The 144,179-nt window shown below is 37.3% G+C and overlaps 7 protein-coding genes, 3 long non-coding RNA genes, 1 other non-coding gene and 1 pseudogene across 13 annotated transcripts; 9 read left to right on the top strand and 3 right to left on the bottom strand.

The window, feature by feature from the left end:
* Positions 1-17,064: 17,064 nt before the first annotated feature.
* LOC147481547 (uncharacterized) lies at positions 17,065-18,350 on the bottom strand. Its single transcript, XR_015206623.1, has 3 exons — positions 18,262-18,350; positions 18,016-18,099; positions 17,065-17,476 (listed from the first exon to the last, which is right to left on the bottom strand). It is a non-coding gene; the product is annotated as an uncharacterized LOC147481547 (long non-coding RNA).
* A 1,917-nt stretch (positions 18,351-20,267) lies between these two features.
* On the top strand, positions 20,268-29,268 carry LOC147481545 (uncharacterized). The gene is made up of 9 exons (XM_086578971.1): positions 20,268-20,338; positions 20,965-21,056; positions 25,708-26,016; positions 26,115-26,327; positions 26,446-26,538; positions 27,679-27,798; positions 28,338-28,397; positions 28,475-28,591; positions 29,131-29,268. The coding sequence occupies exons 3-9, from the start codon at positions 25,714-25,716 to the stop codon at positions 29,266-29,268; spliced, it is 1,044 nt and encodes a 347-aa protein (XP_086435097.1). The 5' UTR covers positions 20,268-20,338; positions 20,965-21,056; positions 25,708-25,713.
* On the top strand, positions 22,498-24,314 carry LOC147481546 (uncharacterized; annotated as a pseudogene).
* A 536-nt stretch (positions 29,269-29,804) lies between the features above and the next one.
* On the top strand, positions 29,805-30,168 carry LOC147481544 (uncharacterized). Its single transcript, XR_015204919.1, has 3 exons — positions 29,805-29,882; positions 29,961-30,020; positions 30,102-30,168. It is a non-coding gene; the product is annotated as an uncharacterized LOC147481544 (long non-coding RNA).
* Positions 30,169-36,320: 6,152 nt separating this feature from the next.
* LOC147481543 (uncharacterized) lies at positions 36,321-36,917 on the bottom strand. The gene has a single exon (XM_086578970.1). It carries the CDS (start codon positions 36,915-36,917, stop codon positions 36,321-36,323), a length of 597 nt encoding a protein of 198 aa, XP_086435096.1.
* Positions 36,918-58,106: 21,189 nt separating this feature from the next.
* LOC147481542 (uncharacterized) lies at positions 58,107-58,975 on the top strand. Its single transcript, XR_015206923.1, has 3 exons — positions 58,107-58,261; positions 58,621-58,669; positions 58,755-58,975. It is a non-coding gene; the product is annotated as an uncharacterized LOC147481542 (long non-coding RNA).
* A 7,890-nt stretch (positions 58,976-66,865) lies between these two features.
* On the top strand, positions 66,866-72,132 carry LOC147481541 (nuclear transport factor 2-like). The gene is made up of 9 exons (XM_086577911.1): positions 66,866-67,042; positions 68,330-68,433; positions 68,782-68,860; positions 69,646-69,851; positions 70,294-70,603; positions 70,690-70,906; positions 70,998-71,684; positions 71,787-71,898; positions 72,023-72,132. Exons 4-7 carry the CDS (start codon positions 69,828-69,830, stop codon positions 71,047-71,049), a joined length of 603 nt encoding a protein of 200 aa, XP_086434037.1. The 5' UTR covers positions 66,866-67,042; positions 68,330-68,433; positions 68,782-68,860; positions 69,646-69,827; the 3' UTR covers positions 71,050-71,684; positions 71,787-71,898; positions 72,023-72,132.
* A 2,803-nt stretch (positions 72,133-74,935) lies between these two features.
* Positions 74,936-81,872, top strand: LOC147481540 (uncharacterized). 2 transcript variants are annotated; one of them, XM_086577288.1, is made up of 6 exons: positions 74,936-75,501; positions 76,437-76,628; positions 76,726-76,965; positions 78,931-79,148; positions 80,387-80,641; positions 81,190-81,872. In XM_086577288.1, exons 1-6 carry the CDS (start codon positions 75,087-75,089, stop codon positions 81,439-81,441), a joined length of 1,572 nt encoding a protein of 523 aa, XP_086433414.1. In that variant the 5' UTR covers positions 74,936-75,086; the 3' UTR covers positions 81,442-81,872. The 2 variants fall into 2 exon arrangements, with proteins under 2 accessions (XP_086433414.1, XP_086433413.1); XM_086577287.1 differs by having other exon boundaries at positions 74,945-75,501; positions 76,428-76,628.
* A 2,513-nt stretch (positions 81,873-84,385) lies between these two features.
* Positions 84,386-94,194, top strand: LOC147481539 (exonuclease V, chloroplastic-like). The gene is made up of 7 exons (XM_086578138.1): positions 84,386-84,633; positions 84,770-84,874; positions 85,391-85,512; positions 86,181-86,330; positions 86,431-86,581; positions 93,032-93,108; positions 93,689-94,194. The coding sequence occupies exons 1-7, from the start codon at positions 84,424-84,426 to the stop codon at positions 93,903-93,905; spliced, it is 1,032 nt and encodes a 343-aa protein (XP_086434264.1). The 5' UTR covers positions 84,386-84,423; the 3' UTR covers positions 93,906-94,194.
* Positions 94,195-94,689: 495 nt separating this feature from the next.
* LOC147481538 (protein IQ-DOMAIN 2-like) lies at positions 94,690-99,235 on the bottom strand. Of its 2 annotated transcripts, none has more exons than XM_086576678.1 (6): positions 98,921-99,235; positions 98,554-98,651; positions 98,100-98,447; positions 97,447-97,665; positions 96,148-96,267; positions 94,690-95,699 (listed from the first exon to the last, which is right to left on the bottom strand). In XM_086576678.1, the coding sequence occupies exons 2-6, from the start codon at positions 98,620-98,622 to the stop codon at positions 95,004-95,006; spliced, it is 1,452 nt and encodes a 483-aa protein (XP_086432804.1). In that variant the 5' UTR covers positions 98,623-98,651; positions 98,921-99,235; the 3' UTR covers positions 94,690-95,003. The 2 variants fall into 2 exon arrangements, with proteins under 2 accessions (XP_086432804.1, XP_086432805.1); XM_086576679.1 differs by having other exon boundaries at positions 94,690-95,696; positions 98,921-99,123.
* Positions 99,236-99,791: 556 nt separating this feature from the next.
* On the top strand, positions 99,792-103,196 carry LOC147481537 (vicilin-like seed storage protein At2g28490). The gene is made up of 5 exons (XM_086576680.1): positions 99,792-100,539; positions 101,048-101,229; positions 101,500-101,580; positions 101,683-102,057; positions 102,595-103,196. Exons 1-5 carry the CDS (start codon positions 100,206-100,208, stop codon positions 103,069-103,071), a joined length of 1,449 nt encoding a protein of 482 aa, XP_086432806.1. The 5' UTR covers positions 99,792-100,205; the 3' UTR covers positions 103,072-103,196.
* Positions 103,197-137,613: 34,417 nt separating this feature from the next.
* Positions 137,614-137,720, top strand: LOC147481536 (small nucleolar RNA R71). Its single transcript, XR_015207097.1, has one exon. It is a non-coding gene; the product is annotated as a small nucleolar RNA R71 (small nucleolar RNA).
* The last annotated feature ends 6,459 nt before the right edge of the window (positions 137,721-144,179 follow it).

Here is a 144,179-nt window from a genome sequence, read left to right as displayed (position 1 = left end):
AAACAAGATATGAAAAACTAATTAATTAACTAATTGAAATTCTAAAACTAAGTTCTAAAACTAATTAATGGAGGCTAACTAATCCAATTCTTAATCTAGGTCTAACTATCTACCATTAACAAAGAGCTAAGCTTTTGTTTTTATATGTTCAGATCCAAAAATCGTGCATGGGCTTGGAGCCATAGTTTTGGGCCAGAGAATCAGGCCCAAAACCCAATTCTTTCAGTCCAAAAAGGCCTCTTCATCTGCAGTTGTCTTTGACAAACTTTTTTGTCCACTTCTACTCCTCTGATTGGGTCAAGGCTTAGACCATTGGAGAGCTCTTTTCGAGCCGGTCGTTTTGACATAAGGTAGGCCCAATTCCGAGGTCTGAGTCCAAAGATACGGCCTTCGGAAGTTCTCACGACTTTGTGTCTTTTTTACGCCCGTGTCGACTTTTCAGCTTTTGACCGGGCTTTACAAAGGCTTTGTCTTCTTGAATCTTGTCCTTTAATCACGGAACTCCTTAGCAACCGACCTTTGCTCCTTTATCTCGCTAAAGTGGCACATTTCTGCACATTATGGACTTTGAAGCCTGAAATGCATAAAAACACGTAATCAGTATTAACTCTTAATTATTACTCACATAATTGGTCTAAAAGTATGATGGTTAAGGGGTTAAAACTACAGTTTTGGGCTCTTATCAAGTCCCCCAGCCAAAAAGGCTAGGACCGCGGCTCTAGCCTTCACTGAAACCGTTTCTTTACCGGCGCGGCCTATTGCTCCCACGCGCCATCCTGGAAAAGACCCTTACCCATTTGGGCCCTTGTCCTCTGGTGCAATTGACATATGGTGCCCTCAATTTAGGGCCAGAGATCGTGATATAAAGATTCGCGACTCGGCCCTAGATAACACTGCTGTCGCGACCTCTCTTTTCTTCAGCTTGCATCTTCCCAAAGATCAAGCATATGGAGACTCTGGCACGTTCGCCTCGCATAGAGCATCCATTTACCACGGTTGGGAAAAGGTTTAAATTTTTCCCCTTATATCCTATCTTTTTCTTTGGATAGTTTGGCAATCAATCATTCTTTTCAGTTGAGTTTAGACATCGGCTATGTGGTGCGCGGCTTAACCAACACGCTGGAATCGTTGGAGACCATGAAGCAAGAGAATGAAGGTCCTGATGGTTGGAAAGCTAAATATGCCATGGTGGATAAGGACCGTGATGATCTTTGAATTGTAGCCGTGAAGGCTCAAAAGGCGCTCCAGCTGGCTGAAGACAAGCATCGCGATTATGTTGCAGGTGTGACATCCAAACTGGAGGGCCAAAAAGAGGCGGGTAAGATCGCCACTTAAGCCGCTGTAGATAAAGCCGTGAAGGAGGCCGCGGAGCATTTTTGTAGTCTAGCTGAGAAGAAGATTGGCCGCGAACTTAAACAACAGCTCAAAGAACTTGCTGCGGCTGGCCACCTTCTTCCCGTTCCCCCTCCAGTAATAGATACTCCAACCTCTGCTCCAATTTCCGCTCCCTCTCCGGTCACCTCCCCAACTGAAGCTGCTACTCAAGTGATGCCTCTACCCACACCTAGTGTGGTCGCCTGTCCCATTGACTTGGATAATGATCCTCCTTCCTCTGGTGAAGGGGAGTTGGCGTCCTCTCAGAAGGACGCGACCGAAGGGCAGCATTAACTCAATGGAATTTGTGTCTTTGTCTACGTGAAACTTGTGTTTTCGTACTTTTGTGTGTTTGTAATTCACATACTTTGATTGATTGCACTTTTTGTATTATATCTTTTGCCTGGTTTTCTGGGTATGCCCAGCAGGTCTTCAATGTCAATTGTTTTGCATTCTAGAGTTCTTTATTAGCAAGCCTAATTCCCATTGAATGTATTTATGATATCCATCTTTAGCTTTGGAGTTTGTTTCTGTCTCAACTAATTTTGCTTCCTAGTTGATTTGGACGTTTAGTCCGCGAAGGCTCATCCCCCCCGCTTTCTTTGATCAGCTGTGAAGTCTGATAGGGGCACCTCATTTTGCCCCCAGTTTGATTTGGACCCTTAGTCCGCGAAGGGCTCATCCCCCCCTCTGTCTTTGATCGGCTGTGAAGCCTGATGGGGGCAGCTTATTTTGCCCCCCAATTTGATTTGGACCTTAGTTCGCAAAGGGCTCATCCCCCCCGCTGTCTTTGATCAGCTGTGAAGCTTGATGGGGGCAGCTCATTTTGCCCTCAGTTTGATTCGGACATGTAGTCCGCGAAGGGCTCATCCCTCCCACTGTCTTTGGACGGCTGTGAAGCCTGAAGGGGGCAGCTCATTTGCCCCAGTTTGATTCGGACGTATAGTCCGCGAAGGGCTCATCCCCCCCGCTGTCTTTGGAAAGATGTGAAGCCTGATGGGGGCAGCTCATTTTGCCCCCAGTTTGATTCGGACGTGTAGTCCGCGAAGGGCTTATCCCCCCCGCTGTCTTTGATCAGCTATGAAGCCTGATGGGGGCAGTTCATTTGCCCCCAGTTTGATTTGGACGTATAGTCCGTGAAGGGCTCATCCCCCCCGTTGTCTTTGGATGGCTGTGAAGCCTGATGGGGGCAGCTCATTTTGCCCCCAGTTTGATTCGGACGTGTAGTCCGCGAAGGGCTCATCCCCCACTGTCTTTGATCAGCTGTGAAGCCTGATAGGGGAAGCTCATTTTGCCCCCAGTTTGATTTGGACCTTTAGTCCGCAAAGGGCTAATCCCCCCAATCGTCTTTGATCAACCAGTATTCATGCCATGTTTGGAAGAAATGCATTCTTTATTTCATTGACTTAGAATTCGAAACACAATACATTTTCTGATCACTCTATATATATAAAGACTTTTCTTATCCCACTGGAAAGTTAAACAATGCTTCTCTCATGGAATTTCTTCAACATTCTGATGTTCCATGGTTTCTCAATCTTTGCCCCTGCTGGCGTATCAATCTTGTATGTTCCAGAAGTTCCCTTCTCTATCACGACATACGGTCCTTCCCAGTTGGGTCCCAGTTTGCCGTCATTCTCTTTCTTGGTGGCTGGGGTAACCCTTCGCAGCACCAAATCCCCAACCATGAATGCTTTCGGCGGCTTTTCGCCTATCATCATCTCTCAGAAAGCCTTCGATGGTATTCCTCTCGCGATGCGAGCTATATCTCTTTTTTTCCTCACCGACATTCAACTCAATGGCTAATATCTTCTCATTTAGTCCCATTTCCACGATACCACGGTTCTTGCGTTTTTCTCTATCATTTCCCGTGGTAAGCGCCTCTACCCTATATGCCATTGCGAATGGTGATTCATTTGTGGAGGTTCGCAGTGTGGTACGATAAGCCCATAAAACATGATTCAATTCATCGGCCCACGCTCCTTTCCGGTCCTCCAACTTTCTCTTTAAATTGTCCATGATGATTTTGTTTGATGATTCCGCTTGACCATTCCCCTCCGGATTGTATGGCGCCGAGAACCCTTGTTTCACTTTGTAGGCTTGAAGGAATTGGCGCACCTTTCCCCCAGTAAATTGTGTTCCATTATTTGCGATGATTGTATATGGCAATCCGAATCCGCATATGATGTTCTCCCAAAGGAACTTCTTCACATTCTCTTCGTTGACTTGCTGTAGTGCCACTCCTTCCACCCACTTGGTCAAATAATCAGTGGCGGCTAGCATAAATCTTCTTTTGCCGCTTGCCATGGGAAAGGGCCCAACTATATCCAGTGCCCACATGGCGAATGGCCATGGACTAAACACATTATGCAGTGGTTCAGCTGGGGAATGTATGAGTTGTGCAAACCTCTGGCATTTCTCATATGTTGTTGCATACTCTGTCGCATCCCTCTTCATATGGGGCCAAAAATACCCCTGAGATATCAATTTGTGGGTTGTTGTTCGCCCAGCTGAGTGACTTCCGCAATCACCTTCGTGTACCTCAGCTAGGACTTCTTGCACCTGTTGAGGCCCTATGCACCTTAACAGTGGTCCGCTAAAACTTTTCCTATACAAATCCCCATCTAATATAACGTATCTCTGACTTACTTGCTCCATCCTTCGTCTCTCCTGTTTATTCTCTATCTCCACTCCCATCAGAAAAGTTTTTATAGGCGTCACCCAACCTGACTCCCTCTCAATGGTGAGCCATACCCCTTCCTCTTCTGATGTACTTGGTTTGCTCAACACCCTCACTTTAATCGAACGACCCTCTGTTCCTGGAAGCACAGCAGCAATATATGCTAAAGCGTCAGCATGTCTATTTTCACCGCGGCCCAAATGGGCGAACTGAATCTTTTAGAACTTGCTTGCTTTTCTTTGTAGAACCTCCAGATATCGCGCCATCCTTTGGCAGCGCGCCACAAACCCCCCATTCATCTGACAAATAACCAAGTTAGAGTCAGAGTACACCGATAACTCGCTTACTCCCAGATCTTGTGCCAAATCTAAACCTGCTATCACTGCTTCATATTCAGACTCATTATTAGAAGCCGTGAACCTTAGTTTCATTGACAACTCCAGCCTTGTGTTCTCAAGAGTCACCAAAACAATGCCAATTCCATTCCCCGTATCTGTAGCAGATCCATCCATTCCGCATATCCTAAGGATCTAAGGGATCACGGTTAGATTCTCCCTCCTGGTCCATGACCATTTCCTCTCCCCAAGTTGGATCCTCGGCTGGGAATTCTGCAAGGAACTCCGTCATGGCTTGCGCCTTTTCCGCCGTTCTGATCTGATATTGGATTTCGTAACAACTAAGCATCACTGCCCATTTTAGCATTCTGACTGACTTTTTTGCCTTCAACGCTTGCTTGAGGGGCAGATTTGTTATCACCACCACTGAATGAGCCTCGAAATAGGGTTTCAACTTTAACTCAGAGAATATCAAAGCCAACGCGCATTTCAATTCTCATCAGTATCCGTCTCCAAGATCTAGCATGGTTTTACTCTGAAAGTAAACTGGCTTCTCTACTTTTTCTACAATTCACACCAGGACTGAGCTTATTGCATACTCTGAAACCCCCAAATAAAGATACAATTTCTCTCCTTGTTTTGGTCGTGACAGTAAAGGTGCTTATCCTAAATAAACCTTCAACTCCTGAAAGGCTTCTTCACACTCAGCGTTCCATTAGAAATCTGGCGTTTTCCTCAACAAACGATACAGCGGTCTGCATTTGTCCGATGATTTACAAATAAATCTATTCAATGTCGCGACTCTTCCCGCCAACCGCTGCACCTCTTTCACACTCTGAGGGGACAACATCTCAACCAATGATCTAATCTACTCAGGATTCGCCTCTATTCCATGGTAAGTGACTATTTAACCCAAGAACTTTCCTAAAGTTACCCCGAAGGTGCATTTCTCGAGGTTGAGTTTCAGCTTATGTCTTCGTAGTATGTGAAAAGTTTCTTGGAGACCCCTCAAGTGTTCCTCCTCTGACATGCTTTTCTCCACCATATCATCAATATATATCTCCATGCCCTTCCTAATCTTATCTTCAAACATTTTTTCCCCTAACCGCTGAAATGTAGCCCCTGCATTTTTTAAACCAAAAGGCATTCTTGTATAACAGTAAGTACCTCCTTCCACCACGAAGGTTGTCTTTTCCTGATCTGGGCCGAACATCGCGACCTGATTATATCCCATGGACGCATCCATGAAAGAAAACACCTTGAAACCAGCAATTCTGTCTACTAACTCATCCACTCGCGGCATAGGATAACAGTCTTTTGGACACTCTTTATTCACGTCTGTAAAGTCAACACACATTCTGACCTTGCCGTTCTTTTTTGGAATAGTGACAACGTTTGATAGCCATTCCGTGCATTCCACATCCCTGATTATCCCCGCACCCTTAAGCCGTATAACGTCCTCGTGAATCCCCTCCACGTATTTGGGTCTTACGCTTATCATCTTTTGTCTTACAGGTTTCGCATTTTCCTTCATATGCAAGTGATGACAAGCAAACTCTGGGTTTATCCCTGTGATATCTTCAATCGCCCATGCAAATATATCCGCATTCTTTGTCAACAATTGTACTAGCTTGATTTTCCATTCCTCCGGCAAGTCCGACCCAACCGATGTAAACTTCTTTTCCTCTCCCACCCCCAGGTTCACGACCTCAATCTCATCCAAAGTTTTTGGTCCCTGAGGAGGTTTGTATCCTTCAGTCGAATCCGCCTCCTGTAATTGCTATGTTTCTCCTTTCTCGTGTGTCAACTTTTCCCCTCCTGTTTCGTGGACCATATTTTTTACAGTCACCTGATGTATGTTCTGCGCGGCCACTTGATCCCCCCTTATTTCGTACATCCCCCCCTTCATGGGGAAGCGAATCATCTGATAATATGTTGACGGAATGGCCTTCATTTCATGAATCCATCTTCTCCCCAGAATGGCATTATATTGGGACCTAGTATCTACCACCATAAACCTTGTGAATACCGTCGTCGGACCGGCTATTACTGGTAGTGTTAACTCCCCCATGGGCTCTGTCATGCTACAATTGAAGCCATACAAATTGGTCTGAGAAGTCTTTAACTGATCTCTATCTATGTTCATATCTTCCATGGCCCTTTTAAATAACAGATCCACCGAACTTCCACAATCTATCAACACCCGCTTCACTAGATAATTACCCATTACTATGGTAATCACCAAAGCATCCTCATATGGTGAAATCACTGATTCCAAGTCTTTCGGGGTAAACATTATGTTTCCCTCACCCATCGCGGTTCCCAACACTAACCGCGGCGTGCTTGCCACCTCATTTACCTGCTGTAAGCTCGCTGTCTTTCTTATCTTGTCTCGGTGTGCATTTCTTCTAAGTGTCTCTCCACTGTAAATGACATTTATAGTTCTTAAGATCCTAGTAGGAGCCTGCATTCTCTCAGCATGACGAACCTCCGCGACAAATTCTCTGAGCATCCCCTTCTCAATCATTCTTTCCACCAACCACTTCAAAGCATAACACTCGTTAGTGGCATGGTTCCTAATCTGATGATAGGCACAAAAGGGTTTCCCCTCTATCTCTCCAGGTGTATTCCGAGGTCCTTCATAATGCTGCAACCCCTTGATCAGTAGCAAGATTTCCTTTAATGGCCTGTTAAGAGGTGTCTGTTCTATCTCGCGGTATGGCTTTCTTTCGCGAATATCTCTCCTACCCCGATCTCCAGTTCTTTCAGGTCCACGATTCTCCCCTCTATAGGATCCCCCCCTCTCTTTCTTCTCTCTTGCCTTTATCTTTTCGATCATCCTTATCCATAGCTTGTACTGCCTTCCCGGATCTCTTTTGTTCCCTCGCATTTCTTTGTATTATGTCCTCGTACCGAATATATTTTTCTACCTTTGGGTATAGAGCGTGCAAAGTGGTGATTTCTATTTTAGACACTGACTCGTGGACTCTAGTTCCCTGTCTCAAGCCCGTCTTTGAGAGGCAATGACATTTGTATGTTCATCCGATTCTCCACTCGGGGTCTCTTCTTTGAATCTACACAGAAATTCCCTTAACGATTCCGCTGACCTCTGCTTGATGTTGAATAGGGCTGCGATATCCACAACCCTCCTTTTCTGGTGGATGAAATGGTCCACAAAGGTGTGCTCTAGCTCTTCAAATCTACTGATGCTCCGCGAAGACAAGCGGTAATACCAATCCAAGGCTCCCCCCTTAAGGCTGGCAGGGAACATCATGCAACGCAGTCCATCATACTTACTTTCCTGCCACAACGACATCTGTTGCCTAAAGTGATGCAAATGATCTGTTAGGTTGCCCTTCCCATCATACCTTTCAAATCTTGGTTGACTGAATCTCTTAGGCACGCCTCCGAAATTCCATATCGAATCTGCCAGCGGATTCTTATTGAGGTTAGCAACTTTCTTTTGAGCGGCACTTTGGTTCACTTTTTCAGCCGCACGGTTCACTTCTCTATCTTTCTCAATCATCGCCTGTACTACCTCCAGCATGATGCCCTCTATTGGATCTACTCCCCGGGGCTGGTACTCTTCATTTTCCCCTTCCACCTCACTACCTCGATGATCCCCACGCTCCATGTCCTCCTGTGCGGTCTCCCTTTCCTTTCTCAACTCGACATTCTCGTTCCTCAACCTAACTATTTCCACTTGCATAAATCTGGTGCCGTCTACCGCCACATTAGATATCTCTTCCTCTCCGCCCACCTCCCTTTCTTCGCTCACAACCTCCTTTACTGCCTCTCGAACAACTTCTTTCCTAGGTCTTCCTACTCCCTTTTTTGTTACGGTGGCCATTTTATTTCGCTCTCCCCACAGATGGCGCCAAAATGTATACTCAAATATTACAACCTATGACCTCTCTTGTATTAGGGTATCTCTCTCTCTCTCTCTTTCTCCTCTTCTTTTTCTCTCTCTATTCTTTATATACTGTCTCTTTTTTCTAACTTCTCTTTTCATCAGGTTCGTTCATCTCTCCCCCATCTCGCGCTCCTCATCTCCCCACCTGTCCCACTCTCTATATGGCATTTCTCGGCAGTTAGGTTACCGCGGACCTGATCCGCTGCATCATGTCTCTTCTTCGCTACTCTGCATACGACCCCTTTGCCACCTATGACTCCAGATGTCATGAATATGTCCTATACATACTCCTTGTTTATACTCTCAGTTATGGACAATCCAACCGTAGAACAAGCCCTCCATGTGGTGAAGACTGAAGAACATACTCCAAAAAACTAGGTCCAACCCGAAACTTCTAACATATTGAAAATTTCATTTAAAAATGAAAAATCTAGAGCATTGAATTTTACTTGGTTTCATGTTTTATAGGGTTATAAGTTTCCAATTAGTTTAATGAGATAGAGAACTTATTCTACGGTTGGAGTGATGAATATAATTTGAATGCGGTTCCAACAAGCGGGAGTAAGAAGGAGCAAGCTAGAATATGAAGAATGTTTAGAGGGACTCAATATTGATTTTAGGGAAATAAGTAAAAGAAGAAGGCACGGCTTCATGCTCACAGAAAGTGTTGTGTTGTCTCCTAAGATAACTTTGTCTATGAATTGTCGATCAATGCTGCTAGCTACCACGGTTAGCATCCATGGAGCATTGCTTCCAATTGATGCTAGAGAAGGACCCCAGTTTCCAGCAGAATTTATGGTGAGAATGCCTTTCTGCATGGCATGAATGGCTATGGGTTGTATGAAGTACTCCAAAGCTATTTTAGACCCTAGTGAAACGGAGAGAATATCAACACCATCACTAATAGCGTCATCGAAAGCAGCCAAGACGTCTGCGTCTTTGCAAGCCCTCACGCATGCTTTATAAACAGCAATCCTTGCCGAGGGGACAGCTCCTCTAGCGTTGCCTTATGCCAAACCATAAAAGCTGACATTCCGCACTAGATTTCCTGCAGCGGTAGATGCTGTATGTGTCCCATGCCCTCCTAGGTCCATTGCAGAATCTACCTTGGTTGGGTAGAACCGCGCACCAATAACTTTGCTGTGAAAATTTTAAAGAGAAATTAAACCCAATGAAGCGCAAAAGAATAGTGTGCAATTTCCTATAGTAATGATATTTGGAAAGCCCCAAACAATTACAATTACAAGACTGAACCTCCTAGTGACTCCTCAACTTAATAATGTTTCTTTCTTATTTGTTCCATCCAAGTGATAATTCGAAGACCGGACATGTGAAAAAAGTTAATTAAACTATAACTACTGCCTTTAACCTTACGCACTGAGAATACTTTGCCTTCATAGTTTTGAACGATCCACTATCCAAATTATCGATTAACTTGATATAAAAGGTCAACAAATTGATAATACTTTACTTGATAATTTAAAAGGTAAACAAATTTATAACGATCAACTTGATATAAAAGGTAAACAATGTTTAATTAAAATAATATGCATGATTTATTTGGTTTAGAATCTATATCTTTTGCCGATTCCCTTTACAATAGCTGTCCTAAATAAATCATTTGTGATTTCCTTTACAAGAGTTATGCTGTCCCAAAGTTTGCTGTCCAGCTATCTAACCGGACTCTGATCCATATAAGTAAATAATGAAATCAGTTATGACTAATGAGATATAGTTACAAATTTGGAAAGGATGAAATCGTTAATTGGTACAAATTCGTTAAAAAAATCAGAAAAAATTGAGAAAACCATAAATAATTAAAACATAAAACAGTGTGTGATTGTGCATCATATCAGGATTACTTTAAACATATATCAAATTCAAAATTTGCAAATATATATATGTAAAGCCTTATTATATCTTACAATATCCTACAATTATTTGCAATTCAAAAAATAAAATATTAAAATAAATGAATAGAAAGTTGTCCATCATAAAAAAAAATTGGAAAAAATCGCTAAAGAGAATTAAGAGACTTTTACTAATTTTACTGTTTATTCGTTTAGAAATTCAATAACTAGCCAATTTGAAGACTTTTTACGTTTTGAAGATTTTTGTGGCTACATTCTATTTTGAGTAATCTGCCAACACGGCAGGTTCCAAAGGCACTCCAAAGCCAGAATTGGAGTACGTTGGGAGTTCCCCTAACATAATTGTGTGTATCCAACGCGCCTGCACGCCTCCATGCATTTACCATTGTGCCACGAGAAATTAAGTAATACCGAACTGCAGGACTGCAGTGATATTCAACTTTCGCTGCTGTTACAAGATTACGCGTTAAGTTGTAGTTTTCACGATATCTAACCAACCTTAAAAAATCCAAAATTCGTTTGGCTAGAGGGAAGACGTTTGCATTGGTGCTTATGCAGTTTTCATCAGAAAAGAAAAGAATACAGAGGGTTGTACATTGTCCATCACCATGGCGGGCTATTGAAATAATCTTACTCGTGATTTATGATGGTTATATGATATAGAAACAAACAAGAAGAATTAAGATTTAAAGGAAATATACACAAGTTCTAATTGCTAAAACCTTCTGTTTGTTTTAGAATAAATTTGTTTGATCGTTATAAATACACAAAACAAATAAATCAATTGATTGTTGAACCTTTTAGCAAGAACCACACTGCACCTTGAGACCTTGAAATAAAAGCATGCGGATCATCGTCAATCTGCATCATCTCCTTTGATGACTTATGTGGTCAAAACAAACTAACTCTTAAGAGCATTCCCAATGCAGGTGGATTTTTTTCCCCTCTTATCACCTCCACGTAGGCAGTATTTTCCCTGTTTATCAAGCATTGTTGTTTGGGATTGTTGAGCGGTGGTGAAAATCTACCCACACATTCCATTTCCCATGGGGCGAGCTTGGGATTACCCTTCTTGATTTCACAATGCTCACGGGTATCTCAATTGGTTATGGAGATGTCGTTCCTTTTGATGAAAATGTAGAGGTTTTTACTACAGCAATGAGTTTCTTTGAATGTTTTGATTTGGTAGAAGATGATGAGGAAGATGGATTTTTGAGATTATCGGCTGAGCAGTTTAAGGGAGAAGCTATAAATATGAGTTGGTTTACTTCGAGATACTTGAATAGGCTAAAGGAGAAGCCAAAAGACTATCATATTAGTGAGGAGTCGATCCAAGGATATGTACGTGCCTTCCTCTTCTACTTTGTTGCTGTGGTATTATTCAGATACTCTAATAGTTACTTACGTATCGGGTGGATGGCCGTTGTCTCAAACGTAGAGAGGATGTGGGATTATGGCTGGAGTCAATCCATCTTGGCGTACCTTTACCGTTGGCTAGACCTCGCAGTTGAGACGAAAGCCACTAAAGGCAGTTTGTGCGGCTTTGTTTGGATTATACCGGTAAGTCTTATTTATTAAGTTATTGTTTCATCTCATTTATTTATCTATTTATTAATGTTGACATGTTTATATATATATATATATATATATATATATATATATATATTGATATTGTATTTTATCTATTGATTTAGTATTGGTGGTACGAATATTTTCGTGTAATGCATCCTGTGTTGAAGACATTAGAAGAGAATGAGACTCATGACCTGATTCCACGTATTCAAGTATGGGGGCTTCATCGTAGGCAGAAGGGGTATGAGGATCTATCACATAATATTCATAACACTCGTCAACAGATTGAGCTTTTAGGAGCTACCCGAATTCTGTGGCAACCCTGGGCCTCTTTCTTCATATTTCAGACCCTTTATGCGGATATTCCAGATGTTCGAAAGAATACTGAGTACCGTAGACTATCCTATATGTGTCATAGAGCAAATTTTCTTTCTCAGTGGCGAGTGATACTTGTAGGGTCAGTAACTGCATGGTACCTTGGGGACAGATGTTGGCATCAAGTATCTGGAGAGATTGTTATACCTTACCCACCACCTATAAATATGACAGCCTCTAATATTCTTCCTGCAACTCTTGCACACTATAGAGCAAACCCAAATGATTGGCCAGACGCAGCAGCGTTCATTTTTACAGGAGACTATGACTTGTATTGGAAGAGGGTTGGTCGAGGTCTCTTGTTAGGTGCGTTATACCGGGGCACCAATTTTGAAGGGGTTACTTCTGAAGCATTGAGGCCTGACATTCATTTCCCAAAAGGAGTGGAGTTGCCACAGTCACAGCCCAGGGTGTTTCATGATATGCAGATGCAGCAAAGAACTCTATAGATATTTGATGAGTCTGACCTTTGGCACTGGAGCATGATTAATTCTCAGGAGCAAGAGATGAGCATACCTATTCCACCAGCAAATGCCGCATTGGTAGCAGATTTGTCAGTATAGTTTGAGCAGTTAGCCGAGGTTAGTATGATTTAAATTTATTCATGATTTGTTACTATTATTCACTATAACATGTAACATGCATTTGTTTTGTTAAACAGGATGAAGTAAGGTCGGAGCTCCTTAACTACAACTGTCTCAGTTATGCCATGCGTGCGTCGTTCATGGAGTCCTCTCGTCGCAGTTTTGAGTACTTACATACAAGAAGAGCGAAATCGAACTTTGCAGCTTCAGAGACGTGTGCAAGAGTTGGAGAATGTTGGAAGTGCCACACCTCAAGCTCAACCTCAACCAGAGAGGCGACAAAAATCCATGGCTCTGCGCCTTCCTTCATTCCATACATTGGAATTATTGATGGTGGACCATACATACACATTATTGAGGATACGTTTTGATAACAATTGTACATTTGGATAGAATGTGTTATCACTTTGAGAGTGAACAAAAATCTGATAAAATGTGTTGTCAATTGAAGATTGGACCAAAATCTAACTATCATATGTGATCCTACCTTATATATTTCGTTTTACTTTTCTTTCTTTTCGATCAAACAAACAAACATCCATCTTCTTCCCCACAACCAAGCTAAAAATTGAAAAAATTTTTCTAGAGAAGATAGAATTGCATTCAACCAAAGTTATGGGGAGGAGCTAGTAGTAATAGTTTGTATTCTGGTTTTACCGGGTCGTCTTCTAGTACTTCCGCTGAAGATGACTACATGGAAAAAGTAAGAGATGAGCATAATAATATGATGAGGCGAAGGAGGCAGCAGTTATTATATACTACTGGGGCATTAATGACTCAAGCAGCCATTGAAGATGTGGATACAGACAAACGCGGTGGATCTGTGATGGGCAGAGAATATACGTTTAGAGATGGTAGTGATTTAAATAAACAAAAGATACTAAGGGATTACTTCACAACGCCTTCTAGGTGGCCTCCTCATAAGTTTAGGCGAAGGTACATGATGACAAGAGAGTTTTTTACTTATATGTTGAAAACTGTTGCAGGATTCGACGACTACTTCCAAGACTGGGTGAATGGATTGGGTCAGCAAACAACTTCTGGGTTGTAGAAGGGATTAGTTGCAGTTGAACAATTAGCAACTGGTTGTTTATTTAATTCAACGGATCAGTATTTTCAAATTGGAGATTCCACAGCAGCTGTATCTATGAAGCATTGGTGTAAGGCAATAATCATGGCGTTTGAGGAAGAGTACTTGAGACGACCAACTAAGGTAGACACAACTAGGATATTAGCTGAAAATGCGGAAAGGGGTTTTCCAGGAATGCTTGGATCAATTGACTGTATGCACTGGGTGTGGAAGAATTGTCCAACTAGATGGGCTGGACAACATGTAGGGTACAAGAAGGAACCAACTTTGGTACTTGAAGCCGTTGCAGACAAACACTGTTGGATCTGGCATTGCTTCTTCGACTTACCAGGTTCGCATAATGACATTAACGTGCTTCATCGTTCTCATAGTTTTTGAATCATTAGAGCAAGGTGAGGCTCCTACTGTTAATTTTAATGTGAATGGTAATGACTACGATATGGGATATTATCTTGTTGATGGTATTTACCCAAAATGGGGCACATTTGTTCAATCCATTTGTTATCCAAGAAATAAGTATGAAAAGATCTTTAGTCAACGTCAAGAAGTTGTAAGAAAAGATATTGAAATGACGTTTGGAGTTTTGCAGGCACGATGACATATTATTAAGGCTTCTGCTCGTTGTCATAGTGTTGTTGTTCTTGGAGACATAATGAAGTCATGCATTATAATGCATAATATGATTGTTGAGAATGAACGTGCAAGTGGAGTGTGGAATTGGAAAGGTCAAAGAAAATAAACAATACCTGCTCTTTTCAGGAAGATGATGGTTATCATTTTGTCTATCAGATGATTCAAGCAAGAAATAAAATCAGAAATGAAGTTACACATACTAATCTTTAGAAGGACTTAATTGAACATGTTTTTAATTAGTCTGGTATTGAAGAAACGGCAGTACCAATTTATGATCCAAATTGGTCGGATCCAGAGCCAGAGGAGGGAGAAGGAGGGGAAAATTAAAATGGAAATGAAAGTGAGTGAAGTATGATGTATTTCCTAATGTGAACTATGAAGTTCCAAAGTATTTCCTATGTATTTCCTAATGTGAACTATGAAGTTCCAAAATATTTCCTATGTATTTTCTAATGTGAACTATGAAGTTCCAAAATATTTTCTATGTATTTCATAATGTATTTCTTATGTATTTTATGAGTTGTGTTTTAATGAACTATATTACAATGTATTTTAATTTTATTAGTAATTGTATTTCTATGAAAATAATTATATTGGAAAGAACATACATAGTGCATTAATTAAAAAAAAACAGTGAAATTAAAATACATAGTTCATTAATTAAAAAGACAGTGAAATTAAAATACATAATGCATTAATTAAAAAGTCAGTAAAATTAAAATACATAATACATTAATTAAAATAAAATACTATATATTACATAAACTTAGTTAGACCTAGAAACACCTCTAGTCCTTGCCCATTCAACACGTATTTCAGCTTGTTGTTGCTCGATTATAAAAGTAGTATCGGGATAGAGGACACTTGTATCGGTCGCTAAAATCTTAGCTTCATATTGCATCTTTTGAACCCGATTTTTTTCTTCTCTTGCCATCATAGTTCTTTGACCATATGCAAGCTCCATTTCTGTAAGTTCTAAACACTTTTGTGTTTCATTTGCATCATTTACAAATGTATCCTCTAAACGTATAAAGTAATCATCTAACATGCCAACTGATTTTTCTTGGTTCCTCTTGGACTTGGCTTTCTTCGATCCAAGAGGACGCTCCATATCTTTAGAACCCTCCAATTCAACTCCACCAACACTTGGTAAATTAGAAATTGAATCTTCACCATCACTTTTGCAACCTTTTCCCTTTGTAGGGCAGCTTGACTTTGTCTCAAAAACGCTACTCCACTTTGGATTATCCTTGAATATAACGTAACAATGATTAAGTGAAAAAGACGATTTTTCTTGTTGTTGGTACGTCATCCTTGCCTCGGACAACTAAAAAATAAAATGAAAATAATTAGACTAAAATAATTAGACTAAAATAATAATTAGACTAAGATAATAATTAGACTAAGACTAAGATGGAAATAATAATTAGAGTAAGATAATAATTAGACTAAGACTAAGATGGAAATAATAATTAGACTACGATGGAAATAATTAGACTAAGACTCAGATAATCAATAATTGACAAATTGACAAAGTTGTAATTACCCGGCTTTGTATTGTTGTGCCACTTGCATGTCTAGCCTCCACCGCAGTCACAATTGCAACAAATTTGTTCATCATTTTGAAATATATTTTCATCTACCGCTAATTGAATTGGAAGACCTATCCGACCCACGTGCTTGATTGAACTCATTTGTTATACGATTCCAAAATCCTTTTGTATTTTGGAAAACACCAACAATGGAGTCTTCACTAATTTTTATCCAAGCAAGACATAAAACTTGATCTTCGGACATGCTAAAGTGAGTTTTTGCTTTTGCTTGAGTACTACCACTTACTTAAGTTGTTTGAGATGCTTGAGATGATGCCATTTGATATTTTGTTTTTTTGAAGAACTGATTTTGAAGAAGAAGAAATATGATATATGATTGTAGGAAGTGTGAGTTGAAATGGAACAAATGTTGTATATATACCAAAATTTTTATTTTTGACCGTTTTTTACCGTTCTGACTTTCTGACCGTTGGTGAACTAGCCGTTAGGACTTTGGACAGGATGTTTGATTCCGTTTGGAAAAAAAGAAATATAGCGAGACGGAATTTGGATTCCGTCTGATGAGTTTTGTAATCCAGACGGAATCCAACATCTCGTCCGAAGTTAACAAGTCAGCCACTATCTCGGTTGACGGTTTCACCTTGGGAAAATAGTCACCAGTTATTCACCTGTGCATTGGGCACTGGTTTTCCACAAAACAGAGATGACTATTTTCACAAAACCCTCATATTGACCTACATTGGGAATGCTCTGAATGCTCTAATGATTCAATAATCCATTTGGAGGTGTCTATGTTGAGCCTGACTCTCCTGCAGTCTGCATTGAAGTTCACAAATTGTAATAAAGGGTGTAACTCAGAGCATTTGACCGAATTCACATTTAAGCGTTAATATAGCAGCTTACCACCATTTCATGGTCCCCCATAATTTCTTCGATCAACTCCTGTAACAACTTATCTGCATTGTTAGGTACAAGTGTGGCAAATACAACAAGTTCTAAACCTATATCAAGAACGTTGATTTAAATCTTACATTGGTCATGGCGCATCATAATTCTATCTGAATCTATGATATTGTTCCTTCTACTACCTTCTTGTCTTTATTCATACATTTTGTTTCAACATTCACTAAAGTAAAGATCTTAAAGCAAATATAGCTTTCAGGGAATGCCCATTCCACAAAGCATCCAAAGTTCAGGCCACTTCAATAAAACTAAAGAAAGAGGGAAGTTCCAATGTGCAAGATAACAGAGAAAGGATTTGAGAAGAGGATTTCAAAAGCGAAAAAAGCTTAGACTAGGCCATGAATGGATTGGAGCATCTCAGTAGTAAGTTCATAACAATGCTCAATAGAATTACTTATCATATTATAAGTACTTAAAAGTAAATAGAAAGGTGTATATTCTTTACCAGTTTCGGGAAATGCATCAATGAACATCATCATCTCCTCCCCAGTCAGACCAGATAAGAAGCAAATTCTAGGAGGCGATTTTGCAATCTGCAAAGAGGTGGATACTATATACTTTTAAAACAAATGAAGCATTCAAAAGTTCATATATAGTGTACATTCTTCTTGCTTTTAATTACGGAACCATTATTAGGATGTGTCTCACACTAAAGTCACTGCTCAAATGTTCTAACAAATTTTAGTATGTGAATAAATAAGAAAGCAGAAGTCAATAACTATTAAATTATTAATGTGGAAATAAATAATAACGATTTCTGGTCGAGATGAATTCTTAATTTACAGCCAAAAGGTAACTGCATAGGTGTGCTTCTTTAAAAGAAATGGAAAGGGTATACATGAAGAAGATATATTAATTTGGAAATGGTTAAATATATAGATAATTAGCCATTAAAAATAGTTGAGCAATAACGATCTGTTGTCGAGATGAAATCTTAATTTGCAACCAAAAGGTAACTGCATAGGTGTGCTTTTCTGGAGGAAATGAAAATGGTAGACATGAAGAAGATAAATATGTAATTTGAAAATACTTAGTTAGATAAATAGCCTCTAAAATTATCAAAAAGTTTTACCTTCTCTATGTCCAACTCCGATTGTTGAGCATGCATTGCTTCCTAAAGTGAACGAGTAATCATGTCTTCAGTACAATGAATAATCTGGAGCAAATGGTATATTAAACTCAACCAGAAAGCAGGAAACCAAGCCTAACTAATAAATCTAAATATACATGTACATGTGAAATTCTGGTCTAATTGGGAAAAAATAAAGTATGGAAGGATCAAGGATGAACATCCCCTAAACATACTCTTCAAAATTACCTTTAAAAACTCTCCATCTAGCTGTTTCAATAGTTCTTGTATCTGCATCAGTAAAACTGTCGATTTAGCTACACTAAGTTTTTATAAAACCATTTTAATCCTCCAAAAAGAATATCAACTACACTTTTCGTCACTACTATCTTCCTCCACGACAACATCTATATTACCAACTGGTTAAAGAGTACCGACACTGTTCGGAGATAAGTAGAAGTATTCTGGCGTACTGTCTTTATTTTTTCATACATCTATACAAGCACAGACAACCTCATCAACAAAGACGCTAATTGTGTGCATGATTGATGAAAGATTAATTGCTGCGGTAAAATTTTTGTAAAATAAAACCAACTTCACACTACTAAAAAAAAGGGTTTTTATCTCGGTTCTAAAATTAGCCTTATCTCGGTTCTGCTGATAAGAGAGATAATATGTCCTGTAAATGAGATAATATGTCCTGTAATTTAGGTACTAACTTTGAGTATAAATCTGTTATCTCGCCTCTTACTTAATCGAGATAAAATATATGGATTTTACCACTGGTGGATAGGAACTGATATAATAGGAAATTTCATTTATCTCACCATTGTGGAATGGATATAATAGGAAATTTCATTTATCTCACCATTCTAAAACTGATATAATAGGAAATTTAATTTATCTCACATTGAACTGATATAATTGATATTAAACCAAATATCTCGGCACTCAAATGATATAATAGCTATTATACCAAATATCTTGGCACTAAAATGATATAATAGCTATTATACCAAATATCTCGGAATAAATTAAAGAAAACAGAAATCCCAACAAAAATAGAAGTCCAAACAAAATTGAACTCCCGCTCTACAGTACTCTCTATCTCGATCGTGAATATCATTCACGAATTCACGATAATGGCAACTGCCATTCTAATCCCAAGTATCTCGCTCTTTGCTATCTGTTCGTTTATTTTTAATCCCAACTATCTCGCTAAAAATCTTGCTCGATCTCCACTATATATCTCTTCGTGTATTTTTAATCCAGCTATCTCGCTCTCCACTATCCGTGTATTTTGCCCTCTTCACCTCTCGCACGACTCAGAAATAATTCAAGTTGTCCACTACCCATTTCAACTCAGCAGTTTAACAACTCTTCTGAGTTTTCAGGTACTAAAATGATCTTAGATTAAGCTAGGAGATTATATAGTGTTCAAAACTAGTGAGATTTTTGAAAATTCATGTATAAATAAGTTAGTGCCTAACCTTTATAAACTGATTTGCAGTTTTTCCATCAGCTATTCATTCCTTGTTAAAACAAATTGGATCTGAGGAGGTTCCGTCGCCTCAACTTGATTTGCTTTTGAAAGGGTATTACTCTTATCTTTTTTCAGATAAGGCCTTCTTGTACATAACGAGCTTTTTTCTTGTATCTATGACTATATCAAGCTAGTGTTATTATTTAAGGTAACGTGATTGCACACAAATAGCTGATGAGAGTATGAGACCAAACAGATTCTTCCGATTAGCCAGAATTGAACTTATTCCATTTTGGATTGTCTTCATTATTTAAAATAAGAATCATTCATTCTATTTCCGGTTAAATGCGTGCCTTTTCCTTGGTATTTGAACTTCAGTTTCAGAACACCCACTAGAGTTAAGAATAGATCCGTGCCTATAGTATTAGAACAAATAGCTTATTGATAAGCTTGTTAACGAGTTGCCCTCCATAAGACAAAACGAACTTTGTGTCTAATAACATGATTAACATAAACATTGGCTGCTAGTGGAAGCAATGAGGCATTGATGTACAAATGGTCGGTCACCTGAGAATTTAGAGTTCTGGCCACCCAAAGTCAAATACTACTTTTAAATGTCGAAAGCTACCTTTTGCACAACCCCCTAGTCTTCTTATGTGGTCTTGGATTTCAGACCACACAATGAGGCTATGGTTCTTTTTTGGCAAGTATCAGACCCCCTTCATTTGATATTCAGTACAACTCTAATGTCTCTGATTATACTTTTATATATAGGCTCAGACAAAGTGGGGAAGCAGATCCTGGAACTTGACTCTAAACTACTTGTAGGACTTGTCATTTCGGGTAACAGTTTTACATTTGATTTTTTTCAGAATAGTTTTATTGTAGCATCAATGATGAATTTCGAAACATAAAAATCTTCATTATATGGTAGTAATCAGTTTAAGTACTTCCAAGAAATTAATGTTTGAATCTGTAAATTGAAAACTTATATTTGAGATGGAAATTGGACTTATGAGATCATCCCCAATGGTAAATCTTAAGCATAATTCCAGTGGTTCATACTTGCTAGTCCTTATGTTTCCTACATCTTATTTGGGAGCAAAGAAGATTACCATTTCTGTAATATGTTTGCTTTCATTAATCTTCTCATTGGAATATCAGTAGTTTACCTCATTTTGCTTGGTAATTCATAGCTTTGCAATCTATGTTACTTTATTGCAATCTGTTAAAATTGCAAGCCTCATAAGTTTAGCTTTCAGGGTAAACTTCTGCCCTTGCAACTTGATTTTACGTAAGTTGAGAATGCAAGGTTTTCGTCATGAAATTTTGTATTTGGGTAGTAGAACCATTTGATATCCTTTCTCAATTGTAAATAGGTTCACTCTTGTTTTTTCAGCTTGTTTATTGCCATTGTTATATCCTGAGTAGTGAATTAGTGGCTAAACATTTTATTTATTTATTTGCAGATCTTTTATCACTTCCCAGTCCTTGTTAGAATCGAATTGGACAAGAGAAGGTCCTGATTGCTTTGCTCCAACTTGGGTTGCTTTTAGAGTTGGTACACTTCTATCTTCTTTATCTGATTAAGTTTAATCTTTTTCGGTTAACCTTTGTTCATGTGTATATGACTTTATCAATTTTGTTTTGTATACATGAGTGTGAGGAAACATGTTTTCTGTTATGCACCTTTGTTTTTGGATAGTACAACCATTTTTTTATTGGTCAATAGTCCATACATTTATAGTTTTAGTTGTTACTCGCTTAAAATGTTGCACTATTGAATTCAAGTATTGTTACTTTACTGTGTATATGCATGAATATCTATTAATTCAGTAAGTTAACTTTGATTCTCATAGCATAGGTTTTACTTTCAATGATGTTGATATATAGTTTTACCTTAAAAAGAGGAAAACCTGTTTTTGTAACGCCTAGTTAAGCTATAAAATGAAGAAGTAACATGGTTACGCATGAATTCTAGTTTGTTCACCTTGTTATTTGTCCTTTATGTATTAAATAGCTAGTATCGAAAGCAACCCCCGACCATATAATAACATTAGCATTATTAATGTTTTATTAGAAATAAAGACTGGTCATGTAGTGTTCTTGTTAGATTTCATATCTGGCATATTCGTGGGGGATTAAAAAATGCCTTTTGATTACTTTGTTAACTGAACAATACTGTTTACATTCAGATTACTCTTTGACACATTCAAAATGGATAAGGGTTGGATGTCCAAGGATAAGTTATCTATTGAATTCCAAGTAGGGGTTCAGAATTTTCTACAGTTTGCACGGGGCCATGCTGGTGAGGGAAATCCTATACGATTTCCATGCAAACTATGCGGGAATGTCAAGAAATTGATGGAACTCGACGTTAAAAATCATTTGTATTTCAATGGCATGTGCCAAAGTTATACTACATGGACATGGCATGGGAAAGAACAACAAGTGCAGCTCCTCAGATATGGATACTGAGATGAGCCTTCCCATCATCATTTTGAGTGGGAGCCTGTAGAGGATCACCTGAAACAACAAAATTGGTTCAGCCGCGACGAGATCGAAGATCGCGGGTAACCCCGAAATGATTAAGAAGTTGCTTGAAGATCTTTGAGGAACCTTTGTATAGAGGATGTTCAAAGTATACGAAGTTATATCGCCATTTGTTAACTTGTTCAATCTGAAAGCCGAAGAGTGGGTGGTCCGACAAAAGCTTCACAAAGATGTTACAAATGATGAGAGACATGCAACCAAGCGAAGAGAATATCGCCAAAAAATATGCGTGAGGTTAAAAAGACATTGGCAGTGTATGGAATGAAATATGAGAAGATAGATCGTGTCCTAATGATTGCATACTATATCGGAAGGGGTTTAGTGGCAGAAAGACATGCCCTACATGTGGACTTTCAAGATATAAGTTGAAGGATAATATGATTGAGCAAAGTAATGGTTTGCCTGCAAAAGTTTTGTGGTATTTTCCACCGATCCCTAGATTCGAAAAGATGTTCCAATCAGCAGAGACAGCGAAAAATTTAACATGGCATGCCAATGAGAGAGAAGTTGATGGGCAACTACGTCACCCAGCAGACTCACCCGCATGGAAGCTAGTGGATGATAAGTGGCCAGAGTTCGGAGCAGAACCAAGAAACCTTCGCTTAGCACTTTCGGCAGATGGAATCAACCCACATAGCTCTCTTAGTAGTAAATATAGTTGTTGGCCTTTTGTGTTGGTCACTTATAATCTTCCTCCATGGTTGTGCATGAAAAGGAAGTTTATGATGTTGACAATGTTGATTTCGGGTCCACATCAACCTGGAAATGACATTGACATATACTTAGCACCTTTGATCGAGGACTTGAAAAAATTGTGGAAGAAAGGGGTTAAGATTTATGATGCTTTCCAACGACAAAAATTTACACTAAAGGCTATTCTCTTATGGACAATTAACGATTTTCCTGCATTTAGTAATTTGTCCGGTGCTTGTGTTAAAGGCTATTACGCTTGTCCGATATGTGGTGAACACACAGATTCTTGCAGATTGAAGCATTGCATGAAGAATGTGTACATGGCTCACAGAAGATATCTTCCAGAAGAGCATCCGTATCGAAAGCAAAAAAAGGCGTTTAATGGTAAATGTGAGTTTCGATCCGCACCAACACCACTCACGGTGCGATAATCACGGAAGAAGGTTAAAACATTTGTAACTTTTTGGGGCAAAAGTGACGAGTCAAAAAGGTTAAGAGCAAATATTGTTCATGATGATGTTACACGTTGTTGGAGGAAGAGGTTGATTTTTTTCAGGCTTGTGTATTGGAGACATTTACTTCTCCGACACAACTTGGATGTCATGCATATTGAGAAAAATGTTTGTGATAGCATTATTGGGACCTTGCTTAACATTAAGGGGAAAACAAAGGATGGGGTTGCTTCTCGTCGTGATCTTAAGGAGATGGGTTTGAGAAAGGAATTGGCACCAGAAAGAAAAGGATTGAGAACATACCTGCCACCAGCTTGTTACACATTATCCAAAGAGGAGAAATTACGAGTTTGCAAAACCTTGCATGAGCTAAAAGTTCCTGAAGGTTACTCATCTAATTTCAGGCCACTTGTTTCAATGGAAGATTTAAAATTAGGTGGTCTGAAATCCCACGATTGTCATGTGCTGATGCAACAATTGCTTCCAGTGGCAATAAGATCTGTGTTGCCAAAGCATGTGAGATATGTAATTATTAGATTCTACTTCTTCTTCAATGCCATTTGTGCGAAAAGTAGTCGATTTTGCGAAATTACATTGAAACTCGAAAGAATTGGTAATCACATTATGTCTTACGGAGAAATACTTTCCACCATCTTTCTTCGACATTATGGTTCATTTAACCGTACATCTTGTGAGAGAAGTCCAACTTTGTGGTCCGATTTTTCTTTTCGATGGATGTACCCATTTGAGAGGTAAGTTTGTGAATATCATTTATAGTTCAAATTATACCAAGTTAAATATAGGAAATTCCATCAATATTCCTTTTCTTTTTGTTAAGGTACATGAAGGTTTTAAAAGGCTATGTAAGAAATTGAAATCGTCCAGAAGGTTGCATTGCTGAATGTTATATTGCAGAAGAAGCAGTTGAGTTTTGTAGTGAGTTTTTATCTGATTTGGGTGCTGTTGGTACTCCACATGTTGAAAGCAACACAGCCAAGGAGATTATTTCTGGAAAGCCTCCATCAGGTGGTGATTTGGTAGTTGTCGACCGGAAGTCCTTAGAGGAAGCACATGGTTATGTGTTGCACAATACAAATGTTGTTGAACCTTATATCGAGTAATGACATTTCAAATACATTTGAGGAGTTCAATTTTTTTTCTAATTTTTCTGTCATATCTAACCAGAGTTGGTGTTCATAATTTGTAGGGAGCATATGAACTACTTAAGGCAAAACCATCCCGCTTAATCAAAAAGCCAAAAGTGGTTACATGATGCACATATTAGCACTTTTAGTGATTGGTTAAGAAAAAGGGTGAGTTACTAAACAACTTGAATTTTTTATTTACTACTCTAATAAGCGTAACTAATTTTATAAAGAACACAAGTTTCAGATGAAAGGAGCATCCTTGGTAACAATGTCTCGAAAACCTTACGTTGGATAGCTCAAGGTCCTCATATACATGTATTGAAATATCACAATTATGTGATTAATGGTTGCCGTTTCTCCACAAAGGATCGGGATGCGTCACGAGTCAATCAGAATAGTGGAGTGAGTTTAGTTGCCAGTGGAATGCAGATAACAAGTGCAAGAGATAAAAATTCACTCTTTTTAGAAAGTTGCTACTATGGTGTTATTACCGAAATATGGTTGCTTGATTACACTAAGTTCAAACTCCCAGTATTCAAGTGTGATTGGGTTGAGAATCGGAATGGTATCAAGGTAGATGACTTGGGTTTTATACTGGTTGATCTTGGTAGAATTGGGTACAAATCTGATTCTTTCGTCTTTGCCTCTCAAGTGAAGCAAGTTTTCTATGTACCGGATCCGATCGATCCTAAATGGTCAGTTGCCCTAGCAACTCCTCAGAGATATTATGATCATGATAATGAGAATGAAGATGATGACTTCATTGATGATGGTATTGGAGACAACATTCGCAATGAAGTATTTCCAGATATGGAATCTCTGGATGTGAATGACGATGAACAATCAATGTATGGACGTGAAGATTATGAGGGGATCTGGATTGCTCACAAGCCTTCAAAGAAAAGAAAAGCCCATAAATGAAACATTTCAGCTCTATTTATTTGATTATTGTATCTTTTATTTTCTTTTTCTTTTATGTTAGTTCTAATAGTGTAGCTTGAATTTTCGTATTTAGGAGAATCTTGAGATGATCTGAATAAAACTAATAAAGCTTTCAGGCCTTTGTTTATATTCAATTGTCTTGTTTATCTTGTTATTTTCATGTCATTGCTTGGTCATAATTCAAGCGAGTTTTTATTTTTAATTTTGCACTTATCTGCCTTTTCTTTTTTTTTTGGTAAAGATAGTCTCTGCCTTTGCTATTGGAAATGCTTATGGGATGCATTAGTTTCCTATATTTTTGTTTAGATTGTTGATTCACTGTCCATTATCTTCCGAAATTAGAAAATTGACCGTTAATCTGTCATACCCTAAAATTTCTACATAGATTTAACATGTGTTGTGCATTTTTATTTTTGCCATGTAGGTTATCATGGGTACAGAAGAAGATGGCCAATCAAATGACAACCGAAAAAGGAACGATGCAACCGAAAAATCGAAAAAGGGAAACACAAAAAGAGGAACAACAATAATGATTGAGCTTAACAAGAAATGGGATGGAAATAAAATTAGAGTTGTCTATGATGAAAAAGGAAGGCCAAATAATCGGGTAGTACGGAGAAAACTTGTTGGTATGGAAGGTGCATTGGCAAGGTCCAAGGTACCATTGAGTGAATTTGAAACTTGGCATGATTTACCAGAACCTTTGAGAGATGATTTATGGGAAGCAATGCAGGTACATAATCGTATAATTCTATGTACTTTATATTATGAACAATTTGTTTTTTGCTCTTCTTCCTAAAGCTGATGTCTTACATGCTTTTTTATGTCTAGCAAATATTTGATATTGATCCAAATTGTATGGATAAAGTCATATCATCCATTGGGGAAAGATGGAGGACTTTCAAGACCAATTTGACTAGGAAATATATTACTCCTTACATAAATGACCGCAGCCTACTAGAGAAACCACCAAAAATTTATGATTTTATTCGTCAAAATGACTGGGAACAGTTTGTGAAGTCAAGATTGACGGATGAGTTTCAGGTATGTATAGTAATTGTTTAAACTTGGGATGAATGAAATTCAAATTGCATAGTGATAGCTAGTTATGTATGTTCATCCCCTACTATACTTAGTTATTGTTGTCTTTTTGAATTCAAAGGAGTATAGCAAGCTGCAATCTGAGAGGAGAAAGAAGAATGTGTATAACCACCGACTCAGTAGATCAGGCTATGTTGGTCTCGAAGAAGAGATGGTAATCATTTAGTTTTCTAAATTTTCTGTTATTAATTTGGTTTTTTTTTTGGTGTTTGCGAGGTTTTACTTTCTCTATATACATGGTTGATCTTTGAATTGCTCCATCTCTTCTTTCATATTTTGAATTTTTAGGATCATCTTCTCTGCTGCCCATGGGTACTTGGTTTTCTTTTTTCAGCCACGCTTATAATATTTGTTGAGAGTGCTGTTTTTGTACCGCTCTCTTACTTACTCCTTGTGTTAATGCCATCCTCATTCCTTGCTCTACGACCTGTAGCTCTATCAAAGCAATATTCTGCATGTTTTACTTGCCTTGGCTTGCTGCAAGTACTTCTCCTCTATCATTACGTAGTATTGCTGCCCATTCTCCCTCTGTTCCTTGTAGAGTCCCGTCAGTATTTAGATTGTGTATCTCCTTCTCTGCTCTCATCCACTTACAGTACTCATACTTTTTCTGTTTTACTCCAACCTCTATCTCCCACATTTCCATGAAGTTCTGTGCTTCCGGTCCTTGCTCCATTCTTATGTTAAGAGTCAGTAGTCGTCTTCTTACATCTCCGATCACTGAGTTTACTAACCGGTTCAAGGTCAACTTGCTTATTCTGAAAAATCTTGTCATTTAGCGTTTTCCATATCCGTGATACAAAAGCATTCCATGTAAACTGTGACTATCTTGTATGACGACCTTTACCTCGTGTAATTTTTTCAGCCCATTGTACCTCTTCTTGCCACATATGGGCCATGGGCCTCTTGAATCCTATCTTCAAGCAAGATATACTACATAATGTTTAGAATCGCATATGTACATGTATGAAAGAGATGATCTAGAGTTTCAGTTTCCCGCCAACACAGCACACAAACATCAGTTGCTACTTTCTTCCACTCTTTTAGTTTTTGCAACGTCTTGAGCCCTCCTTTCAATGCTATCCAGCTGATGAAGGAATTTTCTGTTATTAATTGGCTTCACGAGTTTAGGTGGCTGTCTGGTTTAGGTGTCTGGTTATGTCCGATTAGGTGGCTGTAGGTCCAAGGTTTATCACCTCACCTCTTGTCCAATACTCTAGGTCCTATTATATGTTACTGTTTGTAGCAATGAATATAATCTAGTCTAATACAATTTTTTGTTTATGTTTAATAGAAAGAAGAGTTCGGTTCCTCAGTAGAACATGATGATCGGAGTGTCAAATGGCTAAGGGCTCGTCAAAAGAAGAATGGTGAATTTGTGAATGATGCTACTATGGAAATTGCAGAAAGAATTGTGAGTTTTCTTGAAGTTTTTGTTAATTTCTTTTTTACTTTTATATATAAAATATTGAAATGTATTAACATAATTCGTCATGTAGGCTCAATTGAAACCTGAAGGAGAAGGAGGGAATTTAGTAACTAAAGGGAAAGAATGATATACTTACTCGGGCTTTAGGAACCCCAGAGCATAGTGGTAGAGTTAGGGGGAGGGAGGTTTGTAACTCCAACAACATACTTTAAACTTCCTAGACGCGTGCTTGGAAGAGAAATAGAGAGGAGCTTGAGACCCAACTACATGAAGAAAAAGCAAGAAGGATGGAAGCGAGGTAAGAAAGGGTGAGGTTTCTAGAAAAGGAAAGTGCATTAAGGAAGAAAGAGATGCATAAATTAAGCCACCACGAGAATGTTGGATCTAATAGTGCTAGAAGTGATAATAGAGTAAACCAATAGGTATCAACTTAGTTATGCATCTGATTATGACTTGTTTGTGTTACGCATTCGATTTCTTTCTTTTTTCTTTGTGGGACTTAATTAGATCTGTCAAACATACAGGTAGAAGATGGGGATACACTTAGCAAGATGTTGCCCAATCTTGAAATCAGTACACCTAAGGTACTTATCCTTTAAATTGATATGATTCTTATCACGATATATGCATAAGCTCTAACTCATATCCATGTTTCTTATAGGCTATTAAGTGTTCTCTGGCTTTGAGATCCAAAGGCAACATTGTTGCTAAAGGTTTACTTTTCAAGAAGACTGGACCAGAAGAAAAAGTCCACAACATTCCTTTGGGAGAACACAATGTACGAAAGTCTGATTGACTTAATAATGAAACCCCGATCTCCCCCCTCCCAATACCAGCATTACCAAGTGGTGACTTGGCGTTATTAGCGATGCATGGCACTGACTTTGTGGCATGGCCAAAAGAATTTGTCATAGTCGGTGATGTGGTAAAGAATCATAGAAAGATTAATGGCGTATTTGGTTGATTTACACTTGTTCATTCATTTGATTCATTATGTTGTTTTCCCTACTCATTTATGTAGGAAGGAGATGGTGATTTTGATGCATCCGAGAAGGCTAGAAACTATAAAAATCAAGGAAACAGTCAACATTTTATGTTTTTCACCGATATCTTCTTAACACTTAGCACTTAGTACTTTTTAGTGTACATATATTGATTTATTTTTATTAAACAAGGTGAAAGATTTGGTATCCCAAAAATGAAGAAGACTCCGACCAATCATGAATTCAGTACACCCAAGGTACTTATCCTTTAAATTGATATAATTCTTATCACGATATATGCATAAGCTCTAACTCATATCCATGTTTCTTATAGGCTATTAAGTGTTCTCTGGCTTTGAGATCCGAGGCAAACATTGTTGCTAAAGGTTTACTTTTCAAGAATTTGGACCAGAAGAAAAAGTCCACAACATTCCTTTGGGAGAACACAATGTACGAGTACAGATTGACTTAATAATGAAACCTGATCTCCCCCTCCCAATACCAGTACCAAGTGGTGACTTGAGCGTTATTAGCGATGCATGGCACAACTTTGTGGCATGGCCAAAAGAATTTGTCATAGTCGTGATGTGGTAAAGAATCATAGAAAGATTAATGACGTATTTGGTTGATTTACACTTGTTCATTCATTTGATTCATTATGTTGTTTTCCCTACTTATTTATGTAGGAAGGAGATGGTGATTTTGATGCACCCGAGAAGGCTAGCAATGATAAAAAATCAAATAAACAGGTCAACATTTTTATCTTCTTAACACTTCGTACTTTTAGTGTACATATATTGATATATTGATTTACTATTTTTTTTTTTGTAGGGTGTGAAGTGTAGTTTGGCTTTGACTTTGAAAAGCAACATCATTGCTAAAGGCTCGGATTTTCAAAAATACTTTCGACCTCAAGAAAATATTAATGATATTCCCTTAGGAGAAGCCAATTTTCGAAAGTACAAATTGACTTTGTAATCAAACCGACCTCCCTCTCCCGGTGCGGTTGGTGACTTGAGATTTGTTAAGGATGCATGGCATAGTTTTGTGGCGTGGCCAAAAGAATTTGTGATAATCGGCAATGTGGTAAACTATTAGACAAAAAGTAATGATTATTGGTGTTGACATGCATACACTATTTTTTTTTTCTCCTTATTCATGTAGGAAGAAAAACATGATTTACTTGGATCAGAGAAGGCTAGAAAGGATAACAAAGGCAAACAGGTCAAAGTTTACATTATTGTATTTTTATATGCATTTTGTACTTTTAATATATGACTTAGATTTATTACTATCCTCATGCAGATAAAAGATTTTGGTGTTGTGGCTAAAAGTAAGAAGGCATTGCCTAACTTTGAAATTAGTACTCCACAGGTATTTAGCTTATTTCATATGATCATAATCCCATATATTTGCTAATTGTTATTTATAGACTTTTGCATAAAGAAGAATTGGTTTTTCTAGGAACAATCTCATTTCTAGCATTCCCCAGTACAAAGAGTAAATTTACATAGAGGAAGGTACCAATGAAAGGCAGGGAAATGTTCACTGCACTTTCATAGCATTAGATAGGTTAATCTAGTAAATAAGTAAAACTAGTACATTGGTAATCAAACACTATGTGTCGTTAATTATTATTAGAGTTTGGTGAACAATCTAAATTGGTTCTAGGACGACTAGGAGGAAAAGTTATTTCATTTTGTATAAACTCGGGTTGTTGTGCCTCCTGGGTAGTAAATGATAGCATGTTGTTATTTAGGTCTTGCTCTAAGTGCAATATTCTAGTTTTCCACAAATCCTGTTGTGACTCCCATACTGTTTATAAGTTGAATGATACTTGACAAGTTTCCAACCACTTTTAACATTTTCATTTGTGTCAATTGTATTAGTGTTTTGCATTGTAAACTTCTTTTTTTGAAGATCTTAACTTAACTTAAGTTTCATCCTCATAACCTAATGGTTTCAAGAGATGCAACTAGTTTTGGCGGGGACTTTATATTATTTAAACTTCAATAGATTTGAAAGTATGAGTTGATTTTTTTCTTTCTAGATTTAGCGATGATGTTTATAATAATAAGTTGTGAAGTTCTATCCATGTGAAGTAGCTTATTCAAGTTAAATTTGTGCCCTTGTCCTTTTATTCTCTTCAATTTCTTTGGGTTTTCAATTTCAATTTCTTTTGTATAGTTTAGTGCTTTTTATTATTTTTTCTAGTAGCGTCAGTGATATAAGTCCATATCTATGTTATGCCCGTCAATATTTTGATTATTTCACATAGGAAACACTTGATGAGATGGAACGTAGTATCAGAGAATATGGCGATATACTTGACAACACGATGGAATCGTCTGATAATATTGTCATCCCTATAGAAAGGGAGCTTTTCGGGGAAGAGATTGAGCTAGGCCATTTTTCCATTGAAAAATCTGATTTGTTGGATATTTGCAGCATGGATTGGCTAAGTGTCAGCTGCATGACTACATACATGAAGTGAGCTAAAGTTGCATGCTGCTTTAAGCATTTGTATTTGATTAGTAGATGCAATTATCGTAACATTTTTTATTTTTAATTTTTTTAGATATCTTTATGGGAGTTTCATGAGTTCTCAAGAAAGATACACATTTGCTAATCCTTCTAACTTCACAAACTATGGGAATGATGATGGGGAGAAAGTTCAGCATTTGCAATACTGAGATTAGGTTATGTAAGGCGGAATCAAATTCTATTGATTCCTTACAATTTGGGGTAAGTGTTTTGTTTGTCTCTTAATCATATTTATTACTTAAATGACTATACCCTATACATTACGGATTAATTATTATCTATTTATTTTATTGTAGTAGGCATTGGGTATTGATTGTTATTGATATATCATCACAACAAGTTTACTGGTTGGATTCTTCCCGAATCGACTCAATATTGAGAATAAAAGTTCTTGTTGACAAGTAAGTTATGTGTTTCATGTATTTTCTTGTATGATTATAATCTTTTTCCTTTAAAATACCAACCCTTTAAGTTCTCGACTTTATTAGAAACATATTCAAACTCGTATTGTCTTACATGATGCTTCTCGCTAGCATCCTCCTTTAGTATATGTTGTGTTAATGCGTGTGCCCCTCGCCGAAGTGAATGCAATGTGAGCTTGGATCTCAAAATGTTTGCAGCAAGGTCTTATATGAATATGTGTATACCCAATTTAATTTCTTTTTATGTAGTGCTATTAGAGCTTTCACTTATGCTGGAGGGAAAAGAATGATGGCAGGACCAAATTGGCAAGTGGTCAAGGTAAACAAAGCCAAATTCATATATTTTTATTACTTTTTCCTTCCAAGTAAGTATGACTAATCTTATTATTTGTCTTGTGTAGTGCCCAAAACAACCATGAGGTGTAGAATGTGCCTACTACGTTATGATGTTTATGAGACACTTTCTTAGGGATCCTTCTCAATCTTTAACAAATAAGGTAAACACATATATACTTCTTTGTCATATAATTAAATTAGAATATTAATGCCTTATAATATATTAGTTACGTTTTCTTTCCTTCTCTAATTTAGATCCAAGAGTTGGGGAAGATAGCAGCATATACCAAAGATGAAATAAGAGACCTTCGTTCGGTTCTACTTGACTTTATTCAACAATTCTCATTGAGTACAACTTGAAGTGGTTAAAGGCATTTGGGGAGAGACTTTTGGTGCATGGTGAGTATTTTCTTACATTGTTTTTCTTTTTAGAAATTATTTGCTAAATAGTATGCATTTGTTTTTTCGACAATCAAACCTATTATGGAAAAATGATAAAGTCAAACTCTTTAAGGTGTTCATTTTGGCTTTGTAGGTTTTGGATCATCACTTTCGGTTAGAAGATTTCTGGAGATAGCTAGCTTTCAAGGATTTGGAGATTCTATTAGTTTTCTTAGGTTAAATGTTATTGAAATCACCTTTTGGCTAGTGATTACTTTTATTACTTGACATAGTTATTACTTTTATTAGAGTATTGACATATAAGACTTTTTCTTAGTAAATAAATTCTTGTAAGGAATTTATGTATGCCGTATTGCTTGTATTAATTGTTTTGATGATCAATGTGATCTTTGGTAAGGAAATCCTATACTATGTCCATGCAAACTATGCGGGAATGTCAAGAAATTGTTGGACGTTATACTACATGGACATGGCATGTTTATACAGCTCAGTTTCTTCTCTCTTTTGTTTCCTTGGAGGAAGACTGCAAAAAAGCACAAGAAAGCTATGCCAGGCGTGAAGGAAGACTGAAAAAGCTTTGCGCACCCCATATGGCTTCTACTCCCCAAACTTCATGGAGCCCTACACGAACTATACTACCAAAGCGGAGGCAAGGTCTTAGCCTCTTAGGTATGTTGTTGTAGTCCTAGCATCCTCCTAATCTAATAATTTACTCTTTGCTTCACAAAGACTAGTATTAGAAGCAGTATACTAATGCATAACTTTTCAGGTGTTGCCTATCTGCATGGTTCAAGGCGATATTGGAGCTGGAAGTCTATCAATTTAACCTCGATCTCGCCTTGCATGAGATGTGGCCTGTATATTGATAGGATTTGAAGTCGTGTCTTGGGTCCATGAGAATTTTTGGCTTAGGTACATCGAGGTATTTACGTTCTCGAGATTACCTATTGTTGGAAAATGGCGGTTTAAAAAGAAAGAGTCGAGTCAAAGACTTCTTATATTTTCAATAATCTTCAGACCCGCATTACACCATTGCAATGTGGGAGGTACCTACTTTTGTCGCTTGGAAGCTTCGGACTAGCTCATTAGTTGATCTATTATCATCATCGAGTATGAAAGTTCTCTTCAATCATCATTTTTTCATTAAACACTTATCTTTGGGCAGTGAAGGTGAAGTGATGTTTAAAGGGTAAGAGAGGCGATGACAGGATAGAAAACCTAAGCGACCAAGCTTTACGGTTAGGCAACACGAAAGCTTCTTTGTAATACAATACATTGGCGTTTCTAGTAGAATGATTCTTACGTTTTAAAAGAAGTATCGAGTTCTCTTTGAAGTTGTTCACAACCATTTACGGTTGAGGATTCTTCGTTCAAAGACAAAATATAGTTTTGTAGCACTCTGAACTAACCATCTACAGACTAACGGTTTCGGATTAAATGAGAAATCACTTGTGTGAGTAACATATCAGAAACCTCATCTTCTTTTCTGTCCACCACACATACATTATGAACTTGACTTGGAGATATATGCATTTTATAGCATTCTCAAGGAGTTCCTCAAGCTTGAGCATTTTAAGAGGGGCCGGACTTCAAGATTCTTGTCCGAATTAAAAAAGCTTTTGCAAGAAGTCAAAGAAAGAGAGTAAAAGACAAGTTGTGGTGTGCATATATATAGAACTAACGATACTCGTAGAGAGGCTGATGGTATCGGTAGGGTTTTGTAGACTTCGGTTTCTTTGTTCAAACTTCTAATTTCAATTTATTCAATACATATGCTTCAAAGGACAGGTCTACTTATACATAAAAAAATTCGGTGTGGCCTATCTTTACATGGTTCAAGCTCACCTTTGGAACCTCAAAGCTCCTTTGATTTAACCTCGATCTTAGTCTTACATGAGGTGTGCACCTGCACACAATACTTGGAGCGATGAAGTTGATAACAATGAGCATCTCTTCATTCAAGTAACCAATGCTTAGCGCAATAAAGTGCAGCTGGTAGGCCCGGGACCATCATACAATAAGTTACACAACATTTAGTATTTACATTTGTCGGAATATCGAAGTTGGAAATGATCAAGGTTTAGGCAATAGAAGTTGAAGGCCTTTTATTTCTTCAATGACCTTCCGATTCGGCACACCCTTGCGGTGGAGTCATGCTAGTTTGATTTCACTCTTTTGAAAGCTTCTTGACAAGCCCATTATTCGATGTTGGTACCCCGTGTTTGAGATTAAGTAATAGTTCATTTGATCACTTCAAACTATATTTTATTTGTTAGGCAGGAGAATGAATAAAGCGGCATAATCTGTATTTCTGAGGGCAACTAGTCATGGGTGATTAAACATCAACCCCATGCATGGACAAATAAAGGTTGACCAGACTCGATTTCACTGCCCAAGTACAGCCGCATACTTCTTTTCCCCTAATTCTTTAGTGATATCTCTATATATACTATATTACGATCACATGATGTTTGATTTTCCCAGTCCGTGTTAAGTATCGAGGAAGCAATGCAAGTCCTTGTCGAGGAGGACGGTACAAAAAGGTCCTAGAGAAAAACTACATGGATGAAAATTTGCTTTCAGTGGACTACTAAAGTTTTATAATTTATGTTGTGGTTGGAACAATTAGACTCTTGGTAGTAAGTTTGGATGGATTCCTTATATTAGTTAATTTTTTATCTTGTAGTCCTTTGGAAAAATTGCAATAGTATAATGGGGAGACTACTAGGCTAGTGTGCTATTATAGTTCTTATCGTCTTACATTAATGCAATCTCTACGCCATATTGTTACTTTAGATTCTTTATGCTATTATGCTAGTAAGATGGATGGGGTGATATGTGCACGGTCATATTGGTGAAGTCGAGTTGAAAAAGAACTTTTTAATAATATTTTTTAGACAGAACATATTTACTTGTAATAACTTCTACCGAAAAGGAGGTTGGCACTTATCTTGGTTTCCCGTTTTTCCGAGTAATGTCTATGAAGTTTATGGCCCTGATGGGATTTTGAGGCTTTCATCTTGTCCAAAAGAAGTAAGAACTTTTGTATTTGTGGAAAAAGGCCTCCTTACTTCCAACTTCATACTTCATGGTTTAATTCCTTTCGGAAAGGGGAGACAAAGTCTAGGGTTTTTATATCGTATTACATTGTGCATTTTAAATTCAATGGATTCCTGTGGTTTGATTGGACAATTATTTGAATTCACTCGTGGAAAGAAGAGAAATAATCAATGACCCGACTTAACAGCCAAAATATAGCCCACCTCCCCTTTACAAAAAGTTGCACATCATCGTAAGGAAAACTCAAGTGAGTTATTGCAAGTCTTTACATCCGAATGAGGTCAATGCTTTTCATTAAGAGACCTTGACTTCCAGCAGACCACCTAACAGTTCCATTACGGCCGCGAGCAGATACGGAGACAAAGGGTCACCTTGCCTTAACCCTCGTTTCAAAGAAGCCGGACTACCATCGAACAAGGATTGAATAACAAGGAGAAGAGAAACACATAGCCAATCAATAAACTTTGTCGGGAACTCAATCTCTTGAGCACCATGGTAGAGAGAGTCCCAAATTGACAGTGTCATAAGCTTTTGGATATCAACTTTGATAGTACATCTCTGTAGGCCCATGCTTTTCTGTCAGATTTATCGAAAGCAATTCATGAGCGATAGAAGATTGTCATGTATACATCTTCCGAAATGAATGTTGATTAGTTAAGAGCATCAACTGGTCCATGTAAGGTTTCATCCTAGTACTTAGAATCTTGGCTATACATTTGTAAGTAATATATAGCAAAGCAATCGGACGAAATTCATCAACCTAGGACACAACAGGCTTTTTAGGAACTAGGCATAGAAATGTTGCATTAGTACCTTTATGAATTTTGTTTTGATAGAAAACTTCCTTTACAGCTCTTAGGAAATCATCACCGACAATATCCCATGAATTTTTGAAGAAGATTTGTATAATAGCCATCGCCCAGGGATTTAAAATCATCCATAGCAAACAATGCTTGTGTAATTTCCCCATTTGTAACCTCTTCTGACAGTTTACTGCTAGTTCAGAATCCACAACACCCCTAACTGATATCTCCTCTAACAACAACTCAGTGCTCATTGTCTGAGACTCAACTCCCAGAAGCTCCTGAAAGAAACTGATGAAAGCGTTGGACACTTGTGTTACACCTTCATGTTTTACCCCATTCATATCTGATACAGACCACACAAAGTTACGGTTCCTCCTTTCTTTTATTGCTTGATGAAAGAATGCATTTCCTTTGTCGCTGTAGTCAAGCCAATCATTTTCAGCTTTGGCCTTTAGTTCCATAAACTCTATCTCGATGTCCGTTTCTGGAAGTGAGAGTTTTTCTTTTTTTTTCATATAACTTGGAAATCTGTAGGAAACTTTGTAGCTCATTATGCAGTAATCTATGAAGATCCTCCCTAGCTGCCTTCCAGTTTTTATATGGATATCAGACATATGCCCTTGCCCAACCTCTCAGTTTAGACTTAGAAACTTTTAATTTTGGACCATAATATATAGACAACTGCCTCATCACCTCAGTAGCCCACACTTGTTGAACCAACTCTTTGAAACTATCATTGAAGTGGCCCATAAGTTACAAAACCGATTGAACTCTCCCTTTTTTCAGCATCGACCCAAGCAAACTATCATGGGAGAATGGTCCAAAATTCCTAAGCGGAAGGAATTCAGCAGAAGCATGAACAAACAAAGATGACCGGAGGATATTGATAAGAACCCTATCAATCTTTGACCATTTCCTGTTAGCTCCTACCCATAATTTGTCCACGTAAAATAACACCCTGAAGCTTTCAAATCAAACAACCTTCAGATCGACTCAGGCAGCCACTAAAAGGAATTGTTTCTCAAGGATAGACCAACTCCCATATCCTCTCATGAGAATAAAGAACATTATTGAAGTCTCCATGCACACACCATGGTCACAGAAAACTATTTTGTGAAGTTGCCTTAAGTCCTGCCACAACCCTAATCTCTCACGGCTATTATTACTTACATAGATAAGCATTGATAGAAAACTAGCTGAGTTAAGAAGAATTGTCACCCTGTAGTGTACAAACTGAGCTGTTTCTTGAATCTTACTCACATCCACAAAATTTGGGTTCCAAAGGATCCATATTCTACACCTAGGATTACTACTATAATTACTCTCAAAATTCCAATTCGGAGCACATATATCACTAATGTTTTTCCTCTTATCCTCCTTAACTTTCATTTCCAGAAGACCCAGCAAACAAAGATTATTCTTAAAAATGAATTTATTAACTTCATTCACTTTTTTTTATATCATTTAGCCCCCGATGTTCCATGTACCAATCTTAATCATTATGCTTAATGTTTCTTACTACGACCTACCTTTCTTCTTCCTCTCGAGAGACTGATCTTGCTTACTGAATGTTGTACTTCCAACCTCATTGTTTATCTCATTGATTTACGCTCTTTTTGTGCCCTTGTTTTAGCTTTCACCACCACTTCCTTAAGCGGCTCATGATGCGTGAAGAATTCTGAGATTTCCTTGAAATATCATCCTCAATCTCTTCTTCTTCGCTGTCACAAAACACTGGAAACACATTTTGTTCCTTCAAAAATTGTTCCTTGTAGCTTATTTCCATTAAACTCCATCTTTTCTTTGTTGTGATGCCTCCTTAGTTGTTCATTCAAATTGTGTATGTATTTTGAGAAGGCCAAACTGACTTAAGATTCCATTTATATTCTTCAAATTTGCACATAATTTGATAAAACTAAAACTCTTTGTAGGATCCACAAATACACATATAAACAGTTATTATGCTTTACACGATTTGTAGATCAAACCGCTTGACCAAGTAACTTATATTTTGTTGCATTTGTTCCCGATCCTTGATAGCTATAATGCTAGCAATATAGGTACAGTTAATAAATTGATATATGTTACACCTTTGACTTCTACTTAGTCTATATATTGTTTTCATCTAATGGTCTAAAATTATGCATTTATTGTGTATGTTTAGGAGTCGCCTCTGTTTTAATTTTGGTGGTTATTTGGTTCGACTTACGTACTTTAGCATACTATTATCAAATATATTATTCGACTGTTACACCTCTCACATTGCCATTGGCGATGGAGGTATTGGAATTGGCATTGGAAGTAATGTTAGTGTTGGGCTGGTATTGCCGTTTGCTACGAGAATCTGCTTCCTCTTTTGAAATTGATTTATAGAGTAATCTATACAGATACTGCTAGCACAATCTTAATAGTAAAACTGTGAGTTAGTGAGTGAAATCAAATGTAATTTGTGCTCAACATAATCTATAATCTGTGATGTTTTTTTCGGTGAGATTTGAATGTATGCATAGCGTGGAGATGTATGTATGTTAGTTGCACTATATAAGTAGTGTATTAGGGTTTTCTACGGGATGTTTGTATATTTATAGTTTTCTTTCTTATTCGAGGATTGGTTACTTGACTTAACTGGCATTGGTCGAGATGGTTAAGTAGCTGGCTCTACGAATCAGTATATCTTTTAGTAGTTGAATTTACGACTAAGGCATGAGGTTTTATATTTGGTTTGGATGTATTATTATTAAATTTTTAGGTTATGACAGGTTTATATTTATGAAATGTCGAATATACAAATGAGACTCATTTAAATTTTACTAGAAAAGTCACATATCTTAGGTATGTAATTGCATGAGATTTGGGGCGTTACAAAGTGGTATCATTATACTAATATTGCATATACATTCCTATTGAATTGAAATATTCTCCAACTACCTATGTCGATCACTTTGTTCTCTTTTAGCTTTTGATACCTTCCCCTCCTAAAAAAGAAATTCATAAATCCATGTTGTTCCCTGGACTCTGTAATAAACTTAATTTCTTATTACATAATCATGTGTGTTAAGATTTATACCAATTTGGTCAATATTTTTGTTTGGCTTTCAGGTATGTCATTGAGGTAAACATTGATTACACTTGAAGTATTATACCTTTATGTAATCCCTTTAAAATTTATACAGGATTAACGAATTGTACCCTCATTTTAGGCCACTTAGGTGAATATGATTTCATTGCCAATTGCAGAACTTTGAAGTCACATCTCTTTCATTTGGGTCAACTGCGCCAAGGTAATATCTTTTTCATGCTATTAACGCTCCAGTACCTTTCTTTTAACTTTGCACTTTGTTTATCTTAGCCTTGCACTTTGTTTCTTCATCTCTATTTTTAGACTGTAATAGTTTTACATTGTAGGTTTATTATCTGTTTTGTTTATTTCATTTAGTTACATCCGGATTGTGTAACTTCTTTAGTTATCATACATTGTACCGGGCATTTACTAAGAGGTTACATTTGACATAAACAAAACAAACATGTTTACAACATTCAGACATTTGCATTCAAAGGCTTTCGGAGGTAGGAAAGGGCACATTCAGATTTCAGCATTCAGAAGCTAAAAAAACCAAACTAGTCCCTAACTCTAAATTTCAGAGGCTAAAAAACCAAACGGCCTCTAACTCTAATTTTCTGACACCCCCATAGATAAATGAGACGGTATTCACAACAACATACCCTTCCAAGTTACTAGAGAATAATATCACAACTACAATTACATTCACATGGCAAACATTTGTGTGGTGCAAATGTGACTTATCTTAGCCCAACCCGGTCTCGAAAATAACTGCCTCAAGGACAAGCTCTTAAAGTTGCATCTACTTCGAAAGACTATAGAATTCAGCTGTCATGTATAACAGTTTCCTGAAGTAGTCCTAAGTACAAGGAATTGATGGAGAAAATGTCAATCTCCAAAGCAGGTAACCTAAATGATCAAATTGACTTGGGAATCTAAAGAAATTACATTTTTATTGTGATAACTATTATTTGTCTCAATACTTCAATATTGCACATGGTGCAATATGGTGTACAAACAAATATTCATTATCACCTATATATCATGATATTGATCTAGATTTGAAATTGACATCGATTTATCTTTTCGCTACTCTTGATGCATCAGCCGGGAAAAAAAATGTACACATTACACTTACTAGGTCAAGGTTTGAGAGCTTGCAATCTCTTTAAAAAAATAAAAATAAAAATCCTTCAAACAAAGTATGCAATGAATCATTAGCTATCAATATACATATATTATTTATTCAAGTGGACTTTAGGCTTTTGAGTCTTTTGCTAGTATATATATATGGGGAAGGATATGGCCACAGGTATTGTAGCCACATTATAGCAACAGTCTATCCTAGCTCTCCATCTATTTTAATCTAATGGTCATGACGAAAAGTGTAATCTCCAGTTTTCACTTAGAAATAAAAGGAGGGTATTTTTGGAAAGCAAAATTTACCAAAGCCCAAAACCCATTTTCTCCCAAAATCAGTTCGACCTTCTTCTCCCCAAAATTTGGTTCGATCTATTTCTCAAAAACCCTTCTTCACTGAAACGTCGACTCCTCTCTCTCCAAAATCAGACGCCTCATGTAGGTAACTGTCAAGCTCCCACCTCTCTCTCTCTTAATTTCTATGTCTCTGTTAAATCGATTAGTTTATTTCGAGTTTGTTAGGTTGATTAAATCGATAGGATTTGTTGGAATTATTTTCAAACGGAGATGAGTTTGGTTGGTTTTTTGTATTTTTTGTAATTGTTGCAACGGTTTGCCTACATTTGTTTAGTTGGTTTTTAATATCGACTGTTTGCTTTCAAACCAACGTTGGATTTTGGAAGTTGGATTTGTGAAAACACTATCTAGAGACCTAATGTCAGTTTTTCAGCATATAGGATTTTGATTGTAATGTTCTAGTTTTCATACGACCCATCTGTAGATATTGTTCATCTTCGAAATTTCAGTTATTTAGGCATAAATTTTGTCAAACCGCTTTGAGTGAGGAAGATATTACCTAAAAAGCAAGACAACACAAGGAAACAAGGTCCAAAAAAACTAGTCTTGCAACTGCTTTCCTCACAACTTGCTCTAGATACTAAAATATTTATTGTTATACTAGTTGGTTATATCTATTTTTATATTTGTTTCATATGAAAAATGTATGCGTGTTGGCATTTATGCCAACTCAATTTTTTTTTTCAAATTTAACAAGGCATGTTTATAGAAATGCAAGAGCTGTATTGTTTACAATCTGTATGATCACTGCTACTTGAGCTAGTTATATCTATATTGGCGGTTTCTATTGAACTTGGCTATATAGGGATATGATGTAACTCTAAATCTTTTCCCTGCTATTGCTATGTTCTACTTTTATTTATCTGCTGCTATGCTGCACATTATACTTTGTAAACAACTTTAAAGTAATTCAATGATACAAGTATCAACTCAAAAAGGGCATGAAATTACATCCATGTATTAAACTCTCTTTTGATTTCATATACGCCAGGTGGTCCTTGCTGGAAAGTATATATTTGCAAAGCCTCAAAGCTTCACTTGAAGCCTAGGAGGTTCAAATTTTTCATTGAGGCTTTGGTTAGTTATTGATTTCTCTGTTATTCCATCTTATTGGTAGTCGTTTTGCATCAAATTTTCCAATATATTCTACCATTCTGTAGAAGCACCAACTTTTGAAAGATCACAAAAAGAACACAAGGAACCACCTTCGAGAATGAAAATTCTGCTTCTTGATCTCTATCAACTCCGCAGGTGAGAGTAAAACCATCAGGACATGATATTCGCCGCGTTAAACAGTCCTTGTTGATAGCCAAAACATCCGAAAAGTAGCTTTAGTAAAGGACCTTTACTAAAACGCATCTGTGAATAATAGCACTAATCGCAAGAGGGGCAAAAAGGTGACTTGTCGAGCATGAAAACAACACAAAATGAATTTAAAAGCAGTAATAATGCGTATGTTTGTTTAAAGGTTGAAACAATAGCATTATCAATGTTGTAAAGAGCTTTGTAAAGATCATCAATTTTTAAGTATTACATGCCTAGTGCCCTTGTATTCATATTCCAAAGTGCTCATTCCCCTTAATGGTAAGAAATGGCATCCTCTTACAAAAACAATCTCTATATAAATTATAAAGGAGGTTACCTTTGAGGCATTCCTACCTCCAAATCCCGGGTCATTGGGAAATTATATTGCCCACACAGGAGACCATTCACACTTTAAGCTTCCATGAGAGCATGGAACATTTTGTAGATTAACGTTTGGTTGGATTTTATAAGTGTTATGTATATTCTTGTAGATGGAAGGACGAATGAGATTGAAGGATTAGCAATTGTTTTTCCACGTAGAAAAGGAAAGAATAAGGGAAGAGGCAGAGAAAAGGGCATGCAAGTTGGATCATAAAACTTTACAATTACATGACGTAGTGAGTATTTCATCAATAATTTTGATAGATTGGTAACTGTGAAGACAAAAGTTGATCCCGATGACTTCTTTAGAAATGAACAAAGCATTCAACCTCTTCCATCTTTGGCAGAAGCAAAGAAGTGAATTTGGAATTATATCTAGCTTTTCACATTTCAATGAGAATTATCTGTCCTCTTTTTTTTTTTTGAGCCAACTCTCTGTAGTATGTAAAAGTGCTCTATATTGTATTGTATTGTTGAAATCTAATGAAAAGTTATCTGTTTTTCGAAGCAACTCTATCAGGGGCGGCCCTGAGTTTTGGGGGGGCCTAGGCGAGTTCCTAAAGTGTGGCCCTTATCGATGAAGGATAACAAAATTTATAAATAAGCCATATTTTTTGCAAACACTTAATAGGCAAAATATACAATGTATTATACATTTTTTTGCAATTTAGATACTTTTTTTTTTTGCACTACCAGTACATTGTACAATGAATTTTCTTTCAGGTAACGACTATGGGCCAAATTCCAGTCAAGAAATGCTGACATGTCATTTTTGCTTGCTAATGTAATCCACGATCGTTTGGTATGCCACAACAGACTAAAAATAACCCATGAGGCATGTGATCCCATTTTTATTCTCCTTCCCCATTTTTCCCAAATTTCATAAATATCTCAAGCTTTTGGCATAGCATTCAAAGTCGAAACAATTAAATTCTTTGCCCAAGAAGAAAAATCATCACTTGAAAACAACAAGTTCCAAACACTTTCTCCTTCAGAAGAAGAAATTATCACTAACAACTAATAAGTTGTAGTACTTAAACCCAATTCCACTCACCAAAACAAACAAATCCCAATTACCCAAACCTAATTTCCTCTCTTTTTATTACAATTTCATCTTTGAATCTTCTTATCTTCAATTACAAACTTTCCATTCTCCATTCATTCTTCAAAACATCAAATCCACTAATCTTGACTGCGTTTTCTCATCTTCAAAAAAACTTTCATAAATCAAGAAATTGTATAAAGAACTTTTAAATAATAATTCCAACCCCATTTCGACACCCACCAATTTGTTGACCAAGTCTCATTCCAAAAAGTTTGTGTTTTTTTATCACCTAAGAAATTGTTGAATTTGTTTTTGGTTTTGTAGAGAAGAAGTTGTGATTTTTGGTTTTGAGTGTTGGATTTGAATTTTGGTATTTAATTTTTAGTTTTTAGAAAAAAGAAAGAAATAAAAACCAACATCACGTGCTTCTCACATGTATTATTTGTGCCACCTAATTAATGAAATGAACGGACACGTTGTGTATTCTGGTGGCCACATCTGCATTGACTGACCAAAATTGAGTCATAGTCTCAAAGTGCAATAAACCTAATTGTATAATGTACTGCAGTGCAAAAATATATATATATATATATACACCTAATATGTAAAAAAAATGTATAGTACGTTGTACATTTTGCCTATTAAGTGTTTTTGCAAACAAATAGACTTAAAGTATGAAACAATTAATATTTATTAAGTAAACAAAATAATAGTCTTTGATTTGTTACTTGAGAGTTACACGGTTCGAAAACAATATGAGAAAGAGGAGTGAGAGCCTGTTAGAGAATTGGAGAGAAGAATAACCGTACGGTTTAGACGTTTAGTAGTTTAATCAAGTCTGCTACTTAGAATAGGATTGAGTGCGATGATTTTACTGTTGTGGTTTTTGGGTTTTATTGGCCTTTTATTTGTTGAAGGCTTGCCAAATTTTGAGTCCAAAGTTGGGCCGAAAAAAGAGCAGGCGGGCTTATTATTTGTTAAAGACTTCATATTGGGCCAAATTTAGAGCCGAATTTTTGGACCAAAAAGAACAGTAGATCCCAACTGATTGTCGACTTGGGGGCCCTTATTTTGGGCCAAGTTTCGGGGGGCAACCAGCTGCTGGTGGATTTGTCCCCGTGGGCCCGAACTTTATGTAGTCAGTACTCTGTACAAGCTCATTTTAGGCCCAATAACTCTCTGTAATCTAATTTAACTGTAAAATTTTAAAATTGTAATAATGTAAACATCAAGCTAAGCATTTTGGCCGACTCCCAAAAAGTATTTTACGGTACGTTAAAGCGCATCGCACTTCTTTTTCTGCCAAATGAATCTTGAACAACAAAAAGAGCAATACAAGTAACACAATCTGCACTAATTTGTCTCTAAATTAATATAGGCAAGAAGTAACAATGACTATTACGGAGTGATATAAATTAGTGCAACCATATAAGATGTGAACAAAAGAGAATTGAAAAATTCATTGCCTTAAACATGTTTGTGAGCTACAAAATATCCCATAACATGAACCAGTCAACACACAATTACTTTCCAACAATACAAATTCTAGAAACACAAGCTTTCAACAGTCCACAAAAGAGAAACTAGTGACAAAACATAAAAATTCAAGCTTCAAACAACTTCACTACTTTAAACAAACAAGTGAACTACAAAAGATCCCATAACACTAATAAATACAAAATATCCCATAATTAACACTCGAAAAAAGAAACACAAGCTCAAACAATTTCAATCTTCTTCGCCATCATCATGTGTGTCTTCGTTCTCCTTTTCGGCCCTAAGTAGGAGTTGGAAAGTTACCTATGTGAGGTGCCTTAATTTGGAGAGAGAGGAGCCAAGCGTTTCATTGAAGAAGAAGGAATTTTTTTTAGAAAAGATCGTACCAAATTTTGGAGAGAAAATGGGTTTTATCTTGAGTTAAACTTTTATTCGAAAATACCCTCCTTTTATTTCTAAGTGAAAACTGGAGATTAGACTTTTCGTCTTGTCTTGACCGCAGGATTAAAAGCGCGAAAGAGCTGATAGATTTGTTGATATAATGTGGCTACAGTGACTCTCTCCCCTATATCAAAGACCATTAATATCTTGAGTAGTTGAGAATGCTCCGGTGACCCACATCACCCCTCTTTTTCTCTGGGATTGACACATCAGATTTTACCTAAAAAATGAATTCTAAGCCCATATTCGCCTTTTTTTGCGATTTCAATTGTTAGAGTCCCATAGATAAGTAGATAAAACCTTTCTTAAATCTTATCTCAATTCTTAAATTTTATCTCCATTCTTAAGCCGTTCTTAAATCTTATCTCATTCTTTTTTCATTTTAGTATTCGTGTTTCAAATCAAAGGCTTAACGTGAATCTTCAAGCAATCTTACACCTAATTGTGAAGGCAAGAGAAAGGATGGGTAAACATATTATTCATGATAATCTCTCTCTTATTCTCAACAGATAAGAAACAAATTAAAGGCGTCACATAGTACTCCAAAAAATCTGCAAAAAGTCAATGGCGAGCTTGCTAAAGGAACGACTAAAAATTCCTCTTATTGAAAGTAAGTCCATCCAAAACCATTATCAGAATCATTCAAGGAGTGAAGAGAAGTCTCTTCATCTATTTGTTCAAACATAGATGTAAAATGACGAAGTTTCATGTGCTCATGAACTAACAGGTAAAGGACATAGATCTCATGGATGAGGGCCCAAATAGTTCTCAAAGCGTTGGAAGTGAGGATGAAAGAGTTAATGTTGAGGAGAATGGTTTGGATGAAGAGAAGAGCCTAAATTTTGAAGAGATGGAATCCGAATCAAGAAACTTGAAGATGAGCTGAGAGAAATTGCTGCTCTTGAGGTTTCCCTTTATTCCGTGGTTCCGAGCATGGGAGCTCGGCACATAAGGTTCACACCCCCCTGGCGCCTTTCTAGCGAGCCTCCATTGCTAGAAACACCTCCTCGGCGTGTTTGGTAAAATTCTCAATTATAAAATAGGTTAATGGTAGCTTTTGTTTTATGAAACTACCTAATAACCAACAATCGAGATACTCTAAATCATTATAGAAACATAAAAAGTTGAATCGCGGGTACATGAGGATGATGTAGTGTAAACCCGCATCGGGTCAAATTTGGAATGGTTTTTCAATAACTTTTATGATGTGAGTGGAAGGTGTTTTTTCTGTTTTTGTTTACAAATTGATCTTTTGCGTAAACGGTCTTCTATCCTTATTTCATTTTCACTTTCCATCTTATTTTCAACGGATCACCGGGTTTTTGAAATATATTGTTTAATTTTATCTTCTCGCTAATTTTATTTATACACTAAACTGATTGAAAGCATTATTGCTTTGGTTTTCAGGTTGTACTCAAAGTTTAATGTTTTTATTTGTGAAAGACGACAAGTTTTGATAGGAAGTGAGTGAATCGGAAGCCTGGAACATAATAAGTGGCACTCCAAAGAGACTGCATGAAGAGGTAAGTCATTCTTCGGCTTCAAAACATGTGATTGAAAATGCGAACCTGTCTCATAGTAATAATCATTCTGGAAAATTGAAACAATTGGCTTCGAACGAATACCATCAATTGCCATTTGAATCAGGGCAAGATGGGAGGTCAGCCAAAGTGCCTAGAACTGAATCCCGTGATGTCGATAGGAGGTCACCCATGCATCCAGTTTATCGATCCCAAAGTAGATAACAGAGATTTCAAGGGTGAAACTAGGGACATGTATGCCGAGTCAAGGGTTGAGCCTCAAAGTGGTAAAGGTGTTCAATTTCCTTTTGCAGTTACTGACAGAGTAGTTATCAAGGTATGTTGTTCAGATTTAAGTATGTATGCTTGCTTTGTCTTATAAAAGTTGACCAGAAAGTAACCGAAAAGAATTGGAAGCAGGGAAACAAGAGGACACCTCTACGCTTTGTGGGACGGGAAGTTGTTGTAACAACACATTGTTTGAATGGATGGTTAGTTATTTTTAGCTTACATGTGTTTTAATTTCTACGGGCTTATATTTGTGTGCAATCAGTGCACTCACAAATTCTTAATCACCCATATCTTTGTGTGAAAGTAATGGAGGCAATTATCGATTTAGGGATCGGTCGGGTTCGGGTCGGATATGGCTATATCGAATCCGAATCGAATAGTTTTATAATATCCAAACCGAATCCAACCCGATTATATTCAAATTTAATATCGAACCCGACCCCAACCCGATTATATCCGGACTAACCCGATTGGATAACACTAAAAATTCAAAAAGCCCAAAAATATATCCAATCCAATTCGAATCCGACAGACCGAACCCAACCCGAACCGAATAAATAAACGGATACAAAAAATCAACCCGAACCCAACTATTCGATTCGGTCGGTCCGGTTCGGTCAAACCCGACCCGATTCCCTGCCCTAATCAGGATGTTACTTGCCGCCACCTACTCACCTTGCTGGGTACTTTCCCTGCTGTTATAAATCTCTTAGAGAATAAAGTTTAGCATCACTGTGATACATAACAATATTCAATCACAAGACTCCCTATAGCTACCATCGTTGGTTTAACATTTGGGGCAGATTGGCAACAACAAACCCAAGAAGCCTTAGTTTCAAAAGAGTTAGCTTTAGTTCAGTTTGGGAAATACACGTGAAAGACAACTCCACGCATGATTGCATAGTTTCATTCCTATCTCAAAAGGCGGAGAAACGCGATTCAAGAATGCCATTCCTTCATTCATATAAAAATGATTTCGGTGCTCAAGTATAGACGCCCTCCATTCTCCTATCTCATCGGGTTTCCCATCCGGTGAGTTAATCGTTATTTCAATTTATGTGCATTTACCACACCTATATTGTAAAAGCGAATTGTACCCTTTTGCACCCGCTTTGAGAGGCTTCGAGAGAAAGAGTACTTTCCCTCGAGGATTCGACTTTCTTTATAATTCGAAAGTTTTATATTTTTGTTATTATTCTTTCTTGTGTGCTTCTATGTGTTATATTGTTTGATTTAGTGGATGTCATGAATTGTTGTTACTTTTTAGGCCGGCATTGGTGGGTTGGTATGACGACTTGAATTTTGATTAGCGATATATGGTCATTGTTTTGTTTATGAGTGTCCGAATTAGCATTATGATCTAAGTACTTGCCATTAAACCTTGGATTCAGTGGAATTGAATAGCATGCCAAAGAATTTAGTGATAGCCAAATTGAGTTTTCTCGCCATATGCCACAAATGAAAGCCGCACATGAAACCGATGAAATATATTTACTATATTGAAGAAGTGCAAGTCTGAACAAAATAAGCAATCTTAGCCATCAACGATCCTGAAATGTTTGTCATTGTGTTATATATATATACGGTTTGGCTAGGGTGACATCCTAACTGTGACATCCTTATTGTACATCCTATCAAAAAGTGCATTTCAACAATGAATTAGTGTATGATTTTTTGTAGATATAATTTACTCTTCATGGATTAGATCTCTACAAAAAATTAGCTCAATCCAATATGTGGAACTTTGTCATCTGCCAGTGTTTAAGTTTGCAATTTTATCTAACGGTCTAGAAATAATTTTAAGTTTGACAAGGCTAGAAATATCAAATTGAGCTAATTTTTTGTAGAGATCTAATCCATGAAGAGCATATTATATCTACAAAAAATCATACATTAATTCATTATTGAAATGCACTTTTTGATAGGATGTACAATAAGGATGTCATAGTTAGGATGTCACCCTAGCCAAACCGATATATATATATATATATATATATATCGTTTGTCTAGAGTGCCACTCTTTATAGTGACACTCTTTATCTCACTCTTCTCTTGAGCGCCGGATCTAAGCCCTCAAGATCTGAAGATCTCAATGAGGGTAAAAACATATTTTCTTCATCATCTTCTCAAAAAAAGAAAAAAAAACCGATCTAACAAAAAAAAAAGATGGATCGACTTTATCAGAACCCAATTCCATCGCCATTAACGACCACCTAAAAAAACAGATCTAGCAAAAAAAAAGAGGGATCGACTATAGTAATTACATATTTCCATCGCCATTAACGACCACCGAGCTCTCTAAACTTCACTCTCTCGAAGTTCCAATTAAGGTATGCTTCCATTAACACATTTTATTCTCTATTTTGGCCTGAAATCGTGATTTGTATAAATTGGTTAGTTACTTGATGTACATTGTATCAATTGGTTCAGAAAAAAGCGCGTTGTATCTTGTAGTATTTTAGTCCTTGTAAACTTGTAAAGCACGAATTTCGGACTTGTCCTGTTTTGAGGAGCTGGAGTAACCATTTTTTTCCCGTTGAGTATACTAAGCGGATAGATGATTTTGTTTAGTATTTGTCCATCAAACTGCAATAGTGAACATCCGTAGTAGTAAGTAATAACTAAGATTTTGAGGAACATTAGCAGTCGATGAGGAAAAGAAATTGCAGCCAATCTACCTATATGCTTATATGGTAGCAAATGTGGCACATTTGATTGGTGCCTAAGCAATAAGCATACAACATGGTAGAGGTACCCTTGGAGTTGATTCCTCTTCTAGACAGTTCACCGTATGCAAACCTGGGGTTCTAAAGAAGTAGAACCATATATACAATTTAGAGTCGAGATTGTCGGACCATGGATCCACTATGTTCAAGAGAGACATACGCTTGCTTTGGGCAACCACCAAAGTTAATAGAGCGACAACCAACATAAGCATGATAACTTTCGTTCATCATATATCTATGCTGGGAAAACCTTTTCTGCTATGCAATCAAAATCATAAATTGCCGAAAAAAATATTCTTCATGCCGTATTCTGTAAGAGTTTTGAACTCGCCGAAGTTCGTGAAAGCATATTTGGTGAACTCTATCAGAGTTTTGAACTCTGTCGAGTTCGTGAACTAGCATATTCGGTGAACTCTGTCGAAGTTCGGTGAACTCTATCGAAGTTTTGAACTCGTTAGAGTTCGTGAACTAGCATATTCGGTGAACTCGCCGAGTTCGGTGAACTCTATCGAGTTTTGAACTCTTCGTGAGTTCGGTGAACTAGCATATTCGGTGAACTCGTCGAGTTTTGAATTCTATCGAGTTTTGAACTCGTCGAGTTCGTGAACTCTATCGAGTTTTGAACTCTTTCAGAGTTCGGTGAACTAGCATATTCAGTGAACTCTGTCAGAGTTTTGAATTCTATCGAGTTTTGAACTCGCCGAGTTCGGTGAACTCTATCGAGTTTTGAACTCTGCCGAGTTCGGTGAACTAGCATATTGATGAACTCGCCGAGGAGTTCGGTGAACTCTATCGAGTTTTGAACTCGTTAGAGTTCGGTGAACTAGCATATTCGGGTGAACTCGCCGAAGTTTTGAACTCTGTCGAGTTGGTGAACTCTATCAAAGTTTTGAACTCTTTTCGAGTTTTGAACTCTGTCGAGTTCGGTGAACTAGCATATTCGTGAACTCGCCGAGTTTTGAATTCTATCGAGTTTTGAACTCGTCGAGTTCGTGAACTCTTTCGAGTTTTGAACTCGTCCGAGTTCGTGAACTCTATCGAGTTTTGAACTCGTTAGAGTTCGATGAACTAGCATATTCGGTGAACTCGTCGAGTTTTGAATTTATCGAGTTTTGAACTCTGTCCGAGTTCGTGAACTCTATCGAGTTTTGAACTCTTTCGGACTTCGTGAACTAGCATATTCGGTGAACTCGCCGAGGAGTTCGGTGAACTCTTTCGAGTTTTGAACTCTGTCGAGTTGATGAACTAGCATATTCGGTGAACTCGTCGAAGTTCGTGAACTCTATCGAGTTTTGAACTCGTTAGAGTTGGTGAACTAGCATATTTGGTGAACTCGTCCGGAGTCCGGTGAAGTAGCATATTCGGTGAACTCGGTCGTGAGTTTTGATGTTTAAGTTATTTACTTTGTTTATGTACATTGGGATTTTTGATCGTTTAAGTTATTTATATTTTTAATTTTTGATTTATAGAAATGGAGACGAGACATCAATGTTATGTTTATCCAAGTTCAAAATAAATAAATCATTAAATCAAACAATGAAGTTATGAACTTATTGTCTCTCCCGTTGATATCACTAGATTTTTATTTGAGGCCATATCGACCGAGTATCGCTTGCTTGATTCAAAATAAATATATAGCTCGTTTTCGTAACTGTTTCTATCTTTCTATTTTTTTTTTTTTTTTTTAATATATATATAATGTTATGTTTGATTCAATTCTTTTGAATTCTAGACACCCATTTTGTACTTTCCCTATTGATATCACCCATTCTTAAAATGAAGTTAAGAATGCATGAAAACCAAAATAAAGCTGAACCTAGCTAGTGGTCATCCATCTAACACAAGTTTCACAAGATTTCGAGTATAACAAAATTTATATTTTCGCAAGTATAGCGGATATATATAGATACGTTCCGTAAGATCCACATCCATCCCCATAATCCCTTTACAGGGTGCCCATAGTCTCCATTAAGTTATAGGGCTTTCATGTTGCACTTTCCCTGGGGAACTTTATTAGTAGTGTTCCAGTCACACTTCACAAGAAATGATGTAATGTGGACGGAGGCCGGTTTGTCACAACCCAAGTAACATCTAATTTCTGATTATTAAGAAAAATATAATAAACAATGATATGCGGAGCTTCAATTGACTCTTACTTTTGCTCTCACTTATCTGAAGTTCTGAACTAGTTATGTTACTGGTGGTTGAACTCTATGAAAGTCGTTAATGATTGGAATATGGAAGATACCAAGATGGTATCTTTTATTATAGAATCCATGTCATCCAATCTGTTCTTTTATTACAAGAAAAATATATAATATAAGTACAGATAATTCTTATAGAATTCATGTTAATAGTACTGACACCTTTCAGGTCAAAACAAGGTAAGTAATAAGTTTTTGCTACGACGATCTCCACGAGACCACGATGTGTAGATCATCCTCGCCAAAAGTCATGAGTAACTCTATGTTGTTGAGCTTCATATAAGTGTTCCTTTGATTTATTAGCTTACACATCCTTTGGAACAACATCAATAGCAAAACAGTACATACTCATGTATCTTGAATTCTTCGATAAAATTTACCCAAAAATAATAAAAATAAAAATATTGTATACTGATAAATCAATTTAGTTTTTGAGTTAGAGACTTAAGATCGAGTATCGACAGTTGTTCCCCTTTGATTAGGGGTGGTCATCGAGTTGAGCGAGCCGAGTATTAGCATGCTCAGATTCGGCTCGTGAGTTTTCGAGTCGAGTTCGAGCCGAGGTCAAACTCAATGTCGAGCTCCACTTTGTGCTCAAACTCAACTCGATTTGAATTATAATTAGCTCGAGCTTGACTCGACTCGTTTTACAAAACGAGCTCGAGTGAAGCTCGACTGCTCGAGCTCGAGACTCGTAGGTCATGAGCTTGCATTTGGAAACAGTGGCATATATACTCAAAATTGTTGAATAAACCCCATTTTTGTATGATTTAAGTACAAAAATTCCAAAAAACGTATTACATTTCAGTTTTCACAATGTAGGAAGCGCATCCAAACTACCATCAACATCCAAAAACATTACAAAAAGCTATTACATACCAACACTTATAAAATAGATAGCCAAAATTATGACAAAATCACTTTTTCCATATCTCTATTTTCTAACTTTATTGGCTGCAACACTCTTGTTTGGTTCAATTGCTTCTACATTTGCTGGAAGTCCGCAACACTTTAACTTCTCACTGCCACCATGAGTATCAACTATGGCACACCCAAAAAGAAAACCTACAATAATAATAATACGCTAATCACATGTCTAGTTACTAAAATTGATATGCTCCAAAATCAAATAAACGTTACCTAAGAAATTCTTTTAAGTTTAGATGTTGTAAAACTTCAACTCACATGCGTACAAACTAAAAGAGGTTAGACATGAAAACAAATTGTTGAAAGGCAACAATAAATAATGAAAAGGATCTGCTTGTTACAGACCCATTCTGCAGCCTTCAACTCAGGCTCCTCACTAGATCTGACTAAGAAAGGCTTAGCTCTAGCCGCTATCAAACCGCCATCCTCCGCTCGCTTTACAAAGCAAGAAAGACTACCCTTGCCATTGATAACACGAGCTGTTGCATCAAAATGCACTTTGACCCAATGAATTCGAGAGGACACCAACCTACAACACCTCCATTAGATTTCTTAATAGGTTTATATATCGTTGCCTGCACCAAAGTTCTAAATATCCGTCCACATAATTCGAAAGTGTTCTCGAGGATTACGAGAAGGGTTTAGTTTAGATCGATCAAAGACAACATCATTTCTATGCCTCATTATTTCCCGGACCGAGAATAGCTTTATATTTGATAAAGCTCTCTTTCATGCTTTTAAGGCCGGAACCGAAAAGTACCACCATCCACCCATTCTCTTCAAGTCCAAGTAGGCGGTTTGATGCATGATCGAGATGCATACCACAATCTGCTAGAGAATGAATAGTAGAGAAGGATATGTGAAATAGTTTCAGCTTCCTTCTTGCATAAGGGGGCACATTGGGTTTCATTTATGCATTCTCAAAGCAATAGTGGCCTTAGTGGGAGCCATGTTCATGTAAGCCTTCCACGAAATAACTAAACTCGCCGCAGCTTTCAAAGTTGGTTTATTGATGCTTGATGACATACCTTGATTGCTAGCAGTTAGATTCCACAAAGCTTTAAAGGTCGTGAAAAAGTCCCACCCCCTTAATAAAAGCTTATGGCCTAAGAAATTCTTTTTAAAGTTTAGATGTTGTAAAACTTCAACTCACACGCAGCATAAACTAAAAGAGGTTACCCGACTTGCTAGTTTTCCGAATCACGATGTCTTTTGGTGCCTAAGAAGGCTAGTGGTGGATCCTGTAACAACAACAAGCTTTTAAAACAATGGTTACACTTAGCCTTCTTTTGTCCATCCTCATTTACTTCTGAAAAAATCTTCCCATGTCATTCGACGTCTTCCTCTTGTTTGTAGTCTTTGCAGATTCAACATGATCAGTTCCATCATCACCACTTACGTTAATAACATTTTCGCATCAATGACGCTTACTAGCGTTGAAGGAGGAACAGAATTTGAAGCCATTTGCTCGAGCATATCTAGTTAAAACCAACATTGAAATTATAAGATTTTAAGAAAATAAAACCAAGAAAAACACATGGAACTAAACTAAATATCAAATATTAAACATACAATTCAGAATTTCTAGTTCGAATCACAATCTAAGAAACCCTAACATAACAAAAACCATAATGAAGTTGTAAGTGATGATGATAACAAAGTTTAATTACAAAAAGAATATGAAAAGAAGTGAAATTTACCAGATAAAAACAACTATGAGAATAATGAAATTGAAGTTCATTAGTTTTGATATGAGTTGATTAATGATTAGCTTTGAGACGGTGTTGGTGGTGTTTGAATTATAAGGTTTTTGAGAACCGCCATTAAATTTTGGTGCTTTGGAATGTGTTTTTAACTTTTGAGATAATGCGGCTATTTTTTAGGGTTTTACATTGTAGGTTAATATGTTTATGGGCCTAGGTATTTTTCTGGATCACATATGATATATAATGATATATAGAAAAAAAAAATTAATAAAATATTTAGTAGCTCATGAGCTACTCGACTTCGTGACTTTCGACTTCGAACTCGAACTTCGAAACGAGCCTAAAACTAAGCTCATATTTGACTCATATTTTTTCATGAGCGAGCACGAGCCGATCTCAAAACGAGCCGAGCACCGAGTTGCTCACGAGCACCGAGTCTCATGACCAGCCCTACCTTTGATGTTGGTCTTTCTTCGTTCCTCCACTCGTGAGATTATGGCCCTTTCATTTTCCCCATCGAGCTTCAGCTCTTATATTGTCTTTCTCTTATGCCGCGTCGACTATTTTCGTTTTACAAATGTGCTTCTTTTTTCGATGTTCATTATCTCCATGGCGGCTTTAAAGTTTTACATGAGTCGTTCTCGCAAAGTTTTCCTAGTCGATTTCAAGATGCTTGAATTAGATTGGATTTTTTTTGTTAGTGTGTGGAGGGGATTTAATAGAGGAGTATAGTTTGCCTAGATACATGCACACCTTAGATATAGATTGACATGCACACCGCCTTTATTTCGTTCTTTGTTTTTCACGTTGGTATTGCAACAATTTGAATTAGTTGAATGTCTTATTTTTAACTCCTATTTATTTTGTAGCAATGCCTCGAACAAAGAATGTGAATGTGAAGAATGCAGCAAAAAGTGTTTTCACGGGTGCTAAGAAGTTGTTAGGTGGGGGGAGTAGTAGTTCGGGTCGCGATGAGGAGCCTGAGAAAAAGAGAGGAAGGAGAACAACCACTTCGGCATCAGTTCGTAGAGGGGATCGGAAAGCGGATGATCCCAGTAATGTTGTAAGTGGTGTAGAGTTAGGAAATCAAAAGAGAAGAAAGGGGACAGTTCTGAGTGATGTAGATGGAGATGTAGATGTAGATGTAGATGTAGATGACGATGACGTAAATATGGATCGTGGGAAGAGTGTAGTTCTAAGTCATGCTGATAGTGAAGAAGAGGGTGTTGATGATGCAGAAGAGGAGACTGACGAGGAGGAAGAGGACGCGGAGGAGGAGGAGGATAACGAGGATGACGAGGAAGTCCATGTACCTGTACCTCCAGTGAATATTGTGAGAAAGTCTAACAATGACTTGGAGTTCAAGAGAGGTGTTTATGGAGGTGGCCCTTGTGTGTCACATCTATTGTATGACTATGCAGTGCACGTGGCTCGCGATGTTTGGGAGGGGCAGGTAATATTATCATATAGTGTCTATTAGTATTTAAATTTTGTATTACGAAACTTGTGCATACATTAATACTAAGTTTTTGTTGTTTTAGGCGGAGCGAGGGTGTTGAAGTGTCATGGGCACCTAAACAACTTGGTACAATGGGATATCATCGGAGAGTGTTGATCGTTCTACTTTTCACGTGGAGCTTCAAAGGACCGCTTATGTGCTCGGTCTTAGGTGTATACAGCATCGGGATCCTCTGTTGGTCTGCATTTGTGGAGAGGTGGCATCCGAGACCAACACGTTTCATATGCCGTGGGGAGAGATGACAATCACGTTGGGACGATGTTTCCCAACTCTTAGGAGTTCGATCGAGGCAAAGCAAATGATCGGGGACACCGATTTAACCTTGGAACAAACAAAAAGACTCCTCCACAAAAATCTTGGCATACCCATGGATAAGATAGATGCGGAGATAAAATCCAATAAGTTCACTTCCAAAGTTAGGATGGATTTCTTGATGAAGTAGTTTGCTGGTAAGGTAACAGATGAAGATTTACGTGATGAAAATGGGGTTGTTGTGAAGAAGGCGTCAACCCAAAAAAAGGTGCAATTTGCTGTGAGAGCTTATCTGTTATTTTTCTTTGGATGTACCGCCTTCACCGACACGTCTGGAACTGTAGTTCACGTTTGTTATCTAAGACTGCTTTCGAAATTTGCCGAGATCAAAGACTACGCGTGGGGTGCGCAGCCTTTACCGGGCTTACTTGTCTGTGGTCTTGGGACTGCCACAAGTGCCAAGGTGAAGGGTGTTTCAGGCTAATTCACTCTCCTACAGGTATTAGTTTTTTTGTTTTTCTTTTCAATGTCAATTTTATCTATCTATTACAATATTAACTCGGTGTCTATATTAATATAGGCATGGATTTATGAGTACTTCCCATTGTTCAGGCCATACCCAAATGAGGACTATCATTTGAGCATGTCCCGTGCTCATAGGTACTCAGTTACTCAGTCTTTTTATGTTAGCACAACAGCTGCATTGAAGTATACCCGAGCCACCATTGATAATATGACTTGTACCGATGTAAGCATTTTTGTATGTAAATAGTTTTATTTATTAATTGATATTATTAGTATGTGATTAATGATTAATTTCCTCGATCATATGCTATTTGACAGGTTGAATGGTATCCCTATGTTGAAGTCCGAGCTACACGGGCGGTGGATGAAATAGCATTTTTCGAGGGATTTATATGCTTTCTTGATAATGTCGAAAAAAGATTACAATGTTGCGAGGGTTGTGCGTCCAGTTGGGTCATATATGCAGTTTGTACCCTCGGATCCCCAAAACCAAAGACCTCGACGACGAACTACTTCCCGGACGGGTATGATGTGAAATTTAATATTGAGTCTTCCTACTGGAGTAATTGGCAGAATCACTTGATTCAACTTGAACAATGAGGACCCATTCCGTCTTATCCATGAGAGTGTGTTAGTAGATACATGAGTTGGTACGAAAACAATAGTCATATTCGAATGATAAACCCTGATCATCATAGTCACTACTCCCTACAGAGTCTTCCATATCATAATCTGGTGAGTTAATATCTTACAACGTTAATTTTTGTTTTGTTTTGTTTTGGTATTTTATAAATGTAAATGTATATAATAATGTAGTTTTTTGTTTTAATTTTGACAGCACCCCATCATCGATGAAATTTCTCGCTTGCTCAATCAAGGCCTGCAATTGGGTGGGACTGCGATTCCAGACGATGCACAGAACGAGTTCATGGAGGCATACAATTTGACCCGGTGCAAGTTCATTGGCGGACGATATCGTGAAGGAGCATAGGATTTAGGTATGTTGAGTTTGGTTAGTTTAGGGTTTAGTGGTTAGTTTGGTTAGTTTACCTCCTTTTATCTTGTGTTGGGACGAGTGTTGGAAATGGAAATGGTTTGTTTGTGTTAGTTGAGATGATGCGGGGAGTGTTTATTGGCATTTGAGATGATGCTGGTTTTGCTTTACTTTTCAATTTGTGTTAGTTGAGATGATGCGGGGAGTGTTTATTGGCATTTATCTTTCTTTATTCTTTTGAGAGTTGATCATGACTTAAGTTCAAGAGTTTTCCAATCAATGAGGTTTCTAGATTTGGTGTTGGATTTGACATATGTGGTAGTATTTATACTGATTCATGTGTTTTTATTGGGGGGTAATAAGGCAAATGGTGGTGGCGGAAGATGGTGAACATGAGGAAGCAAGTGGAGAGGTTAGTTTTTCTGTGAGACCTTAATAAAGCAGTTTGATTTAACTTTGCTTGACTGATCTGTTTATTCAATTTTTTTGTTTTGCAGGAAGGAGATAAAGAACAAAGAGTTAGATATACAACTAAAGTCAGAAAGTTAGATTGGAAATCTCTTTGTAGTAAAAAAATGTTATGTTAGGACTCTTTTGTAAGTGCAAGTTGTTGATATGTAGCAACTTAGCTTTATGTTCAGTAATTCAGACAATGTATTTCACATGGTGTCACATTGTTGAAATATGAAATGATAGTGATCTTGATTTGGACTTGTCATTCTTTTCATGTTCACCTAAGATCCTAGGGTTTCATGTATTTCATGTCACATTGCCTTTGGTTATGTTTATGCTATTAGCAGGCATTGATTTTAATAGGACGTCTGCTATCAGTGGAGTAAACAGTTATACTACTTACCAGGGCTGCGCGTATGTGCTTTGCTTAGATCTCAGTTTATATCCATTCAATGGCTCTTCTTGTGCTCTCCGACAATTTATGCATTTTAATTTGTCACAAATAAGTATCTCTATTAATAATCTAATGCAGAACACAAAAATCCCAATGTTATCAACAAAAATCCCAATGTTATTTACCAAAACACAAAAATCTAATGCAGTACGCAATGTTTTTGCCAAAACACAAAAGATCTGTTTTTTTGCCTCTTGAACGGTGTGGTCACACCGTTTGGGACTAAGTCCAAACGGTGTGGCCATATAGTTTGGATTTGAACTTGCAAAAAACATGGCGTGTCTGTTTGGACTTTGTCCCAAACGGCATGGCGTGTCTGTTTGGACTTAGTCCCAAATGGCATGGCCACACCGTTTGGTACTAAGGCCAAACGGTGTGGCCATGCCGTTTGGGATTAAGTCCAAACGGTGTGGCCATGCTGTTTGGGACAAAGTCCAAACAGACACGCTATTTTTGCAAGTTCAAAGTCGGTGTGGCCATATCCTTTGGATTTGAACTTGAATAAAAAAAAATGGTGTGTCTGTTTGGACTTTGTCCCAAACGGCATGGCCACACCATTTGGTACTAAGGCCAAACGGTGTGGCCATGCCGTTGGGGACAAAGTCCAAACAGACACACCGTTTTTATCCAAGTTCAAATCCAAAGGATATGGCCACACCGTTTGGACTTAGTTCCAACGGCATGGCCACACCGCCCGGGACTAAGTCCAAACGGTGTGGTCAGTATCCTTTGGATTTGAACTTGAATAAAAAAAATGGCGCGGTCTGTTTGGACTTTGTCCCAAACGGCATGCCACACCGCTTGGCCTTAGTACCAAACGGTGTGGCCATGCCGTTTGGGACTAAGTCCAAACGGTGTGGCCATGCCGTTTCGGACAAAGTCCAAACAGACACGCCATTTTTTTTGCAAGTTCAAAGTCCAAACGATATGGCCATACCGTTTGGACTTAGTCTCAAATGGTGTGCCCATGCCGTTTGGAACTAAGTCCAAACGGTGTTATCCTTTGATTTGATTTGAAAAAAAAAAAAATGGTGTGTCTGTTTGGACTTTGTCCCAAACGGCATGGCCACACCGTTTGACCTTAGTCCCAAACGGCATGGCCACACCGTTTGGTACTAAGGCCAAACGGTGTGGCCATGCCATTTGGGACAAAGTCCAAACAGACACACCGTTTTTTTTATCCAAGTTCAAATCCAAAGGATATGGCCACACCGTTTGGACTTAGTTCCAAATGGCATGGCCACACCGTTTGGGACTAAGTCCAAACGGTGTGGCCATATCGTTTGGACTTAGTACCAAATGGTGTGGCCATGCCGTTTGGGACTAAGTCCAAACGGTGTGGCCACACCATTTGGGACTAAGTCCAAACAGACACGCCATTTTTTTTATCCAAGTTCAAATCCAAACGATATGGCCGTACTAAGTCCATATCGTTGATGTTGATGTTTTGGCAATTTATCAGTTTAGTTTGTTTGTGTTGATGTTGATTGATGATCATATGAGTTGAGGTAAATTTGTTGTTGACAAACGTTGGCATTATACTGGTGGTATAGTATCGCGATCAATACATTATATCAACTTACGGAACAAAATTGCAAGTGGATTGCTTTGTGTAACAACAAGAACATTTATAATAAGCACATCAAAATGCTTTATGCAATCCCAAATATTATTGTTCAGATTACAACATTTAAGCACATCGAATGAATTAGCAACAAGTATAGCCTGCAAGACCTAGCTTTGGCTTGTTCAAGCCTTTCACTCCAAGTTTCAGCTCTCTTCAACTTCTCCACCTTCTTTCAACACTTCTGCTTCTTCTCTCGCTCTTTCCACGACAATTTCTCCCGTTGTAGCTAATAACTCAATTTTGACGCACTTTCTTCGAATGGTGCATAGTCAAGGTGGCAGTGATACTGTGGCATCTTGTGGAACTGTAGCAGTCAGAAACATAACCACAGAGAATGATGAAAAGACTGAAGATCGACTGATGCAAAGTCGAGGGGCTGCAAACGAAAAGATGAGTAGGCAGTATTTTTACCTAAAGCAAAGCTTTGCCTCCAGATTCTCCATTTCTCCTTGAGCCATACTTCTCTTTTCTACAACATCAATGAGATTAGAACTCAGTCTAATTAAATTCCCCAAATGTAACCTAAACCAGCAATATTGAACTTTGAAAATAAAAAGGGAGAAAGAAGTTATCAAAAAAAGCACCGGTCTATCATTATGATGTTTCCTATCTAGAGCCTAGCAGACAACATTAGATACTATCCAATGGACATAATGATGCAATAGAACACAACCCTCGACACAGTTCAACTTAACAACACTTGATAAAACTCTAACAAGGCTGCCATATCTAAACCACTCTTAACAAGTCCAGACATCAATGAAGTCCATGACGCGCACATAAAATATCATTAGAACTAGTGAACATTTAGAATCAAAGAGTTTTGAATAAAGCTATACTTACAATCGACAGATTACGTATTATTTTTCTCTGGACAATTTCTCGAGTCATGGTTAGCAATCATTCACATCCGTGACACTTTCTTCCTGAATTGTTTAGGGCTATCTCTTTGGGGGATTTCCATCTATCCGCTTTCTTCTTCCCCCTCCCTTTTGTTTGAGAAATGTTGGGATTCAAAATCAATAGCTGAAATAAAGACCGAATTAAAATAAATATTTATATCAAATTAAACAATCAATTAAACACTAAATTTATATCAAATTAAACATTCAAATAAAAAAAACCGTGATGTATTAACCGGAAGGTATCAAGGCTCGCGAATCGAGGCTCTGAACCTGGCGTCTCCTTTGTAGGAGGTCTCATTAAACTTTGAAATTTCAATAGCCATTTCACCAATCTTTTCAATAAAATATGAATAACCCTCAAAAGTATGCGACGCATCGTAAGCCACTTGAGAAGCAACCTTGATAGAATGAGCCACTCTCAAAGGTTCATTTGAGACATTCCGACCACAAATCCAAATTATCAAACTCCGCTCTATAAGTGTTAGCCTTTTGCATCCACCGGCGTCAATCTAAAATGGTTTGGAATCTCTTCAATCTCAGAGCGATATAAAACCTTTAAGATATGACCACAAAGCAAACCCATAAACTGAAAGTACTTGCATTCTGATCTCCCTCTAAGGTTCCTCTATCGAAACTCACTCTCCAAACAGAATTCTTCAGCGGGTCTCTCCATTTCACCATGTAGCTTCCGGTTCCATACCTATCAATCTGTTCCCCATCAATTTTGTACTCCATCTTTGCCTTTTCTAGTTGCTCTTTAAATTTATTGAATATTGAGATCGTATAGACCTTCGCGGCATGCATAAGGAGGAAAGCATCGTTAGGCACAATCCGTGAACTATGCTCGGTGCGGTAATCAGAATCTCTTTCTTTCCTAGCAAGCAAAGCCAAAGACTTCTCATTACCATGTACAAACTACATAAGCGTAGTCGTCGAATTGACAAACTGGTCATAATGAGCATTCATCGATTCACTTCGACCAGTCGTGTGCATACCAGCAAAAAAGGTGCCACTGAGATAACAAGGAACCCATTTCTCCCGCATTAAATATATCTCTCGTCAATCAAGGATTTTTCGGACAACTCATACTTCTCAATGATTGTACACCATCTTCTCTCAAAATCAACAATCCCTATACTAAAAGAAATAGTGTTCTTCAACTCAGTTACCAATGTCTCAAATTTGGTAAATGACATCTTCTCTTGGAATTTCTGCATAATATGCCAAAGACAGTAACGATGACGAGTATTAGGAAACACTTTGGCAATGGCTGCAGTCATCGCTCTATCCTGATCAGTGATGATTGCAGTTGGCGCACGACCACCCATGGCTGCAAGCCAGGCCTTAAATAGCCATATGAATGTATCTTCTGTCTCATCAAGCAACAATGCGCAACCAAACTAAATCGACTGATAATGATGGTTGACTCCAGTAAAAGGGGCAAAAGGCATGGAATATGCATTGGTACGATATGTGGTATCAAAAGACACAACATCCCTGAAATAGTCATACTGGCATCAAGACCTCCCATGAACCCAGAAAAAGTTCACCGCAGTCCCATTTTCATCTAAATCAATAGCGTAGTAGAACCGGGGATCCTCAAAGACTCTTCGCAGATAAAATATTGCAAAGACGGCAGTTGCATCACCTTCTTTAGGCATCTTTCTGGTCAAACCATAATAATGGTTCCAACAATCTTTCTGTGTAAACCCAACTTCCTCTCCATGGAAAACAGATGCCACTTTCCCAACAAATAAACTGTTATCACTAAATATCTCGGTCAAGCACTTCGCTGCTTCAGGCATATGTTTGTTAGTTTTCATGCAAATTCTCTTCGATGGGGTCACCAGACCGTGACTATGGTCATTATGAGCAACGCTGACCTCATATATCTCTTCATGCATTCTTTTCTTAATACGAATTCTAGCTTGGCAACCACACCGGATAGTTGATGTATTTCTTGATCGGACTTCATCTCTCTTGTTAACCCCTTCACGTGAGCAAACCAGTAAACAACCACTAACCAAATCCACCTGATTTTGTTGCTTGGAAGTCGTCCAAACACGAGTCTCAAATCCCTCTTGTTAACCATACTCTTTGTAATAAGTATTTGCCTCGTCAACACTTGTAAAAGTCATTCCTATATAAGGAGCAGCTAATGTTTGCGTGCCTTGAACAGGGGCTTTAGTAGACGAAGACCCAACTACGTCTTCTTCGATATTGATTGATGTCTTTGTCTCCATTTCTATAAATCGAAAAAATTAAAAATATAAATAACTTAAATAGTCAAAAATCCCAATGTACATAAACAGTGAAAATAACTTAAACATCAAAACTCTGACAGAGTTCAAAACTCTGACAGAGTTAACCGAATATGCTACTTCACCGAACTCTGTCAGAGTTCAAAACTCTGGAAGAGTTCAAAACTCTGACAGAGTTCACCGAATATGCTAGTTAACCGAACTCTGACAGAGTTCACCGAACTCTGTCAGTTCACCGAACTCTGACAGAGTTCACCGAATATGCTAGTTCACCGAACTCTGACAGAGTTCAAAACTCTGATAGAGTTCACCGAATATGCTACTTCACCGAACTCTAACAGAGTTCAAAACTCTGAAAGAGTTCAAAACTCTGATAGAGTTCAAAACTCTGACAGAATACGGCATGAAGAATACGACAGAGTTCACCGAATATGCTAGTTCACCGAACTTTGACAGAGTTCAAAACTCTGATAGAGTTCACCGAACTCTGACAGAGTTCAAAACTCTGACAGAATACGGCATGAAGAATACGATAGAGTTCACCAAACTCTGAAAGAGTTCAAAACTCTGACAGAGTTCACCGAACTCTGACAGAGTTCAAAACTCTGACAGAATACGGCATGAAGAATACGACAAAGTTCAAAACTCTGACAGAGTTCACCGAATATGCTACTTCACCGAACTCTGACAGAGTTCAAAACTCTGATAGAATACGGCATGAAGAATACGACAGAGTTCACCGAACTTTGAAAGAGTTCAAAACTCTGACAGAGTTCATCGAAATTGTCGCCGTCTTTAAATGAGGGTATCAATCATAACTATAATCATAGCAGCCTAAATTAAATCAAAATTCAAGTTTTTATGGTATAATGACAATCCAAGTGTCAATTAAAACGTTTCAATAGGCAAGCACCATAACCAAAAGTGCACTATAGTTGAATTGCCAAATGATACCTGTCAGAGAAGAAGAAGCCGAATGAAGAAACCGAATTGCCAAATGATGAGAAGAAGAAGCCGAGAGAGCCGTAGAGAGAGAGAACCCAATTTCGGTTTATTTTGTTATTTTTTTTTTTTTTTTTTTTTTTGAAATACACGAAATTTTGAAATATCGGTTTTATCAGTAAATGAGATCTTTAGATCTTGAGGGCGAGATCCGACGGCTCAAGAGAAGAGTGAGATAAGAGTGTCACTATAAGAGTGGCACTCTAGACAAACCGTATATATATATATATATAATATATATATATATATAGTAATTCTCTAAAAAGTAGCTACTTAAGTTAACTTAAAATAAATACGTACGTAAAACTTTACCTACAAAATGAATTCAAACCTAATTTTTTGTGGTTATGAAGCACTCACCATAAGTATTATTTTCCCAAAATTTCAGCTCATTTGGAAATCTCTAACATAGATAAAAATTGTTATCATCTTTAAAAAGAAATCTAACGGTCCAGAAATGTTGAATTTTTGTATTTGTTTTTTGCCAATGTTAGAGGTTTCAAAATGAGCTGAAATTTTGTAGAGATGATCTTAATATTGAGTATATCATATCCACAAAAAAATAGGTTTAAATTCATTTTGTAGGTGAAGTTTTACTTACGTACTTATTTTAAAGTTAATTTAAGTAGCTACTTTTAAGAGAAAGACTGTGTATATATCTTATATATAAAGCGGATACCAGATTTTTCAATTAGTTTCCGTATTTTTGGTTTTAGACTAAAGTTTTAATTTCAAAGGGTACTGGAAAGTTAGACAGCCACTTTTTTTTTGCTCTTCGCTGGAAGGGTAAATTGGTAACTTAATCTATTCTTAGACTTTAAAAAATGAACTTCACCGAACAGACGCACCGTTTGGCCGATATTCCCAATTACAACTCATTCCTCTTCTTTCAAAAAAAAAAAAACAAAAACAAAAGGTTATACAACAACACTCTGAACTTTCGCCATTAATCTCTTTTTGGGTTTTCCATTATCTATCATTGGACGCAACTTTCCTGCTAAAGCGTGCGAACCAAAACGTGATGAAGAACAATGGAGTATAGCACTCTGGGTAAATCTCGATCTCTTTCTCCCCTTCTTTGGTTTTTCCTTATTCTTCTTCTTTGTTTGTCTTTTTCATTATGAATAACTAACTCAACCCAAAATAACACACGGTTAAAAAATCCCAAATAACTAATCCTTTTGATTTCAATTCTTCCTTCCCAAACACTGCGATGCTTCATTTTAAACTTACTCACTCGCTTCATCAGGTTTACAGACTACAGCTGTTGTGGTAAAAATCAGGAAAAAGGTAAACTCAAAAGAGACAATCCAAAAATGAATTATTTTCTATTTTCACCTCGCTGCTTCATTTGCAAATAGTGCGACACTTCATTTCAAATTGTCATTCCTTAATTTATCATCAGTTTTAAGACGGTTTCTTCCCAACAATCGAGCAAATTAGCAAACGGTTTCTTCAGGTGCACCCTTCTTCTATTTTCTTCTTCTTTTTCTTTAAAATTCTTCTTCTTTTTCTTTAACACTTTCGTTTTCCCTATGTTGTTTGACAAAATGCCTAGGAACACTTTACTTCCGCATTTCTCTATTAACTATATGATATTGTTTACTGCTGCCTTTTTCACTTTATGAAAACTATATGAAAAATTTCCGCATTTTACTGCCGCTTTTTTCACTTATATATCTATATGTTCTCACCAGGCATTCGAGTTCTAGGCAATTATATTACAGTTCATTTTAATCACTATCGTATAGTGAAAGTTTTTGTTTAGTGAATCGGAAACTTTTCGTCGTTTGTATTCACAATCCTATAACTTCTATTATTTTCGTAATTAAATATGAAATGGATAGACATGATCCTTTACAATGTGTAATGTATTTTTCTACATTATCTTATATATAATGCGGATACTAGATTTAACCATTAAAACTTTGTTGTGATGTTTTATGTTCCCAGGAGATCAACCTTTTCTAGGATAAAAAAGGAGTCGGCACTATAATTTGAGTGTGTATTTGATCCTCACCCAGTTGTTGCTTAAAGTTGTTCATTGCCATGCAACTACGACATTCACTCATTTCTCAGATAGGTACACTTTCTACTTTTTCTCAATTTCTATTCCTGGTAGTTGATTTTGCTTATTTGCATATCCATGTTATTTTTTAATTCATAGTAACCTCAATATTTAAATCAGGAGTCATGGATGAACTATTGTCATTTCTAAGACAATTGTACATCCCACCTAACATTTAGTGGGTGATATATAATTTTTTTTTAGGATTCATGAACTAGTGATCGTTTGCTCGTGGTTATTTTCAAAGAAATAATAGGTTTTCCATCTTTTTCTCTTTTGTTAAGCAATGACATGAATCAGATTGAGGTAGTGGGTTAGAATGACATGTTTGTTAAGCAATAGTCTATCTAAGATATTGCATGCGGTTAGATATTGTGAAAAACAAAATTGGTATTTCTAATTGTTGTCTGCTCCTTTATGCAACTATAGTTCTCAGAGACAAGGGATTTATGTTTCGTTTTGCTTCACTTCACTCAGCTTATATGGTTTGGAGAATTAATTGGACTACCTTCAAATCTAACATTCGTGGCGAAATTCCTGCACACCCACCAATTGCTCTTACCATTTGTTCTCCCAAGTCGAATCGAGTTAATTCCTAGACCAAACTACAAAAAGATGAGGGGAACAATCTGCAGACAACAACTTAAGGTAGAAGTAGAACACAGACTTGGTGACCTTGCCTAAACTATGATCCTTCTTCTATACACTTTTGATGACACATTTGTCGCAGCAAAACGACCAAGAAAATGATACTCGATAACGTGACCATGGTGCAAATCATTGTCACAAACCGCGACACCACATCAGTGTTCTTCTCAGGCTCTTCACAAGATCAGGCAACGAATTGACATCCTTCACAGAAATCTTCATCGCATTGAACATCTCAACAGACTTAATGTGATTAGTCCTCACTAGCCTCTCACAGCACCACCAACAATTTTGATTTTCTGTTTATGTGAGGCTATGTCAATTGCTTTTCAAATTAGTAATGTGCAGATGACATTGGCATTTTTTTGCAACATTGTAACAATGAGGATACTGTTTTCTTTTGGTTAACTTTGTTACCTGATTTTACTCAATACTAGATTTGCAATCACGTGCGTAGAAGTACATATTCATCATTGTTTTTTTTTGGTTTGTTATTACAAGTAATCACAAACACAATTTTTTTAGCTCTAATACAAACACACACCATATTACTTTTTCTTTCGTTTACTTTTTTCATTAGTTCTATGTGTTTAGTTACATTTACGTATCATTCTTTCCTTTTTCTTATACATATGCATCTCTGTCTAACTCCAGGGACTTAGAGTAATTACATGTTGATTGGATAAGAAGAGATGTGGCTCATAAAACAAAAGTGTTTCTAGAGGCAAGACGAGACGTTGCTCATTACCTCGATTGAGGTATACGATTTTATTTAATTTTGATATTTTTTTATGTATTCGTTTGTGTTTTTCCTTTAGACTACATATATATTCAGTTTCATAATTTGTTTTAACATGAAAACCCCACAACTTTATTAATTTTGACTTAGGTTGTATTTGTTATGATTATGAATGCTGGTTAGTGAGTCTCTTCACTTGAATAAGAAAAAAACACTACATTTTTGGCAAGACTGACTCACTTAGTTAACCAATGGTAGCATCCAACTCAACTTGCAGGGGTGCACTGATTGCATTGCTTATTGCCCCATGAGATAGTGACTAGTGACTTACACTTTACTGATTGATATTTGGCTCTGTATGTTCCAGGCATATACCATATACAAGTAAGCTCTCTTGAGGGGCCTCTACCTGCAGGCATTTCTTCATTGACTAGCTTGAGTGATCTGTAAGTATGTCTTTCTAATAGACTACATATATATTAAGTTTCATAATTGTATGCTCTATAATGCTTCTGTGTGATTTTTCTCGAAAGTTGATTTGGGTCTCTAAACCAATTCACTAGGTCCGCACTAACCAAAATACCCAAATAGGGAAAGGAAAACCTCATTAATAACTCAAGTTCCCTATCGTAGTCATTCCTTTCAGTTCCAAATGAATCATGCTTCACGAACGTGCTATGCGTTGTCCATTACTAATCGATCCATATTATTAACAAAAGCAAGTGGAGAACAACGATCATCAGCAGTTATAGACAATTAGTTTTAACTTTTAGGTTTTTCTTTATGTTTAATATTCTTTAGTTTCCACTTAGTTTCCAAATCTTACGTGCAACCATGGTTTGTCGATGTGAAGCCCACATAAAGGAGGATGAAAAAACTAGGTGATGTCGATGTCATTTGATATGCAAGTTTGAAAGTAAATGTTTAATATGGAACACATTTCTTGCAATTTTCTTTTGTGCAGAGAGAGGGTTCGTCGCAGGACAGCCCGATTAAGCTCCAAGGGTAGCTTACTCATTGTTGAAGTCTACTGATTTCAGCAGCTATTTAGCATAGTTTTGACTTGCTTTCAGTTTAGATAGGATATGATGTTAACTCCTATTAACCACTGCAAGGACCCAGAAACCGGGCTTGAAAATAGAATAGCGGTACATTTGTATTTTGCTAATAAGCTATATTGAAGTGCATTGATTGATTTCTCTAACATTCCCTGCATCTCTTTGGAAAACAGCGGATGAAAGAGAATGGACTCCAATAGCAGTTGAACCGCCAGAAGAAGAGAAGTTCCTCGGTGGAAATGGAGCTTTTGAACACTCTGAGATTCCAAGCAAAATAAGAAAAATATCCCCAGACCTGGTTTATAGATTCTATCAAGATTCAAGTCTACCAAGCAGGTCGGGACCCGATGGAAAGATGGCTTCTGTCAAAACAATTAATGTAAGTTGTTTGAATCTAAATCTGTCACAGTATTTTGATTTTAGTACCTATCATCGAAAAATATCTTCAATTCTCATCAGCATGTTTCACGTATGTCATATGTAATTTGGAAGGAAAATAACTGGTCTATAATGTTTTTCAAATTACATAATTAAATAAACCAAAATATCTATTTATAGAATTACACAAAGTAGATGTTGGCTTTCTTTCTTTTAATGTTCTAAAACTCAAAATAGTCTAGATAAGTCGTATTATTGTATTGATGTTGGTGGTGGTAAAATATGATCTAGATAGCTGAGTGCCCTACCTCTTTTTTTTATCTATTTATCATAAACCCATGGAACGAAGGTTTCAGGACGAAAATCATGATTTTTAAATGTCACTGAATTCTTACAGTTCAGAAAGATCTGGAAATAATAGCGTTTTATTTAACTTGGAGCAGGATATTAATGTGGTCATTCTCTCCATGGACTACAAGGAATGTAAGGCAGAGATGAAAACAATTGATGCTCAGGACTCTTACAAGGGTGGAGTGGTTGTTCAAGTAACTGGATGGCTTATTGTGAAGGATAATGTGAAAAGGAAGTTTACTCTATCATTTTTCCTGGCCCCACAAGACAAAGGCTACTTTGGTCTTAATGATATTTTTAGGTATGTGGATGAGTATGAAACGGTGGAGTCCGATGCAATTGCCATTGCAGTTAATGGCGTCATTGAAAACGTCACATCAACTCCTATTACCCCAAATCCAGGTTGCCTTCATCTTCTTTTCATTTCTTTTATATTCCAAAGGTGGCTTGGTACCATTTGTGTTTATTCTTGGCTATTTTTGTTGCAGAGCCCTCTCATATTCCTGAGCATCCCATGCCCGAGAATACAACTCCAGAAGTGGAGATGTCATATAGAAATAGAGAGGTGGTTCATGAGCTATCAGACAATGGTGAAGTATCCACTATAGAAGTTGAGGCTGTGGAGGGCCCTGTTCATTCAAGTCAAGATGAAGTTCTTCCAGTCACCGAGCCGGCTTTAACAGTTCCGGAAGATACTCCAAAGAAGTCTTATGCTTACACTTTTATTATTCCCAAGCTATTTGTGTTTACATGTGCTAATTATTAAAATATTGCCTCTGGTCTTGGTTATATGCAGAATGCAATATATTGCTTTGGAGATGCTACCTTGCCAGATGGATTTAGGGTGAAGAAATATGATTTGGTATCGTATTAGCCTTATGACATGGGATGAATGAACTATATTTAGGGTGAGGGTCTAGCCAAACTGTTGAGATTGAAACAGATAGGGAGAATGCTGCATCACTTGCCAAAGCTTTTTACACAGCAATAGCAATTCCAATGACTATATATTTCTTCATCTACTCCTTACTCTACTGCACTTATCCAAGAGACAGAGCGAGAGCACGAATGTAAGCGTTAATAGAATCAGAAATGCAACAGATCAAGTTTGACAATCCTCCTATCGGGGGTGAGTATTCCCAAGTACGATTTTCATAATCACACAAGCTCAATGGAAAGGAAAGCGTCACTGAGATTGATTATGAAGAAGAGGATGATGGTCTAGAGACTGATGAGAGTGATGAGAAGAGGTTACTTTCCCACCAAATGACATTCTCAAACCTGGGGGAATAGTAAGTGTATAAGCAACAGGTTACACGTGTTTGAACTCCAACATTTAACTCTCTCGTGAAGAAGGCTTAACATATGATAATTATCTAACGTATAATTGTAACCTTAAACTTCAATTATGTTACCCATGTATTCATTCGATGGATGTTGTCATTCATGGTTATGCTGCACTTCAAATGGGCTTTTATTTAGAGTAAGATAATGAATGAACTGCTTACTTGCCATCTATTGGATTTTGGTTCTCTAAACATATGTTCATCCTAACTCAAAAGTTTGTATATGATCTCATGACTAGGATCCTGCCAAGCTGAAAGCTGATGGAATAATTGTAGGATGGGGACTACAAAGATTGCTGGACTATGTAAAACTAAATTACAAAAATCCTACAGCTATAATCCATGAGAATGGTAATACCATTAAACTTCCCCCACAACTTTTGAACCTTGATTTTTTTTGCTTCAGCTTAATAACACTAATACGCTATGGGGATCGAGATTGAGTTTTCAGATGTTACACCATTTAATATTGCAGGACTTCCAATGACTAGCGATGACTCATCTAATCCAGCAGCCCGCAATGACACTGCAAGAATTAAATTTTTACAGATGTATATAAAAAATTTGCTTCTATCCATAAGGTATAAATTGTGTTTTGCTACTCACCTACTCACTTCCTTTAAAAGATTTTTGCTTTAGTTTCTGTTTTATGGATGTTAGAGAGCTTGGAAGCATGGACAATACTGAAGCATTATCCAGTACTACCCTTTTTCGAAGCATAACAATTTGGTACCTTGGTAGACTGCCGAAAGTCTGAAACATGAAGTTATACACACGTTTTAATTGTTAACTAATCAAACCAAACCAAATTTTGGTGCATATGTGCTTAGGCAGTGCTATAGTAAATTCCCAGAAATCCTTATAGGCTTATAGCTTAGCATATTTATTTGGTAAATTGTTGCGTTATTACCATTTTATACAAAGAGTGTAAATAAAATAAAATTTCTCTTAGAAATCTATTCAGTCAATAAAAAACATGTACTAAAGACATAATCTAGGACCTTCACTCTCTAATTGCTCAATTTTTATTGCAGGAATGGATCCAACCTCAAGGGATACTTTGTGTGGTCCTTTCTTGATGTTTTTGAAGTAACGGGTGGTTACACTTCTCATTTCGGTCTTTATGGAGTTGACTTCCATGACAAAGAAAGAAGGAGGTACCCGAGGCAGTTAGTTGAATGGTATTATACTTTTCTAGCAAAAACTGGAAGGAAGACTGAAAGCTCTGCTTATTTGTACAGTGAGTAAAAGGAAAGTTAGTAGCTTATCCCCAGCTTCTAGGTGTGCCCTACCCATGTTCTACCCTCGGGCCTTCTTTTGATATTCATATAGTTTCGCATTCTCTACAAACTCGAGCTTTTATAGTGTAATCGGTGGTTTTGACACAGTTCGACAGTGTTCCATGTTTGTAAGCTTAAGTCCGCGTTTAGGATTCTATTTTCTCTTCAACATATATAAGAGAATGTTGTAAGTAATTCCTCTTTACTACAGTGCATTGACAAATTGAGGTTCCATAGAAGGCTATGTAATTGGCTGTTGGCAGAGGCAATGATAGGAAAGGTCGTTACAGAGATGTTACCGAGGCATATAGCAAGCCACCGTATTTTTCTCAAACCATTCCAGATGATAGTGCAGCAGAGGCTTGCTGGTCGGGGTGTTCGATGATCATTGTTAATGCTCTGATAGCATTCTTTGCGTCATCTACTTTGCTGCTCTAATTGGCATCTAATACATTGGGAATTAGGAATTAAACTCTATACAAGACTATATTGTTGTCGTCATTGTTGATGTATGATACTGGGACTTCATGAATACATGAATACATATAGAGATGACTTTAATCAAATCGTTTACGCATGTTGGTAATTTAGCGCTGACGCTCATTTTCTTCATTGAACTGCGAGCTACCATCGTTGAGTAATTTCTCTATGGCTTCAACATTCTTTTAACACTTGACACTCATTCTCTAAAATATTCTCGATTTTTTGGGGTTGAATCTTCCAACAATTTTTGCTAAATTTTCACATAGTTAGCGTCGAATTTCGTTACCGCTTACCTCAATGATTTGACTTTTTCATTTTGATTTCCTTTCTTTGTTTCGACTTTGACTGAAGTTAAAATCACAAACGCACTTATTGTAGAATTGTTTTTAGCCATGGTTTTTTGTTCACGTGTTCATTTTCTCGACCCACTCTGTACATGCAGGCATCTCAAATAGCATCACAAAGTCAATTACTTCAGGAAATTAGTGTTATGCCATATGTACCTTCTAAAATCCTCTAATAGATATTACTTTCTATACTCAAAATTTGATCTTCATCCAATTTACTGGCCCTTTGGAAAAATTGGTCTTGGTCAGTTTAATAATAAAAAACCCTTATTTCTACAAAAGTCCCTTCTTTCTACATTCAAGTTGGTATTATCCCTAGCTTACTGATAAACCACAGCTGCTCCTCCTCAAATGTGGTTGAGAAACTGCTTAAGGTCTAATGTATAGAACAAATATTAACAGTGCCCAATGCATTTTTTCTAATTGTTTCTCAATATTCAATTCAATCCACATATTATATCCGCATTAATAGATCTATATATAGAACAAATATTAACAGTGTCTAATGTATTTTTCCTAATGTTCTTCAATCACATATAAATGCTCAACAAGATAATTACACAACCACCAACACAAAGGTTAACTTCATCAACATAATAACTATTTTTTGGGTAAATTAGTATGTAGCATATGCACTAATATTGACTAAATTACAGGCGATTAAATACCTTTTCGAGTATATTTATTCACACCATAGCACAGCAACAAAAATCGAATCGGACAAAGAACACAACTAACGTATTGAAGTGTTATTTTCTTATTGAAGTTTTTTGTCAGGCTTCGACTTTTATTAATCTAAAACATATTACATAATATATCCATTCAAACAAATGTAATATGTTACTATTCTAATTCATTTGCGTTCATTCCTTTGATTTTTTTTATCCTAATTTTCTTTCCTAGCACGTGCAACGCACGTGCCCGTTTACTAATATATATATATATATATATATATATGACTACTATCTAAATAAACCATTAGTAATCGATGTCATATTTCATTCTAATTTTCAGTTTAATTGATGTCATAATTAGAACTAATGAAAGGTGTATAAAAGTGAGACCACAAGTTGCACACTGAAACCAATCTTCGCATCAACATCAGTTTACCCACTCCCACTTTTCCAGGTCACGTCCGTTTACTCTCCTTAACTTTTCCATTAATCCCCACGACATATAACCAATAACCGACACTTAAATTAATCCACTCTTAGTCAGCTTTTCTCCACGTGGCACTATCCCCACCGTAACTCTCTCTCACACTCCCCTCACTCATCATTTCAACCATCAGTCTTCTAAAAAATGAGACTAATACTTACAACTTTATTTCTTTCAATGCCTTCAAAATCACGCTATCAGATACATAAGAAAGTATGAACACATAAATATATATAAATACACATTTGTGAATTATATTGTGAGAAAAAAAATGATGTCTACAGACAACGGAATGAAACTTAGGACATGGGAAGAGGAACTAGCTAGTCTAGTAGAAACAACTGGAATTCAATATCCTAATCCGGAAATATCGGATGGAATATCAATGGAATCTACGAAACTGAATGATGACGTGGCAATAATGGAAGAGAGTTTTAAGGATCAGGTGAAAGGATTCTTGAAAGCTTCGGGTGAAATGATATTAGAATTAGGGAAAGGTGTTAAGGATGTAGTGAAGCAGAGTTTTGGGGAAGATATAAAAGATTGTTATGTTGTTAAGAAATTTGGGGAGCCTTTAGGGAAAGTGTATGGGAGATTGAGATTTATGAATGAGTTTTTACCGGAAGATCGAGATCCTGTTCTTGCTTGGCCTGTTGTGTTTTTCGTTTTCATTGTCGCTGTTGCTGGTATATTTCGGAACCATTTTATTATTTCTTGACTTGTTTTATTGCTTTGTTATTGAATTGTTAATTGTGTTGTTAGTAAATAAGATATGTTCAGTTTTGGTTTGGTAAAGTTTGTGTGGGAATTGTTGTTAGAGACATAGATTTGAAACATGGTAGTTTAGTCAGCAGACGTAGTTTTTCTTTGATATGTTTTGTTAAAGGATTTGATTAGAAACTCCTTGCAGTTCTGTATGTCGTTATTAGGATATGAGTCCTCTGTAATTTATATTGAGTTTTATTGTACCTTGATTTTTCATCTTTTTTAACAAAGTCATCACGTGTTCCTCACTAGTCAGTTGAATTTTACACGTTAGTTTGAATCACGTGTGCATCTATAGAAAACCTCTGGAAATTATTTGCTGCTGGACACTGAGGAAGAGAAATAAAAAAGGGGATTTTATAATCAACACTAAGATATATTATGACATTACATTTGGTGCTTACGATCTATGTTGTTAGGGACCAGACGTTTGGTTTGTCAACAAATGCCTAGGTGTGACGCCTTTACTGCTTTAGTGTCTGGGCGCCTTGGAGCTGCCTTAGACAACATAGCCTAAGATAGTACCCAGATTTGCAGCTTAAACTTTTACATAGGCTGCCTTTTTCCTGTATGTTGAAAACTTGGGTAGTTAAGTTGAAGCTAGAATAATTCACTTGTTCTTGACAAGGCGCAAGTATATCAGTTTTCTGGGTTCAGAGGCTCATGATTTGTTTTCTCATTCTTGTTGACCTGGACTTCGGGATCATCCTACTATCCTTGCAATATGATAATCTTATAGCATAACTGCTGCACATATATCTTCTTTGCTTTCTTATTATATTCAACTTTATTCTTTTTAATAGTTCTTATTTTCCTTTATGTATTTGACATTCTTAACTCAAGTAAGGATGTGCAGTGTTAAGTGTAAATACTGAACCACGAAGTCCACCGCTGTCGCCAAAGAAAATGCATATACATCCTCCTAGTGCTACCCTTGTCCAGCTTCCCGATGGAAGGCAAATGGCATACCATGAACGAGGTGTATCAGCTGAAACAGCTAGATTTTCCTTGCTTTCTCCACATTCTTTTCTTTCCTCGAGACTTGCAGGTAAGACTTCTACTATTGATAACTGTGGATTGAAAATCAGTAAAAGGTAAAAACAGGTTTTTTAATAATGTGTCACATTTATTTGTTATTGAAACAGGGATACCTGGAATCAAAGAGTCCTTGCTGCAGGATTTTGGTGTTCGCTTGATAACATATGATCTTCCTGGATTTGGCGAGAGTGACCCTCATCCCAATAGAAACCTTAACACGTCAGCCCTGGATATGTTGCATCTGGCAGACGCCCTTGGTGTAAATGACAAGTTCTGGGTGGTCGGGTACTCTGGTGGAGGCGTGCATGCTTGGGCTGCACTGAGCTATATACCTGATAAGCTTGCAGGTGAGTGTTTTATGTTTGTTTGTTTATTTTTCCCCATGTCTTCTGACCCTATTAATAGGCAGCGCACATGGTCCAAACTTGTTCAGAATATTTTATAGGGATAGAGTCGTTTCATCAATCAAGTATAGGGCCATAGAGGTAGTCTCCTTTTTTTTTTTTTTTATCAAGTATTAAAACATGAGTCTTTTCAGCGTAAGTCCGTTGCTAGTGTAAGGCATCACACTGATCATAGTAAAAAAAAACAGGAGCAATTTGAAGCTTTTTAAAATTTTTAAAATGAGAAAAATTTGTTATGGAGATGGAATGATTCAAAATTATTGAAGCTTGTAGAAGTTGGTATAGTAAAGACAATAGAGGGAGGGGTTCTTTAGTGTTGGGTACTGATTCATTGTAGACGAGGCACATGTGGAGTTGTTACTCTCAAGAGCATACCGAGTCCAAGTGCTCAAGACTGAAATTTGAATGGAAATAAACTTTTTCTTCTTGAAGAAACTGAATTTTCGAAAGCAAGATCTTGTGCTCATGGATTGTGTTTTATTCCCTGACTGTAGAAATAATTACTCGGTAACGATGCCACCTCCTTGGTGTAATAAGCATTAAGAACGCCCAATACCACGAGTTGTAGTTTCATACTGTAAGCAAGTTCTGAGTCCGTTTCTGTAAGGGATTCTTTAATGCAGTACAGATTTCCCTGAGCAACTTCTTTTACACGTTCTTGGAATCTGCTCAAGTTTAATATTTAACATTGAAATGAGCAATAGTTTGGACATTTTAAATGGATTTTTCTATTTGAGATGCAAATTTCTTATACTTATAACAGGAAGAATGAAAATTAAATTCTTACATTTGTCCCAAAAATAGACAATTAGATTTTTAGCCAATTTTCCAAAGCAAGATCTTGTGCTCGTGGATTGTGTTTTATTTGCTGACTGTAGAAATAATTACTCGGTAACGATGCCACCTCCTTGGTGTAATAAGCATGAAGAACACCCAATACCACGAGTTGTAGTTTCGTACTGTAAGCAAGTTCTGAGTCCGTTTCTGTAAGGGATTCTTTAATGCAGTACAGATTTCCCTGAGCAACTTCTTTTACACGTTCTTGGAATCTGCTCAAGTTTAATATTTAACATTGAAATGAGCAATAGTTTGGACTTTCTAAATGGATTTTTCTATTTGAGGTGCAGATTTCTTATGCTTATAACAGGAAGAATGAAAATGAAATTCTTACATTTGTCCCAAAAATAAACAATTAGATTTCTAGCTGAATCGAGTTTCTTAATGACTGACTGTAACTATAAGAGGGCGTCATATACTTTCCTAATAAGTAAAGCTAGGATAGAGTGGTCTTCTGGCAAGGGCTTTCGGGGTTATTCCAAGAGGTCTTAGTTTGATTATTTGTCCCATTCTCTGGGTTTACGAATTATTAGGAGGGGGTGGGGGTGGGTTACGGAAAAACATAATAACCAATTACTGAATTCTGGTTGGTTCTTTGTTGGAATGGCACATTTGTGTAATCTGTAAAGTATTGAGAAGTACCTATATCAGAATGTTGTATGTTAATTCCTTCAACATTGGGACCGAGTTTCGCTCCATTTGGTCAACATAGCGTACGCCATGTGAAGCATCACTTAGTTTAATTTGATATGGTAATGCAACAGGAACGACCTTTCCTGCTTGTGGATTTTTTCAGTACTTAATTGCTGAAGTAATTTCTTTCTTCAGTTGAATGGTTAGAAAGTGTGGTGGTCTTAAGAGTAGTCCCGACTCGTACTGAATCCATCTGTTTCCAACGTTAAAGATAGCACTTAGTTTAGGTACTTGATCTTTATTAGCTTAAGGTACAGATAACATATCTTTTCATCAATTAGATGTATTAAATTAGTAACAAGTAAACCTATATCTTTCCAGTTATTTCCCCCATTATATACACAGCTTGTACTTATTCCGATGCTCCCAACCTTTCAGGGGCAGCAATGTTTGCTCCAATTGTTAATCCATATGATTCAAGCATGACTAAGGAAGAGAGATATGGAATCTGGGAGAGGTGGACTCAAAAAAGGAAACTGATGCACTTCTTAGCTCGGAGGTTTCCTAGTCTTCTTAAGTACTTCTACCGCCGAAGCTATCTGTCCGGAGAGCATGGTCAGCTTGATAAATGGTTATCATTGTCATTGGGGAAAAAAGTATGTTTTCCTTCTCTGGTTATCATGGAAGATTCCATTTCTACTAATAATCGATTGATAAGTCTATGTGATAAAAAAAAAATGCTACAAATATGATTTGCAACTAATTCTAATCTTACTAATTCCGCCATACTACTGGACTCAGCTCAGCAGAACTGCAAACTCTTTAATGAGAAATTCCTAATTTTGTGAACAGCACTTCTACACAAACCTACTAAATCTATCTACTTTCTCTACTCACTACTTTGATAATGTGTTGATTTGATACAATTATTCAGCCGCATTACAATAGCTAACACATCTCCCTGATGAGACCATCACCAGAAATTAAGAATGAGGCCGTCGAACTATCATTATTGGCCTTTTATTTCCCTATACCCCAAAACCAATACTGATCGGAACATAACCCAATGAACGGAGTTATTGATTACTAATACGTGATCTAGTATCTATTGTGTGGGAATCTTCAAGATTTCAAAAGATTGGATATTCTTTAAATCACCTTGTCTCTGGTAACTGTTTTTTTAGAGGCTGAAGAGGGAGGCGATTGTTGGTATGGGGAAGAAAATTTTTTATGTTGAGTATTTTTACTTGCTTCTTTCGAACGGTGTGCTTGGAAAAACGCGCCCAAATCCACCATTTCTTGTGATACTTCTAGCTCATTCTCTCTTTCCAACCAGGAGGAAGAATCTATCATTCACTTTTTATTCAGTGCTGCGTTTGGGTTGGAAAATTACTAATTATACAGTAGTATGTTGTAGCCCGACTCGGACCGGACAGAAGAATAGATATTCCAGTAAGGAATCAGGGAACTTTAATGGATGAGATTTTTTCAATCCCGGAGGGTGTGTTTTTATCTTCACTTCACTGCCCAATGCAACGAATGAGAGGCTGTCTGAGCTGCTAGTGTTGCAATCTAAAATTTGGTTGGTGTGGCCATAGCTTGTAGCATTTTTTATTTTTTTTTCAACTTGTATTTAGAGTGTCCTAGCTCTTTTTAGTTTCATACTTTCTTCGCCTTTGTTTCTATAGAAAGAATAACCTAAAGTTGAAAACAATGAACACAAATGGTAGTCTCGCTAAAATACCACAGCCCTTTTCCGAAAAATGGTTTCTGGATTATTTTCTTATCCGATGCTGCAAAAGCAGAATTTTCGTCTCTATTACATAGCTACTTCTTGCTGCGAGAAGAGTTTTCATTAATTATAATATCTTTGTATTCATTGTTGATCTTCCAGGATAAAACTTTGATAGAGGAGCCTATATTCGAAGAGTTTTGGCAGAGAGACGTGGAAGAATCACTTCGTCAAGGGAATATAAGACCATTTGTAGAAGAAGCGGTTTTACAAGTATCCAGATGGGGTTTCAGTTTAGCAAACATTCAGATTCAAAGGAAGCGCCAGGAGAAAGGCATCATCCCTTGGCTGAAGTCAATGTACGCTCACCCTGAACTAGAGTGGGCAGGATTTCTTGGTCCAATACATATCTGGCAGGTTTGAACACATCTTATTATTCAGCATTCCTCTTTTAACTTAATATTTGTCTTTAAATGGGCATCACAAAATGAATTTGTATTCTCATTAAGATCAAATAGAGTGCTCATAATTTGTTGAAGATGTTACCTTCAAATTAGGATTGTTTTATTGACACGGATTGATACTTGTAATTTACAGAGCACTTCTAATAGTTCTGTATCTCTAATACAATGCTCACAATAGATCTGCTTTGATGAATTTTCATCTTCATTTAACTGGATCGTCCTGACCATCTTCATTTAGTGAGAGCCACATGCCCACATGCTCTGCATAGGGAATGTCCCGTTTACACTGTTTGTTTTGTGTCAAGAATCCAAATCTTGAAGTTGTATCGAACAATTGCATCTTGAACTTGTATCGAATAACTAGGACATTCCCTATATCGATACAATTGTTCGATATAGGATGTACAAAAAAAATAAATGTATCTTGAAATTGTATCGAATAATTTGGGCTTTTCGCATTTAAACATGCATCCTAACTCTTCATGAAACTATGTTTAACAGGGGATGGATGATCAAGTGGTGACACCATCAACCGCAGAGTTTGTTGGGCGGCTAGTACCCGGTGCGACAGTGCACAAGCTTCCTGGTGAGGGTCACTTCTCCTATTTCTGTTTTTGTGACGAATGTCATAGACAAATATTTTCTACTCTTTTTGGAACGCCCCAAGGCCCACTCAACTCGACTATAGAGGTGGATCAAACTACACTTAAAGAAGATTTGGAAGAGGTGCTGCTTACAGATTCTACCACCTGACTAATTCACATTTTCTGGAGTAGTTTTATGACTCCGAGTTTGCATCAGCCCTAATGAGGAAAAGATCATGTAAATACCACAGTCCCACTCCATTACTTGTGGAGCAAGGAGTTTTATACGTGGTTAGCTTCGGTTCACAGATTAAGATGAGTTAGACAGACACTATGGATGCTTGTCCACAGTCAATACACAAAGACCTGCAGGAATTTAATTTGTTTCAGCAATGTTTCCTTTAAAGCATTATTCAAGTCTTTTTGTATTGCTCTTGCAATATTCATATTCAAAGACGTGTATCCTTTTTTAAATAGAAAACCCATCTAATTGCTTTGGCAGATTTATTATTGACTTTATTTTCTATTTGTAAAGTGGGATTATATAGAAATTATCTCTTGTTGTTTTTGAAGAAAAATATATATTTTCTTTTTGATAAACAGCAATTTTTTACCTTGGCGGCTTCGCACATGGGAAAAATATTAACGGAGAGACAATACAAGCAAATTGACTTTGTTAATGCCATTGGATGGAATGAGCCCAAACCTTTTAAGGATTAGTACTCTTACAAATACTCTGGTAGTGCAGATTTCATAAACCAAAAAGAATGAACATATGAGGTGGTGATGTGTTCGCAAGACATGTCTATTACCAGTATTTATTCCATGGAAATATTTATCCCTTGCGTCAATTGGAAACAGATTCATAGTCATCTGACATCACCAGTATTTCCTTCTACGTCTGATAATTTCCTTCAGCACCAACACTATACTACAATGTGCTGCAACAATGAGTTGTGAATGCACTGCCAAGAAAGTGATCGAGATTGAGGAGGTCATGATAATTTTCAGTTGAACCTTGCATTTCTGGGTTGGGCTACCCTAAGCCCAAAAGTTCCGAAGGTAAAGTATGGTAAAAAGTCCACTACATAACTAACCAGACCAAAGTCCAAGCCTATTTAGAAGAAGTCTTAACCGTCAAGTAAGCGAGCAATTGGGCTAGAGAGTCTCATTTAAAAAAAAACAACTCTAAAGCAATGTTTTGAAAACCGAACCGGTGATCGAACCGATTTTTTGTTAAAATGGTTCAACCAGGTTCAACCATGGTTCGATTCGGTCGGACCGATTGATGTTTATTTAGCAAATTTTTTAATAATTACAATAATAAAATGAATAAATACATGTTTTAATTCAATATTAATTGGTATTATATATCAAAATAAATTTATTATACAAGAAATACATAGTAGTATGTTGGTTTGGAGTTTGGATTATCTTGTTTAGGTGTTAGGTTCAACTCCCCACATTATCAATTTTTTTTAAAAAAAAAAAATAAAAAGGGTGATCCGGTTTAGAAATTATATAAGGGTGATCGGTTTAGAACTGAACCGGTTCGCCGGTTCAACTACGGTTTTAAGTTTAGAAGGGTCAACCATAAACTCAAGTTTTTAATGAACCGAAAAAATTTACGGTTCGGTCGGACCCCAGTTCAACCACCCGGTCCGGTCCGGTTTTCTAAACACTTTGCTCTAAAGCCCTATCCATAATTTTTGGGTTTTAATACCCTACATTGTTTTATTCGCCATAAGTGTTTTTTTTATAGAAAATCTTTAGAATCTAAGCTTTTGACTCGAGACCAAGTGCCACATGTTATTTTTTTAATATAAATTATTCTCTTTTCACCCTTCCAAAATAACTACTTGTAGATAAGATAACTACCAGAATAAAGATTGAATAAGATAACTACTTTTAGATAAGATAACTAGTAGAACAAAAAAGTAGATTTTGGGTTTGAATAGAATTTAGCAAAAAGTACCGTGTATTTGCTCCAAAAGTTAAATTTGACACTATCGTTTTTTCATCCGAATGTGGGCGTTATAAACTTATACATTTCAAAATGCACCCGGATGCACCATGTTATAAATTATATATTTTAAAAGTATGGATGCACCACGTTATAAATTATACATTTTAAAATGCATACACACCACGCATTTTAAAATGTATCTAAAATGCATTTGATTATTTATTTTGTGGGTTTGATTAACTACTATTAAATGAAGCGGGTTGGTTTAGAGTTTAATGTTTATAAATTTAGGATATAGGGATTAGGGTTTAGTGTCTTAAGGTTTAGGCTTTAGGCTTAGGGTCTAGTTTATAGGGGTTAGGGTTTAGGGTTTAGGGGTTTAGGCTTAGGGTCTAGTTTATGGGGTTTAGTGTCTAGTGGTTTGGAGTTTAGACTTAAGCGACTAGTGTCAAATGCCTCCACAAAATATTGGAGGCATAATATTTTTAGTTTTTCATTACCGAAAAGCTTTAGTGTCTTGAGAGGTGTACTTCATTAGATATAGCATCTGGGCCACTCATATAGGCACAAGTATTGGTGTATTTTATTACGTTGAAGATGAAAAAGTATTGTCCAAGGCTCTCATTCATTCTCAAGACTCATACAATCTGATGCACCCTAGATGCCCTCTTTTCATTATATGCATTTTTAAATGTGAAGGCAGTTAGTTATAAGTGAATTTTTTGTGTGAAATTCAATTTTTTGTTTTGTATCCACTATATTACTGGGTAGATAGTCGGTTATGTTTGTTTCCAAGTGAGGATATTTTCGTCTATTCCTCGTAAAATTGGATAAGAGGTGGTTAGTTTCATATTCTGGTCAAATTGAGGTATTAAATTCTAAACAAATTTAAGAGGTGGTTAGTTTCATATTCTGGTCAAATTGAGGTATTAAATTCTAAACAAATTTAAGAGGAGTCTTAGGACTACTAAATATTTATAACTAACTCCTCTAAACTAATTTTCTGGATCTTAAAAAGAGGAGGGTCCTGTGTGTGGCAGTTTTAACGGTTACTTAGTCATCTAATAACTGAATATAACCGAACGTGATGGAACACTCTCCATACAAATCTCATAATAACCACCCCCACATTTCTTCTTCAATAGTCATTCCAGTTGAGAATTTGATATTAATATTCCTAGTGAAATGGGTTTCATTAGTCAACTGTATTTTACTAGTACACGCTCTGCATTGTCCTCTGGATCACCTCTTCTTCTGTTTCAAAAGAATGCAAGGTCCATTCGATCAACAGGTGATGGTTTTAGTGGAAACCAGAAGAAAGTAGACCTACCCGAGTCATTGTTACATCGGTTTCGGCCAAATAAAGCTCTTTCTGTGACTGATCTCGCAGAGCCGGTATGGTTTTCGACTTATCATTTGGACTGTTTAAATTTATGTGATATTTTGTGAAACTTTAAGCTGAGAATGTAACGTAAATATAGCAAATGTAATGTAGTTTCATTATGTTTTTCTTTCTTGTTCTTAACAATAGTTATGGTGTGAAAAGAAAGTGGAATTTGAGCTCAACCTTGGCAAGCCTAAAGTCACTAATGCTATGAAAGCAGGTAGAGCTCGCCATAAACAACTGGAAAATGAGGTATGCATGTTGGAAACTGAAGATCGATTGTATATTTGTATTGATTTATCTTGTTAATTTCTCTAAAGGATATAGGGAAAATATGCGTCTTTTATTTCCGTTAAGCACTGCTGAACACTAGAAAATAGTATGCACATCGCCCTTTACCAAGAGTATTAAAATTAATTGCATTAGAATAGTTATATCAACAGAGAATAATAAGAATATTTACAAGATTTCTGTACTCATATATATTGATATGCTATCGTATCTCAGGAAGTTATGCACACATTCAAAGCTAAATGTTAGGTTTATTTTTGAGTTCATCGATTCAAGTCAAGCTCTGAGCATGAGCAGAAATGATTTACATGCACGGTGTTAGTTTCTCTGTCTATTAGCTATACTTCCCTTGTGCATTCGATTACCAAGGATTTTTATGTCAATAACTTCCCTTGTTATCTAGTTGTTAATTGTGTTGCAATTTGTTGTTTATATGCATGGGTCTAAGTTCTATACTTATAACTTGTGAATTAGCAGGTAACGAAAAAGGTAAAACTTCGTAGATGCTCCATTGAAGATATTTGGGCTGAAAAGTTCATGAATTTTATTATTGGCAGAAATCAGTTATCCATGGACGGTGTAACCCGTGAGTTGCCCCTGTAAGTTGGAATATCATTATTTACTCTGTATTTCATCTTTGACTCCTACTGGTGCAATTTGCTCTTAAACTCAACCCACTGAACTTTAATTTTGTTAGGCTGGTTTGAGATATAAGTTATCTCTAGTACCTGAAGATGAAATCCACATCCTGCCTAGTTCTGTTTTATGCACTATCATGCAATATTTTATTGTTTCATGGTAGACTTTACAATGGTCAGAAAAAAGAAGTACCGCACATGATCCAAGATAATTTTAATAATGGATTGGTGTAGTTTTATAGCAGAACTGGGTCTATCTTTGGTGCTAAAGTTCATTCACCTAAGGAGAAGGTATTAATGATGTTTCAATCACAACAGGGACAGTTCATACAGTATTATGAATCTGCAGGATGAGGGCTGTCTATAGATTCTTACCGGATGCCGGGATGGATATGCAATGTGCTTTAGAGAGTAAATGGTTTTCTCAAGTCCATGTTATGTGTCATTGAAACTTTATTAGTGAGACTTCATTTATATACATGTATACATATAAATGGATGGATTACAGACTTTTTTACCTGAATTTTCTAGAGCATTTGATGCAGCAGCAATCCAATTTTGCATTACGTTGAAGATGGATATATGAACATGGATAGATGTTCTAAGAGCATAACTTTGCTTGTTTTCAGATTAGGTTTAATAAAGGATGTTTGGACTGAGGGAGTGATTGATGAAATTCGAATGCTTGTCACACAAACTACACGGATACCGTTTTTTGTAGATACAAAAACACGATTTAAATCTACACTTCCAAGTGAACCTCAACAAAGAATTGGAAGGTGTGTTTTGCTTTCACTTTCTTATCGTAGACAATTCTGCTCTTATAATTTGGTTAGATTTTTGATAATTTAAATTGATGTGTTCTGAAAACCATGGCAGGTTTCAATTGATGTGCTACAAGTTTTTGTGGGACAATTTAGTCACTAATAACTTCCCTGCAAGCCAGTTCTTCAAGCACTTTGACTTGGATTCTCAATACATATTACCCAAAGAAATCCAAGAGCAAGCTGCTCCTTCATTCGAAGCCAAGGTTAGAAATGTTGGGGATTATACCAATACCAATCGATTCCCCCACTACACAGATAACTTGTATATGGACACAATTCAACTCCTGACAAAATCTAAATATCAACTATAACCTATACTAACATGCCCAACTCCCTAAACAACTATCAACAACAAATAATAATGTAAAGCAGTAAAAGCAAACCACAATACAAAAATTTACCGTGGTTCGGCCAATGATGCCTACTTCCACAAGAGCCAGTTCTTAATAAAGTGGGAAGGAAGATTACAATCACTCCTTGCAGTCTCTCACCTTACTAGATCACTCTTATCTCTTTACAGGGTTGTATCTCTATAAATGTTATCTCTCAATCTTGATAGCTTTCAAGATTGAGTTTCTCTCTCTTTGTTTTTGTCTTAGGTTTTCCAAAACCTTGATTTTGGTTTTTATCTCCAAAAACCAAATTTCGATTCTTGTGGCGGCTTTACTAAATTAGACACGAGCGCCCCTTTGCTTTGTCGCTACCAAAACACTAAACATTTGGGGTGCGCTATATATTCGCCTCGACATTTTCGATGTCAATTCGGCCCGTTTCTCTCGACTCTGTTTTCTCCTCATGTGAGGGATAACTCAACAATCTCCCCTCGAAGCAGTGAGGGGGATACCTCCATATAATTTCCAAATCAACAGGAGGAGTCTGCTACCATTCCGGTGGTAGCACAACAAATATCAAACTTATTACCTTTCAGTAAGACTTTGGTCATCATATCCGACCCGTTCTTGTCGGTATGGATCTTCTCGATACACAAATGCTTGTCTTCGAGTACTTCTCTAATCCAATGATAACGTACGTGTATGTGCTTGGATCTAGAATGAAAACTCGGATTCTTGCTCAAGTGGATGGCGCTCCGACCGTCACATAGAACTACAAACTTTTTCGCTTTAGCCCTAGTTCGTCGAAGAACCTCTTCATCCATAGCAACTCTTTGCAACACTCAGTGGCTGCAATATACTCGGCTTCTGTAGTGGAGAGGGCAACACACTTTTGCAACTTAGATTGCAAAGAAACTGCTCCCCCTGCAAAAGTAACCAGATAACCGGAGGTGGACTTCATCGAAGTCAACATCACCGCCATGTGCGTCGATGTAGCCTTCAAGTAAGGGCTTACTTCCACCAAAACACAAACACGATTTGGAAGTGCCCTTGAGATATCTCAATATCCACTTAACACCTTTCCAATGTTCTTTACCCGGATTTTTGACAGAAATCTGCTTACAACCCCAACGGCGAAAGCAATATCCGGTCTAGTACACACCATGGCATACATCAAACCGCCCATCGCTGCGGATGCATAAGGAATCTTTTCCATCGACTCTGCTTTCATACTCACCCTTAGGACACATCTCTTTGGTCATGCGGAACTGGCCACCAAGCGGATTAACCGATCGGCGGCTTGATCCATGTTGAATCTCTTCAACGCTTTTCAATGTAGCTTTCTTGAGAAAGCCACAATTTCCCACTCTTTTCGTCACGCGGTGATCCCGATCCTAAGTATCTGCTTTGCTTGACCCAAATCCTTCATCTCAAAGGGACTTGCTCAAGTCTTTCTTTAGCTTGGATATCTTGTTGATGTTTGGGCCAACTATCAACATATCATCCACATACAGCAAAAGCTATGAAATCCCCATCGGAAACCTCGAACAAACGCGACAATGATCTAAAGCAGACTTTTTGTATCCTTGCTTCACCATAAAGGAGTCAAACTTTATGTACCCTGTCATCTCGGTGCTTGTTTCAACCCATACAAGCTCTTTATCGACTTGCATACTAGGTGCTCCTTGCCTTTGACCTCAAACCCCTCTGGCTGGTCCATGTATACATCTTCTTCAAGGTCTCCATGAAGAAAAGCTGTCTTAACATCTAGCTGCTCAACCTCTAGGTTCATACTTGCGGCCATACCCAATACCACCCGGATAGAAGTCATCTTCACTACAGGAGAGAAAATCTCATCAAAGTCAATCCCTTTCCTTTGACCGAATCCATTCACAACAAGACGAGCTTTATGCCTTGGGTGAGGATTGTTCTCCTCATGCTTGACTTTGTATACCAATAGGTTCTATCCTATCATGAGCAATAGGATTCTCATCATGAGTTTCAAACTCATGGTTATCTGCATTCTCAATGCCTTCTGCACGTTCCACAGTAGGAACTTCTGGTTCTAAATCAACAAGATCATTGGTGAAAGCCTTCTTCTCCTCCTCAAAGTCTGCTATGGTTTGGTCTTCTAAGAACACAACATCTCGACTTCGGATTACCTTCTTGTTAATCGGATCATAGAGTTTGTAACCAAACTTTTCATCTCCATAACCCAGAAAAATGCACTGCTTGGCTTTGTCATCAAGCTTGGATCTCTCATCTTTCGGAATATGCACAAATGCCCTGCACCCAAATACCCTCAAGTATCCATAATCAACATCTTTGCCTGACCATACTCTCTCTGGATAATCACTATTCAGAGGCTTTTCCCGGCGACGAGGTTGATCACATGCACGGATGTATGACGCATTCTACCCAAGAGCATCTAGGTAGCTTAGAGTGAGATAGCATGCATCTCATCCTCTACAATGGTGCGGTTCATTCTCTCTGCTATTCCATTATGTTGCGGTGTCTTGGGAATGGTGCGCTCATGGCGAATCCCATGACTCGGGCAATACTCTTCAAATGGCCCAATATACTTCGCCCCATTATCCGGCGAATACACTTCAACAACTTCCGATCTCTCTTTCCACCATCTTTGTGGAATTTCTCAAACACGCCAAGTACTTCATCCTTGGTCTTGGGACTATAGGCCCATATCTTTCTTGACGATCATCAATGAATGTCAAGAAGTCTGAAGCTCCCACGGTGGGACTTTACTCTCATAGGACCACATAAATCAGGTGCACTAGTTCAAGGGCGGTGTCCTTTTTACGAGAGCGGGAATCTTTGGAAAGACACCTGTGTTGCTTTCTACCAAATAGTGAGTACATGTATTTAAATGTGTACCTTTAATGTTATGCGGCACGGGCCTTTTGCTTAGCAAGAACTTCCATCCCTTTTATGCCCGTGTGACCGCGGTCTTGTTGAGTTGAGATGAAGTTTTCTTCTTCGCGCGATTAAACGCTTTTACACAAACTAGCACGTGTTTTGTAAAGAGCAAGTTTTCCTTCCTCACGGCTGCTTCAATGGAACCTCTCTTTCGGTTTTCATACCCCGTTACCAAACGAGTTTACAAATCCATCGTCATCCAATTTCCCAGCCGAAATTAGGCTTAACCGTATGTCAGGGACATGTCTTACATCCTTGAGTGTCAAGGTGTAGCTGACATTGGTTTCTACATGAACATCTTCAATGCCTATAATCTTCGAGACTCCACTATTACCCATCCTTACTTCACCATATTCACCACAGCTGTAGGTAGTGAAGAATCCCCTGTGCGGTGTGACGTGATAGGATGTTCCTGTATCTATCACCCACTCTGTATCCTGACATGAAGTACTAAGGCAGCACACACCACAATCTGACACAATTCCTACTAGGTCGTCGACTAGTGCGGTAGTATCTCTGCCTGTGTTTCCGTTCCTCTGTACCATGTCTTCATGTACACAGTTATTCTTCTCATCCTCTTCGATTCTCCCAAATTCGTCACTCATATATGAAGTGGCCTTTGGTGGGCACAATATTAACATTGCCTCTGCGCTTTTAGGAGTTCTAGCTTCACCCCTAGATTTACTTATGTCATCACCTCTAGAGCGAGATGGTTTTGTTTGACTTCTCCCCCGTTTCTCGTGAAAAGGATCTCGAGTGAGAGGAGCTGCTTCTTCCACTCCTTCTAGTCTCCTCATTCAACAAAGGCGTGGTAGCCATCTCCATGGTAACAATTCCATCCTTGGCTCGCTCCATGTAGAAGCGCTAATGTCTCCCAACTTTCGGGTAGAGAGCCTAATAGAAACAAAGCCTCAACTTTGTCTCCCAAATTGATCTTCATCAAATGCATCGATTGATGATATTCGTACTTCATTAAGATGCCTTTCGGACATTGAAGAACCTTCTTGGTACCGTGGTGCGCGAAACTTCTTAACGACTAGCACTTTGTTTCCACCCAACTTCCCTCTCATGGTCTTGAAGTTTCTTCCACGGTGAAGGTTGTAGTCTCTCTGGGGACACATGGTGAAAGACATAAATGTCGTCAATCCATTGTCGAATGTATCCAATCGCTTTTCTATCAAGCTTTTTTCCTTTTTTAATCCGGTCTTTTACGGTTTTACTCCCTCATTCTCAATGGGAAGTGCCAAGTCCTTGCATTATAGCAAGTCTTCCATCTTGGCTTTCGGATGGTATGGTTCTTCCTATTCAGACTCATCATGCGAGTATTCACGGAATGGTCCATCTCTACAAGTTATTTAACCTCAAATATTCTCGTGAATTTTGTCAAACACCTGCTGACCAAGATTCGGTAACACCCTAGGCTATTCCAACCTGGCTCTGATACCACTTGTTGGGGATTATACCAATACCAATCGATTCCCCCACTACACAGATAACTTGTATATGGACACAATTCAACTCGGACAAAATCTAAATATCAACTACAACCTATCTTAACATGCCCAACTTCGCTAAAACAATTATCAACAACAAATAATAATGTAAAAATCGGTAAAAGCAAAACCACAACACAAAGATTTACCGTGGTTCAACTATAGAACCCAATGATGCCTACTTCCACAAGAGCCAGTTCTTAATAAAGTGGGAAGGAAGATTACAATCACTCCTTGCAGTCTCTCATCTTACTAGATCACTCTTATCTCTTTACAGGGTTGTATCTCTGTAAAGGTTATCTCTTAATCTTGATAGCTTTCAAGATTGAGTTTCTCTCTCTTTGTTTTTGTCTTAGGTTTTCCAAAACCTTGATTTTAGTTTTTATCTCCAAAAACCAAATTTCGCGGTTACTGTAGCGAAGCCCACGAAATTAGACACTCCATGCAAAGGCCTCTTTGGCTGGTCGTCGGCGTCAAAAACATTGGAGGTGGAGGCTGGTCGTATGGATCTTTAACATACAAGAGCTCGGGATCTAGAATGGTCCCATATACGAGCGTGATGGCTCGACATTTTCGATGTCAAATTCGCTTCGTTTCTCTCCATCTCTGTTTCTCTCCTCATGTGAGGGATAACTCCAACAAGAAACACATTGTCTAAGTCTCAGCAATACGTCCACCTGATTTGGTAAATGATGTGTTAGTATCCTTTTGTATGCTTCTAAAACATTTTGTTAAAAAATAATAAGTAAGCCTAAGGGGGTGTTTGTTTTTCCTACTTATAAGTGCTTGCTACTTATAAGTGTCAAACACTTATAAGTGTCAAACACTTATAAGTGTTACTTATAAGTAGGTCCTAAAATCTATTTGTTTTTTACTACTTATAAGTGGTAGGGGTGTTTGTTTTTTCAAGCACTTATAAGTGGCAACATTATAATTTTACCCATATTTTAATAACACATGTACTCTATTGTCGAAATTAATGATGATCATTTAAGAAATCAATTTAATGGAAGTAGAAATAAATTCATATAGACTATGCATTAAACAATCCACAATAGACATATTGTTTATTATGATAATCATGAAGTGCTATTGGAAAGACATTAACTTATTCTCATTTGCATCAACTCATTTGCTATTTGGTTAGTTATGTAATTTTATATGTGTCCATGGGTAGTTATGTAATTTTATGTCTAATCCCAACTTATAAGTTGGCGTAAGTAGGATTTTCTCACTTACAACTTTCGGCCCTACTTATAAGTTTTTTTGACCGTTGGCTACTTATAAGTGGGAAAAAACAAATAGGTAAAAACAAGTGGTCTACCAATTACAAGTGCTTATAACTGATCTAGCACTTATAAGTAGGAAAAACAAAAACCCCGAGACTCTAAAAGGATCTATATTGAATTAGTAAATCCTCCAGACACATAGACACTTCACACTTGCATGGTTTTTTGGGGGGTTGAGGCTGACCCTACCAGTTTCATTAAAACAAACCAAAAAGTTTATAATCCTCCCTAAAAGCATGATCATTAGAGGAAGATCCAATAACAAAGAAACATATGTGATCCATCTGATCCCAGATGGAGGTTCAGTCTATATTGGCACAAAACTCACCTAAAAACTTGCATGGCTTGTTAAATCACCCTTAATATGATCTTGTTAGTCACAAGGACATCTGTTAAACTAGGAGCATTTGCCCGCTTTTAGACTGAAGCATTTTGGCAAACCAAGAAAGATCCTTGTAAATGAAATGGTGGAACGAATTGAAGTTGAGTTCCTTAAAGATGAAAAACCTTCCATTCTCCTTTGGACACGAGTTTTTTTAACACACACATGTACGTCTCTGTTTTCTTAAACGGAGTGTAATATTCCTCTCGTTTCTCATGTGCAGACCCTTGAAGATTTAGTGGATGTCTTCGCCAACACATGCTTCACACTGCCTCAATCGCATGAACAACTTCTGTTGAGGTAATGAACACATATTAAGATCTATATCAATTTAGTCTTAATACTTTGAAAACATCAGCCAAAAGCAAAAATATAGGATCTCAATCTCTTATTTATTTTCCATTCTTGTCTTTACTGTCAGTAAACTTCGTTAATTACTCAACCAAACTCAAAAATTTCTCACTTTGCAACACATAGATCTGCATTTTAGTCTGCAATGCTGTAACAGAAAAGTCTGTGCAGAAGGTTAATGCTTAATACACATCCAATAGTAATATGGTGCCTTTTATTTTTTTAGTTATACTAGTAATACAGTACCTAAAGATATGTATGAAGTGGTAACTCAAAATGCTAGTAAATGAAAATAAACCATATTGGATGGATTCGTCATTCCAATCGAGCACGTACTTCTTTATTTATTTTTTGGGCGTGATGATCGAGATGTGGATATGGTCATCCAATCGTCTGACAGTTTGTTGGGGGATCTCCCAGGGTAGCGTTAATTCTTGATGTTTCCCAGTGTGTTGTTGGTTGAACGTCTCTATGTTACGAGAACTCTTCCCCCCCTCCTTTCTGCTTATTGTTTCTATATTTGTTTTAGATATGAACGTCAAGGAGATAATTCATTGATTGGCAAAGATCGATTCCTATACGACCCTGATTTGCTCAACACTCAGATACAAAGCTCTCTCGATTTCTGGTCAGGAGAGCGAGAGGCGAAGTATGTTCCTTCTGGAGAGCGTTGGAAATGTAATTACTGTCACTATGCTTCTATCTGCCCTTCAAACTCCACCCCAGTTAGTACACAATCAAGCTAATCATGCTTCAAAAACAACATGCTAATCTGGATGCTCTGCTTCCAAAAGAGTCTTGGAAGTGGGGTGAATTGTATATATCAACATTTTCAACGAGAAGTGACAAACAGAGTGAAGGAAATTAAATGTTGTGGAAGAGGTTTCTCCGTACTTGTTTATATTTATATTTAACATTCCATTTTTGGCAGCATAATATATTTGTAATATGCCATAGCCTAGTTAAGGGCATTGCTGTACTGTAGATGTTTGTTATTTTCCCTATTCTCCTCACTCAACAATGACAGCTTCCACTTGCATATGCTTTAGCATGAGCCTCAGCATTGTTATTAGTAATTCTTATATAACAAGAACAATTTATCTTTACTAAAAACTTGGTTGATAAACTGCATTTCTGTATCAGGTTTACATTGGTTATTAGTATACTGGTAAGTATCGAGCACTTCCGAGACATGCGTTTCTTTGTCATTAGTATACTGGTAAACTTACGTGCAGACTTCAAGTCTATAGGTGCAGAAGAAGATATCCTAATGTGGTTGTATATATTTTTAAGTGGCAAACTTATTAATTACAGTGGCAAACTTATTAATTCCAGAAAATGGGATATGTTCAACGTTATGTCAAAAACATACTGGTTTTTCGTTTGTTTTTTTCCCTTCTAAGTTCAGACTTTCTTTCGCTGCCCAATTATACAACCAAAAAAAAGAAAAAGAAACAGTGACACCATCTGATTTATAGTATCAAACATATCCCGACACTTTCTGATTTATAGTGCCTTGATATGAAGTGGTGAGAGAAAGAATGTCATATTAAAATTAATTAAATCGGTTCTTTCCGTTTTGCTTGAACTGCAAACTATGGCAAAACGTAAACAGTAATCAATCTACAGGCCACAGTTTCACCCTTTATCATATAACTGTAATAATTACAAGAGCACCAGTATGTGATGAAAGAATACTCAATCTTGAGACAATAGATATAGATATACACAACGCTGATACACTCCCAAAACAAAACCTGCAAGCAACAATCAATATACCAATCTCTTCTCTTTGATAGGTACAGACATCCATTCCCCGAGACTCCCATGTGCTCATACTTTTTTCAGGTTGCTTCTGAGTCTTTAACTGGACTATCGTTTACCTTGGATGAGACAGAATGTCTCCTTGGTCCTTTAGGAGAAGCCATTTCTTTGAAAGAAAGCTGTTTCTTTGCTGACCCTACCGATCTTCCCTCTGAAGTCTCATTCTGTTCGACCCCTAACGGGCTTTGAAGTCGAGCCTTGGCCTTTGCAGACTTGGTGGGAGCCATGTAGCTTGGGACTGCTGGTGTACTCGCGAGACTCTCCTCGTCCCCGACTAATAACTCAGAAACACTAGACCGTCTGTATCGCTCTGATTTCAAGCTAAATGTGCTACTTGTGTCATCATCCAAAGCTTGCATGGCTCCTATGGGGCTTGCTGACTTAATATTCCCAGTTACTAACGGTAAAGATGCAGTCCTGGAAGGGGGAGTAAATGGGGACGGGTGGCTGCTAGTGCGACTCAGTTTCTTAGCTATCGGAGAAGGCCTTTCAGCAATAGGTTCTCGGCGAGTGTAGGCTTTAGTAATTTCTCCTCCCACACTGAGGCTACGGCTCTTCAAGGAAGATTGTTCATTATTAAGTCCTTTATCAAGTGTGCTTCGACTCTCCGAAGGCTGAGATTCTGTCCATCGCTCTAACCAACTCCATCCCCAGTGAGGATTATTTGGATCCATAAATGTGACATTAGTAGACCTTGAAGAATTCTTCCGTGACTGCTGCATTGTCATCTCTTGCAGTTATTTTCATGAATTTTTTTCTATAATTATGACTTTGTTTAATGATGGTAAAAAAACTTGATCTTAATTCCTAACTTATCAAAGAATAGCATTTGATTTTAAATGACTGTATTGTATTATTCACTAACACCATACACAGATGAGTAGTTTTGCATTTAGATTCTGCAACATTTAACAATGAACATCTGTCTTGCAGTCACTAGACTGTCTTCACACAGCCAAAAAGATAATAAATTGTGAAGCCCGTCAAAGTAAAAAACTATTGAACCTATATGCGGAACTAAACATTATTAATAGAAATGGATCACCTCAAATTATGTTCTGGTGAAGTTGACTTCTCAAATTTTCCAACTATGTCTTCACGGAAAAATTATTGTTGCAGTGCAGAGTACAAAATTAAATGTAGTGTTTAGGCCAGAAGTGTTACCTGATGGGAGAATGCGTAAGCAAGTCCTCTTTCTCTTCTCCTAGCAGCGTCCTGCTTATGTAATAGATTTGCTTCAACTTGCTCCTTGGATTGCGAGCTGTCATCCCAATTTTCTCCAACCTGTTACAAGAATTTCAAAATATATTTTCCATGAGGTAACCAAATCAATTTAGAACGAAACACAAAAATTACTAACAAATTTCAGAATGACCAGCAGTATGACGCTGATGGGAAATTTTCAAACTCAAATTTTTTGACACATATATCAAAACCTGATATTACAATATTAAACAAATAAAAATTGCAGGAAGCTGATGCAGTGATACCATAGTAACATAGAAGTGAACAATTCAGCAAATGTTTTCTCACAAGACAAACCTGGAAAATCAGATGTCAACACATCCACTGTACAATGACACAATCTAGGAAATGGCACGGAAATAAAACAGATACATCAACTGCTACAGCCTACAGGGTCATCGGAGACCTTTCATCCAACTCAAAAGACTGCATTTTTATAGCAAAATATCATGTCTCTTAGATTTGGAGCATCTAACTCAAAAGTCAAAAGTCTGATAGCATCTTAAATTTGGAGCACCCAACCCAAAATTGGCTAAGAGTGGAGTGATCCTAGGAACTTCGATATTTTTAAGTAAGACTTTAAATGCCTAATGTGGTACTATACTATACAAGAAAGGAACTAGGGGGTTGCTTGTGCAAAATCCCTTTTGAAGGAGCAAACTATATTAATAAAAAAAATTATAGTTACAAGGGTTTAGTGCACTCATGACTAGCTACACTTCTATGAGCATTGTCAAAAACCATAAGAATTTGATGACCCCACATTGTCATCAACAAATTATCTACTGCACAACAATTCATTTTTTTTATTTTTTCCATTTTTCTCACACAACGAAGAAAGAGTCAACAACATATAGGTTTTTCGTGTTGTAATAAAGGTTGTAACCTATTTCCCATTTCAAAACTTCACAACCTTTTTGAAAGAAAACAATAAAGCCTAGAAACAGAAAACCTACTACATAACTAAAAACAAAAAAAAAAAAAAAAACGTAGGATAAGAGAAAATAAAGAGAGATTCCCAATTGAATTTTGAAATCATTGATGTTGCATCACTCTATGTGAACCTAATGATTCCAAATTAAATTAAGTCGTTCCTATTAACAAATCCATCTTTCAGGACACTTTAAGCAAGAAAATGCTTCCAAATAGAACAGTCTGATCACATACACATAATAAGTAGGTATATGTAAATTGGAAAATAGTAAAGCGGATGCTTACTTTCGATGAATCAAGTTCATTCTCATGTTTCTGCAGGAGTTGCCTCTGGAGAGCAAGATTCTCTGACATTCTAGACCTTCCAGCCTGGACTTGAGACTGCATATGAGCCAGGGTCTGCATGCACCTTAGTGTGGTTTTGGTTTGCCGCTTGACGGAATCTCCATCTAACAAAGTCTTCAACCTAACTATCCCTCTCAAAGCTCGCAAAGCCATCCTTGCCTTAAAACATAATGAAGGACGAGTGTGATGATTGCTATACAGAAATGTGCATACTGTTATCCACATGATTAAAAACAAAGCAACCAAAATGGAGGATTTTTTCATTATCTTTTTTAACACATTTATTTGCAAGATATACTCTTTCACGAGGAGTCAGCAATTACTTTGAGAAAGTAAAGAATTATTTAGTAACTTCCATGCCAGTACTTGTTCAGTTTCCACATGTGAACAAGCACATTACCTAGAAACACCCACGTTATTTACTCCAGTCAACTTGGGCAATACATTGTTTAACCCTTAGTGAAATTTGAAGTATACCTCCTTCGATTACATCATGCACTGCTTAACTAGTATTGTAACTTCTTTTCCGGTGGGAATACTATTGCTAATTACAAAACAACCACAAAAAGTGATAAAGAGAAAAGGGCTAATACCAGGTATCCCCTGAACGCTGTTTGGATTCTAATTGCAGCCAATTCCTCCTTTAAGTTTGAGTCTAGTGTAAGGTTTGTAGACTCCACAACCTCAGGAACAGCCTCCACTGTGGCAACGGCGACCGCAGGATCCACTGAGGCAACGGAGGTCTCAGGACCATCCTCCGCTGTCGCAACGGTGGCCTCAGCAGCAGCAGCAACTGGAATATCTGCAACGCAAGCATGCTTGGTCTCTTCGCTTTCTGCTTCGCTCAATTTCACCTCTTGTGAAACGGTTTCTAAAAACGAAGAGGCATTCGATACATTATCATCTCTGAACCCCAATTTATTCTGAGACTTGCTGCGTTTCTGAGAATGTATAAAACAAATCATACATAAGATTGACATTCATGATTCAAAAAACATAAACAAATTCAAGAATCCAAAATAGAATATTAATAAAGATCCTTCTAACTTGATGTTTCTTTCCCTTGGCTTCAAGTCTCAATGCCTTCTTTACTGCTTTAAACCAATTCTTTCCCATATCTCCCTTTCACAATATATTTGCTTGATCTATAAAATAACATAATACAGAACACCACAAATCACACTAAAGTAACTACCATTGTTACATACATTGAAAACCCAATCCTTGAAACTATCCTTCTAATCTATAACAATTTCATGACACATTTATTATTCAAAAACAAAAAATCTAAAAACCAAAAATAACTGAATTTGCAAGATGTTGCAGAAAAGAACAACCACATATCATATTCATATACATTACCACCACAAAAACAAATCTGTTTCATAATTCAAAGGAAGAGTAAACAAAATACCTGTTATTACAATAATCTCATTTTCTTGAAACAGTATGCACTACCTTTCACTTTCCAAAAACTAGAAACAACAAATTGCACTAGCAGTTGGAAAATGCAAACCACCTCTCATTGAAATGACAAGTTTTCTGAAGTTTCAACTAACTTGGTATTGTGGGGCCTATCTTTGGTGGTTAGAAATGTGGGCCTATCCATTTTTTGGTGACAACCAAACCAAGCTGTCTTGTACTTTTAAATTAACCACCAAAAAAGTGAAAAACTGCATTTCTGTTCATTTTTATTGGACTCAAAGTTGATCATGTAAGCCAATAATACACTTTTTTCATGTGGTACTGATTCCATGTTAATTTCTATTTCAAAAATGCAACCGACAACAAAAAATAAATTTAAACCGAGACCAATAATCCTATCCTATCCTAGACACATAACCGATTAATAATTATGTTTAAGAGGTTGACTCATTTGACAGGTTATGCTGGACCAATAATCTATCCTAAATACATAACAAATTAAGTTTTAAGCAAATAATTGTAAGCAATTGAGTATTCTGTTTTATTTTCTTTAAAATAGTAGTGGAGCTCAATAATATATCCATGCTAGTTTAATGAGAAAAAATAGTTTAGCTCACTCACATGTTTTGCTAATCCTAATAACATTTTCAATTATTTGGATCACGGTGAAATTAAATTCACTTTAACCAACCTTGTTTATTCTTTGTGTCAATGTCAAAATATAAGTGGTATGAAATATGGTACGTTACAGCTGAATTTTGGATTTTATCGACGGAATTGAATCACGAATCTAGGCTTGTGGGTGCAGTAGTTAAATTTGGGTGCATATCAATATACTTTCTTACATTCTTCATAGGATCACAGCTAATTTTGCAGTAAAAAATCTTTGGTGGTGCAGTTGCACCTGCTGACCTGCCTGCACCCCCTGGTGCCTTCCTAGCTTTTGGATGTCATTTTCTAGCCGTGGCTTGGGTTTTAGATGTCATTCAATACTTGCAATTTTAGTTTTGTTCTGAGTCCACTATTTTAAGTTCAGGATCCGGACTGGGTGGAGTGAACAAGACTTGATCTCACTTTGGTCTCAAGTTACTGAAGGCTACACATATACAAGATCCTAAGAAAAGTTCGCTAAACCAGGGCACTAATTGCCAACTATCCTAACAAATCTGCATGCTATGTACGTGTAACGCCATTTTCTCCACCTTCCTCATTATATAACACACTCCCTCACACATTGAGAGAGAAGAAAGGTAAAGATAAAAAAGAAAAGAAAAATGAGGATGAGAATGAGAACAGAAGTAAGATTGTTGCTGGCATTTGGTTTGTTAGTACTTTTATCAGTAGTTCCCAAGGCAATAGGATACAAAGGAAGAGGTGAAGACGAAAGTGGTGATGAGAGTGGGAGTGGCAAAAACAGTTCAGGTATATTTTTGTTGCCTAAATCGAAGCTGGTTGTGAGATCTGAGGCAGGGGAGGTTAGAGTGGTGAGAGGGTATAGAGCCAGGACTATAGACAGCCCTATAAACATTGGGTTTATTAGGATGGAGCCCAATAGCCTTTTCATCCCTCAGTACACTGATTCAAGCTTCATCATGTTCATTCGCACAGGTACTGGTACATATATTTATTGCTTGCTCTACATTAAGAGGTGTCAAGTGATACTCATTCAAAAGTGAAACCGACTAGTTTGCATATCCTAATTAAGGTACTGTTAACAAAGTAACTAAAAGGTGTAAAGATGACATGTAGAAATGAGAAATATTAACTTAGAACAGATGTGGTTGATACCTATTAATAATGGTTCTGTTTTGGACTTTTGAATATGGATACTAGCTTATCTTTACCAAAAAGAAAAGTATGGTACCTTGTGAGTTTTGAAAAGGACATCCCCTATTCCTAATGGATACAGATCGCCTACCCGCTCTAAACCAGACATCCTACCGTGTATGGCAGTGCATCTGAATTTGAGGATTTCCATATAAGGCGCAAAACCACATTGGACACAATTGTTGCATGCATAACGGTTGAGTTTGATTTTAAGTTGTATCTTTGTTTTTTTGGTAATTATTTTAAGTTATATCTACTGGATGCAAACTTACACATTGTCATTATTCAGGAGAAGCTAAGGTTGGATGGATTCACAGTGATGGACTGGTGGAGAGAGAATTGAAGACGGGAGACATATACAGAATTCCTGCTGGTTCGACCTTCTACTTGGTCAATACTCGAAGAGGAGAAACACTTAAAATCATTTCTAGCATTGACACTTCCGAGAGCTTGGGAATCGGTCCATACCAGGTTACAATTCAAAGCCTAAGAAATTTAAAGCATTTTCCTTTCGGGGAGCCAGTTCTCCCTTGGTGCTATGAGATTATTGTGATCCAATTATGTGTTCTCAAGATACAATTGATTTTTATTATTGGTAACTAGGATTTTTATTTCATAGATCATTTTACGCATGTAAAATTAATGAGTCGAATGTTACAAAACTACATGATACTTATTCACATTTTGTCCAAGAATCCATATTTCATCCACTAACTACATTTCATTATCTTTGTTTTGCAGTCGTTCTTCATCGGTGGGGGACCAAATCCAACATCTGTGCTAGCTGGATTTGATCATATAACGTTGAGAACTGCGTTTAACGTAGGTTTACCATGTTATGTCCATGCTTGGGTTGAATTCATAATGTTAAATTATCATTTTTCCTTTGATCTCTAATGTCTAACACACCACCACCAATTTCAGGTATCGTCGAGCCAATTGGACGACATCCTGAAAAGCCAACATAAAGGTCCAATAGTACACATAACACGTCCAGAGCAACCAAGCTATTGGGCTTCCTTCATGAAATTAAAGCAACAAGAAAGACTAGCTCATCTACAAGCAGATCATGAAGGAAAAAAACAAACCAAATGGTCGTGGAGAAAGCTCATGACCTCTATCTTTGGCACGGAGATAAACAATGACAAAAGCATCATTAGTGCACCTGAATCTTACAACATATACAATAGGAAGCCGGATTTTGAAAACAACTATGGATGGAGTGTTGCACTCGATGAGAATGACTACAAGCCTCTTGAACACTCTGGCATTGGTGTTTATCTTGTTAATCTCACTGCGGTAATTAGCTTGGCAGTTCATGCCTTTTAGAATTGAGCTTATAATTAACTGTCTTTAATGCATTTTCTCTAGCGTGACTGGCATGAACATCAAGGAAAAAGGTACATTGGTTTGGTCGACATACACAAGGTCTTGCTTAACTAGATTATTATTAATATTATTATTGGCAAGCCTGTTTGTTTTTAAATGAGATCAGTAACTCTTTGATGCTGGCTGGGTTCGAGCTCCATACCTTTAGTATCATCACCCAAAGATTTTACCGACTTTTCTAGTCGGCACCTGCTAACTAACTAGATTATTATCAGTTGGATAGTCCGCTAAGTTGATCAATCAAAATCCAATTTGGACTTGATCTGAAAATTTAGAACTGAGCTTAGAACAATATTTGAACTAAACATAATAAGGTTTGAGCCTAGGGCAAGAAATGAGAATTTAGGCTCTACTCCATTTCAATTTCTGAGCTAGCAGCAGCTAAGTTTGTACTTCGTAGTGCTAACATGGTCATATTAAGATACCTCATTTGTGTATTTCACTCAGGGATCAATGATGGCACCACATGTGAACCCATCAGCAACCGAATATGGCATCATACTCAGTGGATCAGGATCAATACAGGTAGTATTCCCTGATGGCACCCCAGCAATGAATGCAGAAGTGCAAGAGGGAGATGTGTTCTGGATACCAAGGTACTATCCATTCTGCCAAATTGCATCCATAAAAGGGCCCATGGAATTTTTCGGCTTCACGACATCAGCCCAAAAGAATAGGCCACAGTTCTTAGTTGGGGCTTCATCGATCCTACAAACTATTAATGGTCCTGAACTTGCTACGGCATTTGATATTAGCGAGAAGAGACTTAATCACATAATCAACGCTCAGCGTGAGTCGTTCATCCTCCCCTCGGTACGTGTGAGTCCACCGAAGTCGTCCCAGGATAACAAATACTCAGCTGAACCAGTAGTGGACCCTTTTGTCAAAGACTTTGCGGATAATTTGTTCATGGGCTTTGATTAAGTGATGAAGGGAAATGTATGAGAAATGGTCTACCTTTGCGCAGTCTCTTTTTGATCTAAGTGTTTGGTACTGTGGTTTCTGCATGTTTTGAGGTGTTAATAAGAAGAAACAATTTTGGTTTTTGATGTCTCAGGCTCTCAGCTCTGAAAGATATTTAGTTTGACTAATTGCTCATATGACTTAGTAATGCAGGTAAAACCCAATACAAAAAACCTGCACGTTGGAAATTCTAAAAGGCCAAACTGCATTAAACTAAAATGAACTTACATTTCTTTTTTCAAACTGGGCAAGGAACACTGAACAGGGTACTGAAAATGGGCCAGAAGCCACAATTGAATGCATTCACCATAAAAATGGTGGGAGATGTAGCTGAGGTAGTGAGGTGCCTCCAAAATCCAAATATAGTGGAATAGGCACTCAAAATCTGGAACGAGTACTCAGCTTGTGGGAGTTTCCATAGACAAAAGAATGCCACTTTTGTTGGTAAAAAAACCACGGAAAAAAGAAAGAAAAGAAAACTCAAAGGCGCTTTGAAATATCTACAGAGGAGAACTTATATTTTACTTTCATTTCACGGGAGTAGAAGATAACAAGGTGGTTTTGGAAAGCGGTCACATTTTCATTGCTGAGACACGGAGTGTTTTCTTTCATCGGGTGTTTTTTCAAGTCTTTAATCTTGTGGCTCTAATATTTCGGATAGTATGAACTCCGAAGTATGATTTTTTGAATTTTTGTTTTAATCTAAAAAATAATATAAAAATATTATGAGGGGTTGAATATATTTTCAATAATGTGAAGGGAAACTAATTCTAATTTCAGTAAAGTGGGGGAGTTTTTTGCAAATTGTTTAAAAAAGAAAGAACAGATTAGAAATTTAGAATAATTAAGGGAGGTGGTTCTAAAATCTTAAAATAGAGAGATTGGAAATACACTGTTCGGTTTTGAAGTGGGACTCCTAAAGACCCGGCTATCATATAGTGTAGAGATAGTGGTCTCCGGGAGGCGCTGAACCTAAAAACCAAAATAATAGGATCAGAAGTTCAGAACTCTGCCTATACAGAGGCCAAACTTATGAACTTCAAGAAACAAAATCAACACCAATTGTGCGACCACATTGTTCAGTAACTGCTCTGGATAGATGTGAAAATGTAGTGCATACAGGGATAAAGTGTCTGTAAGTGAAAATGCAGTTGACAACGGGGTTCAAGGGCCTGTTACAATATTAAACAACATATTCTAGAAACTGTAGCAATTCCAGTTGTGACACACAACAAAGGGTGGAAGTGTGGAACTAAAACAGAGAAATCTTAAAGAAACTCTTGATGAACACAATAGTATAGACAACCAACATTTGAAAGATAAGCAAGTACTTGTGAACATGTGGACATGTGGTGTCAAGAATTGATAGCTATGAACAGAATAAAGATCACCAAACCTCGATCAACTATAGTATAGACAGGAATGGTTTTGAGCCATCAATTGTAGAAGAAGAAAACAATGAAATGCAGATACAAATTCTGAAATCTAAGCTCAAATCTTGGTCCAAAATTTACTTATATGTGGGCTTCTTAATCGCAGAGCTTAAGCATCTAAGATGACCCTCTTCGATCTTCAAAGACACACATGTGAATCCTACAAAACAATTATCCTGAGACTCGGAAATGAAGCAAGATTGGAAGAAGAAGACTTCAAACAAAGATCAGGTTGTACTTGGTCGATCGATGCAATACGTATTTCCATAAGGGTTTTTTAGACTTTGGTACCACTTTTTAGACCAATATTAGGAAATAGTACCACTTCTGTCATTTGACTGAGTTGACCACAGTCAATCTGGCCAAAATTTTAATATGGCGACATTACCCCTCCCATACCTCTCCGTCGTTTTAGATAATTAGGTTTTGATATCACTTTTTAGACTGATATTAGGAAATAGTACCAAATTTTAAAAAAAAATATGAAATAGTACCACTTATGTACGTGAAACTGTGAACCAAACCGAACCATGACCAATGACTCGATCGGTTTTATTAGGAGTGCTCACGGTTCAATTCGATCCGGTTCCACGTCAATTTTCAAACCGAAACCAATTAATACTCAAAAACCTAATAAATTAATGAGGTGTTTGTCTATAAAGTGGTGTTTATAAATTTTTCGTGCCTCTTTAGTTGCAAATTAAATAAATAATGAGGGAGGTGCTTATAAATTCTAATAAAAGAGAAAATCAAAATAGACTATTCAATAAGGGGGGGGTGGGTTCCAGGAAGTTGGGTTATCATATAGTGTAGAGACGTCAAATTTTGGCATTTTTGGCAGTTATAGCGCAAAAATGCACAATCAACCACTATAAATACCTTCTCACCTCGAGACATACCTATCCATTATAATTTATCCATCTTCACAATGAGCTCCTCTAGGAATTCCATTTGCAGCCACCTTTGAGATTCAAAATCAATGTCCATATACAGATCCTCAACACCCTAGCTTTTCCTTCCTATTTTAATGCCACATCAAATTTCTTTTAGTAAAGAAAAAAAAAATGTATAATGCAACCAAAATGGGCATATTCTAATGTCAATTGCCCTTATTGCTATATGACGCATAATAATAAATAAATTGTTTTACCAAGAAAAAATCAATCGAAGTACAATTGATAATACTGGAATTATAAATATCACCTTACACATTTACATTGGTTTTAGCTGGATGTAATGTTGCTCATGTAGCAATAGCAAAACTTATGACAATATATTCATCATACTTTAAGTTACGCTAATTATTTTCTCCTAAACTTAAGTATGTCATATGAAATGACATTAGAATTTGGGTATGTATGATTAAAAACTACACCCAGTGGCGGAGTTCCAATAAAAGTGGTTTTCATTTTCTGTGGCGGAGTATGATTAAAAACTCCATTTTCTGCATACGAAGTGGAGTTCCAATAAAAGTGGTGTTCATCCCTGGCTCACCCTCACTTTCTAAAAAAGAAAAAAATACACTTCACCCTATACCAAAACCCAAAGAAAAAAAAAAAAAAAAACCCCCAACTAAACCCAACCTAATTCTTTTGAGAATTCTATATATATGCTTCAACATGTTTTATATAGTCTTGCATTAGCTTGTTATTGGTCAATTCTTAGTCTTTTGATTTATGGAAGACAACCGGAAGAAAGCTAGAAGATCGAATTAAAAGGTTTTCTGACTTCTCACCTGCCTCATGTTCCGCCTCTCTAAATCTAAATTGCATTAGTCAGATGATAAATGTCTATGACTTGTCATAACCAAAGTTAAAACAAAAGCAATATGCGCACTATGGATAGTTGATCTATACTGGACCTAATGATTGATTTGTAATTCAAGAGATGATGATTGAAGTTCCAAATTACTATTCATGACCTCGCAATCCGGTAAAAATAATTTCAGTACGTATCACATTCTGAGTTTGGGTTTTTCTTGGTTAGCCCATATCACGTTCTGAGTTTCGTAATGACTGTAGATGCCATGTGTCTTTGGTATTCAGGCATTACAAAATTTGGGGCATGACAAGAGTCCTGTCTAAGATGGCTTGTAATTCATTGTGATTTTCTTTCCCTCTAGTTCTTTGTTTTTCTGCAACTAACTTCACTCTTTTTTCAACCTATGTTTTTGGAAGACTACATGAGGCATTGCTAATCACAATGATTGAAATGCAAAAAGATAAATGAAAATTTGAGCGTTGAGGATTACTTAACTTAATTGTTAGGTCTTTTCGAAGAGTGGGTGCCACTGTGTCTCATATTCAAGTATGTTACTTATGCAGTTGTGACATTCTAAAACTTGGTTGGTTCTTTAATAAGTTGGGATGAACACCACTTTTATTGGAACTCCACTTCGTATGCAGAAAATGTGACAAAGTGAAAAAGAAAAAAAAAATATATTGTGTGATGGGCAGATAAATAGAAAGTCATTACGGTATATGACTAACAATTTTAGTTGATATATATGGGTGGGGTGGGGGTGTTATTTTTTTCAATTTTCAAAATAGGAGAGAGATATCAAAGAAAACTTATCAAAAGGGGGGAGGGTGTCTGAAATTAACCCAAAAAAATATTAAGTTGAAGCTTCCTATGATATTGTGGTAGTACTTTCTCGGGCTACTTATTCCAATTATAATTGTAGTGGAAGCAGTTTATTATATTATTAAATGTGTCATACAACAATGGTATGTATGTGACTATTCATAGTTTTTGATAATCTTGAATCATACAAGAAACTTTTTATGTCATTACATAAGACATATTTATGTTTACGACATAATACTTGCTAAATTGTTATATATTGATATGGCATGGGGATTATTTATTGGTTGCAAATATCAAGATATTATGCTTTTGTGGATGAACATATGTTAACTTTCGGGGCTAGTTGAGTTGTTGGTAAGGTTAAATTTCCTAGCCTACATCGTCATCACTAGAAGCTCAAGATCTGATGGTTCTTTTGCGTTCTTCTTCCTTGTAAATATAAGACCTTATAGATTGTGCCATTGATTTTTAGTTGACGATTTTAAAAATTGGAGACGCGTTGTTCTTTTTCATCCTTTTACAGTTTAATTTGGTATGTTTTTTCTTATAACAATTTGTGGCATCTAATGTTAGTACATGTTATGAACACCTTTTTATTAATAGCACATTTTGTGTAGTATCTCTAATTACTGTTTTGTTGTGGTGATTAATTTGGTTATTTTAGATCTTTGTGTTTCTACTCAACTACCTTTTATTGATCGCAATTACTCCTCTACTCTTGATTATGCTAGTTCAAATACTTGTATAATTATATTCTAAGGATTTTATTTATAAGTCTGTTATAGATTGAAACTGCATACCTTAATAATTATGCATGCTAGGCAAATGATTGGTATTGCATATTACTATGTTATATCATTTTAAAAGAATGTGGATTGGTTATATAGAGTTTTGATGTTTACTATAGGCTGAGTAACTTATTTGGTTTAATTGTGTATCTCCATGTGGTAGAGGTGGATTTGGCTTTATTTGCAAATATAAGGATTTAACTATTGTGAGTATTTCAACAATTGGGCGAGGACAAGTGGCGTATTTTGAGGATGACTTACTGTAGATCGAGAAAGCTGCAAAGAAGAGTTGCACCAGATTGATGATAGAAGTAGACTCAACATGCGACAATTACATCTTTCAATGTATAATTAAGCCTAGATGGGGCAAGAATCAGGAAGCTAATGCCCTTTAAGCTCACGTTTGGAGTGAAGACGATTCCTCGTAATATGTTATTAAATGTGTTATATAGTGGTTATGACAGAATATGTAGCATACATCGGTGTAGTCAGTGGCGGTGCTAGGAAATTGAGTGAGGGTGAGCCAACCCCGACCCATCCAAGCATAAAAAAAAACTCATTTTTTTAACTAATTATTCACAACTCTTATATGAAATTATTATTTGTCACACAAAATGAAAAGAATCAAGATTGAATGCCCTAGTGCAAATCTCTAGACCCATTAGTGTTGTTATGTACTAATGTCTAGATTTTTATGAATAATTTCAACAATTCTTGTGCATCTACATTTCTTATTTTCTAATTATCTTAGGTGTTCTAGATATGATTAGGTTTTACTAATGGCACATATAGTGATGCAATTGTTCCAAGAGGGTTCTATTTTTGGTTGAAAGGGGTCGGGATTATATACAGAGATTATTCCAAGTTCTTCGAGAAATTATATACGTACTAAAATTATTTTTACTGGAAACAATAAGGTGTTACAAGATAACCATAAGGTTCCGACAAACATAAAAATTTGGCTTCAATTTTCATAGATTCTAGACATAGAAATTTGAAGAATGAGATTCCGACAAACATAAATACAATCTCATGCTACATTAACATCAATTAAAATCAATACACATGATCTTCTGTTTAAATGTTGTCAAAGAATCATATTTCATAAATATGAATGTATATAATTAAGTACCATTTTTAACCACTAGCCATTACTAGGCCAATTAACTGCCTAAGATTCACAAACCTGTAGAATCTTGTTTGTTTCCACCACGATTCCCTGCATCCCTGCTTTCTCCATGACCCAATCACATCAGAGCGTGAATACTGAAACCCAAAGACACATACAGAAAAAAAAAATGGATTCAACTCTAGTTCTTTTTAGTTTCCATGGTGTAAAGTTCAACTTAAATAATAACAGAACTAACCAAAAAAGTAAAATATAGTCCAAGTTACCATTTTCTCATCAAAACAACCAATCAAATAACATAATCAATCAACCCAGTAACAAAATGTATGATCAAAGACAAAAACTAGCAAAAACTCCCTAGAAAAAAGAATCATTTGTTCGATCAAGAGTACCGTTGATGGGTGTTGATAAGAGCCCAAAACTGTAGTTTTAACCCCTTAACAATCGTACTTTTAGACCAATTATGTGAATAATAAGTAAGAGTTAATACTGATTACGTGTTTTTATGCATTTCAGGTTTTAAAGTCCATTATGTGCATAAATGTGCCACTTTAGCGAGATAAAGGAGCAAATGTCGGTTGCTAAGGAGTTCTATGATTAAAGACCAATTTTCAAGAAGACAAAGCCTCTGTAAAGCCCGGTCAAAAGATGAAAAGTCAAAGTCCACGCAGGCAGAAACAGTGCACAAAGTTAACAGAACTTCCGAAGACCATATCTTTGGACTCAGACCTCAGAATTGGGCCTACCTTACGTCAAAACGACCGGCTCGGAAAGAGCTTTCCAATGGTCCAAGCCTTGGCCCAATCAGAGGAGCAGAAGTGGACAAAAAGTCTGTTGAAGTCAACTGCAGCTGAAGAGGCCTTTTTGGACTGAAAGAATTGGGTTTTGGGCCTGATTCTCTGGCCCAAAACATGGCTCCAAGCCCATGCACGATTTTTGGATCTGAAAGTATAAAAACAAAAGATTAGCTCTTTGTTAATGGTAGATAGTTAGGTTAGAAAATAAGTTAGGTTAGGAAGCTAATGTTAATGGAGTTTAGGGTTAGAATAATTTTTAGATCTAGAATTAAATCTCCATTTTAATTAGTTTTCATTTCCCTTGTTTTAATTTAAAGTATTAAAATATTGTTATTGCTTCATTAGATAAATTAAGTAGTTTATTATTGATCAAATTCAATTTTGTCATTTATCTATTGCTTAGATCTAATTTCATTTCTTGGTTGTTAGTCATTTAAGTAGTTATTGATGTTGGGTTGGATTATTGTTTAGTTAAATTTCATAAAGTTAGAATCTTTAGATTATGTTGTATTCAATTTCATATAGAAATGATAGTATAATGATATTAGAAATTTCACATCACCCATTACTCTCACCATTGTTCCTTGTGTCGAGTAGTTGAATTCTAATTAAGTCTTGAGGGTTTAAGAGTGGAACGAATCCTGACTATAATATATTACTTCGTTATTGAGAGTAGGAATATTGATATAAACACGTATTTACATATTTTGATTATTTGTGTTTACGCATAGATAGTTAGAATACGTAAAATCACTTTTATCAAATGGCGCCGCTGCCATCTTAATCTCGTTCATGACAAGAATTCAATTGCTTGAATCCAAGGGGCAATCCCCCATTCTCTACCCACCCACCCTTTTAATTTTTCATTCTTATTTCTTGAATTTTCGGAACTGTTCACTGTTTCAGGCATAGGGGTTTCGGATTCACAGAGAAAAACACTGCGGTGAAGGTATTTCTAAATTTTCGAAAATTCTGAAAATTTTCATACATATTATTTAATGTGTTGTTGATTTACTGGAATATTTTCAGATTTTTCAAAGTTGGTTTACCTTGTGAAAAAAATACGATCTTTACAGTGCTGCATTTCAGTTTTCACACCGTATGTTCTTGAAAAACAGACGAGTAAGGTTACTTAGGGAGTTCTAAAAATTCTATAATTTTTACAGGAGTATCTATCCTAAGTCAGGAGTTTGTAGTAAAAATTTGATGGGTTTTTTATTTGTTTTGATCTCCTAAATAGTAGAGTATTTCCAGTGTGTTTCTGCAGTGTTGCAAACACTTAATATCTGGAACACCAGCCAATAAGGAGAGGTTGTAGAACTCCAATTGCTCTAAATTTTTTATAGGAACAAGTAAAATCTGTCAGGAGTCTCCAGTAAAACTTTGGAAATTTTTGGATTTGTTTGGATGGGTTAACCATTCGGTTGTTTGTATTGTGTCCGAAAACCGTTTCGCAAACTTTGCAGGGCAGTAGAGGGACTTTCATAGCTCCGATTGATCTGAAATTTTACAGGCTACTTGATAGACGTCTTATCAAATTACTGTAAAAATTTCAAATTTTTTGGAGTACGATAAAAGGCCTAAAACTTGAAAACCCTGGAGCGCGACCGCGCCCAAAACACTAGACATTCGACAAAACAGAGGGCACCCGCGCCCTCGAAGGAAAATTCAGCGTGAACAACCCAATTTTCATAGGTAAATGCAAATTTTTATTTCTTCAAGTTACTCAGTGTTTCTAACTTGTTAAATACACTGAGATCGCGTATACAAGACGCTATTCAAACGCGTAGCAAGGAGGCATTCAGGTACTCCTTCTTCCACTTCTCCTCGCCTCTTACGCGAGGAGGAGTTTTAATTCTAGTATAATCGGGCTTGTTTTTCGTAGAAATACATACAACACGCCTATCTAAAATTTCACACACTACACTTGCATCAATGGCAAAAGAACAAGAGACTCCTCTCTCGATTTTTATAAAGCCCTAAGCGATGGCCCTAAGTGGGTGCATCGTTCTTGCAGACATAGTGGGGATTTTTGAATCCCCTAATATATTTAACTTGTTACCGGTTTTCATGGTTTAGACCACGAGAAGCCTTACCGCTTTTATCGTAGGATAGACCAAGTTCTCACTACATTCCATCATCCTAGAGTAAGTCGGATCAAGTTAAACTTAGGGTGTTTCCTTTCACCCTAACCCGACAAAGGCGGCGTCTTGGTTAAGCGCCCAAGCGCCAAACTCTGTGGACTCATGGGCTCAACTTGTTCAATTGTTCATGGAACAGTTTTACCCCCACCGAAGGCGGATGAGATGAAATGCTTCACAGGATTCATTTCTTCCACTATAATCCTCATGAATCCTTTTGAGGAGGCACGGAATCGTTTCAGCGATCTTCTCATTGAATGCCCGCATCATAATCTTGCGAAAGATACGCTTGTTCGTGCTTTCTTCAAGGGGCTTTCACATTATCATAAGGAGGTTCTAGATATCATGAGTGGGGGTAGTTTTCTTAGTAAAGGAGCCTTAGAGGCTTATAAATTCTTAGAAGATCAATCTAAGAAGAAACAACAATTGGGGAGGAAGCGATTCCTCCCGGCTCCTCCTTCTTCTCTTGAGGTTAAACATGATCCCAAGCTGAAAACTCTTATCGATGCCCTCACTAAAAGGTAGATGCCATCTCGTTCAACAACAACCCACTCGGTCATGAACATTAACTCTACTTCGTTGTAATGTCATTTGTAGTCTTGAGCATTCCGACTTTTAATGTCCTCTTGTCTATGCACAAACACTACCACAACCATCACACTTTAACCAGTTAACTTCAACATCAAGGACAAGGGAACTTAGGTGACGGAATAGAGGTTTAGTACCCGGAACCCGAACTATCAACATCAAGACTGAGCGGCTCCAACAAGCTTTAATTCCAATACAACCATCTACGGACAAAGTAGTAGTGACCTTGTTGGAGAAACAAAATCAAATTATGCAACAAAACTCCAACTTGATGAAAGATCAAGATGATCAAAACTCTAATATGATGAAACAAAGCGATGCAAATGATGCGGTCTTTGTGCCAAAAGGTTATTGACATGTCTTCTAACCAAAATAATAACCAAACCGGCGTGTTTCCAAGTCAAGCAATGCCTAATCCTAAGTTAACAAACACCGCCGAAATAAAAAGTATTGATTGTAATGGTAATATAAATCAAAGGGGACCTACTGGTGAGTTACAACCTTTCGTTTAGGGAGAGTAGTTGATAACCAAGTGACTATGCCTAAAGATCACCCGCAAACTATAAATGATACCATACCAAATACGGTCATAGAAATTGAAGACCTTACACCTGTAGAGGTTCCAATATGGAAACCTAGTTGGAAAGTGATAAAAGATAAAGCAACGGTTAACAAATATGTTCCCCCTCATATTAGGTATAGGGATAAAACACCGCATGAACAACTAGATATTCCTGTAGAAGGTGAAGTTAAGTCTATTGAGAGTTTTGTATATCACATTAGTGCTTCCGACGATGTCGTCCCTACACTAGTACATATCCCTCTTATGGAAGAAGACAAAGATCACAATTTTGACTCTTTGAACATAACTGAACTAGAGAAGAAATTTTCAACCTACCTTCTGACCATAGAAGAGATGGACTAAACCTCATAATAGACGAGATAGATGAATTCCTCAAAGATGGAGATGAATACCATAATTATATGGATGCGAACAACCTAGATGAGGAATTTGACGAGTTTCTAAGAGCCTGTGATGATCCACCTTCTCAAGCACTACCTAGAGCACCACCCTACCACCATCCACCTGAGTTAATCCCTCATAAAATCCAATCATTCTTCCCACCCTTTTCTTCTAACACTTATCCACATTCCAAGTATTTTCCAAAATCATTCATTTACTCACGATCATTCACTTGGACATCTTCTTATTCAACTAAGTTGCGTCGTAGAAAGTTTTGGAGCTTGATTTTGTTTGGTGGTGCATTCCATGTTAACTATTTATGGAAAGATCCACAATTGTTTAGATTATTGATATATGGGAAACTGCATGTAAATACATATATATCACTTTAAGTCTAGGGAATCTGACTTTAAAAGAACCACGTTTTAAAACAAATTTTTACAAACCTGTTTTCAAAAATTTGTTTGGTGGTGTTTGGTTTTTCCATGCTTGATCACTAAACTTCCTATTCTTATCCCCACCTCGCTCCCTTTAAGAGTAGCTAGATTTCTCCTTGTTTGTTGTTTTGATGTTGTTTTTTATTATTTTTAGTAGATAGGATGTTACGTTGTTAAATTCCGTAGTTAACTTTGAATTTGGTAGTTAAATATTGTTTGAATTTCAATTTTAATATAATGTTGTTCTTTTCAAATTGTGCATGGATTTTATTGTTAATTCCACATTCCCGAATTGTTTGGGGTTGGTATTATTTATTCTATCATGATTTGTAGAATATCCTCCATTTTAGAGTTTGTTTTGGAGTGAAGGTTGATAATATTGTCGTAATTGGCATACCTATGATTAGATGTGGTGGTAGGATGAAATCTAAGAGAGTTTAGAAGTTACTATTCTAAATCCAGTATAAAAGATACCAGGGTTGTTATAAAATCAAAAATATGGTTTGTTTCCGTTTTCGGGTTTGGAAATTTTCTATTTCCGAAAATTGCCTTAAACAATTTGGAAACTTGCCGATTCGTTTTGGAAGCTCATAACCTATTTAAACTTCCTTCATTCTACACTCACAACCCACACTACACCCCACCATCATCTCTTACCTTTCACTCCAAGCTTTCCCTTTTTTTTTTTCCTCTTAAACTTCTGCCAAGGCTACTACGGCGCACTGCGCCCTAGACAATTTCGAGAAAGTTTACTCGAGCGACCCGCCCCAACTTGGAGCGACTTCGCCAAACTTGTAACTCCAAAACCTCGAGGCGCGACCCGCTCCCAACTTGAGAGCGACTTCGGCGCCAAAAACACTATAACTCAAAAACCTCAGAACACGACCAGCCCAAGTGGGGCGCACGCCGCACGCTTACGTGAACACGGAAAATTCCAGTTTTCTGCGGGTTGTTCCCGGGTGATTTGCAGCTGTTCCAGAGCGTAGTGTTGAGATGACATCTCCTACAATAATACCGGAATAGTCTTTCGAAGATTTGTTTCAAAGCACTACTTATGGTGCTTGGGTTCGCGAGGTGATCACACACGTAGGCTGGGAACCGCTTATGGTTCTTGCTAGCATTTGTTCTTGGACTTGCCATGCCCGCTGAAATACAAGACCCATGATGCTATTGGGTAGATAATATGCATGACTACACTTATGACTTTTTGCATGAGGCTTATGGGGCAGGCATTTTCCGTATCGAGGACCAAGGCGAATATAACGTCGCCCTTGGTAGCCTGTCCATGAACATAGGAACTGTTATGTTTTGGATCATGCTAAACATTTTAAGGGAATGGCGTTTTTTCTTCTGTGAATGATGCAACTTGCAGCGTCTTCCTTGCTTTAGCCATGGGACGTATGTGCTATGACCTTCCCAGAACCTTGATGTCTAGTTTAGCATGAGCCCATAGCATGAGGCATAAGTATCTTCTTAAGCCTGTTTTAGTTTGCCGTATTATGCTATGTTTCTACCCTATTTTTTGTGCCCGTTTCACGGATTGGGTTGGGGTCGAAATTGTGAGACCCACCAATTGTATTATCCGATCTTTCCGTGCAATGACTTGGCAAGGGTGGAGGATACAACCTCATCAGGTTGCACCTTACACCCCATCCGACCAAGTGGCGCTTAATAGGTTAGCAATCATAGATGATAAATGGCGTGAAGCATGGCAAATTATCATGGCATGGCAGGACGCGAAAGAACCTCAATTCTTTATAGAAGGAAGGATGACGAGTAAACGCTAGAGTGGAGGTAAGTTTTTAGTTTCAGTTAGTGTCTGCTTATGTCCCAAACAATTTAATTCTGTTAACCCCATAATGGGTGGAACTCTTATTATAGATTTTTTTTTTTTTTTTTTTTTTTTTTTTAATTTCCTATATTAGTATGTTCTAACCTTGTTTTGTAGATGTTCCATAATTTCACGCGTTTCCATTGTATTTTTCTACCCTCTTTATTTAAATGCTTTGAAGACAAAGCATGCTTCTTGTTTGGGGGGGGGGGCATAGAAACACGTGTAATTAAGGCATTTGTTAGGATATAGATATGTATAATATGCATTTGTTTTCAAGTTAAAAATTTCAAAAATATAAATAAATAAGTTTATGTTATACACTTAGGAATATTGGTATTGTTTTCTTTCTCTATGCTCTTAACAATCTAGAAGTCTCCGTAGCTTTTGCATCGGAATAATTGTTAGAAACTTAGGTTAATATGTAGGTAATAATCTTTGCATCTATCTATAAATATATTACATGAGTATCTATGATTGTTAGCGATAAAAGTTTTGAAATCTAGGCTAGAGTACTTATTCTACAAATCTGTGAGAATATAGCCTAAAGCCTTATATGAGCGAAACATTTGAGGAATGACACAAGGGAGAAGTAAAATCGGATAGAGAAATCACACGTCCACTTGCTTGATCACTATGCCATATCCTAAGCGAGAATTTAGGCCCTCTTTGGATCGATATAGCAGAAATTCAAACCTATGAATTATTTTCCGCTAGTAAGCCCCTCGAGCCTTTCTTTAGCCTTCCATAAACCACAATTCCTTTACCCTATTACAAAACAAAACAAAATAAAAAATTCAACTTACCCAATCTAGAATAAGTCCGAGAATAGAATGAGTGAAGAAAGAAGAAGAGAAAAAACGTGTAAACAAAAATTAGTTGGTTGCTTGAAAAAAAAAAGAAGTTTCCATCCAAGGAAAAAAAAAAAAAAAAAACTCCAAAAATAGAATAAAAGGGAGTCAAAAGCCAAAGAAAAAAAAAAAAAAATATGGCTAAGGATGGAAACAAAGTATAGAAGCAAAAGAAAATAACAAGGTTTTCTCTAAGTTACATAATATGAAGACTCTATTATCTCGGACTTGTCCTTTTGAATATCCATTTCCTTCCTTTTTAAACCATCTCCTAATCCCGCAACACCTAATAAAGACCTCTAGCTCAATTAGGAATAGGTTAGTGTGATAGTAAGTGGCGGATGTGTTTGATCGACTCCGGCTTCCTTGTTTGTCATTGAGATTGTAAGGTAAAGTGTGCCCACTTGCATTAATTTTGGAGTGTGAAAACTTGAGCGGAAAAATCAGAGTGGTTTTGTCTTGACATTTATGTGAGGACCTACTTAAGGACGCTTATTCGAAGTTTTCAGAAACGAACACGCTAGGCATTTCATAGTATTACTCATAGTATATATATTTGTATCATAGATGATTGATTATTATGCATATATTAGTTTAGGTTTTGACTTGGTTATTCTTATTCAATTGCTAGTGAGATGTATAGATAGTTGAGACATGAATGAGGAAACAATAGTTTTATTTCTTAGTCGTTGTAGTATAGATGAAGTTTGTGAGTACCTTCACTGGAAAACTCTCACGAGGCTATAACTTCGTCCACTAGGGAATTCCTAGTGGTTTAAAGGCCTTGTTAGATATGGTCAATTGATGCAATCGACTCGATGAAAGCGAGAGTAGTTAGAACTCCATTTTTGGTCACTTATTCTAATTTCTCATATTTGCTTGAGGACAAGAAAAATGCTGTTTGGGGGGTGGTTTGATAAGAGCCCAAAACTGTAGTTTTAACCCCTTAACAATCGTACTTTTTAGACCCGATTATGTGAATAATAAGTAAGAGTTAATCTCGATTCGTGTTTTTATGCATTTTAGGCTTCAAAGTCCATTATATGCAGAAATGTGCCACTTTAGCGAGATAAAGGAGCAAAGGTCGGTTGCTAAGGAGTTCTGTGATTAAAGGCCAATTTTCAAGAAGACAAAGCCTCTGTAAAGCCCGGTCAAAAGATGAAAAGTCAAAGTCCGTGGGCGGCTTGATGCACAAAGTCAACAGAACTTCCGAAGACTATATCTTTGGACTCAGACCTCAGAATTGGGCCTACCTTACGTCAAAACGACCGGCTCGGAAAGAGCTTTCCAATAGTCCAAGCCTTGGCCCAATCAGAGGAGCAGAAGTGGACAAAAAGTCTGTCGAAGTCAACTGCAGCTGAAGAGGCCTTTTTGGACTGAAAGAATTGGGTTTTGGGCCTGATTCTCTGGCCCAAAACATGGCTCCAAGCCCATGCATGATTTTTGGATCTGAAAGTATAAAAACAAAAGATTAGCTCTTTGTTAATGGTAGATAGTTAGGTTAGAAAATAAGTTAGGTTAGGAAGCTAATGTTAATGGAGTTTAGGGTTAGAATAATTTTTAGATCTAGAATTAAATCTCCATTTTAATTAGTTTTCATTTCCCTTATTTTAATTTAAAGTATTAAAATATTGTTATTGCTTCATTAGATAAATTAAGTAGTTTATTATTGATCAAATTCAATTTTGTCATTTATCTATTGCTTAGATCTAATTTCATTTCTTGGTTGTTAGTCATTTCGTAGTTATTGATGTTGGGTTGGATTATTGTTTAGTTAAATTTCATAAAGTTAGAATCTTTAGATTATGTTGTATTCAATTTCATATAGAAATGATAGTATAATGATATTAGAAATTTCACATCACCCATTACTCTCACCATTGTTCCTTGTGTCGAGTAGTTGAATTCTAATTAAGTCTTGAGGGTTTAAGAGTGGAACAAATCCTGACTCTAATATATTACTTCGTTATTGAGAGTAGGAATATTGATATAAACACGTATTTACGTATTTTGATTATTTGTGTTTACGCATAGATAGTTAGAATACGTAAAATCACTTTTATCAGGTGTGCGAAAACAAAGTCGAAAATCCCAGTTGAAGAGTTATTCTTTGAAGAAGAAGAAGAACCACCCTTTGGTCCAAAAAACTCATTAGATATTGAAGAACCAGTTGAAGGTGAAGAAGAAGAAGAAGAAGTAGTTGGTTTTACAATATTGTGGAGTTGGAGTTGTTTCTTTGATTCATTCAGGTTCAGTTTTAGAGGAGGTGAAACCAATTTTTTGTTTCCATTGTCAACAAAATTATGATGCTATCTTTTAAATCTTTTTCTTCTGATTCTACCCTCCTGTTCTTTCGGTTCTACCCCTCCCATTGTGTGGCTAGAAATTGTGCGCACCAAAACTTTCGGTACATCTTGCGCACCATAGATTTAGCCTCAAGTTTTTTTATGCATTAAACCAAATAGACTTTGTTTGTCATGCAATAGAAGCAAGAACAAAATTTTGAAATTTTCGCCAAAGTTTTGTGAAATTTTTCGTTTTTGGGCACAAAAACATTTCGAACCTTACATTTTCGATTTGCAAGTTTTCGAAGTGATGATGCTATTTTTCACAAAAATTTCGGTACTTTTTCGATTTTTGTCCATTTTGTTCACTAATTTGCAGTTTTTCACGAAAATTTTGAAATGGTAGCAAATGCAATAAATATTTAAAATAAAGGCTAGTTTTGTAAATTGACGTGGAACGGGAACTGAACCGTGAGCACCCCTAATAAAACTGAGTCGTTGGTCATGGTTCTGTTCAGTTCATGGTTCCACATACATAAGTGGTACTATTTTCTAATTTTTTTTTGAAATTTGATACTATTTCCTAATATCGGTCTAAAAAATGGTACCAAAACCTAATTATCTAAAACACGTGAGAGGCACGGGAGGGGTAATGTCGCCATATTGAAAATACTGCTAGATTGACCGTGGTCAACTCGGTTAATTGATGGTCAACTAACAGAATTGGTACTATTTCCTATTTTTTTGAAATTTGATACTATTTCCTAATATCGGTCTAAAAAGTGGTACCAAAGTTTAAAAGACCCTAGATAAAATGTAATGGGATATAAGAGATATTGAAAATATTAGATTCCTTTTTATCACATACATTAAGTGAAGATAGTAAAGGTTCCACCCACAAGGCCGCAACTCTCCTAATGAAGAAGCTTGGATTCATCACTTACATAATACATGGTGACTAACTAATAACCGAGATTTCAATATGAGGAACACTGGTAAAGCATGCTACCTTAATACATGATAACTTACTCATAACCGAAAATTCAATGAGGAACACTAGTAAAACATGTACATCCACACTAGTAAATGAAATTGATGAAAGATTTTTTTTCTTCTAATGATGAGTTGCAATAGGCACATGCAACTTTAAATACTTAAAAGGAACAAGATAAAGACCCATTGGAGGTTTTGGGATGCAAGATAGGGGAAAAAACTAAGTCACATTGACACGGATACGCGTGTTGGTGTCCGAACACGTACAATGACCTATTTGAAGTAAAACACAAGGACAAAGCTAATTAAATAACAAAATATTACTATTATTTAGTTACCTATCTAATTCTTGGGATCCAGACCTTATAAAGTGTCTCCTAACAAATAAATAACCACAAAATTGACACATCATTCAGTTATACCTATGTTAATAGATTATCCTCTTAATCTTTTAGGGTATAAAAGAAACCCTAATTTAATATCATATGACGTGTCCGTATGTCAGACTCGAGTGTCCGTGTGTGTGTTCGACACAGATTGTTTTAAGAATATAAAGTGTCCATGTTACTCAGGGAAAAAACATATAACGACATCTAAACAACTCTAGCTGGAAGAATCATTGTGAAGAAAGCTCTAGTTTGAACTTCATTCATTTTTTTATCAGTAAAATAATTTAGGATTTGGTCCAATTTATAGTAGTGATATTAGGCTTTGGTCAATTTATAGTTGGAAATTATGCTTTGGTCCTACTTCTGCTAGTCAAACTTGTTGACTGTGATCAAACTGTCCAAATTTAAGTTAATACCTAGAATACCCTTACACGTGCTTCTCACATGTTTTGCTTCATGTGAATTTTAGGACCAAAGTCTAATTTTTCATTTTGTACTAGTATTATAACCTTAATTACTAATACAAAATGATCCCATAACCCTAATTTTAAAACTGCAAATTGAGGTTTTTGTTTGGTTGTTCTCTAATTCGAAGATTGTTTAACTTAGTTTAATCTCTTAAAATGATGAGATTTTGGTAATGTTTGTTAAGGTTGTGTTATACTATGCATCAATGTAGGAAGCACCACCCTGATCACCACAAGGTAGAGGAGACAGGGGCGGCAGTAGAAAATCAAGCGGAGCAAGAGCACAAGTACTACCACCACAAAGTAGAGGAGGCAGTAAAAGTCCATGAGTACCCATAGAAATCATATGAGGCGGGACAATTGTGGTATATTTTGCTTGTTTGTTTTTTTTTGTTTTTGTTTTTTTTTTTTAAATTTTTTTGTTTCATGATTGTTATATTTTGTTATGTTTTGGGACGTTCTAGTGGACTTGTGTTTGTTTTGTTTTTTTTTTGATGTTCTAGTGGACTTGTGTGTGGTTGTGTTGAAGTGTTGAATTGATGTTCAACTTCACTGGTAGTCTCATCTCATCCAGCCTCAAGCACCACCTTAACAGATATTCTTGGAGTGGAATTAATATCACCTCCCATCAAGTACTTGGGCTTAGCTCTTACTGCATCGAGATTAGGTATCAAAGACTACCTACCTTTAGTGGAATTGCTCACAACAAGGATATCAAAGAAAAGAAGAACCTGAACAAGACACGATCAATCACTGACAGGCTTAAACTCATTGTGGAGCATGTATTCTGGACTTCTAACAAGGACTCTTGGGTGAAAAGTCTTGCATCAAAGAAAGGGGAGTTTTCTTTGACAACCCCAATTGAATATCCCAATCATGATAAAGCTAGGGACTGAAAGAATAATAATGTTGCTCATTGTCAATAATGAACTTGAAATATACGGGTTAAGAATTGTAAGAGACTAATACAACTTGAAGTATTTCAAGGAATTGTTGGAGTTATCCCCCACATGAGGAAGAGAAAGAGGAAGAAGAGGAGAGAAACAGGTACTATTCGTATGAATAAGTCGGAGCGCGCACACGCTCGATTTAGCCTGGTCCAAGGTGCGCCCGCACCCTTGCTGTGAAAAAGAAGATAGTTTTTTTTTCAGCCTCTCATGAAACATGTATACTGGAAGTTTGGATGAAAAAATAAGAGGGTGCGCGTGCGCTCAGATTTGCCTATCTGAAAGCGCGCCCGCGCTCATGCCTAAACTTGCCGACTTTTATTTTTCTACAGTAACCGCAAAATTGCGTATTATTATAAAAACAGAAGTTAGGTTTTGGAAAACCAAGTCTTGCTTAGAAACCCAATTTTGAGAGCAATCAAAATTGAGAGAAAACCCTTGCAAAGAGAAAATCTTGTAAGGAGAGAGGAGTGATCTAGTAAGGTGGAGAGACTTGAGAGGAGTGATTGTAATCTTCCTTCCCATACTTATAAAAGGATTAGCTCTTGTGGAAGTAGGCATCATTGGCCGAACCACGGTACATCTTTATGTTGTGGTATGTTTTATTTGCTTTATATTTCTATTGCTTGTTTGTGATAGTTATATCCATAGTTTAGGTTGTGGTTGTTGGTTGTAATTAAAGCTTAAATTTTTTATTGGAGTAGAAGATTGTCCAAGAGTAAGCTATCTTAGTGGGGATCAATTGGTATTATTTTCCCCAACAAGGGGTATAAGAGCTAAGTTGGATTAAGCCCAACAAGGTTGTTATCTAAATCTTGTCCAGAAGGTATTTGATAAAATTCCTGAGAGGAGGTTTGAGTTGAAATAGCTTGTAGAGATGGATCATTCTACAAACACTCGTATGACTAGTATGAATAGAGCTAACCACACTATTTGGAAAGCCAAGATGGAAGACTTGCTATATTGCAAGAACTTGGCACAACCCATTGAGAATGAAGGAGTAAAACCAGACATAATAGTGGCGGCTGAGTAGACCAAGATTGACAGAAAAACAATTGGGTACATTCGACAATATATTGACGACAGTGTCTTCCACCATGTATCCAAAGAGACTACCACTTTTGGCTTGTGAAAGAAACTCGAAGACCTCTATGAGAGAAAGTCGGCCGGAAACAAGGTACTGCTCATTAAGAAGTTTGCTAACACGAGGTACAAAGAAGGTTCCTCAATGTCTGAGCATCTTAATGAAGTACAGAATACCATCAATTAGTTGCACTTGATGAAGATTGATATGAGTGACGAAGTTGAGGCTTTGTTCCTATTAAACTCTCTACCCGACAATTGGGAGATGTTAGCAGTTTCTCTTAACGGAGTCGCTAAGGATGGAATCATTTCCATGGAGATGGCTACCGAGGCATTGTTGAATAAGGAGACAAGAAGGGGTTCACGAAGTAGCTCCTCTTACTTAGACATCCTTGTCACAGAGAAACGGGGGAGAGGTAAGAGCAGAAAATTGTCTCATTCTAAAGGTGATAACAGAAGCAAATCTAGGGGTGAAGCTAGAACTCCTAAGGCAGAGAGACAATGTTACTATTGTGCCACCAAGGGTCACTTCAAGTATGAGTGTAGAACACTAAAGAGGGATGAGAAGAATAACTGTGTACATGAAGACATGGTAAAGAGGAACGAAATCACAGGCAGAGATACTACCGCACAAGTCAACGATGATCTAGTGGGAATTATGTCAGATTGTGGTGAGTGTTGTGTTAGTACCTCATGCTAGGATATAGAGTGGGTGGTAAATACAGGAGCATCCTATCACGTCACACCGCAGAGGGGATTCTTCACTACCTACAGCTGTGGTGAATTTGGTGAGGTAAAGATGGGTAACAGTGGAGTCTCAAAGATTATAGGCATTGGGGATGTTCATGTAGAAACCAATGTCAGCTACACTTTGATACTCAAGGATGTAAGACATGTCCCTGACATTCGGATAAGCCTAATTTCCACTGGGAAGTTAGATGATGATGGCTATCAAAATTAGTTTGGTAACGGGATATGGAAAATGAGCAGAGGTTCCATTGTAGTAGCCAAAGGGAAGAAAACTTGCTCGCTTTACAAGACACAGGCTAGTTTGTGTAAAGTAGAGTTGAATGCGGCACAAGAAGAAGTTTCCTCCAAACTATGACATAAGAGACTGTTTCATATGGGAGAAAAAGACATGGAAGTTCTTGCCAAACAAAATGCCTTGCCAAACATAAAAGATACGCTTTTAAATAAATGTACTCATTGTTTGGTTGGAAAGTAACACATGGTGTCTTTCCAAAGATTCCCCTCTCACAGAAAAGACAATGTCCTTGAGCTTGTACACACAGATTTATGTGGTCCTATGAAAGTGAAGTCTCATAGGAGAGCTTTGTACTTCTTGACTTTCATTGATATGATGATGCGTCAAGAAAGATATGGGCATATAATCTGAAGACCAAGGATGAAGTACTTGGCGTGTTCAAGACTTTCCATAGCATGGTGGAAAAAGAGACATGGAAGCCTTTGAAGTGTATTCGCTCAGATAATGGGGGTGAGTACATTGGGCCATTTGAAGAGTATTGCAAGAGTCATGGGATTCGTCTTGAGTAAACCGTTCCCAAGACTCTGCAACTCAATGGTATAGCCAAGAGAATGAACCGGACCATTGTAGAGAGGATGAGATATATGTTGTCTCACTCTTAAGTTACCAAGAAGTTACTGGGTAGAAACAATGCACACAACCGTACATGTGATCAACCTATCGCCTTCGAAGCCTCTGAATAGTGATTATCTAGAGAGAGTATGGTCAAGCAGAGATGTTGATTATGGATACTTGAGGGTATTTGGGTGCAAGGCATTTGTTCTTATTCCCAAGGATGAGAGATACAAGCTTGGTGACAAAGCTAAGCAGTGTATTTTTCTGAGTTATGGGGATGAGAAGTTTGGCTACAAACTTTATGATCTGATTAACAAAAAGGTAATCTAAAGTCGAGATGTTGTGTTCTTGGAAGAACAAACCATATAGCAGACTTTGAGAATGGTGAGAAGCTAGAAGCTTTCATTAATGATCTTGTTGACTTAGAACCAGAAGTTCCTACTGTGGAGCGTGTAGAAGGCATTGAGAATGCAAAGAACCATGGGATTGAAGCTCATGATAATGATCTTATAGCTCATGATGGATAGAACATATTGATATAGAATATGCAAATGAAGTGCATGAACCACCACCTGAGCAAGATGAAGTGCATGGGGGTAAAGAGGTCCGATAGAGAGAGACAAGCTTCAACCAGGTATCCACTACATACGTATGTTTTACTATCTGATGGTGGAGAACCTATGTACTATTATGATGCTCTTGAAGGTACATACAAAGAAAAGTAGTTGAAGGTCATGCACGATGAGATGGATTCTTTGCATAAGAATCACACTTATGACTTAGTTGAGAAACCGAAAGGAAGAAAAGTTCTTAAGAATAAGTGGATCTACAAAGTCAAGCATGAGGAGAATAATCCACATCCAAGGCACAAAGCTCGCCTTGTTGTGATGGGATTCGGTCAAAGGAAAGGTATTGCCTTTGATGAAATTTTCTCTCCTGTAGTTAAGATGACTTCTATCAGGGGGGTATTGGGTCTGACCGCAAGTATGAACCTTGAGGTTGAGCAACTAGATGTCAAGACAACTTTTCTTTATGGATACCTTGAATAAGATGTCTACATTGACCAACCAGAGGGGTTTGAGGTCAAAGGCAAGGAGCACCTAGTATGCAAGCTAATAAAGAGTTTGTATGGGTTGAAGCAGTCACCGAGACAGTGGTACATAAAGTTTGATTCCTTTATGGTGAAGCATGACTACATGAAGTCCTCTTCCGATCATTGTGTGTTTGTTCAGAAATTTCCAGATGGGGATTTTATAGTGCTCTTGTTGTATGTGGATGATATGTTGATAGTTAGCCAGAACATCAACAAGATATCCAAGCTAAAGAAAGACTTGAGTAAGTCCTTTGAGATGAAGGATTTGAGTCAAGCAAAGCAGATACTTGGTATGCAGATCACTCGTGACAGAAAGAGTGGGAAGTTGTGGCTTTCTCAAGAAATGTACATTGAGAAGGTGTTAAAGAGATTCAACATGGATCAAACGAAGCTAGTTAGTTGTCCACTTAGTGGCCACTTCCGCATGACCAAAGATATATGTCCAAAGGGTGATCATGAACAGAGTCAAATGGAAAAGATTTCTTATGCATCCGCAATGAGCAGCTTGATGTATGCAATGGTGTGTGCAAGACCGGATATTGCTTTTTGCCGTTGGTGTTGTAAGCCGTTTTCTGTCAAATCCGGGGAAAGAGCATTGGGAAGGTGTTAAGTGGATATTGAGATATCTCAAGGGCACTTCTAAAGCATGTTTGTGTTATGGTGGGCGTAAGACCTTGCATGAAGGCTAGATAGATGCAGACATGGCAGGTGATGTTAACTCGATGAAGTCCACCTCCGGTTATCTGTTTACTTTTGCAGGGGGGGGGGGGGAGTTTCTTGGAAATCTAAAGTTCCTAAAGTGTGTTGCCCTCTTGATAAAACATAAAAAGATAATTTTGTTAAATGAACGATGAACTCAAAACGTAAGTAAACTAAAACTTTATACGTGCCTATATTTTTATCAAAGATTTCTACTCTCAATCCTATGAGATATAGTGGAGTAGATGATTCGTTCCACTCCTAGTCCTTCCGCATGCTGTGTTTTCTAGTCTAATTACTCTACTCTAAGTCTAATGAGAGATTTACGAAATGGCAACTAGACTATGATGCAACTACCCACAAGATGCAACTAGTCGACTATTAGAACAACTATGGGAATGCTACGTCGATTCTATGATAAGGAGTTAGAGGGGGATTAATTCCACCTTAACTCAACTTACTCCTACTAACGAAGAATCGTCGCAATCCGAATTGAACTGCTACGCAGAACAATTGGTTCTTCCTAATCCCTAATTACACATGGCATTTCTACCAATTCATAACTAGCATGTGAACGATTAAACCCATTCTCATGGCAAATTAATCGTTTCTAGAGTGGAATAGAAATTACGACGACTCTACGATAATCGGAATCAAGCTTTCATCAAGGTTTCTCAACCCTCTCTAATGGAGGTTTAGCCGAGAATCATTACGCAATCATTTCCGATTAAATTAAAACTAAACATAATATAAAGAATTGAATTTTACTAATCTAAATTAAACAATAATTAAAATCTAATTAATAACTAAGAATTGAATAACAAGTAACAAATGAAATTAGATCTAACAATTGTAAATGACAAAAATCGAAATGAATAAGAATCTACTATTTTATTTATCTAATCAATGAAGAACAATGATTCTAAATATTAATCTAAAACAAGAATTGGATTTGAAACTAAACTTAATTAAAAACAATTAAATCTAGATCTAGAAGCTATTCTAATGGCTACTTTCTATTCTAAGCTACCTTTATTTTCTAACCTAACTATCTACCATTAACTACTTTTCTTAACTAAGAGTTAAGCTTTGGTTTTTATACTTTCAGATCCAAAAATCGTGCATGGGCTTGGAGCCATGTTTTGGCCCAGAGAATCAAGCCCAAAACCCAATTCTTTCAGTCCAAAAAGGCCTCTTCAGCTGCAGTTGGCTTCAGTAGACTTTTCGTCCACTTTTGCTCTTCTGATTGGATCAAGGCTTAGACCATTGGAAAGCTCTTTCCGAACTGGTCGTTTTGACATAAGGTAGGCCCCATTCCGAGGTCTGAGTCCAAAGATACGGCTTTCGGAAGTTCTGCTGACTTGTGTGCTGTTTCTACCCGTGTCGACTTTTCAGCTTTTGACCGGGCTTTAGAAAGGCTTTGTCTTCTTGAATCTTGGCCTTTAATCACGGAACTCCTTAGTAACCGACTTTTGCTCCTTTATCTCGCTAAAGTGGCACATTTCTACACATAATGGACTTTGAAGCCTGAAATGCATAAAAACACGTAATCAGTGTTAACTCTTAATTATTACTCACATAATTGGTCTAAAAGTATGACTGTTACAGAGTTAAAACTACAGTTTTGGGCTCTTATCAAACCACCCCCAAACAGCATTTTGCTTGTCCTCAAGCAAAGATGAGAAATTAGAATAAGTGACCAAAAAATGGAGTTCTATCTACTCGTTTATTTGAGTCGCGATTGCATTGACCATATGCAACAAGGCCTTAAACCACTAGGAATTCCCTAGTGGACGAAGTTATACCCTCGTGAGAGTTTTCGATGAAGGTACTCACAAACTTCATCTATACTACAACGACTAAGAAATAAAACTATTGTTTCCTTATTCATCCTCTAAATTAACTATACCTCTCACTAGCAATGCATATAGAGTAATCAAGTCGAAATCTAAGCTAATATATGCATAATAATAAATCATCTACAATAAACATATATACAATGAGTAATACTATGAAATATCTAGCAGGTTCGTTTCTGAAACTCGAAATAGCGTCCTTAAGTAGGTTCTCACAATAATAGTCAAGATACAACACTCTGATTTTTCCACTCAAGTTTCAATTTACTCATTGTGCGGTGGGCACACTTTACCTTACAATCTCAATGACAACAAGGAAGCCGGAGTCGATCAAACACATCTGCCACTTACTATCACACTAACATATTCCTAATTGAGCTAGAGGTCTTTATTAGGTGTTGTGGGGATTAGGAGATGGTTTAAGAAGGAAGGAAATGGATATTCAAAAAAGGACAAGTCTGAGATAATAGAGTCTTCATATTATGTAACTAGAGAAAACCTTGTTATTTACTTTTGCTTCTACACTTTGTTTCCATCCTTAGCCATATATTTTTTTTCTTTTTATTTGGCTTTTGACTCCTTTTATTCTATTTTTTTTTGGAGTTTTTATTTTATTTTTATTTTTATTTTTTTCTTTTCTTTGGATGTAAACTTCTTTTCTTTATTTTCTGAAGCAATTAACTAACTTTTGTTTACGCAGGTTTTTCTCTTATTCTTTCTTCCTCATTATATTCTCAGACTTATCTAAATTGGGTAGGTTGATTTTTTTTTTTTTATTTTGTTTTGTTTTTAACAGGGTAGGATTTTTGTGGTTTATGAAAGGCTAAAAGAACGGCTCGAGGGGCTTAACTAGCGGAAAATAATTCATAGGTTTGAATTTCTGGCTATATCGATCCAAAGAGGGCCTAAATTCTCGCTTAGGATATGGTTTAGTGATCAAGCAAGTGGACGTGTGATATCTCTAACCGGATTTTACTTCTCCCTTGTGTCATTTCTCAAATGTTTCTCTCATATAAGGCTTTAGGCTATATTCTCACAGGATTTGTAGAATAAGTTCTCTAGCCTAGATTTCAGAAATTTACTGCTAACAATCATCGATACTCATGTAATATATTTATAGATAGATGCAAAGATTATTATCTACATATTAACCTAAGTTTCTAAAAATTATTCTAATGCAAAATCTACGTAAGACTTCTAGATTATTAAGAGCATAGAGAAGGAAAACAATACCAATATTCCTAAGTGTATAACATGAACTTATTTATTTATATTTTTGAATTTTTGAAATTTTAACTAGAAAACAAATGCATATTATACATATTTATATCCTAGCATATGCCTTAATTACACGTGTTTCTATGCCCCCCCCCCCAAACAAGAAGCATGCTTTGTCCTCAAAGTATTTTAAATAAAGAGGATAGGAAAAATACCATGGAAACGCGTGAAATTCAGGAACATCTGCAAAACAAAGTTAGAACGTATTAATATAGGAAATAAAAACTGACTCAACTCTATAAGAGTTCCACCCATTATGGGGTTAACAAGAATCAAATTGCTTTGGACATAAGCAGACACTAAGTAAAATTAAAACTTACCTTATCTCCCGCTTTATTCATCATCCTCCTCATCATCTTCTTCTATAAAGAAGTGAGGTTCCTTCGCGTCCTGCCATGCCATGATAATTTGCCAGGCTTCCTGCCATTTATCATCTATTATTGCTAACCTATTAAGCGCCACTTGGTCTGACGGGGTGTAGGGTGCAACCTGATGAGGTTGTATTCTCCACCCTTGCCAAGTCATTACACAGAAAGATCGAATAATACTATTGGTGGGTCGTACAGTGTCGACCATAATCCAATCCGTGAAACGTGTACAAAAAACAGGAAAGAAACATAACATAATACGGGAAATTAGAACAGGCATAAGAAGATACTTATGCCTCATGCTATGGGCTCATGCTAAACTAGACATCAAGGTTCGGGAAGGTCATGGCACATACACGCGTCCGTGGCTAAAGCAAGGAAGACGCTGCAAGTGGCATCATTCACGTAAGAAAAACGCCATTCCTAAAATATTTAGCATGATCCAAAACATAATAGTTCCTATGTTCATGGACGGGGCTACCAAAGGCTTACATTATATTCCCCCTTGGTCCTCGATACGGAAAATGCCCGCCCCATAGGACTCATGCAAAACTCATAAGTGTAGACATACATATTATCTACCCAATAGCACCATGGGTCTTGTATTTCAAATGGGCATAGCAAGTCCAATAACAAATGCTAGCAAGAACCGGTAATTTCCATTGGTTCATCATCAATGTTGATGGAGAACACTTGTTCTCCATCTGGTCTCTCAAAGAAAATGCAGTTATTGTAAAAAATAAGATGCTAATTCGGAGAATAAAGTGCATTGGGTCTTACCATAAGCGGTTCCTAGCTTAACGATGATGATCCTCATAAAACCAAGCACCATAAGTAGTGCTTTGGAATAAATCTTCGAAAGACTGTTCCGGTATCAATGTAGGAGATGTCATCTCAAAATTACGCTCTGGAATAGCTGCGAATGACCCGGAAACAACCCACAGAAAATTGGAATTTTTCTTGTCCACGGAAGTCAGGGCGCGAGTGTGCTCTGATGATTTTGGAATTCCAGTGTTTGGCTGAAAAGCGCCTTCCGACAAATGTGTAGCGGAGTGAGCGCATCCTGCAGAAGTGTGCACTCGAGGTGCTGAAAAGCGAAAAATGAGGCGAAACGTGGAATTGAAAGGTGAGTGATGGAAGTTAGGTGTAGTGTGGGTTGTGAGTGTAGAATGAATGAAGTTTATATAGGTTTTAAGTTGCTAAAACGGATCGGGAAGTTGCCAAAAAGTTTTTACGGCAGTTTCTAGAAATACTAAAATTTCCAAACCCGAAAACGGAAACAACTCATATTCTTGATTCTAAAACAACCCTAGTATCTTTTAGGTTGAATTTAGGATAGAATATACCTATTTTATCGAGATTTCATCCTACCATGATATTTATTCATAGATATGCCTAATCGGCCATATTCTCACCCTGACTCCGAAATAACTTCTAAAACGAGAGTCATATAAAAATCATGCTAGAATAGATAACACCACCCCCAAACAATTTGGGAAGGTGGGGTCAATATTAAACAACCACGCATAATAAAAATAACGACATTATATTAAAATTGGCATTAAATGCCCTTTTACTACAAAATCCAAATTACGGAATTAAAACTTATATTAAAACAACTAACAATAATAAAACTACAAAACAAAAACATCAAGCTATACTATCCCTAACCACTTCGGTACTGGTAGCGGAGGGCACACGCTCAGGAGATGGCTCCTGAGCTCCCGATGGGCCAGCACCATTTGTCTTTCGGCGACAACGCTCGTGCCTCGATGGTGTGTCCTGATAAGAGCCCAAAACTGTAGTTTTAACCCCTTAATAATCATACTGTTAGACCAATTATGTGAATAATAAGTAAGAGTTAATACTGATTACGTGTTTTTATGCACTTCGGGCTTCAAAGTCCATTATGTGCGTAAATGTGCCACTTTAGCGAGATAAAGGAGCAAAAGTCGTGAGAACTTCCGAATGCCATATCTTTGGACTCAGACCTCGGATTGAGGCCTACCTTATGTCAAAACGACCGGATCGGAAAGAGCTTTGCAATGGTCCAAGCCTTGACCCAATCAGAGGAACAGAAGTGGACGAAAATTCTGTTGAAGCAAACTGCAGCTGAATAGGCCGTTTTGGACTGAAAGAATTGGGTTTTGGGCCTGATTCTCTGGCCCAAAACATGGCTCCAAGCCCATGCACGATTTTTGGATCTAAATGTATAAAAACAAAAGCTTAGCTCTTTGTTAATGGAGTTAGGTTAGGTAGATAGTTAGACCTAGATTAGTTAGCCTCCATTAATTAGTTTTAGAACTTAGTTTAATTAGTTTCAATTCATTGTATTAGATTAAACCTTTGAATCTTGTTCTTCATTTGATTAGATCAATAAAGTAGTATTCTTTATCAATTTCGATTTTGTCATTTCCAATTCTAGATCTAATTTCAATTCCTGTCCTTATTTCATTTTAGTCATTAAATTAGATTTCATTATTGTTTAATTAAGTAAATTTCAATGCTTTATATTATGTTTAGATTTAATTTAAATGGAAATGATTGCAGAATGATTCGAGGCTAAAACTCTATTAGAGGGGGTTGAGAAACCTTGATGAAAGCTTGATTCCAATTATCGGAGATTGTCGTAATTTCCTTTCCACTCTAGAAACGTTTAGTTCACCATGAGAATGGGTTTAATCGTTCACATGCTAATTATTAATTGGTAGGAATGCCATGTGTAATTAGGGATTAGGAAGAACCGATTGTTAGCGTGAGCGATTCAATTCGGATTACTTAACTTAATTCGCCTAGTGGATTAAGTTGAGTTAAGGTGGAATCAATCCCCTCTAACTCCTTAACATCGAATCAACGTAGCATTCCCTTAGTTGTCGATAGTCGACTAGTTGCATTTAGGTGGGTAGTTGCATCGTAGTCTAATTCCCTTCATAAAAAGCTCTCATTGACTTAAGACTGATTTCTTAGACTTAGAAAACAATCCATGCTAGGGAACTAGGAGTGGAACGAACTTCCTACTCCACTTAGTGCAATTCGCATCGAGAGTAGAAGATTTGATAATAGACTAGTAAAAGTATAGTTTTAGTTTACTTACGGTTTGAATTCATCGTTCATTTCGTAGGTAGACTATACATTTTATAGATATCATGTCCTCAGAAGGAGAATCCCCGTGAGGTGGGAATCGTGCAAGCATGTCGGCCCGGAACTGGCTGCTGAGCTTCTAGCTCAGTCCTCATCTGTTCCCCACCGCTTGTCCTCCCGCTGGGATAGGATCTCGAAGTTATGATGGATAGTAGCCTGTCGAGTCCGGAGGTCTTCGCAGATAGTGTTGAGTGAACGCATGCCACGATGAATTACGGCCATGCATTCTGCATCTGACCAACACCTCTCCAAGGCATCAGCATCAAAACAAGTCAAGTCCTCCTCATCCTCCGAGGCATTCTCATTTCCACCTTCCTCTTCATCCTCTTCCCTATCCTCAGGAAACCTCCAAACTCGTTGGACACAATCCTTATAGATACGAGGATTTCGGTGCAGGGTGAGGTAAATCCTATCGACGGAGCTGCTCTCAACTTTCATGATGATCTTGGTTATCAAACAGTGGAGAGGTGCAATAGACTTCCCTACTCCCCTAATCATGTTAAGTAAAAACTCCAAGATCTGAGAACTTCGTACTTCTGCTCCTGGAGTATCCATAAAATGTGGAGGCAGATTCGGACCGATGTCACCGACCTTCTCCTTTCCTAGGGCGTTAGACCAATCCACCGAAGCCGCGGCCAATTTTGGTTGGTCTGAGGGATGCTGGCGAACACAATGCGAAGTTCGCATTGTAGTTCCCCGATGCAATCGCGTGCATCAACGGCTCTACCCCATTATATTGTGACTCCTGTAACATGACATCCAGATGGATTCTAGGTGGAATGCCTAGAATCTCAGCCAACAACCCAGCAGTTATTTCCTTCCTCCTCTTCGCCAAAATAACAAAAATTCTACGCCCCTCCACCTCCCTCGTGTTGTAAAACCGTCAGACTAAGTCTTCATGGTAAAAGGCTTCGGTCGAGTACCACAAGCAATTCCAATCTCTATTGATCATTTCGTCACCGTAAAACGGCGCGAAGTGGTCGCCAGTAAATGCTTGCTCTGGCAAAATTCGACGTTGTTAAGCCATTGGAGTGTTTGGAATGTAGTGGGGGTTGGAATTTAAGTCAACCGAATGAAACAACCAGTGGTGGTGGTGCGGTGGTGGCGCGACAGCTTAAATTTTTTAATTTTCGTGGGTTTTTTGGTGATGTAAGGTGATGGATTTGGTGGTGGTTTGGTTTTAGAGAAGACTTGAACTTGATTTGAATCTGGGCATGGGTTTAATTAGGTTTCTTTTTTAATTTTTGGATTTAGGTTTTGAAGTTTTGGTTTTTGTTTGATAATGGCGGTTTGAGAAGATGAAGGACGACTGTTGGTGTGGAGCAAGGGCGCGGGTGCGCTGCAGGTGCCCGCGAGTTGGGCCCAAGCCTAATTCGAAATTTTCTAATTTTTCGATTTTTCGCGCCACTTCAAACTAATATTGCTGCTTCGTTACCGGTCCGATTTTTACGAATGAGATATGGAAATGATCAGAAGAGAATTTCCAATCCAATGATCCATAAAACACTTTATTCCGACCGTGGATGACATATAAGATAGTGGAAAATGCTTGGAAGTGCGTGCATGACATACGTTATGCGAACGAATGAACTCTAAATTCATAGATTATGTCAACCCGAATTGAAATACAATTAAACGGCCTAAGCAACTCTAATGGGACCTAAACATTATAGGACGGAAACACGAACACCCCACCCCCAAACAAATTTTTTACAACAAAGTTCAGAAAATTTGTTTTTTTAAGTGGGTCTTTTAAAGTCAGATTCCCGAGACTTCCTAGATTACTATGTTTATTCTTTAATATATATATATATATATATATATATATATATATATATATATATATATATATTTATATTTTATAATATAAAAACAATAAGCAAGAAAGACATAATTCACCCCATAGAGAAACATGACTCAAAAATCCGAGAAAACATGCAAGAGTGGAAAACGTGAATTATGTTAAGCGTGGACTTAGGATCGGGATTACTTACAGCCACACACTCCATAGGGAGGGCCGGTTACCTTAATGGTGCACTCACAAATATTTGGAAATGAAAAGAATGCACCAAACACAACAAATTGAGTCATTTATAGTCGGATACTCGAGACTTTATCTAACATATGTATGAACATGCAGGTTTATCATATATCAACAACCGAAATAGTTGTGGATCATTCCATAAATAAATATCACAGAAAACATATCCAAACACAATCAAGCACCAAGATTTCCTATGACTTAAACCTAGTGAAATGAAAGCGAAGTCGGATAACCCTATAACGTAACCTAGCATGCACCTCTTTTTCATTTTTTGAACGCAGAGGGTCCTAGTGAATAAGTGTGGAAAAGTGAATGGTTGTGGAAGATATGGTGGATATGGATAAGTTGTAGAAGGAAAGCATGGAAAAAATGAGGATATGTGTTTAGCACAAAACTCATTCATAGTGTAGGTAGGGACTGTCTCAATTCTGAAAATGAAGGTGTCAAATGGTTTGTCCTTCTGAAGTATTTGTTTACTAGGTGGATTTAAAAAATTATGAAGCACAGGAGAAACAAAAGGATCGAGTGCAAACTCGAGATTCCTTTGAAAGGGTGGAAAGAGGGGAGTCGAGGTGGAAGTTGTGCAAAGTAGTTCTTGATAGGGTGAATCATCACCTGCTCTAAGAAACTCATCGAATTCCTCATCTAGATTGGTCATATCCACATTACTATGGTAGTCCTCTATATCTTTGAGAAAGTCATCTATCTCGTCCTCATCCATAATATGTGTATCGACTAGTGTAGGGATGAAAATGTTGGAGTTTGAACTTCCAAAGGAAAGAAATTTGGGCATATGATTATCAGGGAACGTGTTGTTGAAATAATCTCGAGCGAAGCCCTCGATCATGCTAACCTCTCCATCCATAGATGAATCGGGTAAATGTGTCTTTGTTTTAAAAACATTTACTTCAATAGCAAGATGGCCAAAAGACATGGACATTGAACCATCGCGGCAATTAATGGCGCATTGGCGGTTGCCGGAAAGGGCGCCCTAAGATGATCGGAAACAGTCGGTTAGCGACTTACGTATCGAGGATGACAAAATCAATGGGATAGTAGAAATCCTGAACTTTTACTAGCATATTTTCGACCACACCCTTAGGATACTTAATAGACCGATCAGCTAATTGCAACGTCATTTTAGTGGGTTGCATCTCGTCTAGACCTATTTGTCTATATAAATAAAACGGGAGTAAGTTAACACTAGCCCCCAGGTCTAATAACACGGTCGTCGTATAGGAATCTCCTAAGGTGCATTGTACAGTAGGACGACCAGGGTCCCTGTACTTAACAATTCCATTATGTTGAGATAGAGTTGGGAATTATTCTGTTAAAAAGGCATCTTTTGGTATGTTGGTCTTACGCCTAGGAGTACACAACTCCTTAAGAAACTTAGCATGGTGTGGTAGCTTTTTAATAGCTTCGAGGAAGGGAAGGTTTATAGTTAAATTCTTGAAAACGTCCCTAATCTCCTCATAATTAGTATTCCTAGTTAACATGGCTAATTTTTGTGGAAATGGTGGCTTCTGTCTATATTTAGCAATGGTATCACCTGGATGTTTAACCTTGGCTTTATGTTTCTTAGGTTGTGTTGTAACTGGTACCTCTACAGTGGTAGGCTCTTCAGTTTTTATTTCGGTATCTAGTAAAATAGCAGGTGTAGGGGCTACTGGTGGGGTAACTATAGGCATAGTTACTTTGTTATCAACCACTTTGCCAGAACGGAGAGTGGTGATGGCCTTTAGCTCACCTACATTTTCATATTCATTACTAGTATTATCGGTTACTTCAAAGGCTGTGTTTGTTGTTTTAGGATTAGGTATCGCGTGACCTGGAAACACACCTTTGGGTTGGGCTTTATCTTGGGCCAACTGTTGGCTTAAATTATTTACGGATTGTAGAAGCTGTTGGTTAGATTGAGCCATGGTTTGGAAAAGTTTTTGGCTCACTTGTATGAAGGTGTCAAGACGATCCGGTTTGTGTGGGTGTAGTAGTCACGGGTGGTGTGGACTGGAACTATCTCGCGTGAATTATTTATTGGCGGATTTTGATAGTTATAATTACGGGACGATACCTCTATTAGCATTATAATTATTATAACTACCTTGACCTTGTACTTGACCTTGTCGAGGTTGCACTTGGTTGTTGTAATTATTAAAATTACCACGACTGGTCCTTGTCGTGGTGGAGCTTGGTTAAAACTGTGCGTTGGCCTAACATATTGATTATTGTATCCTGGCGGTGTGACATGTTGGTTATTTCTCCAACCGAAGTTGGGATTTTGTCTCCAAGGGGCGTTAGGTTCACTATTAATGGAACAAGCCTGTTCATAGGCTATAGGACAGTGGGAGTCAGGATGCTAAGGACTCCAACAGAAACTACATGGATTTGAATTTACATTCATGACGGGGATAGGCTTTTGTTGAACAGAAATGGCCTCTACCTTTTTAGTGAGTGATTCGATTAGAGTTTTAAGCTCGGGATCGTGTTTAATCTCAAACATACCGGCGGCCTTAACTATATTAGAAGAAATAGCGGAGCGGTGGATATCATCACTACCCCCAAGTTGTTATTTCGCTTAGTTTGATCATCTATAAATTTATAAGCCTCCGAGGCTCCTTTACTTAAGAAACTACCCCATTCATTATGTCAAGGACTTCTTTATGGTGGTGTAGAAGTCCTTTGAAAAAGGCACAAACTAACGTGTCTTTCGCTAAGTTATGATGTGGACACTCTATAAGGAGATCGGTGAAACGATTCCAAGCCTCTGAAAATGATTCATGAGGATTTTGTCGAAAGAAATGAATCTTGGAAATCATCTCATCCGTCTTTAGGGGTGGGTAAAAATGTTCCATAAACAGCTGAACAAGTTTAGCCCACGAGTCCACAGAATTAGGCGCTTGGGCAGTTAACCAAGACGCCGCCTTATCGGCTAAGGTGAAAGGGAATACCCTCAGTTTAATTTGTTTCGCACCAACCGTAGGATGATGGAATGTTGTAAGGACTTGTTTAATCCTACGCATGTGCTGATAAGGTTTTTCATGGTCTAAACCATGAAAACGGGTAACAAACAAAAATATTTGGGGATTCGAAATCCCCACTAGGTCTGCTAGAACGATGCAAGATTTGGGGCTATCGCTCAAGGCTTTATAAAAGTCCGAGAGAGGAGTCTCTCCTTCATCGGGCATTGTGTCAGGTAGAGTAAGTGGAATAGTAGCTAGAGGTGCAATGAGTGGTATACTAGATAGGCGTGCTTGTTGATGTTCTTTGTGTAATTATGCTTTCGGTGTTTTGTTCGACCGGATCTTAATCTCATACAAGGCTAAGACCAAACTTAGCTAATTACTTCAACACTCCAAACAATCCTGATATACTAGTATAAACCTCTAACAGGAGATGCGAGGTGTGGAAGAAAGGAATACCTGATTGCGTCCTTACTTCGCTTATGAATAGCGTCTTGTTTACTGGCGTGTTCGGGTGTATATAACAAGTTAGAACACTGAAAAACTTGAAAAATCGAAGTTCGAATCAAACCTGTGGAAATCCGGCAAAATCAGCTTAGGGCGCGGGTCGCGCTCAGTGTAAGTTCAAGTTCCAGTGTTTTAGGGCGGGTCGCGCTCGAGATGGGGGCGGCTCACACTCAAGGTTCCAGGCGTATGGGCGCAGGTGCGCTCGCTTTGGGCGCGGTCGCGCTCCGTATATTTTTTCGCAGAACTTTTCAATGCTGAAACGGACAACCACAGTATGAATCAAACAAGGGTGGGTGGGTTTAATGGGACTTTAAGAAGAGTACTTATACTACGAAAACAATGCGAAAGTAAAACTAAGATGGCAGCGGCGCCATTTGATAAAACATAAAAAGATAATTTTGTTTACGAAATGAACGATGAACTCAAAACATAAGTAAACTAAAACTTTATACGTGCCTATATTTTATCAAAGATTTCTACTCTCAATCCTATGAGATATAGTGGAGTAGATGATTCGTTCCACTCCTAGTCCTTCCGCATGCTGTGTTTTCTAGTCTAATTACTCTACTCTAAGTCTAATGAGAGATTTACGAAATGGCAACTAGACTATGATGCAACTACCCACAAGATGCAACTAGACTATGATGCAACTACCCACAAGATGCAACTAGTCGACTATTAGAACAACTATGGGAATGCTACGTCGATTCTATGATAAGGAGTTAGAGGGGGATTGATTCCACCTTAACTCGATTTACTCCTACTAACCATTTAATCGTCGCTTAATCCGAATTGAATCGCTGTGAGAACAATTGGTTCTTCCTAATCCCTAATTACACATGACATTTCTACCAATTCATAACTAGCATGTGAACGATTAAACCCATTCTCATGGCGAATTAATTGTTTCTAGAGTGGAATAGAAATTACGACGACTCTACGATAATCGGAATCAAGCTTTCATCAAGGCTTCTCAACCCCCTCTAATGGAGGTTTAGCCAAGAATCATTACGCAATCATTTCCGATTAAATTAAAACTAAACATAATATAAAGAATTGAATTTTACTAATCTAAATTAAACAATAATTAAAATCTAATTAATAACTAAGAATTAAATAACAAGTAATAAATGAAATTAGATCTAACAATTGTAAATGACAAAAATCGAAATGAATAAGAATCTACTATTTTATTTATCTAATCAATGAAGAACAATGATTCTAAAGTTTAATCTAAAACAAGAATTGGATTTGAAACTAAACTTAATTAAAAACAATTAAATCTAGATCTAGAAGCTATTCTAATGGCTACTTTCTATTCTAAGCTACCTTTATTTTCTAACCTAACTATCTACCATTAACTACTTTTTTTTAACTAAGAGTTAAGCTTTGGTTTTTATACTTTCAGATCCAAAAATCGTGCATGGGCTTGGAGCCATGTTTTGGCCCAGAGAATCAGGCCCAAAACCCAATTCTTTCAATCCAAAAAGGCCTCTTCAACTGCAGTTGTCTTCAATAGACTTTTTGTCCACTTCTGCTCCTTTGATTGGATCAAGGCTTAGACCATTGGAAATCTCTTTCCAAGCCGGTCGTTTTGACATAAGGTAGGCCCCATTCCGAGGTCTGAGTCCAAATATCGACCCCGGAAGTTCCACGACTTGTGTGCTATTTCTGCCCGCGTCGACTTTTCAGCTTTTGACCGGGCTTTAGAAAGGCTTTGTCTTCTTGAATCTTGGCCTTTAATCATGGAACTCCTTAGTAACCGACCTTTACTCCTTTATCTCGCTAAAGTGGCACATTTCTGCACATAATGGACTTTGAAGCCTGAAATGCATAAAAACACGTAATCAGTGTTAACTCTTAATTATTACTCACATAATTGGTCTAAAAGTATGACTGTTACAGGGTTAAAACTACAGTTTTGGGCTCTTATCAACTCTCTACTACAGAAGCTGAGTATATTGCAGCCACTGAGTGTTGTAAAGAGATGTTATAGATGAAGAGGTTCTTCGATGAACTAGGGCTAAAGTAGAAATAGTTTGTAGTTCTATGTGATAGTCAGAGAGCCATCCATTTAAGCAAGAACCCGAGTTTTCATTCTAGATCCAAGCACATACTTGTACCTTTTCATTGGATTAGAGAAGTTCTTCAAGACAAACATTTGTGTATTGAGAAGACCCATACCGACAAGAACGGGTCGGATATGATTACCAAAGTCTTACCGAAAGGTAAGTTTGATGTTTGTTGTGCTACCATCGAAATGGTAGCACACTCCTCCTGTTGATTTGTGAATGCATGGAGGTATCCCCCCTCACTGTTCGGGAGGGGGAGATTGTTGAAGTTATCCCTCACATGAGGAAGAGGAAGAGGGAAGAAGAGGAAGAAGAGGAGAGAAACAGGTATTGTTCGTGTGATTAAGTCGGAGCGCACACACGCTCGATTTAGCCTGGCCCAAGGCGCGCCTGCGCCCTTGTTTTGAAAAAGAAGATAGTTTTTTTTTTCAACCTCTCACGAAACATGTCTACTGGAAGTTTGGATGAAAAAATAAGAGGGTGCACGCGCTCAAATTTGCCTATCTGAGAGCACGCTCGCGCTCATGCCTAAACTTGCCAACTTCTATTTTTCTACAGTAACCACGAAATTGCAGATTACTATAAAAACAAAACTTAGGTTTTGGAAAACCAAGTCTTGCTTAGAAACCCAATTTTGAGAGCAATCAAAATTGAGAGAAAACCCTTGCAAAGTTAAAAGCTTGTAAGGAGAGAGGAGTGATCTAGTAAGGTTGAGAGACTTGAGAGGAGTGATTATAATCTTCCTTCCCATACTTATAAAAGGATTAGCTCTTGTGGAAATTAGGCATCATTAGCCGAACCACGATACATCTTTGTGTTGTGGTATGTTTTACTTGCTTTATATTTCTATTGTTTGTTTATGATAGTTATATCTATAGTTTAGGTTGTGGTTATTGGTTGTAGTTAAAGTTTAGATTATTTATTGGAGTAGAAGATTGTTCAATGCAAGAGCAAACTATCTTTTAGTGAGGATCAATTGGTATTGTTTTCCCCAATAGGAATAACATTGGCCCCTAGTATCAATCTGTCAAATACTCTACTCTAACGAATTTCATTATTTTCCCAGTTACTACTTACTCTTTCCCAATTATTTGGGCTACAGAGCATAATTACTCTTCTGATGAATATGGTAGAATCTGGATCATATGGGATAGAAATGTTTTGGAAGTTCAAAAGGAGGTGGAAGGGGATCAATTCATACATTGTAAGGTTACTAGTAGGCAGTATGGGTTGTCCTTCCTGTTAACGGCAGTTTATGCGAAGAATAGCAGCCATGGAAGACTGATTCTATGGGACGAGTTAAAAGCCTTAAGTGCAGGGATCCATGGACCATGGTGTGTAATGGGAGACTTTAATAACTAACGTCTTGTTCTCACATGAAAGAATTGGCGACACGGCAGTTCACCCTAGAGAGACGCAGCCTTTTGCAAGTTGCTTGAATGTAGCAGGGTTGTTTGACCATTCGGCATCAGGGTGTTTTTTCACGTGGAATAGTGGAGGGGGAAATGCTAGGAAATGGTTGAAAATTGACAGATGCCTTGTCAATGCAGCTTGGTCAACTATTGTGTTGGCTACAAAAAGTGGAAGTCTTAACGCTAAAGGATTTTTTCGATCATTGTCCATTTGTTGATGACGCGTTCCAAAGCTCCTTGAGAAACCACCCCCGTTTTGATTTTGCAACTTCGTTTGAAGCATCAAGATTTTGAAGAAACTCTTAAAGTGTCTTTGGGACATAACAAACCATGGCAGCCCCGTGATATGTTAACTAGAAAGCTGAAAAATTTGAAGCTAGTTTTGAAAGGTTGGGCAAGGAGTTATTGCTATGATACTCAGAAAATAGTGACTGAAACGAGAGTCCAATTGAAGCAAGTCCAAGAAACACTTCACCAGAACCCTCTGGATTGCTCCCTCAATACAAAGGAGTTTGAGTTAAGAGAAAAGCTTTGTTATTTGATAAAACTGGAGGAAGCAGATCTTTTCCATAGAACTGATATTGACTGGTTGTCGTTTGGGGATAAATGTAGTGCCTATTTCTTTAATGCACTAAAGGAAAAGAAGTCTCGAAGCCATGTATGGGATGTCATCGATGCGCATGGTATTCGAAGAGAGGGAAGAGAGCCAGTAGCTAATGCTTTTATGCAGTACTACTCAAATTTACTGGGAGTCCCCTCTGCTGCCTCCTGTGACTCTGGGTTGTTCTGTAATTTGCAAGTGAAGGAGATTAATCAGAGTACAAGCAGATTTCTAGAGTCTCCGATCACTGATATGGAGATAAAGGAAGCTCTCTTTGCCATGGAGGATAATAAGTCGCCTGGTCCAGATGGCTTCAACGCATGTTTCTTCAAACACAGCTCGGCTACTATTGGGGCTGATTTCACCAGTGCAATCAAATACACATTTCTTCAGAAGAAAATGACAGGAGGGATAAATTCCACTCTCCTCTGCCTTGTGCCAAAAGAGAAGAATGCTACGACCGTGGGCTCTTTCAGGCCCATATCATGCTGTAATATTGTCTACAAGTGTGTATCAAAGGTTCTAACCAATAGAATGAAGACTTGTATATCCTCCTTAATCTCAAGTACACAATTAGCTTTTATACCGGGGAGGTCGATCCAAGATAACCTGCTATTAGCTCATGAGCTTCTTAGGGGGTATTCTAGGAAACATGGTCAGAAGAGATATGCTATCAAGCTCGATATAAAGAAAGCATATGATTCGGTGTCTTGGCAAGCAGTAGAAGCTATTTTGCTTACTTTTAAGTTCCCCCTCTTGTTCATTGAATGGCTACAAATGTGTTATGCTTCTCCTTCATTACTTTCAATCTTGGTAAATGGGACTCGGGCGGTATATTTTGAAGGGAAAAGAGGGCTCGACAAGGTGATCGATCTCCCCTTATTTGTTTGTATCTTGGTCATGGAGATCTTGAGTGCTCTTCTCTCCAAAGGGCTTAAGCGAGAAAAAAATCAGTCGCATCTCAAATGTAGGAAACCTGGACATATCACATCTATGCTTTGCTTTGCCGATGATGTCCTAATATTCTACAAAGGTAATAAGGAATCTATCACGGCTATAAAAGACATTTTTTGGGGACTTCTCTCAGCTCTGAGGGCTTCATTTTAGCAATGAAAAGACTACTCTCCTAACGGGTAGCATGTCGAGAGAAGAAGAAGGGCGAGAATTAGCGGCGATTATGGATATTTCTCTTGAAACCCCCCCTATTACTTATCTAGGGCTGCCTCTTACGGCCACTAGACTGGGTATAAGAGAATGTTTGCCTCTTATCGAAAAGATCACGGAGCGTATCTCAAATTGGAAGAATAAGGACCTAAACAGAATTTTGGAAGAGTACAATTGGTGAAGTCGGTCCTAGCATCGTTCCAATCCTATTGGGCGAAGACATTTGTGTTGCCAAGAACAGTGATTGAGAAAGTGGGGAAGCTGTGTAATAGATTCATATGGGCAGGGCCAAATATGGAGAGCAAAATGCATCATGCTAGCCATGCTACGCTCAGATTTGACAAGGATCAGGGAGGGCTTGGTCTTGTGGATCCAAAAGTTTGGAATCAAGCTGCGTACTGTGGTTTGGTGGTTAAACTTGCGCAGAAATCAGATTGTTTGTGGGTTAGATGGGCATGGCAGCAACACATAAAGCACAAGCAGTTTTGGACGATGAAGGTGCCGAGGGATTGCTCCTGGAGAGGGATTTTGAAACATCGAGAAATCGCATGGAAGTTTGTCA

Source organism: Coptis chinensis, chromosome 8 (assembly GCF_015680905.1).
Source record: "Coptis chinensis isolate HL-2020 chromosome 8, ASM1568090v1, whole genome shotgun sequence".
NCBI lineage: Eukaryota > Viridiplantae > Streptophyta > Magnoliopsida > Ranunculales > Ranunculaceae > Coptis > Coptis chinensis.
This window is presented reverse-complemented; position numbering and strand designations above follow the sequence as displayed.

Coding starts and splice junctions, on each gene's coding strand:
- LOC147481545 (XM_086578971.1), top strand. CDS start 25,714: ATGGGTACAGAAGAAGATGGCCAATCAAATGACAACCGAAAAAGGAAC. Junction 26,328..26,445: donor GATTGACGGATGAGTTTCAG/GTATGTATAGTA, acceptor TTGAATTCAAAG/GAGTATAGCAAGCTGCAATC. Junction 26,539..27,678: donor TTGGTCTCGAAGAAGAGATG/GTAATCATTTAG, acceptor TATGTTTAATAG/AAAGAAGAGTTCGGTTCCTC.
- LOC147481543 (XM_086578970.1), bottom strand. CDS start 36,917: ATGAGCTACAAAGTTTCCTACAGATTTCCAAGTTATATGAAAAAAAAA.
- LOC147481541 (XM_086577911.1), top strand. CDS start 69,828: ATGGCTTCTGTCAAAACAATTAAT. Junction 69,852..70,293: donor CTTCTGTCAAAACAATTAAT/GTAAGTTGTTTG, acceptor AACTTGGAGCAG/GATATTAATGTGGTCATTCT. Junction 70,907..70,997: donor CCGGAAGATACTCCAAAGAA/GTCTTATGCTTA, acceptor GGTTATATGCAG/AATGCAATATATTGCTTTGG.
- LOC147481540 (XM_086577287.1), top strand. CDS start 75,087: ATGATGTCTACAGACAACGGAATGAAACTTAGGACATGGGAAGAGGAA. Junction 76,966..78,930: donor TATACCTGATAAGCTTGCAG/GTGAGTGTTTTA, acceptor CCAACCTTTCAG/GGGCAGCAATGTTTGCTCCA. Junction 79,149..80,386: donor CATTGTCATTGGGGAAAAAA/GTATGTTTTCCT, acceptor TTGATCTTCCAG/GATAAAACTTTGATAGAGGA.
- LOC147481539 (XM_086578138.1), top strand. CDS start 84,424: ATGGGTTTCATTAGTCAACTGTATTTTACTAGTACACGCTCTGCATTG. Junction 84,875..85,390: donor ATAAACAACTGGAAAATGAG/GTATGCATGTTG, acceptor GTGAATTAGCAG/GTAACGAAAAAGGTAAAACT. Junction 93,109..93,688: donor CATGAACAACTTCTGTTGAG/GTAATGAACACA, acceptor TATTTGTTTTAG/ATATGAACGTCAAGGAGATA.
- LOC147481538 (XM_086576678.1), bottom strand. CDS start 98,622: ATGGGAAAGAATTGGTTTAAAGCAGTAAAGAAGGCATTGAGACTTGAA. Junction 98,448..98,553: donor CCAAGGGAAAGAAACATCAA/GTTAGAAGGATC, acceptor ATACATTCTCAG/AAACGCAGCAAGTCTCAGAA. Junction 97,666..98,099: donor CAGCGTTCAGGGGATACCTG/GTATTAGCCCTT, acceptor TTATGTTTTAAG/GCAAGGATGGCTTTGCGAGC.
- LOC147481537 (XM_086576680.1), top strand. CDS start 100,206: ATGAGGATGAGAATGAGAACAGAAGTAAGATTGTTGCTGGCATTTGGT. Junction 101,230..101,499: donor TGGGAATCGGTCCATACCAG/GTTACAATTCAA, acceptor TTTGTTTTGCAG/TCGTTCTTCATCGGTGGGGG. Junction 102,058..102,594: donor ATCTTGTTAATCTCACTGCG/GTAATTAGCTTG, acceptor TATTTCACTCAG/GGATCAATGATGGCACCACA.